At 34.9% G+C, this 144179-nt stretch overlaps 6 protein-coding genes, 3 long non-coding RNA genes, 1 other non-coding gene and 1 pseudogene across 22 annotated transcripts in view; 8 read left to right on the top strand and 3 right to left on the bottom strand.

Annotated features, from left to right (window-relative positions):
- LOC113038994 (semaphorin-4D-like) overlaps positions 1-55577 on the top strand; it is a 56306-nt gene extending 729 nt beyond the window's left edge. For 2 of the 9 annotated variants that reach the window (XM_026196833.1, XM_026196836.1), the window contains exons 2-16: positions 11042-11125; positions 34797-34930; positions 36855-37000; positions 37079-37141; positions 37243-37341; positions 38215-38308; positions 38392-38508; positions 39901-40052; positions 41675-41850; positions 42033-42189; positions 43737-43959; positions 45099-45214; positions 45330-45499; positions 47432-47478; positions 48776-50082. In XM_026196833.1, coding sequence (XP_026052618.1) covers positions 11088-11125; positions 34797-34930; positions 36855-37000; positions 37079-37141; positions 37243-37341; positions 38215-38308; positions 38392-38508; positions 39901-40052; positions 41675-41850; positions 42033-42189; positions 43737-43959; positions 45099-45214; positions 45330-45499; positions 47432-47478; positions 48776-49680 — 2637 coding nt within the window. In that variant the 5' untranslated portion in view covers positions 11042-11087 and the 3' untranslated portion in view covers positions 49681-50082. Of the gene's footprint in view, positions 1-6499; positions 6787-8164; positions 8452-11041; positions 11126-25037; positions 25109-34796; positions 34931-36854; positions 37001-37078; positions 37142-37242; positions 37342-38214; positions 38309-38391; positions 38509-39900; positions 40053-41674; positions 41851-42032; positions 42190-43736; positions 43960-45098; positions 45215-45329; positions 45500-47431; positions 47479-48775; positions 50083-50538; positions 50982-51785; positions 51933-53778; positions 53992-54067; positions 54142-55127 lie in introns of those variants that run through there. The other 7 variants (XM_026196839.1, XM_026196840.1, XM_026196835.1 and 4 more) reach the window with 7 other exon arrangements.
- Positions 55578-57264: 1687 nt separating this feature from the next.
- On the bottom strand, positions 57265-59737 carry LOC113039008 (cyclin-dependent kinases regulatory subunit 2). The gene is made up of 3 exons (XM_026196868.1): positions 59513-59737; positions 59101-59228; positions 57265-57965 (listed from the first exon to the last, which is right to left on the bottom strand). Exons 1-3 carry the CDS (start codon positions 59569-59571, stop codon positions 57922-57924), a joined length of 231 nt encoding a protein of 76 aa, XP_026052653.1. The 5' UTR covers positions 59572-59737; the 3' UTR covers positions 57265-57921.
- A 2330-nt stretch (positions 59738-62067) lies between these two features.
- On the top strand, positions 62068-85914 carry LOC113038997 (SHC-transforming protein 3). The gene is made up of 12 exons (XM_026196845.1): positions 62068-65181; positions 71100-71170; positions 72979-73042; positions 75439-75558; positions 75644-75697; positions 76800-76851; positions 79580-79709; positions 79782-79929; positions 81630-81684; positions 81785-81979; positions 82843-83138; positions 84557-85914. Exons 1-12 carry the CDS (start codon positions 64618-64620, stop codon positions 84683-84685), a joined length of 1878 nt encoding a protein of 625 aa, XP_026052630.1. The 5' UTR covers positions 62068-64617; the 3' UTR covers positions 84686-85914.
- Positions 85915-90496: 4582 nt separating this feature from the next.
- On the bottom strand, positions 90497-93439 carry LOC113039001 (sphingosine 1-phosphate receptor 3-like). The gene is made up of 2 exons (XM_026196853.1): positions 93244-93439; positions 90497-91955 (listed from the first exon to the last, which is right to left on the bottom strand). Exon 2 carries the CDS (start codon positions 91834-91836, stop codon positions 90790-90792), a length of 1047 nt encoding a protein of 348 aa, XP_026052638.1. The 5' UTR covers positions 91837-91955; positions 93244-93439; the 3' UTR covers positions 90497-90789.
- A 441-nt stretch (positions 93440-93880) lies between these two features.
- On the top strand, positions 93881-96273 carry LOC113039011 (uncharacterized). The gene is made up of 3 exons (XR_003274847.1): positions 93881-93919; positions 94960-95076; positions 95162-96273. It is a non-coding gene; the product is annotated as an uncharacterized LOC113039011 (long non-coding RNA).
- A 384-nt stretch (positions 96274-96657) lies between these two features.
- Positions 96658-105905, top strand: LOC113039009 (uncharacterized). 5 transcript variants are annotated; one of them, XR_003274842.1, is made up of 5 exons: positions 96658-96809; positions 97031-97124; positions 104244-104563; positions 104987-105054; positions 105210-105905. It is a non-coding gene; the product is annotated as an uncharacterized LOC113039009 (long non-coding RNA). The 5 variants fall into 5 exon arrangements; XR_003274844.1 differs by having other exon boundaries at positions 96659-96809; positions 104368-104563; XR_003274845.1 differs by lacking the exons at positions 96658-96809; positions 97031-97124 and adding an exon at positions 103691-103980 and having other exon boundaries at positions 104368-104563.
- Positions 105906-105997: 92 nt separating this feature from the next.
- LOC113039136 (guanine nucleotide-binding protein subunit beta-2-like 1) lies at positions 105998-114180 on the top strand (annotated as a pseudogene).
- On the top strand, positions 108640-108712 carry trnav-cac (transfer RNA valine (anticodon CAC)). The gene has a single exon. It is a non-coding gene; the product is annotated as a tRNA-Val (tRNA).
- Positions 114181-114839: 659 nt separating the features above from the next.
- Positions 114840-119537, top strand: LOC113039003 (heterogeneous nuclear ribonucleoprotein A/B-like). Its single transcript, XM_026196860.1, has 9 exons — positions 114840-114987; positions 115400-115561; positions 116566-116734; positions 116810-116968; positions 117051-117182; positions 117693-117786; positions 117869-118033; positions 118116-118199; positions 118896-119537. The coding sequence occupies exons 2-8, from the start codon at positions 115419-115421 to the stop codon at positions 118184-118186; spliced, it is 933 nt and encodes a 310-aa protein (XP_026052645.1). The 5' UTR covers positions 114840-114987; positions 115400-115418; the 3' UTR covers positions 118187-118199; positions 118896-119537.
- Positions 119538-120509: 972 nt separating this feature from the next.
- Positions 120510-126447, top strand: LOC113039010 (uncharacterized). The gene is made up of 3 exons (XR_003274846.1): positions 120510-120633; positions 125484-125520; positions 126327-126447. It is a non-coding gene; the product is annotated as an uncharacterized LOC113039010 (long non-coding RNA).
- LOC113038998 (zinc finger and BTB domain-containing protein 7C) lies at positions 121635-135546 on the bottom strand. Its single transcript, XM_026196846.1, has 3 exons — positions 135129-135546; positions 126367-127684; positions 121635-123992 (listed from the first exon to the last, which is right to left on the bottom strand). The coding sequence occupies exons 2-3, from the start codon at positions 127668-127670 to the stop codon at positions 123422-123424; spliced, it is 1875 nt and encodes a 624-aa protein (XP_026052631.1). The 5' UTR covers positions 127671-127684; positions 135129-135546; the 3' UTR covers positions 121635-123421.
- Positions 135547-144179: the final 8633 nt, after the last annotated feature.

Genomic DNA, 144179 nt, shown 5'->3' with positions numbered 1-144179 from the left:
TAAACTTGGTCAAATCTATGTAAGCATTGCTTAAGTATTTGGTGACAAAATAGACATGAACCTACAGTATGATCAAAATGTAGGTTAAAGTTTTTGTTGCTTTGTTGTTCCATTTAAATGTTAATGTGACATGCATTAAGTAATATAAGTAGTGCAATCTTGCATGCAGTCTCTCGATTAATAATATAGCTTATACTTGCATGTACAATGGTTTTAAAATGTTGTTTAAAATAGAAAATGACAGTGCTGTAAATGCAGAAATGCAGTACTTTACAACACAGTTCATGTGTTTTTGTCTGTTGTTTAAACCGCATGAATCTTCCTCTGTTTTTTTTCTAAACCCGTTTATAGATACACAAGCGATTATTTCGTATCTCAGAGCAAGTGCATGAAGGCTGTCTAAAATAGAGGCAGGTAAAAGTGGCTTGTAAGTGGAAGAATATAGGCTCAGACGTAAATTGTTGGCTGTGAGTAGAGGGTTACCATTAAAAGTCTGTGAGTCCATGACCTCTTGACCCCAGTGCCTCTGAAATGACTGAATTTACTCTTTAAATCAGGACTGCTTGGTGTTTTGCTTTAAATTGTGTTAAAACTGAAATGTTTTTGTGAATCTGTTTAAAATAAACATGATAATGTTATTTAAAATAATAATAATTAAAAAAATCAATATTGCTCAAACAAGTTTTTAAGTTTAGCATAATCACATTAAAAAAGTTAAAGACAAATTGACATGTAATTTAATACAAGTCCGTTTCTGATTATAATCAGCACTAGTCATTGTTGGGCTTAATTTATATTGTCATAGACATTTATATTTCTGATGAATTCCTTTTTATGTAGTATTAAAATTTATTATTACAGTTAAATTTCCGAGAACTTAACAGGATTTTTTGAAAACTAAAAAAAAAAAAAAATGCATTTACTGCAACATTATTAAAATTATTATTATTAGTATTAATAATTAAATATTTGTAATTATTATTATTTACAAATATTATTTTATCATTTAATTGTGAAGTATGTTAGAAAAATGTTGGTTGAGTAAAACTTGTCATCATTTATTAGTAAGTTAAATATCTTAAATAGTCAAATATTTTAGTGAGAGAAAAAATATTGATGGATAGAAAAACTAAATTCTTCATTATAAACCTGCTGTTTTACCATTTTCCATTGATTAATTTACAAATGCATATTATGTGTATTCCCTGTTTTCATGTAATCCTAATGATCTACAGTATCTGATTGGATTATTTGACAGAATGATCTGATAGACTGCAATGTTAAATATGCAAGTAATGAGGTCATGTGACAGCAGTGTAGCATACTACTATTTGAAATGCTTGTATGCTGTTTAACATACTATTTATTTTTAAATAAAATGCTGTGCAGTAATCTAGTATTTTATTCTGGACACAATCTTGATCTCAGTATGTGTTGTAATAATTAGAGCGGATGCCACCACTCGCCTGCCCCCTGATGGGTTCATTGGTGTGAAATTAGTCCCTCAGGACATTTTAAATGAGGAAATGATCTTTTGAATGGGTCATATAGCGTATGTTCTTCTAAACACCGTTCATGTCCATGCACAGCCTAACAATGACCTGCCTTCATGGTCCAATATGACAGAATCACGTAACCCAGATGAGCTGGAGCTGGGTCAGACAGACACCCAATATCCCTGTGAACGAACCCCAGCGGCCCGTCGAAAATCACAACCAGCCTTTCAGAGCAAACCCACCGAGATTCAGACCTGTTTACTCACTTGCATTAAAAGAATAGTTCACCTGAAAGTGACAAAGCTGTATTCAATGATGAATTTAAATGAATGGGATGGGACGGTTTCATCATTATATTTAAACTATGTATCACCATACTTCCACAGTTGATTTATTAGACAAAGAATTGCATACAATTTTTGTATTACAAGTTTTCTCAAATGTTATGTCTAAATCTGCAATTGAGTCATTATCTAGTTCCGTATGCAGTAATATGTACAGTATATATTTATTGCTTGATAATAAAAATCTAATAATAGAAATCTGAACATTGGATAGTTTTTACAAAGATTTTGTATTTCTCTTTTTATCACTCAAATCAGAAAATACTGTCAGCAGCTGTTTTTAAGGAATAAAGTGTTTTATAAAAGATTGATTAATGAACAAACCCTTCAGTAAAAAACTTATATAGAATATAGATGGATAGAAATAAACCTGTAAAATCTGGAGCTCTTGAAACTCATAGCCTACTCAAATTGAAATCTACAGATGCAAAACATAAAGTGCAAAAATAAACTCTTAACAGTGTATTTTAAATGTTTTTTTCCACTAGTCTGAAAGAACACTTTATGAAAAGCCAAATTTGTAAAACTGTCAAATGCATGCAAAAACAATGTTTTTGCATGAAGCATGATCTTGCTTTAAATCAATCAATGCAGCGATTGACCATCTTTCGACTTGAATTGAAGCGATAGCAGGGCTGTCTCATTAGTTTCGACCGCTTTCTGCACGCTAGTGAAATGCAATCTGACCCAAACCCTACATCAATGCCCTAACCGCTGTCTGACCCTGATTTGATCCACATTGTGGATGCAGAAAAAGTCCCGTCCACTGCGTCTAATGTTCCTGCACTTCACAAAAGGGCCCATCTCAAGATTTGGGAGCCAAACACAAGTTGTGCTTTGTGTCCCTCTGCCAGCATCCCTCCGTCTCCCAGAGGAGTGCAGAGAGAAGGATAAGGACAGATAGGAGGACTCCCTTACTCTATTAGCTTTCTGGAGAATAATTACCCCTCTAATCTGACCCATGTGTGTTTTTATGCTTTACAAACTCAATCATTAGTTTTGTGCAATGTATTGAAAGTTGTTGTTGGGAGCAGTGTTGTTTTAGTTTTACTTCTATTGTAGTATTTATTTATTTCATTCTATCTTATTTAGCTTTTATTTCAGCTTTATTTCAAGTAACGAATAAGCAATGACACATTGATTGGTAGCTCTACTGACAGTACTTTAAAACTAGGCAAACAGTCAGTAATGCTTTGCATTGTTTTTACATTTATGTTGCCATCCATATGCATAGCCATATAACAATTTTCCTAAAAGTGTGTTTATATATAGATGACATAGTTAAGTTTGTTGTATTATCTGCAGCTAGTACTGGAAATATTGTATATTACCGTATGCACACTTACCAAAGCAGCATTTATTTGACCAGAAGTACAGGAAAATCTGAATAATTGTGAAATCAAATGTTTTCTTTAATGGGCTTTAATCTGGTGATGGTGAAATGGTCACATACATGTACAGTAGAGTTTCTCTAATGCTTTTGGTTATGTTTCTCCTTCTCTTCTGTCATTTGTAGGCCCACACACATTCTTCTCTTATTCTTCCCTGACCCTTATCTTGAGTTTCCGTGTATTTCTTGGCACGTGAAGACACTGCTGGTAACTGAGGGTCAGAGGTGTGAATCTGCAGTCAGTGTAGTGGAATGCATTCGTTAAAGCCAGAGCGATTTGACACAAACCACCCAGTTTGCTACTTTTTTTTAATTTTTTTGTAATGAGGTTGTGTGCAGTCTCAGGATAAGACTCACGCTTGTGTGGGATAATCATTTTTGAGTTCAGATTCCTGAAACAGGCTCATTCCAGAGGTAATCGATTTATTGGCGGATGGGAAGGACATTCAGGCTGTTTTGAAGCATCTCAAAGCGCTCATTGTGTCGTGTTGACTTGATTTCTCTTGCGTGCCACGTGTTATCAGACACGAGTGTTGTTTTTGACCAGATCAGACTAATACCTGCAAATTCTTTCTTGGGAAACGATTTTGATTATTCCCTGTTTGCATTTAGAGCTTCCAGGGAAATATCTTCTAGTTTTTGTGCACTCTCAAAAGAATAGTTCACCCAAAAATTAACATTTGCTAAACATGTCATTACTCTCAGGCCATCCGAGACGTAGATGAGTTTGTTTCTTCATCAGATTTGGAGAAATGTAGCATTGCATCACTTGCTCACCAACGGATCACCTGCAGTGAATGGGTGCCGTCAGAATGAGAGTCCAAACAGCTGATATAAACAACAACCCACATTTAAAGGGGTCAAACGATGCTGTATTTTGTGTATTTGTTATAATAGATCATGTTGACATGCTTTAATGTTCAAAAACACATTATTTTTCGAATACTGTACATTATTATAGGTCATCCATGCCCCGCCTCTCTAAAATGGCTCATTCTACAAAGTCCCTCCTTCTGACAGCCGCAGTCTGCTCTGATTGGCTAACTGACCCAGTGCATAGTGATTGGCCACCGCAAGCACTCGTTGGAAATATAAAACCCTTTTCATAATTGCGAGCAGCTTCTTTCAAAATAAATGTAAAGACAGTTAATAATGTCCTTTGTTATGTTTTACCATCAGTTCAAACCCGAAAGAAGAACAGAGTGGTGTGACAGACACAGTGATGAAGCTCGTATGTGTTTGCAGAACACAAGCCACAGACGATTAAGACCGCTGACTCCACTGTGTGACTGTCTGTCTCTCACACACACACACACACACAACCGTGACACACAAAACTCCGCATTTGGACAGTCAATAGCAAATGCTAAAACTAATAATGAAACCTACTTCCAGTAGCTGATCCAGAAGCACCAGATTGTTGTAGCAAAGTCAGAATGACCTCCTCTCCTAGGTTCACGAAACAGTCATCCATAAAATGCATTGCTGTTCTGTTGTAAGTAGATTCCTAGATTCCTTTTGCTTTCTCCTAGATACACACACATCTGTAGATGAAAGAGCAGTCAGCACCTTAAATGTGTTTTTTAATAATGTAATTATACTTGTTTGGCTTCAGAAGACTTTGATTATAACTTGAAAATAATAATTATAAAATTGTAAATAATGGTTATTGGAATCTTTTTCTATTTCTGGCTTTTCTACTTCAAAATGTAATATTTAATTCAATGTAGTTTCCGTTTCTTGAATTACTTGCTAGCAATTACTGAACAAAAACGTCCTGTTTTCCATCATATGATTGAAAACTGTCAGGATCTGTATCTTTGCTTGTGTTTTATGAGAATCCTGTGACTATGTCAGTTAGGGGGGTAACAAACGGTTAAACTGTGTGTGTGATGTTGTTAACAGAAAGACACATGGGACCAGTTACACAGTCCACTGTCATTTTAAGTGTTACATTGTAACATCATTCAGCATTCTAAAATGTTGAGTGCAACATTGTTAACCAAAATGTTTTCCAAAGCGTTGCTCTTTTGAAATATCTGCATTTGAAGAGTTTGTTGTAGACTAGTCATAGTCTCACATTCACAACTCAAAGCTTCCCAATCCAATGTCACTTTATTAAACTGTCACAGATTTGCAGCGTTAAACTCCTCCATCAAAAGTCTGACATCTGAGGGCTTGTTTTATTGCAGACCTGATGTCATTTCACTTGTACACTTCCCTTTAAAATCAAAAGAGATTTACAGTCTGTATCCGTTCTTCCAGAAAAGCAGTTTCAGAGAGAGAAGTTAATAATTCAGACCGAGCCAGCAGGTATGAGGAAAGACAGGCAAATAAAGTTTGATAAATGATTGGCGAATAGATGAGACATTTTTAGATGCACTTTTTTTGTGCAAAGACTGTTTGTCATTCTTTGACATTCTTTGACAAACACATGTTTTGTTGTATATTAAAAAGTCTCAATTTTATTAAATCTAGGCATGTCATTATAGAAATTACAAAGAAATGGAAGTATCACATTCAAATAAAATGACTTTGCCGATCCCGCTTCCCTCTCTGCACTGTCCTTTTCCAAATAAAGGCATAAAAAAACTTTTATTGCTTGAATTAAAAGATAATTCTAACATTATCTTCTATAACTCAGCATAGAAAATGAGTATACTCTTATAAGTAATTAAATAGTTTGGTAATAATATTGTGCATATCTAATCAAAACACCACGCTCTGCTAATCTGATTTAGCTCTTCTTTTTTTCTGACTCTATTTAATTGCTAGATCCACACAGAGCAGGTTGTGAGATCAACTCAAGTTTTGCGTTCTGTTCAGGAGTCTGTGTTGTCGTCCCTTGTGTAGTGGTTAAATTTAGGATAGAAATGCGATAAGAGTGGATCAGCTTGAAACCAGAACTCTGCCCAGCCCTGGTTAGAGAGCCGACCGGTCCGTCTCTGTGCACGGAGGATACACCATGACCCTGCAAACTATAGAAACACAGCAAACACTGACCCAGCCCCCTCTGTGCTGCATGTGCATTGATTATATTCTGCTGTCAGCCGTCTCAAGTGTGCACGACCATGCACACACACACACACACACACGTGCATGCATGCAAGCGCACCAGCTGATCTGCCGTTATTGTTTTGCACCTGTCACAGAGGCTTCAAACGGTGTGTGTGAGCATATTATTATCTGACATTCATATTTAATTGTTGCTTTGACTGAGAGTGAACGTTGAGGTTAAACCGTCTTGATTTGAGAGGCGTTTCTGCACGACTGTGACGTTTGGCACATGCTCTTCCCAGAGAGAGAGAGAGAGGAGAGAACGAGAGGGGATGGAGGAGGTGTGAATGTCTTTCTGCAGTTCAGATCTCCACAGCTAGACACAACCATCAACCTTTATGACACAGTAAATTGCAGGTTTACTCTAAATTATACACACGTCTGGATGCAAACAGACATGTATGAGACCAGCAGAGACCAGATTCTTGCTTGGTTTCTTGCATCTTTGTGCTTTTGTGGTCGTCTTCTGTGAGCTTCAGAGCGTCTTTACCAGCACTTGGTGAGTTTCTGTAATGCCTTTTGTTTTGGGAGGTGTTATTGCATGAATATTGTGAATTGAACATATATAGACAGTAGATGAATTGGATGTTTGAATTGGATTGGTTATTTGGTGAGTTTAAGTAGTGTTTCTTGGATGTTTTTGGATGCATATTTCACATTTTAATTACTTAAGCAGTAGATTTGCTGATAACTTGCAAATTTGGGGGCTATTTTAGTTATTTCTTTTAAGGCATTTGGTGAGTTTAAATAATGTTTTTTGGGGATGTTATTGGATGCAAATTGAACATAGTAGATTAATTGCAGACCTGCACATTTGATAGATTTTGTTGAAAGATTGAAGGCATTTGATGAGTTTTAATACTAACATTAAATTTAATTTAATATAATAATGTTTTTGGATGCATTTCGCATATTTCAATAACAAGCAATAGATTAGTTCCACATTTAATAGGTTCTGTTGGTTGTTTTTTTAAGACACTTGGTCAGTTTAAGTAATAATTCGTGTTTTTTGGGGCTCTAATTGGATGCATGTTGCTAATTTAAATAACATACAGACAATAGATCAGTTGAGAACTTTCACATTTTACAGATTCTGTTGATTATTTGACTGTCTTTGATTAGATTTTTAGCGTGTCAAGCATTGCTGTATATATGTCAAGCTTATTATATTTACGTGCATATCCTACACACATGCATGATTCTTCAAATCAAGGACCTTAGTAACTGAAAAGCAAGCACTTGCACAAAAAAACACCAGAAAATATGAAGATCCAGTCTTTTATTGTCTGTGAAATCCTCCTGTCAGACTTAGTAGGATGTAGTTTATTGCGGCTGCAGCACATGTCCTTATGTTTCCTTCAGCTATGTAAACCTCCAGTGTAATCAGTGTTTTCTCCCTTCAGTTAATAGTTTGGGTGTGAGGGTCAAAGTGCACAAGGAGCGTAGATGCAGCATGCATTTGCACTGTGGTTATGGAAAACCCTTAACAAAACCTTTGATTTGAGGAATCAAACCACTGCTCATCTAATAGTCATTCTTATTGTGGCAAACCGCAATAATAATTTCATGGGCAAGCATTCAAGATGCAATCAAATGGATGGATAAAATCAAAATAATATTCTCATTAACTCCTAAAATGTTACTTTAAGGAGGTTAAATGTTTTATAAATGTTTTTTTTAGATGGAGTTTATGCACATAAGTGTTTGCAAATTGCCTTTTTGAAGAAACCTTGGTTGCAACCTTTTCCCAATGGAATTTAAACTCAAGTTTTAGACGTGGATAATATAATGGCGCCTGGTAAATGAATACTTTTGTGATTCATATGGGATGTATTGGGAGAATTTGATTATGGTTTGTGTTTTCTGTCTGCTTGCAGATTTATATCCCAGTTGAAGCACCTCAGGTTCTTGGAAGGGTTGAGGAATTTCATACCCTCATTGGAAACTTTTGGAAATATAACAATTGGGTCGTCGGCCATATTGTGGAAACCCACAGAACTGGAACGTTTGCGTGTTGTGAATGTTCCATTCCGAGCGTATCCTCATTCCTGGAGCAGTGTATTGAAGGAAAAAGAAGCATTTAACATTTAGAGGCTCGTTGCATTCTGGGAGAGCCCTGCAGGGATCAATGAACGTTTGGGTAATTAGCTGCCATTCCTCTGAGGTGAGGAGGACTCTGCGTCTGTATGGAAATCCAGGATTGTTTCCAATCCAGTGGTTCAAAGCAGAGATGTTTGTTTGACACATGCAAATGAGCTTTAATGCCGCTATGCATAAATGTCAAAATGTCTCAATTAACCCCTGATGGTTATTCTTTGTACCTGTATGTTAAACCATGACTTGATGTGATTTATGACGTGATATGTAGCATCATGTGTGGTTGTGTTGTTGGTTTCTGAGTGCAGACAGGCATAAACCCTAATGAGGAGAAGTGGGCCAGACGCCTGCTATACGTTTGTCTCCCAGAGGACTTCAGCGATGTCTCAGACTCGAGCCTCGAGGCGATCTAGAGACAAAACCACATCAAAACACTGAGATGTGTCCTCTAGAGCCGCCAAGAACCGATTAAAAACCAATTAGACAAAGTGATGCAATTAATTAGTGGCTTTTTAATTAGTGGTATCTGTTACTTCACTAAGTGATCAGACTTCAGATTTTTCATATGTAGGGTAATAAAATCACACAAACGATCTTCAGAATATATGCACTACTTTTTATTCATTTAAAGAAATCAATATTTTATTTTCAGCAAGGATGCATTAAATTGATCTAAAGTGACATTAAAGACATTTATAATATGACAGAAGATGTCTATTTCAAATATAAACTGCTCTTTTGAACTTTCTACTCATTCAAGAATCCTGAAAAATAAAATGCATCACAGTTTCCAAAAAATCAGTAATCAGAAATGTTTCTTGAGAGGGATCATGTGACACTGAAGAATTTAAAAGTAATGTTGCTGAAAATTCACAGTATTCATTTAGATTTAAAAATATATTCACATAGAAAATAGTTATTTAAATAGTAATAATAATTTCAATTCTTTATACTCTATTTTTAATCAAATAAATGAAGAGACCTTTTAAATGTTAGTGTACTGATCTAGTTTCTTCCTGTGCCTGGTGTGATTGGTCCATTTCATTGGCTTGATGTTGATATACTGAATAATTAATGAAGCTGACAGCATGCTGTAGTTTTAATCTGTTTTTGTCAAATCATCCTGTTGCGCTCATATCTGTTCCAATATAATGATATAAGGTGGAAAAAACGCATATAAGCCTTGTAAGATACCGCTCCCTTTTTAGCACCACTGATTTATAAAAAAAAAAAATTCTGTTCTGTTTCTTTGCATTGAAGGTGTCTATTAATCTATATTTCACTAATGAAGTGCTTGTGCCGTTGTGTTGGTGAATGTGTTTAATATTCCTGTCGCTAATGAGATCAGATTCTCCTGTTCTCTCTGGATTCCTGAACGTGTTCTATTCGTTCTCCGGGGTTCCGCTGTCACCATGGCGACGGAATCCCCCTCCAAGCTGGCGGAAGCCCCTCTGTTCTCCAGCTGAGGCTAATTGAGAGCGAATCAGTCGTGGTTGTGTGTATCGGCTCGGTGTCGCTCGCTCCGAGCGCCTTTTGTTAGAAGAACAGCTGGGGAACTCATAACAGTTCTAAATCTATTCTATTTCAAATTTACCATGATAATCACAATATCTACCATGATACAATGTTGATTGTTATTGCTAGAAATAGCTTTGTACTTGTAAATATTGGTATACACAAGGATCTGTTTAACTAGATTTCTCAGTGTTACTGCTTTTTAGTATAAAGGCTATTATATTTAATAAAAGTAGGTTAGTATTGATGAACACAATGTTACTTTTCACTGGCAATATTTAAGCCATATAGTTTTAATAGTTGGCTGTGTTGATGCGAGTTGAATTAAGTCAGATTTGAATCGCTCATGGACGACTTGCAGAATCGAGACTTGGATTTGATTTGTTCTTTGTCGTTCTTTGTCTGTGTCTGGTTAAACCAGTTTGAATCGTTCTTGTGAGCTGGTCACTCTTTGGGAGTCGTGCTAGTTTTTCTCTTGTACCTAAGTCCAGTTGAATTGCTCTTTGGGAGTAAGTTTGATTCACTCCTGATAATCTGATTTGGATCGCTGTTTGGGATTTGGATTGAACTACTCTTTGGTAGTAGGGTTGAATTGCCCTTTGGGAGTCATGTTGAGTCACGCTTTGGGATTCGGGTTTAATTTCTCATGTGAGTCATATTTAATTGCTTTCTTGAGTCGGGTTGAATCACTCTTTAGGATTCAGATTTGAACCTGTAGAGCCAAATGAGTTAGCAAAGCCAACTGAATCACTCTGAATGTTGATGCACTGAATCATTTAAAGTGGATGAAATACACTCAGACTATAGATCTAGTTTTCTACAATGCAGTGCACTGAACTTGACCTTCTGTTTCAAATGAGATGAATTAACCAGAAATAACCAGAAGACTCATTATCTGATCAGCCTGCCAAAAATTGAGACCCAAATGCCATTTAAATAACAAAATAACCGTGTTTCTAAGATAACTAGACATGACATGCTACTGTTTGAAAGAGTTGCAAACTGTTTTATGTGCAATAGCATGCGGTGTGACATGCATACTGTGCAGTATCAGGATGTTAGGATTGTATTCTGAGCCTTAGTGTGTACAAGTACATATATATCCCCCTCCTAACGTGAAAGTCCTTGTGTCCTCTCCACAGATCCGATCTTCAGCTGCCTGAGACGTGAACCCCAGAAAGACTCTTAATGAATCGGTATTCGTCCCTCGATGCCATGGCGTTCAAGTGAGTAGATGTTTTCAGCATCTGTATGTTGAATGCGTCCTCTGTCGTCCTGCTGTTTCTCCTGTATGATCTCAGTCACTATCATCAGGTTAGCAGGGATGCATGTTTACTTCTTCAGGCTAATGCATGGAAAGTGTTGGCATATAAAGGGTCTATTCTCTTGGCAGAGTCAAGTTTTCTGACGCTTAATGCTTGTTGGCTGCTCACTTGTTTTTCTGTTTGGCCTAAATTCCTGTTTTCGTTCTTTATTTCCCTTTTTCTCTTTCTTTCCTGCTTGCCTTTGCCAGTTAGAAGACAATAAGGAATGGAAAATATGACTGTCTTCAGAAGATGTTGGTTAGATGAGGATATTTTGAAAGAGTTTGACACACAAATAGAGCCTTTTTGACAATGCACTGTAGTCTATGGGCTGAAATGCTCTCTATGCAAGCATTGGTGCATTCTGAAATGTTTTGGAACCACAATTCATAATGGAGTGCAAGTGGTATTGGAAAAATATTTATTATTCATTTAATAATATTTAAATATTCTGGGATGCAGAATTTTTCATTTACATTTTTATTTTCATTTTTTGCACACAGGAATTTTCAACTGTTTAGTTAAATAGTTATATTTAATTAATAATTATAGAATAATTTGTGTTTGGGGGGGGGGGGCAGTTACATCTGCATAGAAAATAAAAAAAAATATTTAAAGCCAAAATATTAAAAAACTTACCATACTTTTAGCCATTTAATTTTTTTATGATGATAGTTTTATTGTGAGTTTTGTAAAAACTATATATATATATATATATATATATATATATATATATACTATATATATAACTATATATATTTAACAAATATTGTGAATTTGTAAAATGTTTTTTTTTCTGTTTTATTTAAATTTTAGTTCAAAGTTAGTTTTTAAGTTAATTTGGTCATTTCAAGTCATGTTTTAAAATGTTTATATATATTATTATATATATATATTTATATGCTTATGTTTTTTTTATCAGATAAAACCAGTGAAATAAGCCATGCTTTTCAGGGTTGAGCAAATTAATTTTGAATCTTTAAAATAAGATGCTGAACCACTATCATGAGCTGCTCATGTGTAAATGAACACAATGCTGCACTTCGCTGAAACATGCAACATATATATGTATTTAATTAAAATGTAGCCTTTGATTGATTGCATGAAGCCATATCATGGCATTGTTTTTCTTCTGATAAATCATGGATCAAGTGTCAACGTCTGCATAGAATTGGCATAAGATTTTTCTTCATGCTCTGCAGAATTCTAATAGTCCTGCGGGTTGCTTTTATTTTATTTATTTTTTATGCAAAGGCATTGGAAAACTTTGACTGATTTAAATAATCAAGCAAACTGATGAATATTTAATATCCATGCAAGTAATGTGATGCATCAATTTGATTTGGAGCAAAGTGCTTCTCAAACATGCTGATGTTAGTGTCTCTCTAGTGCAGAATGGCTCTTGATGTCAGACTTTCACAAATGAAGTTGTCTGTCACGCTGACGTCTCTGTTAGTGATTGAAGGCTGTCAGCCGTCTCACATGTACACAGACTACCGCTTCCATTCTGTGGAGAGTGTTGCATCAGCTCTTGGAAATTTAGACGGATTGCTGAAACTGTCATCATTTAATGCATTTTCCCTGGTTTTTAGATGAACAAGCGAATAGTTCATAGCCATTATTTTCTAACAGTGTCAGCAGTCCTGAATCAGAGCTTGCTGTCTGTTTGAGATGGTGTTTCAGATTGCATGAAAGATCTTGAGCATTTGTCTCATAGAAACTAGATCTATAGTTGGGAGAATTGCATTTTGTATTCAATTATGTACAGTATATTATGCTATATTGTGTATGTAGTCATGACTTGTGACTGAAAGGCATGAAGTACAACATGCAGTGAACTATATTGACAATACAACACAATCTCATTTCTCAATTTACAGCAAAAGCTTCCATTAAAATGGTACATTATCATTGTCTTATTATTGAATAATATTATTTATAATTAATCTTATTGGATTACATCTGGGGTAAATTCCAGTGTTGTATTAGTATTAGTGAGATACTGTATTAATTTTATTTATTAACCCCTTACTAGTAACCCCCCTTTTTTGGCATGGAGACCGAAATTACATACCCAAAATAAAAAGGTTTCTGCTCATGATTCTTTCTCACTAGATACATAACCAACCTTTATTCACAAAGCTGACACTTTAAAGTTTACTGTTCAGGAATCAGAATCACTCAGACTGTTATGATAATAGAGATATATAAGCTCAAACATAAAAACAAAAATAAAAATATTAAAAACATATGTTTTAAATGTATTTAAAAAAAATGTTGATGTAGGAAATGAGTTTGAAAACACAGTGTAGCTAAGGCCACAAGTCTTCCAAGACTTCATAAAAAATTTCATAATCTAATCTGTAAAACTGTGAATTTTATGAAATATTTTCTAAGGCAATGTCATGTGTGTTTTTAGAGAAGGCTCATCAGATTGATTTATGGCCCTTGTCATCTCTGTAAGATCTCACATGTAAACTCTCCTGTGCTCTTTGTGTATGTTTCACTGTTGAAAACTGCCCGAATCATGATTGTATTGTTCTCACCAAGAGGTTCTTTCACACCTCCGCCAAGTATGACACATTATCCGCATTATTCTTTTATCATTATTCTTTTGTTTTTATTCCACCTTTATTAGCCTTGATTGTGGTTTTTCAGGCTTAACAAAGCAGCGATCTCACTTCAGTCTCTCTTTGCATTTAGCCCTTATTTATCAAAAGTCTTACTATAAAAATACAACAAAACATTTTCTTACGACCTTACGTGAATTATTGAGACAAAAATGCATTATGAAGAAGAAAAGCACCTGCTATTAGAAGCATTGGTGCTAACGTTAGCATCAAGCTACATCTGACAATTTATGAAATTATTAATACACTTTTACTCAAAACTCACTTTAAACCCCGATCGAGTGTTTATAATAACTTCCTTTAGCGATCAGGGGTGGAATTTGGTCGTTTACTGTTGTAAAAATATGTTATTTGTAGCCTTTTTCATCGCTGCACAAGTTAGCATTTCCGATGTACATTTTCGATTTTTTTTATAAAAACGCCCCAGATCTCAAGAAATTCTCATACCAAGCTTTACTATCGTAATCGCGGGTTTATTATTCGGATATTTTGTGTGTACAGAGGTGTTTCAGTGTTGTTTTGGCCAGATAACTACCAGGAAGTGTGCAGGAAGCATGTGACACGATGGGGCGGTGTCCAGATATTACACTCTCAGATTGACGTTTGAAAGACCCAATCAGAGTCTGAGTCACACACCGCACAAGCTGTGACTACTGCACGCACACACAGATCGCTGGGAGAGGCTGTTTATCATCTGATCGCGTAAATCCGTGGAAAATGAATAGAAATGACGATTCTGTCTGAAGAAATATGAAGTAAACATCAGTAAATATATCCATATATCTCCGCAGATATGCATCTTTGGTCTGTAAATCCTTATTGACGCTGTTCAGTGAGTCTATGTGAACACAAATAAACCGCTCTTGACGTGACTGAATATGAGTGAGTGGTGAATTTCTATTCAAAATGTGGCATAATACGGATTTATTATTTTGCACTCCTGACATAAATCACTAAATATCTGTCACTGCAACAATGTTTTATCAAAATATTGGTCAAATATCGAAGCTTGAGTCTTTAAACTTTCCATTGATGCACAGTTTGTTCAGATGAAGTAAGACAGTGATGTTTAATGTGCTGTGAAAGTGAAACAATAATAAACTGGGGCCGTCAGCGATGTTTGCACTCAAAGGGGTTAATATTTTGAATATTCACTCTTTGTGAATTTTTGAATGGGTTTTGTTTCACAATCCTCTCCAGGGTGCAGTTATCTCTATTGCTTGTACACTTGTTTCTACCACATCTTTTCCTTCCCTTCTCCTCTCTATTAATGTGCTTGGACACAGAGCTCTGTGAACAGCCAGCCTCTTTTGCAATGATCTTTTGTGTCTTGGCTTCCTTGTGTAAGGTGTCAATGGTCGTCTTTTGGACAACTGTCTAGTCAGCAGTCTTGCCCATGATTGTGTATCCTACAGAACTAGACTGAGAGATCATTTAAAGGCATTTCAGGTGTTTTGAGGTAATTAACTGATTAGAGTGTGGCACCAGGTGTCGTCAGTATTGAACCTTTTCACAATATTCTAATTTTCTGAGATCCTGAATTTGGGATTTTCCTTATTTGTCAGTTATAATCATCAAAATTAAAAGAAATAGACATTTTAAATATATCAGTCTGTGTGTAATGAATGAATATAATATACAAGTTTCACTTGTTTTATGGAATTAGTGAAATAAATCAACTTTTTGATGATATTCTAATTATATGACCAGCATCTGTGTATTCATAGAATAGTATTAACAAATATTAATATTAAAAAACTTAACAATATCGTATTAATATTAATTATTAGTAATATTATTCATTATCATATTATTGGCATTATTATTGAGTATTTTTAAGAACTAAAATAATATTTAACCGTATTTATTATTATATTATTTCTTAAATGTGGTATTATTTTAAAAACTTTACAATGAAAAGAGTTGAGATGTCAAGTTTGATCATTCTTTCCTCAGATACTTCTGAAAGCTTCAAACTTGTTGAGGAGTTGTTGAAAAAGATCAAAGGTAACCTAGCAACTGGCGCGGGCATCTGATTTGAGGCCCCCGATCCAGCCGTCCTTTGTATCGCCTGCACTCGTGGGTTTTTATCAGCACAGTTGTCTGTGTGGAGGAATGATAAATGTGCTGCTAAAAAGACGTGAAGAAAACACAGAGTACGAGAATGAGAGATGCTCGCTGTCATCGGATCTGAAACAAAGACGCTCTACACAAAACTACTTGAGATTCATGTCTGTCTGAATGTCTGTCTCTCTCTCTCTCTCTCTCTCTCTCTCTCTCTCTCTCTCTCTCTCTCTCGTTTCTGAGTCAATATTGACAGAGATTTATTGAGAGGACAGTCATTTTCTTTTTAGTTTAAGACAGTTCAGTTATTGAATGTAAATTGTAAACAAAGGAGGATAAAAAGATTAAATTAATAAAAATGTAAATGAATAAATATGTCATGAATAAAATGTAATCACATTGTGGGAAAAAATGAACCAATGAAAGGGAGCATCTCATTCTCGTACTCTGTAAAAAATGAATCATTATTAATTGAATGCAAGATTAAATGAAAAACTAGTGTCACAAATAAACAAATATCTCAAAAAATAGAATATCTTGAAGATAACATAAATATTTAAAATTACAATGATTTAGTCATTACAAGCCTTTGTGCTCAAAGATCATGATTCTTCAGTGTTTTCCAGAAGAGAATTAACTGCTGATATTTCTACAAATACTAGTTGTTTACTATACAAAATCATGGTAAGAGGTCAAGGGTTGATGAGTTCAGATGGTCTTCTCTTTGTAGACTCAGTGCTGTTTGAACGTGTTGTTTTGTGATGGATCATATGGTTTTTTTATGTGTATTTCTGTCTGTAAATCCAGTTTTGGCTTCTTGTTCACGGTAAACAGAAATCCCATCACTCTCAGGACAAACCCTTGTAATCCCCTTCACACTGTAGCCCTGCAGCTGCAAATTAAAAGCTTAAAAGTGTTTTTGTTTTCTGGAAATATGGTTGGTTTTTTTGGAGCAAAAGGTTTTTTGAGAGCTTCATTTCAAGATCATGTGACCTTGATTTAGGCGTAGGTCAAAGGTCAAGCTCCTTTGAGCCGTAACATCTCTGATTCAGTCCAATCAAACGGGAAGCAGCTGCGATGTCAGACTGAATAATTTGGAGATATCAATTGTTTTCTGAAGTCTAAAGGAAATCTGGAGTTGCTCGAGAGGGAAATAATAAATGTAATTTGTTGCTTTGTTGAATCACTCCTTCCTCTGTGGAACAACAAAAGGATGCTTTAGACAGATCGTTCATGCTGCTTTTATCCGCGTAATGAAAATTAATGGGGACTTTGGCTGACGTTTAGCTTTAAAAATGACCGAAAAGAGTAGTTTGCATGACTTGCCTCAGTGTCACATGATCACTTTATGTGAGAAGCAGAGTGAAATTTAAGTTGCTCACTGAAATCTGCGCCAAAAAACAGTTGGTTGTTCTTGTTTGTAGGGCTGCACAATTTAGCCTTTAGCTTGTGATTTAATAATAATAATATTCAATATAATTATTATGTTTAAAATAATTTAATTTGTGTAGTACAGTAAAATGTAGCTCAAAGTGTTTTTCAGGCTGGTATATGAAAAATACAGAAAAATAGTAATAAAAACATTGGAAAACAATTATATATTTTTTTTTATTAAATAAGAAATTCACATGGTAATAATGCACTGTAAAATATAATAATTAATAACAATATAATGATTATAATTCTAAAGTGCATTAAATAAATAATTATAATAAAATGCAAAATGAAGCTTATGAAAAGTAAGAAAGTAAGAAATAAGAAAATTAAATATATTTTTTAAATTAATTCATATTTCAATATTTCACTGTAAAATATTGATTATTAAATAACCATATAATCATTATAATTGTAGTACAGCTGTAAAATTACAATACATTTTTAAATGTTGAACCATCAAGTTTTGATTTGTGGAAAATGCTTGATGGAAAATTTGATTTATATATATATATTTTTTGCTGCAAATGTAATAAACACACCAAGCCATTTGGTAATTTGGTTTGCTTTTGAGTAATTGTGCAACTCTACCCTCAACTATATCCCTGAAATTGTTTATGGCATGATAATGACCAGGTTTGATGTCAGTGGACAAGAAATATTAGAATGCTGTGAATTAAATCAAGTGGAAACTTTGAGATTTATGCTGGATGGAAGTTTTTTAGCAGAAATATTAACTTCAAACCGAAGGAGGTCTTCAAATGAGGGTGAGAACATGACCAAACTGTTCAGTCTTTTTTTTCATGGACGAGGAAACTCAAGTTGATTAATAACTCCTCTCTCTCTCCTCTAAGAGTTAACAATATCAACTAATATAACAATATCATGCTCTTGTTTTGCATTGCCACAGTCATCTTCTCATCAATCACACACTTTTGTTTTCCGATCTGCTCGCTAACAATCAAATAGTCGTCTCCGTGTTGAATAATAGCACTCCTCCATTATGAAGAGGGCGGCCCGTGACATCTTCACTTCCTCCGGCTCTGTTTAAGCGTGAATGACGGCTCTATTGCAGGATGTTGTGTGACGCGGTGCTCGACCATTTCCTCTCGATATAAAGAAACGTGACCTTTGACTCGTAGCTCATCAGTTTTAGTCCGTTGTCAGTGATCTGACAGGAAGTCCCGACACCTGCCACAGCGGGACGAGAAACACCAGAAGAAGGACGCTCTGAATGTCATTCATAAAAAGCAGATGTAGAAATATTTTTTAAAAAAGTTGGATTTTACATTTACATTTAATCATTTAGCAGACACTTTTATCCAAAGCAACTTACAAATGAGAACAACAGAAGCAGAAAAAATGAGTCTTTGGATGTTTCTTGAAAATGAGTAAAGACTCAGCTGTACGAATTGAGTTTGGTAGGTCATTCCACCATAGCCAGTGTAACCTGATGAGGAGAGGAGTAACGTGAGCTTTTTTTTGGCTCATTGAAGACAACCCCTAGCTGCTGCATTCTGGATCATTTGCAGAGGCTTGACAGTACATGCACAAAGGCCCGCCAGGAGAGCATTACAATAGTCTAGTCTGGAGAGAACAAGAGCTTGGACAAGAAGCTGGGTTGCTTGCTCTGACAGGAAGGGTCTAATCTTCCTAATGTTGTGTAAGGAAAACCTGCAGGACCGGGTCATTGTAGCAATGTGGTCTGTGAAGCTTAACTGAAGATCCATCACAACTCCTAGGTTTCTGGCTGTCCTCGAAGGAGTAATGGTTGATGAACCCAGCTGTATAGAGAAGTTGTGATGAAGCAATGAGTTAGCTGGAATCACCAGTAGTTCAGTCTTTGTAAGGTTAAGCTGAAGGTGATGGTCATTCATCCAGCTAGAAATGTCGCTCAGACAGGCTGAAATGCGAGCAGCTACCGTCGGGTCATCTGGCTGGAATGAGAAGTAGAGTTGGGTGTCATCAGCGTAGCAGTGATAAGAAAAGCCATGCTTCTGAATGACAGATCCTAATGATGTCATTTAGATGGAGAAGAGAAGTGGTCCAAGTACTGAGCCTTGAGGAACCCCAGTAGCAAGGTGGTGTGACTTAGAAACATCACCCCTCCAAGACACACTGAAGGATCTGTCAGAGAGGTAGGACTTAACCCACAGGAGTGCTGTTCCAGAGATGCCCATCTTTCTGAGGGTGGACAGGAGAATCTGGTAATTAATGGTGTCAAAAGCAGCAGACAGGTCCAGTAAGATGAGTACAGAGGATTTTGAAGCTGCTCTTGCTAGTGGCAGGGCTTCAGTAACTGAGAGCAGAGCAGTCTCAGTTGAGTGGCCACTTTTGAAGCCAGATCGGTTGCTGTCCAGGAGGTTGTTCTGTACAAGGAACATAGAAAGCTGGTTGAACACAGCTCGCTCAAGTGTCTTTGCAATGAATGGAAGAAGGGATTTTCTGTAGTCTGTAGTTTTCAAGAAGTGCAAGATTTAGAGATGGTTTCTTGAGCAGTGGGCTTACCCGAGCCAGGATTGGATCAAGTGGACAAGTAGTAGGATGATTGGACAGGAGAAGTTTGGAGACATCCAATTTTAATGGATTTAATTGTTTCAAGTCGTTATAATTTGAATTGTTACTATTATCTTTCTTTCTATTTATAAAGCACTTTCGCGCAACTACTGGTGGATCCAAAGTGCTGTACAATACAGCTAAAATAAATCAAATAAGAAACCACAAAACATCAAAACACATTATAACAATGCAATTGACATGGCTAGATAAAAGCTATTGACAAAATGTTTTTTTAAGTAGATATTTAAATACTTGCAAAGAGGGCACAGCTGTTTTAAAAGCTTGTAATTTGTTTCATTGACTAAATCCAGCAACAGCGAAGGCACAGTGAAGGCTGTCTCTCTACATTTCTCAAATTTCCTATGCTTTTCTGTGTCAGCCGTGCCACAAGGATGCTCTGTTTTCTTTCATATCAAAGTATAAATACAAACAGAAACAACGCATTGTTGTGGATAAGCTGTTTGAGTGATGTGGAGAGACACAGAGGAGACAAAGGAATTGTTGAATAAAGGCGTTATTTTAGTTTTATTCGCATACAAAAAGTTGTCGCTTCATAATGTTGCGCTTGAACCACTGTTGGCAGATGGACTATTGTGACAATGCTTTTGATAATTTCTGGACCTTGACTGTGTAACTTGCTTGGCAGTCTATGGGACAGTTACAAGTCTCCCGGTTTTATCCAAAATATCTTCAATTGTGTTCCGAAGACGAACAAAGCTTTTACAGGTTTGGAGCTAGATAGGGGCAAGTGATTAATGACAAACATCCCTTTGATATATCTCAATTGATATAATGATAAACAGTAGTATTTAACTGAAGATTCACTTGTTACAAAAATTTTAAAACCTTTCAAGTGAATTGATTATTTGAAACTTTTTTGTGTGTGTGAAAAAAACCGAAACAAACAAATTTACTAGAAACTAAATTTGTCAGTCCTACATGCCACATACTAGGAAAGTGTTTTTGATGACTTCATTATGACGGTATATAAACCATGATGTAAATTTTTTTTGCATTATACTGCACCTTGTTGGAAGAAGTACCTTTTTAGTAGCTCTGATGCTCTGCTAATGAGGTCTGAGTTCATTACACCTAAATATCAACACTCATATCTAAACCACATTTTCCGAAAACAAGTTTCTCAGGTAGTTGTGTTCCTCTACTGACCCATTGATCCATCTGAGGTTAATGCTGATATATGCGACTCTTCTCAGACCAAACAGACAGACGTTTGTAAGGATGCATCACTCAAATGGAGCGCTGAATCAAATTTAGACTGACATCAGGAAGAAGTTAGCATGCAGCATAATGGGTAATTGGGAAGGGGCCTGTGTGTTTGTGTGCGCTGGCATTACGTCCGCATGACTTGCTGTGATTGTCTCTGGCTGGTTTATTCACCCCTCGACTCAGTCCTGTTAACGACGCTTGAACGCTTTCTCTTTGACCTACATTAAAGTGTGTTGCTGATTGTTTCTTCTGCAAAGGGTAACGATTTTGTTGATATTAACCAGAACCAGAACTAATCAAGAACATAGGAGCAACTTGTTGGTTTTCTGCTTGTTAGTTTGATTTTTGAAGCACATAGAAGTTTGTTAAAGACTAGTCTATGTCTGTGGTGGTTTATCTGGTTACTAAAAGCGCATGGAGAAGGAAACTTACCACACATCAGAAGTAAATATAGACAATTGAGCCTATTCCCAATAAAGATTGACCGATAATCGGTTTTAATGATATTTACTTTTGTTTGTAGAACTGCAAAATGTAGTGGAAAAGTTTTTAAATAATAATAATAATAACAGTAATGAATAATAATAATAATAATAATAATAACAATAATCATAATTTATACGTACGACAACAACAATAATATTTTTTATAATAATTTTATTTGTATAGCACCTTTTATACACAAAATGCTACTCAATGTGCTTCACAGGGTGCCATATGAAATATGAAAAAATAGTAATAAGATAATTTAAGTGACTGAAGTGAAAAATAAGAAAATATTTTATAATATTAATACAATTTAAATACATATAATAATAATAATAATAATAATAATAATAATAGTAATTATCATTATTATTGTTAATTGTAATTAGTTATAGTATTTTATGGTATAATTATATTAATACTAAATTGTTTAGTGTAAATATCTGTAAAACCGGTTATCGATCAGTCTCTATTGGGAATAAATTGAATTGTCCATTTATTGCTGCTGATGATTATTATTATTATAATATTTTATTTAATTGTATAAGAAGAACTAAATTGCTTGTGGTACATTATCGGTCAAAACCGATTAATGGTTTCTCCATCGATGTGCTTTTAGCAACCAGATAAACCACAGATATTGAAACAGTTTTCTTAATCCGATATCGGTTTTATAATATCAAACCGATAAACACCATATCTAAAGTGACCAACTAAAACTTACTCTTTGGTTTGCATCCAGTACTTTAAACTGTAGTTAAAAATGAATTTTTACATATGTTAAAAGTTTATAAACTCCCTTGTTGTTTATTTACTTTTATGTTCTTGATTTGAAAATATTTGACTTATTATTTTATTTTATTTTTTGCTTGTTATTATATTTGCTAATGCTTGCTATTGTAAAAACACATGCTATGTTTTAGTGTTGTGATATGAAAATGAAGTTAAATGCAAACAGTGGTAAAACATTAAATAAATATGGGTTGTCTGACAAATAATTAATTGCCGTTATAAAAAACAATATCGGTTTAAATGCGTAAATGGCTCTTTTATATTGTAAGTGTTTTACAGTCAGAAACATCATCTAGTCAATGAAGCATGACGTTTCTGCACTTAGTATTTGCATGCTTGCATGAATGATGCTTTTGTATTTGAGACGTTCTGTTCATGAGCAGCAGGTTGTGTGCTGAAGGAAATTGCTGCAGTTTATCAAATCTAAATGTAAATGAATGTGTAAAGCTACTGAGCCAAACTTCCTGTGCCTTTAAGCGAATGGAAGTGAATCATGACCTGTTTCTGAGGACGGTATCATGACATGTGCATTTGCAGACCCATGATGTTACAGTACTATGGTACTGTTTTTTTAGACTGTAATTTTATTAATGTGTTTTATTAATGTGTTGTTTATTAATGTTACTGCTATCTGATCTTGATCTGATCTTGCATCTATCCAGATATCTGTTCTTACATCTCTATCTCTATGATTGCTTTGCTTCAAATTTGACACATTATATCCTCTGTTGATTGTGTGAACAGTTCAAAACACACTTTTAAGTCCACTTGAGTGTTTTATGACTCTTAAGATGTTGCTAAAGCCGCGTTTCCACCGCAGGAACTTTACCCAGGAACTAGGGACTTGGTCCGGTACTTGGTGTGTTTCCACCGCAGGAACCAGGAACTAAATAAAAGTTCCGGTAAAAAAATGCCCCCCAGAAAGTCCCTGCTGGCGAGGTGGTACTTTTTTAAAGTTCCGGAACTTTCGGGGGCGGGACTTTGGCGCTAAACATGCTGATTGGTTGAGTTCACGCAGCATTGGTTGAGTTCAACCATATAATTCAGCTAATCCAGCTAATTCAGGTGCGGGGTAAATCTAACAGGTTTTCTTTGGTCTGTATTCAATTTATCTATATGTTAAAATGAAAATAAAAAAGGCAAATTTATATAATATTTCGTTTCATTGTAATGGCTGTATATAACGTTACACTTATCCCTGAACTACATTTCTGCAGCTGTTATTATGTTTAAATGAAAATGAAAGGAGGCAGTGGTATTTTATATCCTATTTCGTTTTATTGTAAATATACTGAGGGGAAAATAACAGTAGCCAAAGCGATCTGAGTTCACGCAGCATTGGTTGAGTTCAACCACCATTTATTCGGATAATTTTCAAATATTACTGTTATTGTGTCATGAAATGTAATTTTAAAAGTATTTCAGGCGAGAATGTAGTTGTTTAAAACTCAAATCTATGGTTTATTTATAAAGACAGCGCCTATTTAAAAATGTGTTTCGCCGATCTCTGCGATGGTGAGCTCCACTCAATCAGCGGGAGCTCAGTCCTCATGTATCCGCAGAGAGCAGCCTCTCCTGGGATAGATCTTCTGATATGTGCCGCTGGCTCTGATGTGTCTTTAGTGGTTAAACATAAAATATAATTCAGCTGCGGGGTAAATCTAACAGGTTTCTTTGGTCTGTATTCAATTTATCTATATGTTAAAATGAAAATAAAAAAGGCAAATTTATATAATATTTCGTTTCATTGTAATGGCTGCATATACACATATCTCTGAACTAAGTACATTTCTGCAGTTGTTATTATGCTTAAATGAAAACGAAAGGAGGCAGTGGTATTTGATATCATATTTCGTTTTATTGTAAATATACAGTAAGGAAAATTGGAGTAGCCATGACGAGCAGACTGAAGTTATCAAGTACGCTGCTGTTTATAGATTTACCGGACTTGCGTCGTCGCGGACATCACACTCCCGAGACGAATGTACAAAGTCTGAACCAACTACCGAGGATGCACGTCCAAAATCAGCGTACTTTTTTTTAATTTTATTTTTTATCAGCGGTACTTTGTATTGAGAAACGCGCGCAGACCTACGTCACCAGTCTATTTGCCTAATCTACCCGGTACTTTACACCGCGGTGGAAACGCAGAAAGCAACAGGTCTGGGGGGAAAAAAGTTCCTGGGAAAAAAAGTTCCTGGTACAAATGTTCCGGGTAATTTCGGTGGAAACGCGGCATAAGTCTCCAAATCAGGCAATTAAAGCCACTGATGTAAAACCTCACCTGTCTGCTCTCAGTGCCACATCCAGATCTTTCTGGACAGCTGCATTTATTTTCACTATGAAGGTTTAATTATTAACTCCAAGTCAAAACACACACACACACACACATGTAGAATTGAAATGATTTAATATCAGACCAATGTCATTAATATTAACATCATATGGGTTTAAAATAAGTGCTATTATTTTATAGATTGCATCCTGAGAAATAAGCATCTGTGTTTGTTTAGATGCTGTCCTTCCTTTGCTCTCATGTGCTGTCTCTGTGTATTTCCACTACTTCTGTGTGATTTCACTCTTTAACACGTCAGTGTGTGACTCCATGATAACCCTCTCCTCATCTCTGTGTCTCTCTTCAGCCGGCGTCTTTTGTAATTCTCTCTGAAGGACGGATCTTCAGGTGTAGTCGAGCGTCGTGGGAGAGTTACAGGTCAGAAATCCCTCCTCTGTCCCGTGTGCTTTGGGGCTTTCGCTCGCTCTCATTGGCTGAGCTGTGTGAGATGACATCACTGCATGAAGCTGACGGACGGATCCTCCTGTCGCTTTAAACCTGCTGCATGCTTATTTTTCCTCATTTTGATCTTTTGCTTGAGTTGGAAACCCTGCTTGTCCATCCCAAGTGATTTTTTTTTGTGTGTGTTGAGATTTCTTTCCCTCATTTTTCCTGCAGTTTACCTTCTTTTCTTCATTTGCAAAAGTCCACAGAGTGCGTTTGTTTAATATTTTCTGTCTGGCTTCTGGCTCTTTGCCTTTTATTTGGTGATGTGTGTTTGAGTTTGTTTTTGTGAGTCTCTCCCTCCTCTCTAATATCCTGCTTGTGCTTGATCGCTATAGTAAAGTGACGTTATGATGTTATTGATCAGTTAACTAATACTATGCTAACAGCAGTGTTATTTTAGTGTCAGTATTTTCCTTACTTTTAATGTTTTTATTTTTATAAAACAATTTATTTTTACTGTAATATCTATCTGTTAATTTAACAAAAAAAATATTTTTACTAATAATTTACTAAAAATAAAATTTGTATTATTTAATTATGGTCTATTTTAATTATTTTATTTACTTTTATTTGTTATTATTTTATTTTATTTATATTTTATTCTGTACGCTCAGAATTTATATTTAATTTATATTTTAATAAAAAATAAATGTTTCATATGTGTATAGTTTTAATGAAATATTTATATTAAAAATATTTAATATAAAATATTTTTACTAATAATTTACTAAAAATAAAATTTGTATTATTTAATTATGGTCTATTTTAATTATTTTATTTACTTTTATTTATTGTTGTTTTATTTTATTTATATTTAATTCTGTTCACTCAGAATTTGTTTAATTTATATTTTAATAAAAAATAAATGTTTCATATTTGTATAGTTTTAATGAAATATTTATCTAATTTATTTTAATTTTTTTATTTTAATTTTTACTTTTATCTCTATGAATTTTTTTTATTTCTTTTATTTACATCTTTTAAAGAACAGAAGTTGTATTTCCCATGCAAAACTCATCATCAAAATGACAGGGTATTCTAAATGGTGGCTAGGTTATTGTATTTTTTTTTTTTTTCTGTCCATCATGAAAAGAGTCCTTTACCCTCATAATCTTCTAGTCTCTATATATGGCTTATTTTTAATTTTTTTGATCCAAAAGCCGAAAACGGTGCGTCTGATCACATAAAGTAAAGCACCAGCTCCCCTCTCTCGCCTCGTTCGTGTTCTGGATCTGAGTTGAGAGAGATTTGCAGCACATTCTTCAGTGGAACTCGATCTAGAGTTCAGCGACGTGATGAGATCCGCTGTGTTCATCAGAGCGAGCTGTAATCCTCATGCGATAGTTTATTGTTCCTGGGACGTGAGTATTTAAAGTGACGTGCAGTTCTTGGCCAGAACTCATTGCATTGTGGGCCGTCAGAAGTCTGGAATGAAACGTATCAGTGTCTGGCTGTCAAAATGAGCATTTACTCTCATGTTTGCCAAGTCCCAGGCGAACACTGCCGAGGTGCTGGAAGAGCCGGAGGATGCTGGGAGTTTTCACAAAAGAGCCCAGAAGGGCTTTTTGTCCATCCTGAACCTTAAATCCGAGCGTGAAATCGCTGTCATGCTAAAGATGGTGCCGTGTTACAATACTGAGCATGGAGTGTGACAGTGAGGAGCGTCGTGGGGTTTTACTCTTGTTTTAAAGACTCGTCAGGGCAGAAAAAGGCACCTTAATTAACAGGAAACAGACTGATGTGTCATACAATAAAACCGCTGTGTTTGTGGAGCTGCTTCAGCGCGGCCCACCGTGAGCGGATTTATTCACTGTTTTTTTTTTTCTTTAACTATCTGCAATGGGGTTTGAATTAATTTCAAGTCTTCGTAATTTAAAAAAAAGTTTAATTTTGAACATTTGTGACTGTTGCATAAATAACATAATTAACAGTCAATTTAAATAGCTATTTAAAGTTTTAATGTAACGTTTTTGTGGCCATTGTTTATCCTCATTGACACTTTGAATGAGACTACTGATATATAAATATACGTCTATTATTATTATATCCAACCTTATTTAAATACATAAATATAAAAAATACAAACATACAACAATAACAATAAAAATGAAAATTATTTTAATTTAAATGATGGATGAATGGATGGATGGATTATATATTTACTCATCAATTAAAATGTTTTAAAAAAGGTATTTTTAAATCTGCTCTGTACAATGATTCATAGCCCTACAATTAAAATATTAACACTCCAGTCATCAATAAAAATTTGTAAAATAAAAAAACATTTTAAACACCAACTTTCAAAAACAACCTGTTTAACACGAAATATGTTTTTTTTTTTCCACTTTGTAGTATTAGAAATATTAATGGAATAAACAAAACCGTTAGCTATATAACATTCATTTGTAATATGTTAATGTTTTTAAATTATGTATAAATACATTTTCAATATATAACACTTACGGCATTGAAATCTATTGAATTGTGATGTATCATTTAGTTTTTACAAGCAGTAATTACTGTCATTGATTTTCAGTAAATAGTCTGTGTGGCTTGGTTAGAGAGTTGTGAATGTGAGATTGTCACAGTAAATGAGGCTCTTTTGTTATAAAACTGGAACAAAAACCCTGTTGTGCATGACAGATAGATACTGAATCCAGAAATGCTGACAGAAACTCAATCTTTCTGCTGGTTTCAGTTTTTGTCTGTCAGTTTTATTGCTGTTCATCTGAAACTCTGCTCGTGTCGTGAGGAAGCACGGGCCGTAATATAAGCCACCCCTAAACCTGATCGCCCACTGTGTGAGATGTATTTATATTCAGAGAGAAACTGAAGATTCCACACACACACACACACACAGTGTTAATGACACACACTCACGATGACCACCTCTCACTGAAAACAATCCAGTCTTGTCAAGGTTAGAGGCTTTCTCCCAGCACCTGTGCTTGGACATCACCGTCCAGACTCCTGCCTCTGATCTCTGCCGCCGGGGAATATTAATAACCCATGAAGATCTAAGATCAGTTCCTCCTTATTCTCACTCTGCTCTGTTTTACAGAGAGTGGTCCTCTTCTGAAGAGCTTTCAGTCTGTATTTCAGTCACTGGTAGCTCCTGAATAGTCAAAGTCACACAAAACCCCTCATTTCCAGACTTAGTCACACTTTGTAACTGAATTTGATTGATTGAATGATTGCATATCTCTCATGCATCACAACAACGTAAAGTTTTAAAATTAACTTAAAAGTTCTGCTGAATAAAAATGTATTGTAATACTTTATAACATCATCGCAACTTAAAGATGATTTTTTAGCATATGAACTTAAAGATTCTTTGTGGAATCATATGAAGTTTAAAAAATGTATAGCATCATGGGAACTTTCTGAAATTGCACTATGACATCAGAGGAACTTAAACGTTCTCTTGTAGTATCATTGGAATTTGTTTATGACATCATGATCTTAAAGATTCTTTTATGGAAATAGAGGAATTGAAAGGTTCATATGAGGAATTTTAGCAACTTAAAGGTTAATTTGTGACATCTGAGGAACTCAAAGGTTCTTTTATAGAATTTTAAGAATTTAAAGGTTCTTTTATGGAATTTTAGAAACTAAAAGTTATTTTATGACATTTTAAGAACTTAGATACTATTATGGAATTAAAGAAACACTAAAACATTCTCTTATGTAATTTTAGGAACTTTAAGGTTTTTTATGCAATTAAAGAAACTAAAGTGTTTTTTCATGGCATTAAAGATTATATTTTGTAATAAAGCTTCATTAATGACATTGCAGGAACTTAAAGTTTCTTTATCATTGTAGGAACTTATGTTTTCTTAAAGCATTAAAATGTTCTTTGAACTGTCTGTAAAACCCTTTTTGGAAGCTTAGTTTTTTAAGTTTGAACACGCAAATGTTGAAAATGAAGTTTTTAATTTGACTCTTTTGATGGAGCAGCAGAGGTAGTCATTATATTTTACAGCGCAGTGACACAAGTGTGTGTGTGTGTGTGTGTGTGTGTGCGTGTGTGTTTATCCTCTTAAATGCACCTCACTTTCCTCACATGTGATTTGTGCTCAGTCCTGCAGCTCATGAACAGCGTGTGTATTATAAAGGTCTCCGTAGCTCTGCCTAAATATACGTTTTTACAGGGACTGACCCTTCATCTGGCTTTGGTGTGGTCGCGTCAGCACTGCACAGATGGACGGCTGTAATTACATGAGAAGCTGCTATTTTCTGTCCTTTGCATTGGGTTTCCATTACCTACAGTTTCTGTCCTCAAGTTATTTAAGGCATGACTGTAGCTGTGCTGCAGCTAGTTTTATTTAGGTGGATATTCTAAAGCATTTTGCAGCTCTATATACAATACATACAGTGGCCCCAAAAAGTCTTTAGATGCTTGAAATGTCTTAAAATGTTAATGCATTTATCATGGTTTCTTCCTGCTGGTTATGTGAACTGTTAGATAGTTTAACAAGTGTTTTTTGTAGTTTGGTTATATGTGGGCATTAATTGCACGCTGCTGCTCTGCAGCACCGTGATGTCATGAAAGATTCATCACATCTGATGCCAAACCACTGCAGTATTTCTGCGGAGCTCTGTCAGTAACCATATTCTGCTGCTGTTACAGGACTGTTCGTGTGCAGATTGGTAGCACACATGTTTCTGTGTGGTTTAAGGTCAACATGTAATTGCATGCAAAAATGCAAGTGCATTTGCAGCCCATTTTTCTTCAGTAATGTGAATGCATTGTTGATCCAATCAAACCCTTAAACAGCATAAAACTAGTCCCTATCCTTTTTTTTCGTTGCCTATTTTTCCATTTTGCTCAGAAATGCATCACCTTACTGGACTTACATGCATTATACAGCACACATCACATTATTTATCTTAATGCCAAAAATACGGAAAATAACTTTTTGTAAATAAAAGATGCCACAATTACATTATTAAAATAAAAATTGCAATTATGTTTTTATTTTATATGTATTTATTTGTGTGTGTGTGTGTGTGTGTGTGTGTTTATATCAATTATTTTATTATTTATAATAAATCTTTCCATTATTCAGTTAGTAAATTTTATAATAAATAAACAAATATGATGATATAATTTTTAGATATTTTGTATAATTTTTATATATGTAATTTGATCTAAATTATGTATTTATAATTTGTATAATTTGCAAAGATGGAAATGACTTTAAATTCACAAAGTAGTAATATTTTTCTTTCCTTTTTTAAAGCAAATGTATTTATTTGTGGTTTTGAGAGAAGAGTGGACGTGTTAAGGGTGAAAGACAAACTCCGATTTTTGGAAAGGGGCCTAAAGAGCAAACCGCAGTCACACACACACAGACACACACACACACACAGACTCTTGAAGCATGAGAGGCTGCAGAGAAAGCGAGGGATTGTGGGATCTGTCAGCGGGCGCAGTGGGAAAGCTGATTCTGGCAGAAAAGCGTTGTGGGTCGGCAGAGAGTGGCATCGATGGCTGTGCCAGAGCGAGAGGAGGGACACAGTTGGCAGGCACTGAATGTTTGAGAGCGGACACATGCTCGCCCAGTTGGCAGGACGCCACCCTTTAAACCCAGCCTGCGTTTCTGAGGCGGTGCATGTGGTGGACACCAAACAGGTGCTGCACATACTGCTGGCATCAAGAGCATTAATACAGGAGAAGAGGACTGTGTTTGATACAGCATGCTTCTGCACTGCTCTTCACATACTGTGTCCCTGTATCTAATGAACCGGAGGCGAACATCTCCTCTGACACGTTATTAGACCAGACTTCCAGAAGTTGAGATTTATACACAAAACAGTGCTAAAAATGCTAAATAACTTTATGCAACATGCAGAATTGTCACATGACCTCCCTTTGTTGCATGTGCTATCTCTGCATACTGTTTTACCTACTATTTTTTTTAATAATCAGTTGTATGCAACATACTATATTGTGCAATGTGCAGTATTACATTTTAGTTACATTATTTCATCAGAATGCCAAGACATTTTATATACATATAAATTACACATATTCTTAATATATGCATATATATAATGCATATATCATAATGCACATCATTTTATATTTATTTTATAAAAATATTATTTATAGCATATCGATTTATAATATAATTAATATAAGTATAATATAAGTACATTCCATTTTGATCTAATTATAATATATTATAATATAGTATATAAATATATTATCTATTATGTATAAATTAAGATATAATAATATGATAAAGAATTATAATATAGATATGTACGTGTATTTATATCATTTTCTGTTTTTTTTTTATTTAGTATGTGTTTTGTAATCATTTTATATTCACATTTCCTCATTTTAGAAAATGTCATGCATATAAATCGGCCTGCTGTTATATGGATAGTGCAGATGTGTTATACTCATTTGGGTAGAACCGACTCAGTGTTCAACTAATCAGGTCTGATGTGAATAAAGCTTTCTGGGGAAGTGCAGTGTGTGAGAGGCCACGTCATGCACACACACACACACACACACACACACTCTCTCTCTCTCAAGCCGTCTTTGTTGATTGTTTACTGTGTGTGTAATTCTCTTCTCACACACACACAACAAGCTCTTTGTGTTTGCGTGAGCTCCTTCAGCAGACCCTGGTGTTGGTGACTTTGGCCTCGACTGCACATTTCTGGACCTTTAAGGGTCATTGGTAGCACGTGTGTGTGTGTGTGTGTGTGTGTGTGTGTGCTGTAAAAACTCATCTGCCTGTAGATCAGTGATTGTTATTTTACAGTGTTGATTTCCAGTGCGTCTTTCCCTGGTGTTGATCTCCTGGAGCGTCAGTCAGGACAGTTTTGATTTTCGGTTTCTGTCCAAACATTTCTTTTCTTCTTTTCTGTAGATATCTGATGGTGTCTGGCACAAAAATTAATTTGTCATGATCTGTTTCGACCCTATATCTGACCCTTGCTTCATCTCAATCAGTGTTATGTGATCGATGCTCGTTCACTACAACAGTGAAGTTAAGATTAAATCTGTTGAAATGAAATACATTTTCTGAAGAAATTCATTGAAATTTGGAATGGAAATTATAATTATTTTAGTAATGTAAAATAATGGATCAACTGCATTGTAGCATTATGCAGATTTAATTAAAATGCTGCCTATTGCTGATGATGGCATTATTTTTAATATGCATCAGTTTACATTAGAGTTCACTCGTTTCTGAGTTTTGTACTCATTCAGAAGATGTGTAAAAAACGCCCCCTGGTGTATAACAGTGGAAACACAAAAAGCCATAAAAACACGTCTTTGGTGGGGAAGCGTTGTCTTCTTAAAGACCAGATAACTCGTCAGTGGTGGGGAAAGTTAAACCGTTATCATCATAATTTATCCAAGTTATTGATCTTGAACAGTGGTTTTTCTTCAGTCTGTTTTCCAGTGATGTTTCACCTTTTTAAAAGCACTGTGTGTATTCTTTTGGTTTCTTGTTAAATCTATGTTCTAAGGATACAATAAGTTTCCTCTCTCATATTATAAGTTTATGTCTCTCCGATCATAACGAATGAAAAGAAATGAAACAGATGTGTCTGATCTGTCTTAGCTTGGGGCCGTTTAGTGTTTCCTGTGATCTTCACATCTTCTGTTGAGTTTCCTGTTTCTTATTATTACATTCCGCTCTCTTCACTCCAGTTGTTTTCTTTCTGTCTTTGAATCTCTCTTACGCCACAGAATCCACAGAACAATAAAGTGCAGCACATGGAAATCATTTGTAGGAATGAGAAAAAGCATTTGCTGAACACCTGCCGAGCATATGAATAAATCAGCTACCAATACTAATGCATTTCATTTTAACAGATTTAAGATCATAGAAAGTGTTATCCTGCTTTTTATGGTTTCCATTTATATATATACGTTTGTACACACACACACATTTTTTATTTATAATAATCATGTTCAAAATTAACAATATATATATTCAAAAACATTTTACTTCACTGAGTATCTTGAACTATTTTATATATATATATATATATATATATATATATATATATATATATATATATATATATATATATATATATATATATATATATAAACAATATTACAACAAATATATTACAAATAATCAAATTAAAATAAAATGCAAAATAAATATAAAATAAAATATATTTTCTAATAATAAAGTATTGGACTGTAATCTCTGACTTTCGTCCAACTTTAAACAATCACCCTAACATATCCATAGCAACACCCGAGCATAATGGCGGGAAGATTTGCACAGGCAAAAGTCGCTCACGTCTTGTTTAAAAGATGCAAAAATCCGGTTTCACGTCTCTGTAAGCAGATACAGACCATGCATCTGAAAATCAGGTGTGATGTTTCTGTCCCGAGGGTTCACTGTGGTTCGTTGAGCTCATGATGCCTCTATATTACCTGTCCCGGTTTCACTTCCCTGTGGGCGCAGATATCAGATCAGGGGAATTCCTGCAGAAGCTACAGGTCCCCGGTTGTTGGCTTTACATCCCAAAGTTTCCAGTCATCGTCAGGCACTGATGTCATTCATTACTGCTGGTTTCTGTGTTTCTCCTAACAGTCACTGATAGAGAGGATGTTTGGGCTTTCTCTCGCTCACCGATGCTAATTTTGGACACTTGTCATCACGTTTCTCTTCTCTCCTTCTAAGAGAGTCTGTTTGGCCTGGAGCTGCGGTCATTCGATATGATGAACGTTACGTAAACACTGCTTAACTGCGCTTTACTCACAGCAGAGTACTATGAATGAATGAAAGAAACTATATTGGAAAAAAACTTCCGCAATATATATTGCAATATTTTTTTTTGTTAAACAAATTTTCACCAGATGACCTAAATGTAAATAGAAAATAGTTTTTAAAAAACTAAAGTATGAACTTCAGCAGAATTTCAGTACAATCCATTATTTTGAGCCTGAACAATTGAGAACATAAAAAACATAATTAAATATTTTTTAGTAACTAGTAAGTAAAACAATTTTTTTTTTAAGTCACATTCTCAAAGTTTTTGACATTCAATATGATTAAAATAAAGATAATTATGATGTGTGCTGTGATTATTATTAAATAAAAACTAAACAAAATAAAAAATATTTAATACAATAAATGTTTTATTTTATTATATAAAATATGAAATTACTTAATATTTTTATAATTTTTTAAAATTGTAAATCAGTGTCTATCAGTGATATTATATGATCCTTATTATAATTGTTTACATTTTTAAATATTAATTAGGTTCATTTTGTACCTTCCATATTTTTAAAGATGGCAGATGGAAGATTAATTTCTAATTTCAATGGTTTTCTGTTATGAAAAGCAAAGTGTATATATATATATAAAATCATACAGTCTTTAAATTCTCTGAAGTACCATGTTATTACCATAGTGCATAGTGCATGTATGTTCATTATAAAGCACCAATGTTTCGTCATTCACGTTCATTGTGTGGAAATGAGCCGTATGAATATGATATGTGTATTCAATCTTTTGTTATGTAAAAAGTGATCTGTGAACCTGTGTGTCAGATTTGTCATGCATGATTCCTTCATGTTCAGTCGTGGTTTGCTGTATCTGCATGTGTCTTCTCTTTCTCTCAGAGGAAACCTCACGCTGCCGAAGATCCCGGAGTCTAACATGGCTCTGAGCGTGTTAGGGATGTTTCTGGGATTGCTTCTGGAAGTTTCCACACACGGACCCTCCAGCGTTCCCAGAAGCTCGTGGAGGCACGACGGTGAGTGAAGGGTTAAAGTTTCTCTGGTCAGAAATGAAACCTCTGCAGGTGCCACACATCTGACTTTCCACTGTCCTTATAAACATGCTTCTGAATTATGTGCATAAATATAATATATATTTTTTAACATTGATAATAAATCATCATATTATTCTGATTTCTGAAGATCATGTGACACTGAAGACTGGAGGAATGATGATGAAAATACAGCTGCGCATCACAGAAATAAATTACACTTTAACAGATATTCACATAGAAAACATTTATTTTAAATTGTAATAATATATCACAATATTACTGTTTTTATAGTATTTTTGTTCCAATAAATGCAGCCTCGATGAGCGTAAGTCAAAAACAACCCTATAGTTTTGTACAGTATATTGTTTCAGCAGCACAGGAAGTCATGTGTGGTGTTTTTGACACACATGTGGCATTTGCAGGCGTCCTGCGTCTGTTGGGTCTCTAACAAAAACACTTGCAACCTGAGAGCTGCACACACACACACACACACACACACACACACACACACCCGACCGGCAGCCAAAAACAAACTGAAGTGTGCCAGTCACACACAAATCATCATCTATGAATGCACATGCTCAAATATACTACATGCATTATATAATAATAATTTACTATGCCTAAAGTGTTCATGATCAACAACCATTGCATTTTGGGTTGGTCATTTGTTTGGCCCTTTAGCTTGTTTACTCTCTTAATACAGTATATTTAATGCTGATATAATAATAAAAGAAATAACATTGCTGATGTGGCAGTGCTCTAATGTCATAGTAGAAATGTCTTTTGCTGAGCCGAACATGAGTGGCACACATGTTTGGATGGAGATGTTAGAGTTTTATTGTGCTGGAGATGAAATGCATGACTCATGAGTTTGACCGCTGCTTTATTCGGAGCAGTAAATCATCTGCTGCTGCTTTCATAGAGTTCAGGATCTCCTCTGGAAGAGGTTTCCCCACAAACAGCTGGAGAACGCTCTTTATACTGCTCAAAATACTCCTGTGTTCATTCAGCAGACAGGAGGAGAAGCAAATATTCCTGATCTAGAAATGATCTTTTTGCTTCTTTTAGGAAATATTCCACATCTCTATAAATATGGAAAGATTTGGAATCAAAATTTGGAATAATTAAGATTATTTAATGTTTAAAAATAAGGCTGCATTTATTTGCCCCAAAATACAGTTAACATTTAAAAATCTGAATATATGTTATAATGTAATTTATTTCTGTGATGCACAGCTGTATTTTCAGCATCTTTCCTACAGTTTTCAGTGTCACATGGTCTTCAGAAATCATTTTAATATGATGATTTACTGCACAAGAAACATTTCTGATTATTATCAATGTTGAAAGCTTTGATGTTCTTTGATGTTCAAAAGAACAGTATTTACTTGAAATTGAAACATTTTGTAACATTATAAATGTTTTTTTCTCACTTCTGATCAATTTAAAGCATCCTTGTTGATTATAAGTATTAATTTGTCTTTTTAAAATCTTACTTCAAATGTTTGAGTGGTTGTGCATTAAAGTTTTTACAAAAATATTGGTCAGCACAACTGTTTTCACCATTATTAATAATCAGAAATGTTTCTTGTGCGGCATATGAGAATGTGACACTGAAGACTGGAGGAATGATGCTGAAAATACAGCTGTGCATCACAGAAATAAATTACATTTTAACACACATTCATACAGAAAACAGTATTTTTAATTATAATAATATTTCAAAATTTTTACTATATTTTAGATCTAATAAATGTAGCCTTGGTGAGCAGATAAGACAATCTGAACTATGCCCATATTCCTATTATATTATTTTCTCTTAAAATGTTGACTTGTGTCTGATTTCCGCACAAACCCGGTCTGATGTGATCTGCTCTGTGTGTGTGTGTGTGTGTGTGTGTAGATGTGGATCTGCTGGAGTTCTGGGAGCCGGATGTGTTTAACTACACGACTCTCCTGCTGAGTGAGGAGCGCGGCGTGCTGTATGTCGGCGCTCGAGAGGTTGTCTACGAGCTCAACATGAGCAACGTGTCAATCAAGAGCAAGCAGGTGAGAGTTACTCCAGCCGCCGCGTTCCTGATGAAGTGTGTTTTATATCACGATGTTGTATTGACTCTGTTCTCTCAGCTGCTGTGGAAGGTTCCAGAGAGCGACGTGTCGATGTGTATTTTAAAGGGGAAATCTAAAGAGGTAATGTGGAAAAATACTTCAAGTGAGCTTAATCTGGTCGATTCTTTGTAAATGTTTGTTCTGTTTTATCTAACTGAAATGTTTTTGTGCTCGTGTGACAGACGGACTGTCGAAACTACATTCGAGTTTTGCAAGTGCTGGATGAAGACACTCTGTATGTTTGTGGGACCCACGCGTTTCAACCCCTCTGTGATTATCTGGTGTGTACAAGCCTTAGTATAAAGCCTTTAAATCACCCAAACTTCCCAATAAACACTCATCTTTAGAAGATCGCATTCACTGTTTCAGCTGCTTCAGTTTGGGAAGCAATTTCAATCAATTTTTCAATAAAGTGATTTAAATCCTGATGCAACCAGCCCAAGATGAATTGCATTATAACATTTTGATTAACATTTGATTATTTTTTTGCATAAAGCCAAATAATAACCAAATCACCCAAAGCAATAAAATTCAGCTGCTAAATACAGTAAAAAAAAAAAAAAGGTTCAATGACTCTGATTCATGACTTCTGCAGAATAATATATAATCATTAAAAACACTTTCTGTAGGGTCCAGTGTTATTTTAACATTATATATATATATATATGATATTATAATATTTTTGCATTTAATATTTTGCATTTATTTTTTACATTATATGTACTTTTAGTTTTAAGTTTTAGTATGTGCTTTTGTTATTACTATTTCTTTATCATGTTATTTCTTTATTTTATTAATTTTAGTACTTTAACACTTTTTTTCAGTTATTTAGTAAAAAAATATTATTATTATTATTTTACCAGTTCTATTTAGCTAGTTGGTTAGTTGTAGTAAATATTTAATTTATAAAAAATATATATTTTTTTTTAAGTCCGGGTTTTATTTAGCACTTCTAGGATTCTTGATTTTAGGAACTAGTTGTTCCTCGACACAAACCCTTCTTCACCAATTTCAAACTATGTGAAATTTTGGTTTGTCAAAACTTCCCTGATATTTTGAATAGCAGTAGCTCTGGACCTATCTTTCTGAATATGAATACAGTAGTTTCCTCTTTCTGTCCGACTCTGCTCTGTTTCTGACTGGTTTCTCTTCAGTCGCTGCAGGACTTCTGTCTGCAGGACCGAGCGGAGGACGGCCGAGGGAAGTGCTCCTTCGACCCGGCGCAGAGCTTCACCAGTGTGATGGTTGGTGAGTGAACGCAGGACAGGATCAGTGTGTGTCTGCTGTATTTCCAGAAGTGCTGAGCGCTTGACCGGCTGTTTGTTGTTTAGATGGTGAGCTGTACTCAGGAACGGCGTATAACTTCCTGGGCAGCGAGCCGATCATCTCCAGATCTTCTCTGTCTCAGAGTTTACTGCGCACAGAGTATTCGACGTCCTGGCTCAACGGTACGACGCTAACCAGTCCACCGCCGTAAAAACAACACTGTGCATATGAATATAGAAATATGAATTTGAATTCATTATGAATTCAGTTGTTGTTATTGAAAACCAAAACTTTTTTATTACAATAAAGGTGGTGGTCTATTAGATGAAAAGTTGGCTACAAACTGAAATATGTTTGTTGAAACACTGGAATTAATACATTGAAATAAATTAATTCTGTAATTATATTGTTCATATATATATATATATATATATACATAATAGTAATATATATTAAAAATAAAAGCTGGAATGACCATGTAATAAAAATAAAAAAAATCTCTTTCAAATTGTAAATTATTGTTATGTCTGTTGCTATATATATTAGTACTAAGATATATTTATAGCATAAAAAACTAAAGGCATAACAAAATTGCAAACACAAAAAGGTATTAATATTACTAATAATAAACCTAATATTAAATAAAATTATTTAAATGAACACTAATTAAAAAAAAAAAATTGTCTAACATTATAATAGTCTGTAAAAATGTATTTGCATATGAATTGTTAATGCATAAAAAAGACAAAAGCACATTATAAAGTTTATAATGTTTTTTTTTTATATAAGCATTAATAAAACTATATTAAAACAAAAACTGAAAATATGAAAATAAAAGTAAATTCAAAAGGTTAACAAAACCTGTAATAGTGTATAAATAATAAAATATGACTGCTTAACTAATAATAATGTTGGAAGCACACAACAAAATTGCTGATTTTTATTTTTATTTACTAGTATTAATAACATGAATATTAAAATGATAACTGAAAATATGAAACTAAATACAAAAGCTAATTCAAAATATGAATACAACTGTAAAAGTGTATAAAATGATAAAAGCACATAATATTTCTTAGATAAATAGTATTAATAAAACTAATATGTGACCCTGGAGCACAAAAGCAGTCATAAGTAGCACAGGTACATTGTAGCAATAGCCAAAAATACATGGTATGGGTCAAAAATCATTAGGATATTAAATAAAGGATATTAAATGAATTTCCTACCATAAATATAACAAATCTTAATTTTTTTTATAAGTAATATGCATTGCTAAGAACTTTATTTGAACAACTTTAAAAGGTGATTTTCTCAATATTTATATTTGGTTTTTTTGCACCTTCAGATTTTGAAATAGTTGTATCTCAGCCAGATATTGTCAGATCCTTACAAAATCTTATTTATTCAGCTTTCAGATGATGCATAAATCAAAAAAAAAAAAAAAAACTGAAACTCAAGACTGTTTTTGTGGTCCAGGGTCACATATTTAAGCTAAAACTAAAAGCTGTCATGTAAACTATAATAGTGTGCAGAATTAGCACAGCTCAGTTGTGACTCTGTTGTGTGTTCAGAGCCCAGTTTCGTCTTCGCTGATGTGATCCGAGAAGGGCAGGACAGTCCTGAAGGAGACGATGATAAGATCTACTACTTCTTCACCGAGGTGTCGGTGGAGTACGAGTTCTTCGGGAAGCTTCTGATCCCCAGAATCGCTCGCGTTTGTAAGGTCCGTAACAGCAGTTTCTCCCACTTTCATGTCCTTTAGCAGACTTGTGATTTTATTAAGGGCAGAAAAATCATCTTGTTCCGGGAAATTTGCTCCGCATTGTTGGGAATTTCTTTTTCTCCAGTAAAAACCATCTTTATCACCTTTGACAGAGTTTCTCTAAGCTCTTGTGAAATCTGACATCTGATCATCTTCATCTCTGTTATCTGTCGACGTCTTGGTTTTAGTTTAGTAATGAAGAGTCAGCATTTCTTGATCATGTATAATTAGGGTGCGAATGAGAGCATGCAATCATAATGATGTTTAGAAGCTTTATAAAAATAAAAGCTAATGTTATATGTGACCCTGGACCACAAAAGCAGTCTTAAGTCACTTTAAATCATTGTATGGGTCAACATTATAGATTTTTCTTTTATGCCAAAAATCATTAGGATTTTAAGTAAAGATCATGTTCAATACATATTTAGTAAGTTTCCAACCGTAAATATATCAAAACTTAATTTTTGATTAGTAACATGCATTGCTAAGATCTTCATTTGGACAACTTTAAGGGTGATTTTCTCAATATTTTGATTTTTCTAGATCCTAACAAACTATACATCAATGGAAATATTATTTATTCAGTTTTCAGATGGTGTATAAATCTCAATTTATATAAGTAAAAATTTACACTTAATAGTGGTTTTGTGGTCGTGTGTGTGTGTGTGTGTGTGAGTGAGTGTGTGTAAATAACAAAAAACTAAAGCGAATATAAATAACAAAATTACTAAAAATAGTATTAATAAACTTAGTATTAAAATCAATAACCAAAATTTGTAGAACCAAAAATATTATGCATCTTACTGAAAATGTTAATTAAAATGTTTATTAATTACTAAAATATTAATGTTTAAAAATCAAAAACTATAAAAATTACAAAAGCACATAATTAATAAACTGAAAATTCAAAATATTAATATAATGTTCATAAATAATACTAAAATATTAATATTGAAAAAATAATTATAAAACCACAAATTTTAAACAAATGAGTATTAATAAACCTAATATAAAAATGAATACCAACAAATCTAATTAAAATTACAAAGCCACATAACACAATTTACAAACAAATTAGTTATATATATACTGTATATATAAGCATTAATAATCCTAATATTAAAATTAAAACTAAAAATATAAGTTAATTGATAATATTAATAAAAAAGACAAATAATATATATAATTAAAAAGCATCAAATTTAAGCACATAACCACATGACAAAATGTGTATTAATATTGGTATTAAATTGTACTATAGTTCTAAATAATTCAGATACATAACTCTAAAAATAAAAACAGTAACATTTTAATTCAATTTCAAACTTTATGACAAGAACTTGGCTTTGAGTCTAACATTTAATAATGTTTTATTATATATTATAGCACTATTATTCTTAATTTTACCATCCTGCTATCAACAACACCCCTGATGAACAACTGAATAAAACTGAAAAAGTGTGTGACATGATGGAAGTTTTTGAACTTTTATACAATGGTTTGAAACCTTTAGATTTATTTAAATACATGCAATATGTAAATGACAGCATGCAGATGTTTGTGTGTATCTCTCACTGTAACAGGGCGATCTGGGCGGTCAGCGGACGCTGCAGAAGAAGTGGACGTCGTTTATGAAGGCTAAGCTGGTCTGCTCAATGCCGGAGCTCAACTTTGTGTTTAACGTGGTTCATGACGTGTTTATTCTGAAAGCGCCGCACTGGAGAGACACCGTCATTTATGGGGTCTTCACGTCTCAATGGTGAGCGTGTGTGTATGTGTGTGTGTGTGTTCACTTGCTCCAGTTTGCCTTGATTCATCGTTTCATTTTGTGAGTCAGAGAATCAACTGTATCTGAGTGATTGGACTTTTGTGCATCAAAAGAAGATAATTTTTTTTATGCATAAGGGACTTTTCTTCAAAAGGGTTTTCTGTGTGTTTCAGGGGGAATGTTGGGCTGTCCGCCGTCTGTGCATATAACATGAGTTCGGTGCATGAGGTGTTCTCTAAAGGGAAGTACATGCAGAAGGTCACGGTGGAACAGTCCCACACTAAGTGGGTCCGATTTAACGGCATCACCCCGAGTCCCAGACCCGGAGCGGTTAGTATTTCCACAAAACATGCAACTCAGTGGTTATATATGTGTGTGCTTACAGGATCCGTAAGATCAGAGGGTGCTGTAGGTGAGAGGATTTATAAAACAAAATCAGTTCAAAATAAAAAAACAATACAATGTGAAAGTGAAATAATAATAGAATAAAATAAATACAAGCATGTGACTGTATGTAGGACAAGCAGACTGGAAAATGAGTAGATGTGAAATAAAATTAAAACAATATAAATATTAGAATGAAATAAAATGAAAAAAAAAATAATAATAATAATACTAAATAACAAATAAAAATAATTAAAACAGAAAAATATATGGTTGTGAAATGAAATAACATAAATAAATAAATGCATAAATATATTAGGCTTAAATAAAACATAGCAAATAATAATAAAACAAAAAATAAAGAAAAATAACATGAAAATGAATCAAATAACAAATAAAAATTATTAAAACAGAAAAATATATGGTTGTGAAATGAAATGAAATAAATAAATGTATGAATATATTAGACTTCAATAAAACAAAAGCAAATAATAATAAAACAAAAATAAAGACAAATAACATGAAAATAAACCAAATAACAAACAAAAAATAATTAAAAGTTGTATATTAATGTATATAGATGTGAAATACAAATACATGTAAATAAAAGCTAAATAATATAATACAAAAAAATTTATTAAAACTTAAATAACTTAAAAATAAATACATTTTTACAACATAGGACAAACAGTTTGGAAATGGATGAAATAAAATATATAAAAAAAACATTTTTATAAAAAAATAATAGATTTTTAGAAACCAGTTCATAGAATCCATATATATTTATGTATCAGTGCATGTTCTCAATTGTAACTCGGAATTAATTTACATTAATATCTGTATAAAATAAAAAAGTGTTGCTAGATTGAAATAACGGGAGACTTTTAAGTATTATTTTTATAGCATAACATTTTATTTATTTATTTTTTTGGTAAAAATAAAGAAAACAAACTGGATGCGCTTTCTGCATTCTCAGTCTCTGTGAATATCTTCCTGATACCAGTCACTAAAATGAACAAAAATGCAGTATGCTATTTCTAAAGAAATCTGCAAGTGTCTATTATTAAATAAAGTCATGTTGAAAACAAATATTCTCTGATAAAATAATCCGAATGAAATAAGCAATTGTGATGCCAATGCGTCTTAATACAGCAGATGATCTCATTCTGAGAAGTCATTTATTTTTACTTATATTAGTGTGACATAAACTTGTACAAATTCACTTGTTGAACTTTTCCCAAACTATAATGCCAGACTAAAATATGTTGAGTGCAACATTTTGAAATATGACTCATACGAATTTAAATACGACCTTTCACCTCACAAATGTTGTAGGACTCTGCATTTTAGCTCACATTGTCCAGTGATTTATTTAAGTAACTGTAATCAAATATGTAATGCATAAATGTAAAATGTAGTGCGGTACTTACCAGGAAAAGTAATTAGATTACAGTAATGTGTTTCTGTGTAACTCTGTTGATTATATATTTCAGTGCATCAGCAGTCTGAACCGCAGGCAGAACATCACCTCGTCGCTGCAGCTGCCCGATAAGACGCTGCAGTTTGTGAAGGACCATCCTCTGCTGGAGGACCCTGTTCTGCCCATCGGGAACGGTCCACGCCTCGTCACCAAAGACGTCAACTACACGCAGATCGCCGTCCAGAGAGTGCAGGCCCTCGACGGCAGCATCCACCACGTCATTTTCACCGGCACCGGTGTTTATTCAGCAGTCATATACATTTGATTTCTGCCAGGATTTCTCAGTGCTGTTATACTAAAATCCATTCATGCATTTCATTCGTGCATTTATTAAGTACTGATAAACACAACAGCAGTTGATCATAGCACTGTACAAATAAAATTCATACCAGAAAACAATAACATCAGTAAAATCAAAAGATGATTTAACATGCAATGTTTAAATATACTTAATGATTTTATAAGCAGGTAAATATAATAATAATAATAATAATATCCATTCTTGCATGCTTGTTATCACGTCATTTTAATTTATAAGCATCAATATAACAGTAAAATTTAATAAACAGCAACTTTAAAAAAAAAAAAAAAATATATATATATATATATATATATATATATATATATATATATATATATATCTGTGTATTTTTTTCTAAACGTATTCCTCAATACTTTATAGGTGACTATACTATAGTATACTATAATTTAAGAATCAGGTCAAACATCAGAATTTGTTATTTCTATTTATATAATTTTAGATGATATTTGTTTTAGAAGATCCAGAGGATTCATAATTTAAACAGCCACTGCTATATATATATATATATATATATATATATATATATATATATATATATATATATAAATCAATTTATAAATTTTTATAGATTTCTTAAGATATTTTTCAATTATCTCTCAAAACTTTAATGTACTTTAATATAATCGTAGCATTTAAGTGTTAGATTCATCATAATTTTATTTTTAGACAACTTTTTAAATACAACTTTACTATATTATAACAGTATAACTTTCCTTAAAACAGTAAGTGAAATACAGTACATATCTGGTTATAAATAATCATGTTTGTCTAGTGAAAAACAGTGAGGAAAACAAGGAAAAATATGTAGTAATTTTAACAGTACATTTGAATAAACAGCAATATTTACCTTTTATGTTTTTTACTTTATTTTATTTTATTTTTTTTTCTGTCATTTTCGCCATCGCCATCAGTGTATGTGGTGAAATCTGTGAAAGGATGTGCTAACCACAGGATGTGAAAGTCTGGCTTTGATTTGTGTCTTTACAACCAAGTGTCATGAAGCTCATTTAGATCACATCTTGTTGCTATTTTAATCTCTGAATGTGTTTCCAGATAAAGGTTTGCTGCACAAGTCGCTCGTGTTGGAGGGCGAGGTTCACACGGTGGAGGAAATTCAGTTGCTGAAGAACCCCGAGCCGATTAAAACACTTCTGCTCTCCTCACAAGTGGTAAGAACCGTGACCTTCGAGTGAAGAATCATGAGGAAGGAAATCCACAAACATATTGAATGATTTGTGAGCAGGGAAGCTGTTTCTCTGGTTCCTCATGTGTTGTGTGTCTCAGGCACGGTTCCTGTATGCTGGATCAGACTCCGGTGTGGTTCAGTCTCCCACAGCGTTCTGTGAGAAGTACCCATCCTGTGTGGACTGTGTTCTGGCGCGGGACCCGTACTGTGCCTGGGACCCACGCTCGGCCTCCTGCCTCAATATTTTCCAGCATGATGCCGATCCACGGTGAGAAATGAGAAGTTACGTTCACACTGGCCATATACAATCTGCAGATAAATTTGGTTGTCAGTTCACCTTTTACTCCTCAATCACATTCTGTACATGCATAATTCACTCAAATATGAGAGTTCGACAACTGCATTTACTCCTGAAAAATACAGGTAGTGACAACTGCATTTACTCCTCAAAAATACAGGTAGTGACAAATGCAACAGGTAGTGACAAATGCATTTACTCCTGAAAAATACAGGTAGTGACAAATGCATTTACTCCTGAAAAATACAGGTAGTGACAAATGCATTTAGTCCTCAGAAACGCAGGTAGTGACAACTGCATTTAGTCCTCAAAAATACAGCTAGTGACAAATGCATTTAGTCCTCAAAAATACAGGTAGGGACAAATGCATTTAGTCCTCAAAAATACAGGTAGTGACAACTGCATTTAGTCCTCAAAAATACAGGTAGTGACAAATGCATTTACTCCTGAAAAATACAGATAGTGACAAATGCATTTACTCCTGAAAAATACAGATAGTGACAAATGCATTTAGTCCTCAAAAATACAGGTAGTGACAACTGCATTTAGTCCTGAAAAATACAGGTAGTGACAACTGCATTTAGTCCTGAAAAATACAGGTAGTGACAACTGCATTTAGTCCTCAAAAATACAGGTAGTGACAACTGCATTTAGTCCTGAAAAATACAGGTAGTGACAACTGCATTTACTCCTGAAAAATACAGGTAGTGACAACTGCATTTAGTCCTGAAAAATACAGGTAGTGACAACTGCATTTAGTCCTCAAAAATACAGGTAGTGACAACTGCATTTAGTCCTGAAAAATACAGGTAGTGACAACTGCATTTAGTCCTCAAAAATACAGGTAGTGACAAATGCATTTACTCCTGAAAAATACAGGTAGTGACAAATGCATTTACTCCTGAAAAATACAGGTAGTGACAACTGCATTTACTCCTGAAAAATACAGGTAGTGCCAAATGCATTTACTCCTGAAAAATACAGGTAGTGACAAATGCATTTACTCCTGAAAAATACAGGTAGTGACAACTGCATTTACTCCTGAAAAATACAGGTAGTGACAACTGCATTTACTCCTGAAAAATACAGGTAGTGACAAATGCATTTACTCCTGAAAAATACAGGTAGTGACAACTGCATTTACTCCTGAAAAATACAGGTAGTGACAACTGCATTTACTCCTGAAAAATACAGGTAGTGACAAATGCATTTACTCCTGAAAAATACAGGTAGTGACAAATGCATTTACTCCTCAGAAACGCAGGTAGTGACAACTGCATTTACTCCTGAAAAATACAGGTAGTGACAAATGCATTTACTCCTGAAAAATACAGGTAGTGACAAATGCATTTACTCCTGAAAAATACAGGTAGTGACAAATGCATTTACTCCTCAGAAACGCAGGTAGTGACAACTGCATTTGCAGAAATTCTGTGCAGTTGTTAATTGAGGTTGATAAAATGCATGGATGTGTCTCTCTTACGGTCATATTACTTTGGTTGCATTAACAGATACTAAATGGCAAAAAGTTGCAATGGTTTCCAAGCTGTCAAACATTGTTTAATTTTGTTGCGTAGTCCGTGTAGTGGACTTTTTATTATGCTTAGTTTTTTTTTTATTTATCATAATCATTTATAAATATTAGTATAATTTATTACATTTATTAAAACAATATTTGCATATTTATTTGGAAATAAATTTATATGAATAATAATTTAGATTAAATCTATTTTGGTTTTCATTTCTGCAAGTATTTCTCACTAGTTCATACTTCTTAAATTGAAAGTGTAAGTCTTTTAAAGACTCCTTTGAATGTATTTTCTGGACTATGTTTGCCAGACAGCTTTATCATCTTTGATTAGGTGTGTCTGTATTTACTTTGATCTGTGTGTGTTTTTGCAGGAAGTTGATTCAGAGCCTGAAAGGGGATGCTGGGATATGCCCTACAGGTGTGTCATCAATATTAAATCTGAGCTCAAACAGTCCTGTTTTAGTGCCTGGTTTTTGTCTGTCTAGATTTACAGTAACTGACACAGATGGACAGAAACAAGAGCGCATGAGAACATCGTCACTGTTAATCTAATAATTATAGAGACGTGTACTTACTAACAGAAAATGTTAGATTAAAGGTGCATTTGAGTGTGTACTAGACTAGTGCTAGGAAATGTTTACGTTTCAATCTTTATAATTTATTATACATTTATTGTATGTGATTATAAATGTATGTTTTTTTGCATTTATTATTTTTTATATACTATAAATATTTTATTTAGATTAATAATTTTTTATAATATAACTTATGCTTTATAATTTTAGATTCAGCGGAATAATAATTTATAATTTGTATAATTTACGTATGGTTTGTTAATATATATATAGAGAGAGAGAGAGAGAGAGACTTTTCATTTATATTTATAGCAAATTGTAAAAAATATGAAAGAGTTTCAGAAATTAAATAACAGATAAATAAATCTGTAAATTAGTTAATTAATTAATTTACAGATTTATTTATTTGATATATAATATATATTTAAATTCATGTAACTTTATATAAATCAATAATTGCGTTAATTTCAGTCAGAGTCATTGCCAGGTAGATTCTCAAAACATGAAGTGAAATACTGTTCACGCCTGGTTCTAAATTATCATGGCATGTTTTCTTAACTACACGAACAAAAGCAAGAATTTAATTGTTTTAATTTATAAGCACCAGTATAACAGTTCAATTGAATGAACAGCAATATGAAAAAATGTAAACAACAGCAAAAAACTAAACTTATTTACTTTTGTGTGTCTTTTTGCAAAACATTTAATTGCTGCTGAATACCATGAACAAGAAACAGCATGCTACATAAAAAACTAGACTAGATTTAGAGCCGTTTAGTGCTGCTAGATTCTGGATACATGGTTGTAGTTCTCTCAAAATCCTGAAGAACTAACAAAAACCTCATGGAATGATTCAATGACTCCGAATGAATCTGTTGAATAAATGAATCAATGAAAAAAACTATTTTTAACAGCCCCTTTTCACCACCTAAAAATAAAAGAGAAAAAGCACACCAGAATTGATTGGTGGAACTGAAATGTTTATTTTACAACAAGTATCTGATTCCTTACCTTAAGTATCCGATTCTGGAATTGGACTTGATTTTGGATTCCCAACTCTACTCATGCTTCTCCCTGTCAAACTAATAACAGAGTGTATTGATGTAGCAGAGCTGACCCATAATTGTCTCTGTGTTGCAGCGGCTCCTCTGGTGGTGAGCGACTATCAGCAGGTGTTGGTGAAGCCGGGTGCTTCTGCCGATCTGCCGTGTCCGGTGCGCTCAAACCTGGCTCAGGTGTTGTGGAAGCTCAACGGCCGCGTCCTGACCGAAGCCTCACGCTTCCTCCTGCTGAGTGAGAACGGGCTGCTGATCTACAGCGTGACGCCGGAGGACACCGGCCGCTACGAGTGCTGGTCAGTCGAAGCGTCCGGGGGACAGAACTTCACACGTCTGGTGATGGGATATATGCTTCGACTGGAGCTTCCCGAGAGCGTGACGTCTGTATCTACTCTGCGTCCGTCCAGCACTGCGTCTACGCTCCCACCACAGGAAGGTAATACCAGTAACGGCTCAGGACTAACACCGACTCAGACGGACGTGTCCTCACTAACAACCCCTCCCAGCAACGCCATTAAACCCAAACCCTACATCCCTCCAGAGGTCAGCAACTTACCCACACGCACCGAGACGCTCGACCCCTCGGCTAAATACATCCAGCATGACAACAGCGTGACCCTGCTGTCGCTCTTCCTGCTCTTCTTCCTGCTCTTCCTCGCTGCTATGGCGTACAACTGTTACATGCAGTACCTGCCTGCGCCATGTCTCCGCCTGCGATCCGCGCTGCTCGGCTCCAGCAAAAAGCCACAGCCGGAGTATGCAGCCTGCGAGGCCGGCCTGATGGAGCCAGCGCAGGAAAAGACGGATCTGGCCAATCAGAACGGAGCACATCCGCTGCGCACGCTCAGAGACACCGGATACGAGACGGAGCCGGAATGTGGGAACGGCGGCGTTCCATCCGGCTGTGACGACAGTCCCTCGAAAGATCAGCCCTTCGACGTGGACTGTGCGTCGCAGCCGATCGAGTTCGCAGACGCAGACGTCTGATACGCTCACATTCACAGAATCAACTCAGCTCTGCAAGAACAAACCGCAGAATTCCAAATAAGATTCCAAATTGGAAACATTGTTTACCAAATTGGTAAGTTTCGTGATGTTTTCCAAATTGGAGCACTGGACTGTTTTTGAATATTTGTGGGGCGTCTGACGTTCATCTTTGACTTGCACTGCAAAAAAGTATTTCTTAGTCATGTTCTCTGTTTACAAATATCTAAATATTCTTAAATCAACACACATATTCTTGAGTCTTGCTTTATGAAAGAAAAGTTTAATTAAAGTGTTTGCTTACAGTTGGGGGAAAAATAATCTGTCAGTGTTTAATTTTAGGAAAATATAATTTCTTGTCATTTTTTTCCTTCTATTTTTAGGTGAAACACAATTGTTTTTTTTATTTTATTATTATTATTTATTAATTTTTTTTTGCATTTTGAAATAATTTCGTAACAGTAATAAACAATAAAAAAAATCTCATTTGTTCTTGTTCTTGTTCTGAAAGTTCGATTTCAATTTCAATTTTTTGGCCTTATTCTTATTAGAAGAAATCTGCCAAAATGTCACAAAAACAGCTAAATATAACATAACATTATGTATATATATCTATATATATCTATCTATATATATATATATATATATATATATATATATATATATATATATATATATATATATATATATATATATATAGACAATTTAAGCATTAAATATATTGAGTTTTAAGCATAATTCATTTAGAGATTTTTTTTTCTCAGAATTAATTTTCCTTCTGATGTAAATGTATCTTGATTTAAGAATGTTGAGATGTTCACGATGGAAAGAGCTGATATTCTGAGTAAAACATTCTTGCAGTGTTGGGTCTGAATCTCAGGGATGCTTTCAGTGTCACACAAGCTGGATCTCATGATGAAGAACTGATCTGGAAGAGCTCAAACATGAGCCAGACTGAAACGGATCCTGGCGTAAATTAACCAGACCAAAAACACAGCTTCCTGTGGCTGGTGCAGATGAGATGTCTAACACACTAAACCTGCGAAAGGGCCGCTGTCTCACACAACAATACGTTTGATTCATGAGACTGTTCCACTGTAGTCCACAAACGTCAGCTTTGAAAGATTTATGTTTCAGATATTTTTTAAAGATATTATATTATTAAACTGTATGTCAGGAATTATAGTGCAAATATCACAAAAAATGTCAAGAAACCCCAAAATTTAAAGAAAAACCAATACATTTTTGTATAAAAATGAAATGTAAATTTTTAGGAACATATTATTCTTTTTTTCTATTCTTTCTCCATTTAGACATTATTTCTTTATTTCATTTTTAAGAAAAACTACTTTTTGGAGTTTAGCTTTGTTTAGCTTTTTTGGCATAATTTTTTTTTTTTTTGCATTTTGCATTTCATATTTTGACATTTATTTGACATCCTGACAGTATAACTTTCTGGTGGGAAACAATTTCTATTATTATTATTATTTGTTTTGCATAAAATTACACTTTTTAAGTACCTTTTTGCTATGATTTGAATATAAAAATAGAATAAAATAAATACAAATGTGTAGTAATTAATGACTACATGTTGTTTTTGTTTTTTTTGACATTGTGTTAATTAATATATTAAGAAGACATCTGCTCCTAAATGTCACAAAAACAGTTTTTTCTTTATGCTATTTATTTATGCTATATATAACTAACTTTTGATTTTGCGCTGTAATCTAAAAATAATTCTTAGCAACTTTTTTTTATTTTCATTTTGACAGTGCTTTGACATTTTAATATATATATATGTAATAGTAATTTGGATAAAAGCATCTGCTAAATGGATACGTTTAATAATAATAATGATGATGATTATGACTGTATGACAATATTCATGACTGTACATATAAAGCATTTTTTTGTCATTATGGAAATAGAAAGAGATGTGCTTAAATCTCATGAAAAAAAAAGCATAAATGGTCTTGTATGTTTTTCCTTTGATTTTGGGGTGACATGTGACCTGTCCGGTGTCGGTGGCGTTTCTGATTCTGCTGTCCTCCTCTGATTCTCAGCACACTCTTGTGTTTGTCTCTCTCCCTCCATTTCCTGTGTCTCAGCTTCCCCCCTGTCCCTGCCCGGCTCCTCCTCTTCCTCCTCTTCCTCCTGGTCTCTGGCCGGGGCTCGTCTGATTCCTCCTCTTCTGAGGGAGCAGTCCTGGAGCGTTCACCCTCACCAGGCCTTTCTGCTCTTCTGCCTGGCCTTGGGTGAGTGCTGCCTCTGACCTCTGACCTCTGACCTTTCTCTCTCACTCATCAGTCTCGTCTCAGTACTCTGAAGTGTGACTTCTTTCGCTCCTCCTGCACAGTGTTCAGACTGGCCCAGGAGCCAGAAGTCAGACAGGAAGTAGAGGAGAGAAAGAGGAAGTCACTGAAGAGTATTTAGACAGTGTTTGTGTGTCTGCATGATCCAGATCTTCTGCACACCGTCTGATGCCTAAAATGTTTTCACATTTTTATTTTTACACCCTTTTTTTGTTTTTTAAGAGCGCGTCAAGAATGAATATGTTTATTGGTGAATAATATTTGAATTATTCAGATTCGGATCCTAATGGATGATTCTGGCTTTGGTTTGGCCTCTCCTGTGTTGTTTTGAGTCGTGTCTTGTTGTTTGACTGAAGGACTGATGGACCTTCCAGTCGTGTACAGTGTAAATACAATATATGTACATATGAAAAAGATGTACAAAGTTTTTTTCTGATTTTTTTTTTTTTTTTTTGGTAAAAAGCTAAATAAATTTTGGAATGGCAAAACATGTGAAACACTGTTTATTGTGTTGAAATGTATATTATATCTTGTTTTTACATGCAAACAGAATCTTAGTGAGGAACTAGAAATATTAAAAATAATAAAAATGTAAAATATCAATACAATTAAAAAAAATTAATGTGGATTTATTGCAAACTGTAATTTATTTCTGTGATGCGCAGCTGTATTTTCAGTATTCAATATTATAAATGTTTATTTCCATTGCTGATCTTTGAATTTCTTTAAAAAAAAAAATCTTACTTACCCCAAACCTTTGAACGTTCATGTACTAATGGATAATTCATATTTATCATCTTTGAATCTACACTATATTAATAAGAACTGTTCCATTATCATCAGGAGAGGACAGTATATCAGTCATTTCCTGCAGTGGCATTAAACGTGTGTGTGTGTGTGTGTGTGTGTGTGAGAGAGAGAGAGAGAGAGAGAGAGATCAACTGATTTCTTGGTGGATGAACTTTGTGTTATGCGTCACCATGTGCATCCTTTATGTACTCCCAGTACCGATGAAAGTTACTGGTTTTAATAAGGTTAATAATGTGTGTATTTGGCATGTATTTTATTGTGCAATGTTTTAGTTTTTACAAACTGAGGGAGTCAAAGTTTCTTGTGGTGATGCTGGAAACACTCATTTAACCCTTATGCTGCTGAAAATCCTTTACATCATTTGGTTTTCTAATCAGAAATAACCAGCCTTTTAAAAAGTCTCTTATTATGCTGTATTATCACCAAAACTTGGATCTTATAATTTTACCATTTTTTATGTTACTTGAAGCAAAAGAAATTGGTAAAAAGGGTAGTAATTTGTTTTAGTTCAATGCAATAACATTTAATAACATTTAACCAGCATTTTCATCTAAATAAAATAAAAAAGGTCATAATGACTGGAACAAACTATTTTTCTTTTGGGATTAATTCATGCATTTTTTAAATAATTGAAAGTGACCTAAGCATTTTTTTTTTTTTTTTTTTTTGCAAAACGTAAAAAAAAAACAATTACAACATTTGAAAACAAAAACAAGTGTGGGAATACAGGGACAGAAAAAAAGTGATCATCATTGACGTGATCATCCAGCTTTAGCAAATACATAGTGATACATATAGTCACTTTCTGATCTGGAGCTACAGTTTGTTATGCATGTATTACGAGAGTGTGATAACAGACAGCATGATGTAGATGAAGATGACTGGACGTGCCTTGTTCACACTGTGTGTGTGTGTGTGTGTGTGTACTGAAGTGCTAATTACCCTGTAGGATCCATATGTAAGTGCAGTTTTCCTTCAGGTCCTAGAGATGTAAGTGTTGAGTGGCACATAAACGGGCAGAAGCTCGAGACTCGCGTCGCTGAATATAGACAGGTGGTTTCCCATGATGCTGTGCTGGTGAGCAGCTGGCTGAGGGAGGAGGCTTTGAATAAAGACGTCCAGTACGAGTGTACAGCTGTGTCTGCTGCGGGAACCGACGTGTCCAGAGTGGAGCTTCGGCTCGACAGCAGAGGTAAAGCTTTCATCATCACACTGTGTGTGTTAGTCTGACCTGTGACGTGCTGTAACGTGTGTCTGTGTGCTCTCAGACGAGGCTGTGGAGCGCTGGAGAACCGCTCTGACCGACCACGACACACTCCTGCAGCAGTGGAAGAAAGCATGGGTGAGGGAGACACAAACAAGCAGAACTGATCTTACCACACTTTTCCTGAATGATCATCAGGAACGATATTTCACAGCTGCAGAACTGTTTTCAACATTGATTATGATCAGAAATGTTTCTTAAGCATAATAGAATGATTTCTGAATGATGATGTGACACTGAAGACTGGAGTAATGACGATGAAAATTCAGGTTTGATTTCAGGAATAAATTACAGTTTAATAGATATTCACAGCTTTTTTTAAATAGTAATAATATTTCACAATTTTTTACTGTGTTTTTGATGCAATAAATGCATCATTGATGACTATGAGAGACTAATCCCAAACTTTTGAATGTTATAGTGCTTGTTTGATTTCAGACACATTTTGGCTCACTGCACATATTTGGTAAAGGTGAAAGTGCCTTGATTCAGTATTTACAACAGCTGAGCTAAAAAAATATCTGCATTGTTTATTCCTAATGCATTTCCACATTCAAAATACTGCCTCATGAGACTTAGGGTTGGTAGTGAGGCCAATTAGACATAGAAAAGCTTCTTTAAAATAGTTCCAGCAAATACTGAACAAATAAAGATGTCCTTTTAACCCCCAACCCGCAAAATACATATTTAATATTTTATTTTAGATTTAATTTAATATTTTTTATTTGATTTTTTATTTGATTTAATATTTATTTTTATTTTAGATTTAATAATATTTTATAATTTTTTTATTTGATTTAATTTTATTTATTTTATTATTTTTATTTTAAATAGATCTTATTTTATTTTATTTTAATAAAAATGTATATTTATTTACTTTATACTTTGTCTTATTTTGTATATTTTATTTAAATGTTTTTTTCTTTAATATTTTATATTTATTTGATTTTATTATTTATTTTAGATGCATTCTGTATGTTTTAGTTGTGTGTGGGCTGATGATCTCCTCATGTGTTTGTGATGATGCTGATGTTGCTCTGTTGTTTTTTGTTGTTGTCCTGTAGGAGAGCTGTGATGGACAGGGTGTTCTCTGAAGCGCCTTAATATCACTCATCATGGCATCATTTTCTGTCTCCAGGGACAGACGCTTGGACGAGAGCACACACACACACACACACACAGAGCTCATGTCACACTGCTGGTGTGTGGTGGGTGCTCCGAGTCTGTTCCTGATCCATGGATCCCGTCAGGATTCCCGGCTGTTTGACGAGTGCAGTGACACGAGCCTCTCAGGCTTATGACAACTGCTTTTCCTCGACCGACCGCACACTTCTATTTATAAGATATAAATATATATGACACCGAATCATGTTCGTGAAAGCAGTATTTGTTTAGAATAGTCCTCTTGAGTTATTTAAATAATCGCGTGTTTATCTGAGCAGATGTGTTTCAAAGAAGTTACTAGAATATTTTTTGTCCTCCAAAAGAGGTTGCAACCACAATAAATAATATTTCTATAACTTGTGAGAGACCATGTTTTCTAAACACGTGAAGCATTTTTACCAATGTTATTTCATTATCACTGAGATACTATTATAGTTTTTATTAAGATTTTGGATTCTATCTATCTATCTATCTGTCTATCTGTCTGTATCTATTTATTAATCTTTAATTCAGTTTTAGTTTATCAAGTTAAACTAAAATAAAATAAGAAATTTCAAATACCTGAATTAAAAAAACAACATAAAAAAATAAATTTATTATTTTAGTACATCAATTTAATTTTAAAATTAGAAATGTTGCTTTGGCAACTAGTTGAAATTAAATTAAAATGTTTTTTTTTTTTTAAATAACAAAAATTGTGTTTTTTATGGCTTTAGTTTTAGTTGATAATGACCAAGGTCAACGTTGTCTCATTTATCCTTATAACCAGTCGTGCTGCTTTACCAGCTGATCCAGACCTGTACAACACACACACACACACACACACACACACACACAGAGAGACTCTTACAAACCTATTAAAGTCATTGTTTAAACCTCTAAACAAGGGTAGATGACCTTCAGTCTTTGTTGCTTTAGTAAAAATTCCTCCTCCTGCATAAAACCACAGTACATACAAGCATTTCATTTAAACTTATAAATCACATTTTATAGATCAGCTACCAATGTTTTGAAAACTAGCATGCAATTTTTATTTGCATATGCAACAGTATATCTGTCACACAGTGCACGTTCAGTACATGCTTCCACAAGAGTCTTAAATCACTGGTTTTACACATGAGCAGATGAAACGTGTGTGGGTTTATACTGTGCTTGGAGACTTTACCTCCTATTCTATTCATTAGGAGCATATTTTGCCACATACAGGATGCGGTTCCTTCAGAAACCGAAAATGAGTGAGATCCAGCCACAGGTGAGTCGATTTAATGCAAAGTGAATTGAATTAAAACACACTGTACTTGGATAAAACAGACTCAATAAATATGAAAGTCAAAATTTGAAAGTCAATTTGGTCTTGATCCAGCAAAGGCCAGGGACCTTTATTAGCACGGAACAGGCCTGCTAGATGTTTAAAGGTCCAAAGAGGGCAAAGCTAGTGGCTTTTGTCATTTTGACAGCTATCGAGGTCATACAACGTGCAAATGTTGTGATTGTCGTCTTTTTTATATATTAAGTAAGGCCAGGAAAGATGTCTGGGTTTTTTAGCATTGAATAAAATTGTATTTCTGCATTGTTTGCAGAAACAAAACAGGACTCGTTTCGCAAACAATAAAAAGTTAATTTGTATTTTATTATTATAATTTATCAATTACATATATTTGTTATTTAAATAGTTGTTTTTAAAGCGTAAGTTCCCGAATTTCAACCAAACTACAGATCGCGTTTCCGCCTTTTTGTGCCCCCACTCACGGATAGTCTGAACGAGCCCGGTGCATTATGGGTGTTGAAGTCTTCTTACCGTTTTCGCCACATCCCTTAATTCTCGTTTTTACTTACTCTCTAGACGTGTAGCAGATTTTAAACCGCGCTTTTATTGCATAGACAGACAATTTTTTATCAAAACCCTACCTGCCAGCCAGGAAGTATCCTTTTAACAATTAAGTCCAATGTTAGCAACACCGAATCTGTTTTTCAAACCGCGATGTGGCGCCATCATGTGTTGAAATGTTGATAGAAAAACTTTACAAAAAGCAGATATGTGGCATTTTAATATTTTATTATAAAGAGCAGCAAGGATAAAATAAGTTTACACAATCATCATTTTATTTTTTTTCAAAAGCAATTAATGATAAAGGCTCAAAACATTTTTTTCTCCATATAAACCGTTCTTAAGTAGCACAGTTGCTGATAGTGCTGTCAACATGGCTCTTCTACAACTACCTTAAAGTTTTTTTCATTTGTGATAAGCACATTTCAAACTTTATAAAGCATCTGTACAGTATTACAATCGCCTTCCCTGAAGAATTAATGCAAACGAAAAATTTCAACCTGAGAATGGCCAATACGTTAACTAGATACACACAAATGATCTCCCTTCAGCATACAGTACATCTTTTATCTCCAAAATGAATTGAGCTCAGCCACTTAAACACTGATTTACATTTCTAAACACTGATGATGCAGCACAAACTTTTATTAAAGGTTTAACATCACTCAGAGAGGCACTTGAATGTCATGGTTTTGTTAAGAGCCCTTAAATTTTTCACTGAAAATATATTCCCACAATCACTTGATTCTGTTCAGGCATGATCGCAGTGAAATGCATGGTCACAGGAGTCCAGAAACATGGTTAAGTTCTCTAGCATTCACTGAAAACCACAGCAATGGTCCAGAAGAGACAAGTATCCCTGAATGTCATTGTTTTGGGAGCGGTCTCCTAAACAGCAGAATATGAGGTTCTGAAAAATAAAATACAAGCAAATATTAGCGATTTCTCACCTATAATGGCTTTAATATTCAGGACACAACTTGCAAATGCCAGATTCAAATCAAATGGTCAAAGATCAGCTGACTTGTGTAGTGGTGGACTGATACATCGCCAAGCCTGATATATCGGCCGATGTTTGTTATTTTTAAGAATATCGCCATTGGCTGATATGTTTTTCTGCTTGTTCGATGTGTTCGAGGTGGGACTTTTATTTTGACGGTGCTGAGAGAGCAGCGTTTGAGTGCTCACACTCCCTCTCTTTTTCGTCATTGTCATTAACAGTTCTGTCTAATAAGAATAGAAGTCGGTCTAATAATCAGATAGAACGTTTAAACAAAGTAATTAAGGTATACAGATTGTATTATAACGATTGCTTTAATATTTGGCCTATTAGTAATAGGAAAGCAAACATTATACTTTCTCGTTTGCCGTCAGCATTAAGCAAATATGCATTTATATAATTTAAACAAGTCTTTGAATGACTAATGAACTTTTAATTTTACAAACCTTGCAAACTAAGTTGAATCCAGTTCTGAGATCTTGTGTATGTGAATCCAGCATGATCACGTGTTCTCCGTGTAATGGTCAGACCGTGTTAATTGAATGCTTTAAGCTTGTGATTTAAAATTATACTGTGCTTTATGCATTCGCCCACTGTCATATTCATGTCATTTTCACTGTGTGCTGTATGCAAAATAAGGCTTACCCCAGCTATATTTGAAAAATACGATTCTCAATGCAGATAAACTTCCCAGAATACTGAGTGCCCTGTTGATTACAGGGTTTACTTTTTAAGCATATTTGTATTAAATATTCATTTGTGAAAAATACTGTCATCTAAAGTATAAGGATGTTTCTTTTACACATTTATTTATTTTATACATTTTGTGTCAATACATTGTCAAATTATTTCAAACTTCTTAAATATGAATAATAATAATAATAATAATAATAAATAATATTGGCTGTCGGCCCCCTTGTTTTCCAAGATATCGGCATTGGCTGTCAAAAGGCACATATCGGTCGACCACTACTTTTGAGTAAACACACACACACACACACACACACACACACACACAGGCTCTGATGATTGTGTGCAGACAGACCTGGTTCGTGGATCATATAATGCACCCATCCGAGCGACTGCTGCACGCCCAGCCTCCTCCACTCATCCTCCGTCATCAGGTGGGATTTGGGCACTTGTTTGGCTAGTTCTCGCGGTAAGACCACGTGTCTGCCATCACAAATGACAACCAACAATATTTCACTGCATTTTTCAATCAGAGATGAATGTGATGCTAAGCGATGACGTCACTACACAAAAAGCACATGGGAGGAAATCCAACCATTAGTTTTGAATTCACGTCGAAACATGCCTCTAGTAGGAACAAATAGATTAATAACAATACTAAGCAATTCGTATAGATGTAATGTTAGGACTAAACGAGTGACGTTTAAACAGATAAACAAACAAGCACGCCGCATCGAGGCCTAAGTCCTCCTCGTTTTTCATCTTACCGGTATTCATAAAGATCATCTGTGTATTTATCCGAGTAGTAGATCTGTTTATGAGCCATTGTAGATTGTTAAATGAAGTCGGGTATGACAAAATTTAGATGTATTGATCCGTGAAAGAAGGATTCGATCAAACTCACTCTCTAAACTTGAACGAATTTAACCGATACAGTTTAGATTTTGAACCCGCGATTCAACCGGAGCCGCCGCTTCTGATTGGTTGGCCGTGGTCATGTGACTGGAGGCAGCGTGGGCACGTCGGGGCGGAGAAAAGCGCGGTTGGAAAAGTATATGCGTCTGTAAATACCATGGTAAATACTAATATAATAATGTATTTTTGCCTCAGAAAAATGCTCAAGGTAAAGTGTGAAACGTTACTGCTCCTTTGTCAAGCTCTTTTGATCCACGCTCGATGGTTTGCTCATCATTTGAGAGCTTTTAGTAACCCTTAAAAAGTATAACCGTAAGAAAACAATGTTTGATTTGATTTTAGCGGTTTTATTTTTATTCTTTAATGATTAGAATTAATTTTTTATTACATGAAAATCTGTCATTGCTTAACGTTTGCAAACAGTTTTCCCCAAACTAAAAATAAACAAATAAAATCGTATGAAATGCATTATATTCGTTTTAAAAACAGAATTAAAGAAAATTATGTAATTCATTCAATATTCAAAAAATATTCTTGTCAAAAAATAAATAAAATAAAATAATAAGCAGTAATTTTAGCTTCAAAATGGTAATTTAAATTGGTGAAAATGTCCACTTTGTCCACTTTCCTTAATCAAAAATCTTTATAAATGTACTTATTATGTCAACTACTACTAAACAATTAAATAAACTCAAAGACTTACACATTAAAAGTGCACTTGGTTTGAGATGTGCACTGATGCATAATATATCATCATCTTCTATACTAAATGCATGAGAATTTAAAAACACACAAAAAACATGACCCATCATAATCAGTTTTGTTCATGAGTCAAGTATAGTGACTCATCCTCAGGTATTTGCATCATAGATTGTTTGCACAAAAACAAATGCTGATCTTATGTAGTGGTATCCTAGTAACACCTGAATTCATTCTTCCTGCAAGTGCATGTAGTGGCATGTAGTGTACACTTAAATACACCGGAAAACACTCGCTGGCACCAGCCAATGGCATCTGCCGGATGTGAGCTGCCAGTCATTAAAGCCGGCCCCCTCACCTCATTCCTGTTGCTATGCTGTCTTTGAAACTATGGTTACAGTAAAGGTTCCTGTAGGCAGCGTCTCTCTCTCTTACCGCATGTGTCTGGATGCAGTCAAAACGTTTACGCTGTTAAATGCAGTGTTGAAATGTAATGCATATTAATTCTTTATTCTGTATTTACATGTTTTATACAGTATGTAGACATTCATTCGAATCTTTTAGGGTCCTTAAGTTCCACATCACAAAAATAGTCTATTGTAAATCTGCAGTTTTAGTTAAACAAATGCTTTTAGGATGCTAAACCTCACTGTTGGTCAACTGGAATAAAATTTGTCTTGTTTGAGCAACAATACCTCATATGGCGACTGCACAGTTAGTCAGATTTCTAATCGTGATTACAATTATGGATGCTAAAATTACGTTATCGTTTAAAAAAACGCCAATTAGTCATTTAAAATCCACTTATGTTATTCTGCATGCTCAATATCTTTTCTTTCTACAGGTTATCTTACCTTATAACATTATAATATGCATATCATTTTAAATTTTTTATTTAAAGAAGAAAACAATGCACTGTATTATTTATATTTGAGGCTTAGTAGAAAGGATTTTTTTTTTTCAGTTTCTCACCTTGTTTATTTTAATCTAAAAATATTGCCATGCAGTTGCTTCAAACAATGGTATAAACCTCAATCAATGTACATTTTGATAATCATAAGTAATATTTGCAATTACAATTTAAAGGGAATAATCAACAATTATGATATTTTTTGTCGTAATCATGCAGCCGTACTCATGTGTCCCAACAGACATGTGATCATGTGATGTGATTTTTGGACTTGGACAAGGAAAGACGTCTGAGTTATTTCTCTCTCTCTGTTTCTTTCTCTCTCTCTCTCTCTCTCTCTCTGTCTCTCTCTGTCTCTCTCTGTCTCTCTGTCTCTCTCTGTCTCACTCTCTCTCTCTGTCTCTGTCTCTCTCTCTCTCTCTCTCTCTCTCTCTCTCCCATTTTTAATACTTCCTGCTGTTTTAATGAGCATGTGTGTAGGAGTGAACCCGACACACTTCAGTCACGACTATGAAAATCACACACACACACACACTCACACACACACACACACACACACACACACACAGTCCGCCACCCACTAACTCAGTTCTCACTATGCGTATAAATATACACATATAGAGCATATAATGCGTAATTCATACATTTACAGTGAAAAAGTTAGATTTCTTGTAGCCTATGTTTGTAACAGGTTTTCTGTGTTTTTCTTGTTTTAGGTGTGTTATGAAAGGAAGATGAACCTGATGAACTCTTTTCCACGGTGAGTAAACTGCGTGAGAAGAGCTGTAGTGTTAGATAGAGAGAAATCCTGAGCCAGATGAATGCCACTGAAGCTTATTAATTATTGATCAGATTTTTATATTGAATTTTAAAAGTCAGTGTGAATTATTTTGACCCTGTTAACTTTATGGTTTTATTATTATTATTAGTTCATATTATTCCAACAAATCTTTTATGTGCCTTCATTCTGGTATGTAATAGCTAATTTGTATAAAATTTTTTGCTTAATTTCCTTAAATAAATCAGATTATGGCAAAATGATAAATAAAATGGGCTGCAAATAACATTTCATGTTGACTTCAAAAGATACATTGCAAGTTTTACAGTTTTGTGGATTTTTTTTCATCGTCTGGACAATAAAACGGGTGAAAAAAACAAAGATTGAAGAATGTAATAACCTAACAACTACACACCATCACAATAAAACATGCAGAACACCAGAAACTGTATAGCTATCACCTATCGACCACTAACAGCACCTTTGCATCCTGGTGGTGACTTTTACAACAAGAATCACCGCTGAAATTTTCCTCAAGAAATGCACTAATATAGTTCCTTTTGTTTATTTTTTGCTGCCTGTTTTAAATTTCCAGATCAACATACTGCAAGCGAACTGCTCAGCTGTGCCGAGCGCATCATATGATTCAGTTCAGTCTATGTTCTTTGTTCAGCCTTCATTCATATAAATGTGCACTCGGGAGGGGCCAGTTTATCAGCATCGATGTTCTCTTCTGAAAAAGGCTGTGAGTCTCACCAAGACGTGTTTCAGAAGCAGGTTGCGTTCTTTCAAGGTGTTCAGAAGCGATGCAGGCAGCTATAGCAGCGCTGTCAGGTGAGAATGGTTTCTCCCATCACCTGTGCTTCAAGTGGTTTGGTCCACTATTCAGCCAGCCTACCCTGAATGAGTCACCCTGCTCTTCCCTGATTGGGCAGTCGGGATCCATCCCGAGGGATTGCCGTGCAGAAAGCTGCCGAGGCCTGACTTCATTCACAGAAACGTCGTATGCCCGTCTGCCTTTCCATTCACAGCCAGCCTGAATCATTTTTGTCCAGCATACTCTCTTCCTCTCCTCAGCATCTCTTTTCTGCATCTCTGTGACGAAAACAAGCGAGGGGCACTTTTAACGCTTTGTCTCAGCGGAGAAGACAAACCCTTGCTCCCTTTCTCTCTCTCTCTCTCTCTCTCTGTCTTTTCTTCTTTTTTTTCAGTTTGCAGGCAGGAAAGCAAGACTCTGGGAGGGACTGCAGTGCGTTAGCCGCAGCGGTACAGGAAGCTTGTGAATGACTGCCGCTTCCCTGTCATGAGCTCATCTGGATATTTTACATGAATGGCTTATTTTTGCTGCATTGATGTCGTGGGCTTCTTCCTGTCGGCAGCTTTTTAATGGTGCATCTGACATCACTATTTACGGCCGTATCCCATCTGAATCCGGATGGCGTTGTAGTGAGATAGAATCTCGACGTTGTGTGTTTAAAAGGGATGTTTAATTATTCAACAAAGCTTCTTTTACCTTCTGAAGTGGGGGATATTTGAGTGCTGGCGTGGATGGATTTATCCCGACGTTTTGTAGTACGTAAGGAAGAACAAATGTGACCAACAAAGAGATAAAGCTGTTTCGGTCTTGTGGTTTAAATTTGAGCATGTTTTAAACTTGCCGTTAACAATGGCGATGCATAAGCGAGGTAGAACTAACCAGATTGATGCGGTTGCGAGCGAAAGGTGAACGCTTTCAAATATTTCACGTCATTTTGATAGATTATAATTTCTCAATCAATGGCTGGTCATGCAACTCACATTTTCATTGGAGAGCCTTGCTTCTGAATTCAAGTAAAACTGAGATTGCATGTGCGGAAAATTAGCAATCGCAATGCACGGCGACTCAAGTTTCTTTCTGTGGCGTATGTGTGATCAGACGACGCGGTATTGCACTCTATGCATTGAATTATATCAGTAGACTGATTTTGATTCTAGGTAATTCTGACTGAGCTCAGATTTCACTACAGTGATCCTGTTTATCACATCTTTTCCGTTCTGTTTATCCGGACCGAATCAAAGACGCGTTTCTACGACAAGGGCGAATTTTGAGAATTGATTGGTTCTACCGAGCTGTTAGTGGGAGTTTTTTTTTTTTTTAACGGAAAGTGCTCTGCAGTGTTGAGTGAGTCTTTTGTTGAGAAGGGTCTCTCTCTCTCTCTCTCTCTCCGAGTGAGTCATGCATGTTCAGGGATCTGCCAGGATGCAGGGGAAGAGAGAGACATCTATTTACTAGAGCTCTGTCTCTCTCTCTCTTTCCCATCTCTGGCTCTTTTTCTCTGTAGAGGAGCGACCTCGCGCTGCTTTTCTCTCTCGTTGTCCTCTGTCTCCATGGATTCCGCATTTTGTGGTTTATTTTTGGTCCTCGAGCTGCTGCGGCCAATGCCGCACGGCGTCGGATTTTCCTGACGGCCGCTCGCTCTCTTTCTTTGAACCCTCGAGGAAGCTTTCTCAGCTCCAGCATGCTAAAGATGTGGACAGTCAGCTGGGAGTTGGATGTGTCCGTTCGCGTGTAGGCTGGCACACCGAGGGGAATGCTTCACCGTGCTAAATACAACCGATTCCGGAATGAGTCAGTGACGTCCGTCGATGAGCTCCTGCACGGTCTCTCCATGAACGCCAAGGTCTCGGCCGTCCCGCCGTCGCCGCCCGTGGGCGACCCTCCGTACGCCCCACCAGCCGAGGTCTTGCCGCCCGATCCTGCTGAAGAGTCCGGCACATTGTGCACCCTCATCAGCAAAGTCTCCAATCTCAAATTTGCCAACTCCTCCGGACTGCTAGGCATCAAGGGCCTGCCGTCTGCCGTCAAGGACCTGGCCGTGTCCAAGCTCCAGGGAGGAGCAACAGGAGGTGTTTCCGGCAGCCCGGGCTCGTCTGCCCTCCCTGCGACCTCTGGAGCACCTCACGCCCCGCTGGAGCCCGGTTCGGCCAGCTCGGGGAAGAAAGGCAGGATGGAAGAATCTCAGCCTGGCGGAGAGGGCTGGGTCCTGGGAGGGACGGGTACCGCGGGCTGCGGCGGGCTGGTGAATAATCCTTCTCGTGGATGGCTGCACTCCAGCGAAAAGATTTCCGGACCTGGAGTGACGTATGTCGTTAAGGTAAGATCCAAATGCTTTCTGTCTTTTGCATTTCCCCTTGTTTGTTTTGCATCCATGTGGTGGTACAGAAAGGATTATGTGTACGATTTAGAATAATGCAGGTCACCAGTGACTCGAAACGTCGCGTTATGTTCACAAGTGACCATAAAAGCACAGAATGTCCCGCCACACGCAGTACCATGTTTACATGTCGTCTGTTACCTCTTGAGTCTTACATGCATGTGGAGGTGGGCGGTAAGAGGCGAATCAGATATTGTATTACAGTTAAAAAAAATAGGTGCAATGAATTAATACAGTATGAACTTAATAATCATGTTTGTTTGAATAAACTATAAAATTTAAAACAAGTAAATAGATATTTAATCTCATTGGATTTTTTTTCTTTGTTGTAACTTGATAGAAACAAATCAAAAGGATGATTATGCATAAACAGTGTTTGATATATTATAACACTTGTGTTAAAGACAAAAAAGGGAAATTAATATAATAAACACCTGGGATTCAACCAGGGTTATTATAGTACTAAACCAAACAGTACTTGAAATAAAATATTACACTTAAAAAGGCACCACATTTTCATTTAGTATAACTTGATCAAAATAAAACCGAAATAAAAACCCACGTAAACTATATTGCTAATATAAACTATAAAATAAAATAAAAAATATATATAGGCAAATTAAAAAGAAACTAAAAATGGCAAAAACACACAACTCAATGACTAAAACTAGCTAAAATTAAAACAAAAAAAAATAATAAAAATGTAAAGATTAAAACAAAAACACGAAAAATTAAAAAATAAAAACTAATTCGAAATATGAATAGTATCTCAGTGATACTAAAACAAAGCATCATGTAAATTTAATGAGGAAAGTTCTCAATCTACATTTTTCATATTCCTTATCGTTAAAATTAAAATCACATTGATTTCTATAGCTCTTTATACAATACAGATTGTTTCAAAACTGCTTCAAATTAAATAAGCAGGAAAATAATGTTGCAAAATTAGATGTAAACCAGCTATAAAGAAGATAACAGTATCATTATTCACCTCAATAACAGTGTTGATGTTGCATGTAAATAAAATAAAACAGTCCTGTACAACCATAGCTTTGCAACATAGCTTTATTTAATTAATTGTAAACAGAATAGCATTTTTGAACCATAACACAGCCTTGCATGCATGTGTATTTAAGAGACTTTGATTGTTCTTGTAATATAACTCAAGTTCAGTTATCCATCTCCTCTATGTACAATGTTATTGTGATATATTCTCTGCTTTCCTTAAATATCACAGACATAGTGGTTCAGTTCCGCTTATTTTTTACCTTTGCAGATTTGATCTAGTCAAATTAACTGCAAGTTTATCACATTAAAAGGGAAGTGCATGCAAATCACCTAACCACGTCGACCGGTCACCAGACCAGGGGGGTGTTGTTCTGTTACTGTATCGTCTCCGGGGATCATGACGTGTGCAGGACAGAGCAGTTATTCTTGTCCACATCTATATGCAAAGACAAACATGATAACTTCAACAGTCAAAAGATCAGTTTTGATTCGTGCATGCCATGTTTAGCATGCAATGTAGCACCTGCTTTCTGTGCATATGATTTAAAAGCATAAATATAATTACACATACAATGTGTATATATGTTGTTCATTAAGGATTTCCAGAAAACGTTTGAAACTCCGTAGTGCATGCACATTTGTCTTCTCTACATGCACTGTACAAATACATACACAACTGAATCCTATTAGGGTCATTTGCAGACATTTTTTAGATGTTTGTGCTTTAATAAGTGCATTTTAGTTCTGTTTTAGTAATGCATATTGATCATTGACCACAGATCTTGCGGTATCATGTATTTTAAGTGTGTTTACGATCATATAAGCATGTTCACAACCCCATTGAGCTAAAGGTGACTCGGATTCGTGCAGCATGAATCATACATTATCCCCTTCTAGCTTTTTTTCCTTCTGAATAGTCAGTTGTTGTAGAGGCAAAACACGAAGCGCCTGAACACGACTGAGTTAGATCGTGCAAAGCGGCATGCGATCGATGGGAACTAAACTGATGTGTTTTATTATCTGTGACCAAGCATTTAGCGTACAGAGAGTGACGAGAAAGAAAAGGACAGTATTTCTAGCTCCTTGTTTGAGGTTGGTGTGTTTTGGTAAGAGTTAGTTGGCCAAAGTTAGCGGCGTCTGTGCTAAACCCCTCTGGCGTAAATGTGTGTTATTCTTTACAGTTCACTTATTGAGTGACCCTGTGCATGAACACACACACACACACACACACACTACGCTCCATTTCACTAAAAGGACAGCTGCTGACATTGACTGCTTTTCAAACACACGTGACCATCGTTCAAACAGACTACAGACATTAGATCCAGCCCTTGCTTGATTAGGTTTAAGTGAAAATCTGTACATATAATATATTGTTTGTTTTTTATTAAAAGCTATAATGCACTTAGGTTATATTATGTTGTTCATATTTTGAATGAAACTTGCAAAGCTTTTGCATTTTCATACTTTTGTCGAGTTTTGGGGCCTTAGTTTGATTGGGAAATTTTTTACATTTCTGTCATTTATTTAAAATTATTTTACTGTCTTTGACATTTTGTATTGACATTAAAGTTACGAAAAAAGTTTATTAAATGAAATAATATTGCAAAAAATATATTTAATGTTACAATATAAATTATTTGATTACATTTTCTGTCGTTTATTTAAATTGATTTTACTGTCTAATTATCTTGCCATTTTACTGTCAGCTTCTAAAAACCTTTAGGTGTAATAAAAGAATATATATATATATATATATATATATATATATTAGGGGTGTAACGATACGCGTATTCGTATTGAACCGTTCGGTACGACGCTTTCGGTTCGGTACGCGGTACACATTATGTATACCGAACGGTTCGTTGGAGTAATTAATTATATTTGAAAAAAAAAAAAAAAGAGAGAGAAAGAAATATAATGATATGCGTTCAACAAGGTAGCCCAATAACCCAAACAACGTAACAGGCAACGCCCCTGACACTCCCGAAGAAGAAAAAAACACCATCTTATATGTTTATGTTAGGCTACTCAGCAGGCGCTCGCTCACTCAGTACGCGCTGAAGGCTCGTTGCAAAATAGCCAATGCGTTTAACAGACTAGAAATGAGAAGATCCTCCAATAACCAACAGGTCTGGTGTTTGGGTGCACTTTGGATTCCCTTTAAGCTATAATGGTGATGGCAAGAGAGTGGTGGATTAAAAAAACAACGGTATGTCGCATCTGCAACATGACAGGGTACACCAGCGGGATTACAAAAAAAAAAAAAAAAAAACAGCGGGAATATCTGGGATATATGCGTCAGTACTATCTGGGAAAAGACGAAAAAAAGGAGAAACATGCACGCAGCAAACTATCCCTGCAGCATTTCGACACTATAGCTTACAGGGAATCCAACCCAAACACCAGACCTGTTGGTTATTTTAGGATCTTATATTTCTGGTCTGTTAAATGCATTCGACATTTTGCAACGAGCCTTCAGCGCGTGCTGAGTGAGCGAGCGCCTTAGGGGCCGTTCACATATCGTGCCTAAAAACGCGTGGAAAACGCTAAGCGCGTCTTTCTCCTCCTTTCCAAAGCGCTCGGGCAGAAGCGCTCATGAGGCGTCTGTCTTTGCTAAGCAACAATGACGTGCTCTCTCCATGAGACGCGGAAATTTCAGCGAAGGATAAATGGATTTGCAGCTCTAAAAATCGCTTGCAGTAGCTCTGCTACTGAATTTATTTCAAAATTGCAATCCATATACAACTATGATCAGCTGATCCTTCATCTTGGCTGAGCTCTCAACGTTGTTACGGGAAAGGATGAAGCTGATTGGTTAGTTCTTGTCACATGACCCGCGGTGCGCTTGCGGCATTCTGAAAAGTTGAGATGTTTTTACATTTTGCTGTATCTAAAACGTATCGAACCGAACCGAACCGAACCGTGACATCAGTGTATCGTATCGAACCGAACCGTGAATTTTGTGAACCGTTACACCCCTAATATATATATATATATATATATATATATATATATATATATATATATATATATATATATATATATCCTTATTAAAAGTGATACTAAAACACATTTTAAGTGTAATATTAAGACATGTGCATTGTGCAATAAAGAAATATTCCAAATATGATATGTAAATAAATATGTAAATGTTTTTGAAGTATACTTGATATATATATATATATATATATATATATATCTACTAGGGAATTTGACTAATATTTCACTTTATTTAGTAGCTACTTACTTGCAGTGACAATATTTTTTTTAATCCCATACATTAAATTATGTTCCAAAATATATATTTAATGTTAAAAAATATGTTCAAGTACTTGCTTTTCTGTCATTTATTTAAAGTTATTTACTTTTCTGACCATTTTACTGTGTTTTGATGAACATGACATTTTACTGTATGTTGCTGAAAACCTATAGGTGTCCAAAAATATTGAAATAAACATTTAATGTTAAAATGTATTTATTTATATTTCTGTAATTTTTTATTTGACGTTTTACTATGCTTTGTTATGCGCATTTCCTTGCAGTGACAAACATTATTATTATTATTTTTTTTGCTGAAAAACTATATTTATGTCATTATCTATATTATAATTATTATTATTATTTGCGTTATGCTTACACACAGAAACAAACTTAATTTTGTCTATTACAATCAGTCAATAAGCTCAAAGTCTCTCCATCATTATTTTCCAAAGCATTGCATTGACTCATCGTCCGCTTCTGGCCTCGTTTCCTTTCTGCGCTTTGAGTCGTACACCAGAGTTCATTTGGGCAATAGAGACGAGGCAGTGAGGAGACCATTTTCCATAAATCACTGGAGTAAACTTAACTAATCAGCATTAGCTGTCTTACTGGAAGAATGTGGTGCGGACGGTGGGTTCGTGGGTCCTCAGGTGGGTTACTGCAGGTGACTCATTCATGAAGTCAAGGAAAGCTGTAGTGAGACTCTGAATGAGTGAGTCATGCAGCGCTGAGACATCAGTGAGGTGAGAGGCTAAATAAAGCAGATGTGTTGATGTGTGATGTCACGCTTCATGGATGAGGTCATCGGCCGGAGAGGAAGTGACACTGTTCTCCACCAATGCCTCATGCGTAGGTCGCAAGTGTGTTTACTGTAGGGCTCCATAATGTTGGAGAAAAACTCATATTGTGATATATATATATTGTGTTTAATGCTTTAGTTCACGAAGGGTCGGGATTTTGAGCCTTTTATAGGTTTTTTTTTTTTTTTTGCTTTTGTAATCATTTTTTTTTTTGATACTTTCTTAAATAGTTAATTTAGGGTGAGTGTTTTGAGCTTTTTTAAAATATGAAAGAATACGAGTTTAATCCTTAAATCTACATTTTTTCAGTGTCAAAATGTTTGTGTGCTTTCGTAGTTAATCATTTTTGTTTTATTTTAGCATAAATGACAGACTCATTTCACGCTGAAATAAAACAAATAACAACATCCATCCACTCCTACCGAAAAAAAGTGAGTTTATGTGAAAATACATTTTGATTTGGTCGGAAACTGTTTTAGACCAAATCACACCTGAAATTACACCATGATTTTGAATTACTTTGTTGTTTTTCTGAAGAAATGTTTAATTTTGTGTCTGCATATATGTGCGATTAATGTGTTTTCTGTGTGGATGTGTGTGTGTGTGTGTCTAAAAGTGTGGGAGTGTAGACAAGCAGATTAAAGAATTAACAAAATAGTTCACCCCAGAAAATGAAGACACTTTTATTAATTAATTTTAATCACACAATGAGCTATAACATTATCTTGTTTTGAAGAAAAGATGATTATGAGCTGTTCTAATCGCATTTCTGCCCTTGTTTTTCAGTATTTGGGCTGCATTGAAGTTCTCCGGTCCATGAGATCCCTGGACTTCACCACACGATCACAAATCACACGGTAATACAAATTCAAAACCTTTTAATGTTATTTTGTGCAAGGATTTTATTTTGTGAGAAATATTAGCTGAAATAGCATGCACAGATGCACACTTCCCATCATAATGGTTAATTTGGTAATATTTTAGTGTATTGCAAAGTACTATTAATGTATTACAAATTAGTGTTTAGTTTTATGTGGATTGGGGTTCAGTTATGCTTTCCATCCAATACAAAAAAAAAAGTTATTTAATATTTTAGGTATATTTTTAAATTATATTTATCTAAACGTAAAATCTTTTATTATTTTATGTATATTATTGTACATATTATTAATAAATTTTAAATAAATTCAAATAAATCGTAGTGTAGTTTGCTTCATCTGTTGCTAAATATATTTTATGTAGAATTATAAAATAGAAATTAGAGAGAAATAGAGATTAAATTAGTGTTTTACCAACTCTGAGTGCAAATATAAATTAATGTTATTAATAATTACAAAAGAAAAATATTTAATTATCCGGCCCCTATTTTTCCTAGGTTGTTATTTTATTTAACAATTTATAAATGTATTATTAAATAAAATTAATTAAAACAAAAAAACAGATAATTCTGTTTGTTTGTTTGTTTATTTTTTATATAATTATTTATAGACATAAAAAGGGCACATATAATTGTATTTATGTTCCTTTACATTCCATTTGTATTAAATTATATTTATTTATTTGTTTGTTTGTTTTTGTGACTTTAAAACAAAGCCTTAAGTACTTGATTCATTTACTTATTTTTGTGAACTAAATGAACCAATTCACTAAATTAAATCAACTTTACAAACAGGGAGAGAGTGATTCAGATGTTGTTTTCTCTGTTATATGTTTGTATATTTATAAATATTTATGTTTGTCTAGTTTTGGCACTTTTATGTTTTTCTTGATTTGAATCCGCAGTCAAGCTCTGATTTATTGTTGCTAAAAGGAGCGCGTGAGAAGTGAATGTGTGCTGATGAGTCATTGCGTAACATCAGATCGGATCCCAGCGGACGCCGCTTGTTTATTGAACGCTAGGCTGTGTGGGCCGCTAGCATTAGCAGCGCTGGAGATGACATGTCATATCCTCTTTTCTGCCTGACTTCCTGCTGTAGTGACACAAAGATGTGTCCAGAAACTGAGCTTGAATGCTGAACGGTCAACAGGTTTATCTGTATTACACCACATTGTGTAAAACATTAAAAGTCGATCAAAATCGATGTGTCGAGAACGTGTTATATTTGATCCTGCTTTGAGGAGCATTCATTTTTATATTTTAAAATGATTTCAATTGCATTTTTACATTACTGTGATTTTTTTAATTCCCAATTATTACTGTAAAGATAAAAAAAAATAGAATTGGTTGCATTGCATTTATGCTTAATTATGCTTTAATAAATGCACTACAATAATGAGCGTCTAATGAAAATCAGCATCAATGAGATTAATGAGAATTATCTAAAAGCATGAACAGAAAATACTGATGTTTTAATAATTTTGGATGTATATGTATGTATATGAAAAATATAATGATCTGCACTCATTTTTCTTAATTTTTACGTGTATGTTTTGTATGGTATAAGTATATTTAAGCTAATGTTATTGCTTATATTTATTAATATCAACCTTCGGCAACCCTGTTCTCTGGATATTGCCATGAATGTTAAAAAATGTGATTATCTTTGGAAACTGATCAAATGGATCCCTTTGTTTCCACTGTTTTCACACAGCATCTTGACAGTTTGCTGGCTTCTGTCCTTCAGAATTACTCATGTCTTCATATTTTTGTCATTTCTCTCGGCAGGGAGGCGATCAGTCTGGTGTGTGAATCTGTCCCTGGTGCCAAAGGAGCTCTGCGCAAGAGAAAGGTACAGTGTGTGCAAACATCTTAAAGCAAATAATAAATGCATTTGAACATAAACTTGTTATATTGCAATGCATTAAGCTTTGAAAAGTCTTAAAAGTACAAAATAAAGCCTTGTAAAGTTGGAAACCAAAAACTAAACGCATTTGTTATAAGCATTTTGGCTCATTTAAAAAATGCTTTCAGCTAGAGTTAATAACATTTTTGTGCTTTAAGATAAAATAAAAGTGAAGTGGTTTAATATAAAATTATATTCTTATAATTGCAGGATAATATAATTATTCACAACATCCTTAAACTTTATTTGAGGAACATGATTTTGGATTATTCAGTTCAGGACAGAAATGAGAGATAAGTTCAAATGAAAGTGCTACAAATTAAATATAAATATAATAAGTCTTAATAAACTATTAAATAAAATATTTTAATATAAAATTAAATTATTCAGAATATATTTAATCAGATAGAATTGATAAAAAAAAAAGATTTACTTATTTTTAAGCCAACTTTTCTCATTTTTGTTTAGTTTGACTCTAAGTGCTTAAATAACTAAACCTGAAACTGAAAATAACAAATAACAAATTGGAATACAATTTAATTAATAAAACAGAACTAAATTACTAAAACATTAACACAAATTATGAAAATACCTCAAAATATAACAATAAAAACAAATTTTAAATATTAATAAAAACTATAATGGCATATCAGTGATACTAAAATAGCATTGCTTTGAGCTAAGAGTAAGAGTGTAGTACTCTGATCTCATACATTTTACCATTTTTAAATCCAATCCACAGACTTCTGCATATCTTCCCTAAAAAAATCAGGAAATGTGAAAAAGTCTGCAGATTTGTCTTAGCCTCAGCAATTATTATTTTCCATGAAAACTGACCGGTTTCTAAAAAACAGTGTGAATGAAGGAAACTGAATTACATTGAATTTAATTTAAAAACACCAGAGACGAGCAGAGATAGAGAGAGTTATAGATTATGGCACATGACAACAGGAAGTGGTCAGAGGTGGAGGTTATAGATGCAGATGCAGACATATAAGACGGAAAAGGAGAAATAAATAAGGAATAGACTAAAAGAGGAGCATCCGAAGGTTTGGAGTGAGATAAAGATGGTTAGAGATCAAATAAAGGCTGGAGAAATGGAAATTGTGTGCTGCAATGTGTGTGTGTGTGTGTGTGTGGGCATAGTGTTAGCATGGTGACTCATTCTGTACTGAGCAGCAGTAATCAGCCCTCCTGCCTCCTGCTGTGTGTGTGTGTGTGTGTGTGTGTGTGTGTGTGTGTGTGTGTGTGTGTGTGTGTGTGTGTGTGTGTGTGTGTGTGTGTGTGTGTGATGCAGGTTTGCAGCCGTGGAAAGGGACGTGTGCGTGTGGATTTTAGGAAAGCTTTAAAGCGTGCTGTGCCATGCCAAATGTCCCAATTCATTGACGCAACATTGGATCGATTTAGCAAACAAACACAGAATGATGCATTGCATGCATGATTTTTATTTTATGAATGCTCTTCTATTTTGTAATATGAATGAAGACTGGACTGGAGTGATTTGAATTTCAGCTTCATTTTAGTGTGTTTGGCAAACGCTGCATTTTAATTGGAAACACGTTTACAGCTAAATAAATTTGTAAAATAATAATAATACAAATTAATCTCAGTATAAGGAAAATAATAAAAATAATTTAGAACATATTTAATCTATGTTTGTGGAACATTATTTTGGATTGATGTTCAGTGCAAGACAAGAATTTGTCAAATGGATTAAAGTAACAATACTACAAATGAAATATCAATGTAATAGAATTAATCAAATATAAAATTTGATATAAAGAAAAAATAAAATAATTATTCAGGAAATATTTAATCTTTATTTGTGGAATATTATTTTGTTCTGATTTCACGGTTGACTGCTTCTATTCAATTTTCCAGGACAACAATTTGTAAAATAAATTATAAATAAAATTATAAAACTACAAATTAAACATATTTATAATAAGAATTAAAAAAGGTATTAAAAAAATATTAAAAATATGAGAAAATAAAATTGCACAATTATTTAGAACATATTTTATCTTTATTTGCGGAAACATGATTTTGGATCACTGTGGATGAAGCTACATTTCAATGCAGGATAATTATTATTATTTTTTTTTAGAAATTAAAATAACAGTGCTGCAATAATATAATAAGAATTAGTGAAATCCAAAAACAAACTTATCAATTTATCTTAATTTGTGGAACATGATTTTATGTGGATGAATCTACGATGTGGATGCAGAACAAATAATAATCAAGCAGTCTAAGAAATAAGCAATCATCAGATTTGGCTAGCTTTATTATTTTATATAAGAATGAAGATGAAAACATGAGCCTGTGGTGCTCTCTTTCAGCCTCCCTCCAAACTCCTCTCCAGTATTCTGGGCAAGAGTAACCTGCAGTTTGCTGGGATGAGTATCAACCTCAACATCTCCACCAGCAGTTTGAACCTGATGACACCCGACTCCAAACAGGTCCAGGAACACACACTGCCCTCCTCTCATTCTCAGGATGCAGTGTTCTCTTACAGATGAATGATGCTCCTTCCTGTTTCCACAGATAATCGCCAATCATCACATGCAGTCCATATCCTTTGCCTCCGGAGGAGATCCTGTAAGACTTTACAACATCACACCCATGATTCATTCAGTCTCACCACACTTTACGGCAAATTAAGCTGTTTAAAACGTCATATCCAGAAGAACGACTTCAGCGTTTCTGTTAATAAAGGACAGAGCCATTACTAATTTGTTTTAGTGGTATTTTATCTTATTTGTAATGCAGTGCTAGTTAGCTTTTAGTGATTATTTACCACCTTTATTTTCACTAAATAAGCTACTGTACCTTTAAGACTTGTGTTCATAAATTACTTTATTATTGGCTAGTTTCTACATGTTTTTTATCAGGTTGCTGAATATTAAATCGATGTTAGTATGTAAATATGGATGGTCATATGCTAATAAGAGCATAGGTGTGATGCCACAATCATGACAGTTTCACAAATTAGTAACTCAGTAGATTTATTTCTCAGCCGGTTTTGGTCATATTTACCAAGGGTACTGATATTAGTGTAAATCATGACATCATCATGTTCTGGGCTTTTGATGTGTAAATGTGGGCGGTCATATGTTAATGAGCTCACAGATGTGATGTCATCGTAATTTTGAAAATGGGTCCGTTTTGCAATTTTTAATATGTAAATGTGGGCAGTCATGTGTTAATGAGCTGATGGTTGTGGTGTAAAAATATTTACATTTCATGAATAAGTTATATTTGCAGTTTTTAATGTGTAAATGTGGGTGGTCATATGTTAATGAGCTCATCGAGTTGATGTCATAATGACAATTTCATATATTAGTCATTGTTTTGATTGTGATTTCATGAATGTGTGTATGTGTGTGTGTGTGTGTGTAATTGTCATAATAATGACATGTTCTGGTCTTTCAATATTAATGTGTGGACGTATATGTTAATGAGCTCATAGATGTGATGTCATCATGATCGTTGACAGATTAGTCATTTTTGTAATCCAATTTCAATAAACAGAAGATGAGTTGTGAGTTTCTAAGTGCGTAATACATCTCATTTCAAAAGAGCAAGAAATATCCTGTTTGCCGTTATGTGACAGCTTTAAAGAGACGTGCTCATGAAAGCACGTAGAAGTGGAATCAGCTCAGTTTAGCTTTGAATCATTGTCTGTGTCTTCTGTCAACAGGACACCACTGATTACGTCGCTTACGTGGCAAAAGATCCTGTTAACCGGAGAGGTATTACTCCCATCTTTTTCTCTGTTGCATGCTATGATGATTTGCGTATAATTGTTTTATGTTAAATCACTTTACAACTGTAAGTAATCCTTTCTTATGTTGACTTCTTATGGTAATAGTTCACCCAAAAATGACATTCGCTAATATTTCCTCACCCTCAGGTCATCCAAGATATGGATGAGTTTGTTTCTTTATCAGATTTGGAGAAACATAGCATTGTATCACTTGCTCACCAATGCAAGTGAATGGGTGCCGTCAGAATGAGAGTCCAAACAGCTGATAAAAACATCACAATAATCATCAAAAGTCCATCTCCTGTTGTCTCTCACATCAAAATCCAGCCACATATTTGTGAAGAAACTGTTTTGGATTGTTTTATCAATAATATGCAAAGAGAAATAGTTTTTGAGTCAATAATGATGGATTAGTTTCTTACTGCAAACATGGAGCTTTTCTCTTCACAAGACATTAACTGATGGACTGGGGTGCTGTGGATTACTTGTAAATCATTGTGATGTTTTTTTCAGCGCTTTGGACTCTCATTCTCACGGCACCCATTCACTACAAAACAAAATAACTATTCCTTCAAGACACTAACACAGTGACTATGAAAACATTACAGGGCCTGTAACTAATTTCTCTGCAGAACAACCAGAACATGTGTTTGGTGGATGCTGCAGAACTGAGGCTGTTCTTGTTGCTCAACCACAGTTTTAGCTGTAAGGCTCCCGAGGGCCAGTTTACTGTGTTTACCACGCTGGGCCGTCCTGTAACGCACTTTCACAAACAAGCGTGATTGATCAGTCCACCACAGCCACTGCATTTAGCATCAAACAATCAATTTCTGTGGCTGTTGTATCTCCGTCTCTTTTCATTTCATGGATCTTTTAACTTCCTGTCGGCGCAGAGGCCACGTTTTAAAACTCTCGCTGTACTTTCTAATGCATTTTTGATGTTGTCAGAGGAAGGATCTCGTAATGAACACTTTATAGCGGAGTGAGTCAGCGAATCGACATCCGTTCCCCATCTGCTGATATCTAATACTTCAGCAAGCATGCATGTCTTATGGTTGCATGCATGTCAGATTTATTGCTGCTGCATTTTTGTTTCATGTGTTTGACTGATAAATCACAGTTCATCCTAAATATACAATTTATTTAGAGAAATAGACTTTACTTACTTTGCTAAATTTCTTAAAATATGTGACCCTGCACCACAAAAACACTGATGCATGGTTTGTTAGGATAGCTGAGATACAACTATTTGAGAATCTGAGTGTGCAAAAAAAAAAAAAAAAAAATATTGAGAAAATCGCCTTTTAAAATGGTCTGATTTAAGTCTTTAGCAATGCATATTACTAATATATTTATAGTAGGACATTTACAAAATGTCTTCATGGAACACAATCTTTACCTAATATCCTGGTGTTTTTGACATAAAAGAAAAATGTATAATTATGGCCCATACAATGTATTTTTGCATAAATTAAATGTGGATTATTATAGTTGACTAAAATTAAAACCATAAAAAAGACATTTTGTTACTTGAAATAAACTAACTGAAATAAAAAATATCTAATTTAATTTCAGCTTTAGTTGCACTTGCAGCTAATAAAATAAACTGAAATAACTGAAATAAAATGAATAAAATCTGTTTAATAATAAACTACTAAAAATGGCAAAAAAGCAACAAAGTTACTAAAATTGTATTTACAAATAAAAACAGGAAATATATATATAAAAGCATTTTTAAAATGAATAAAGAATTTAATAATACTAAAATAACACTGCAGTAACAAATGTATAGAAATATATAAATAGTACCATGATGTACAAAACCTTTACAATTTGAAAAACCTTTTATCATATTTCCACAGTAATGAGAATAAATTTTTTCCCAGACATGAAAATATCCAAATGATGTGTCATTAGTAACCCTTTTGAAATAATCAATAATATATACATTTTTTTATTTTGGAAAGGTGTGTGAAAAAATGTGTTTTACGTTCGGTCACAATTGTGACTGGTGGGATAATGTGTGTACTGAAATAACATATTCCTGCGGTCATAAAAATGATTAGATATCTAGATAGCTATTTTAAACTGTTTGATCACATTCTAGGGTTATTATTATGCATAAAAAACTTTTGCAACATTGATAGGAACACTGAGATTTAAAAAAAAAAGTTTACTTTTTTTGTAAAATATAACAGATCTTTTTTTTTGTATTATTAATTCTTAGAGTATTACAACATCATTATTGTAAATTTTTTGTAACCTTTGAATTTTGAATTTAGTGCAATATTCTGTCACTGAAACATTTTATTGTCATTTTCACTAGCAACTGCAATTAGATTTATATTGTATATCTAAGTTCACTGTTATCCCACTGGTCACTATTGTGACCATCAGCATGTTTACTCATACTATGACCGCACTCAACAAAACTAAATATATGTGAATGCATATATTAATACTAGACACTCTAAAGATAACGTGTACCAAACATCTTTGTAATATATTTATGCTAAGACACTTTACTAGCCTTTAGTTTTGGAGCTCTGATGCAGCCATCATCTTCTCAAGCGGCAAACAGGAAGTCAACTGCTCTGGTCATGTGACAATTTGCACTAATCACGTGAACATGCACATATTTAATTGAGACCCTTTAATTTTTTTATAAATGAAAACCTTGTCCAATTGATCCTGACGTGTGCCGTGTTTTCTAGCCTGTCATATTGTGGAGTGCTCTGACGGTCTGGCTCAGGATGTGATCAGTACGATCGGTCAGGCGTTTGACCTGCGCTTTCAGATCTACCTGCAGTGTCCGTCCAGCAAACCCTCGTCCATGCACGACAGGTGAGTCCTCATCTACACCTTCAGGGGTCTGATCTGAGACCACTTCTGCCTCTCACTGTGTCCTGGCTTTAGGGGTATGAGTACTGACGAGCCCCCGTGGACGGAGGAAGGAGAGGAGTCGGCCGATCATCATTACTACAACAGCATTCCCGGAAAGATGCCGCCACCGGGAGGATTCATTGACACTAGATTGACCAATCAGACGCAAGACGGCTGCCAGGTCTGCCAATCGATAATCACTCGAGATCAGCTGCTTCTGCTAATGCAACTATTGAGTTTCTGTCAATATCTCTTGATGAATTGTGTTTTCGGTAAATAATGATAGTAAAGATCATCCTGTTATTCTGAGGTTTAGTAGTATCTACCGCTTTAGATACAGGAAATGAATCGAGAGAGAGGGAACAAAATAAATCTGATATTAACTGTGATGTTTGCTTACATTTTGTTACAATTCTATTTTTATTCTGTTTTGTCTATCTCAAAACCAATAGTGCAAAATACAGAACAATTCCAATATTTCCACCCCAACATATAGTATATATTTATTAAATTAAAATAATAAAATAAATATTACATTTTGTTATTATATTAAAATAAAAAATGCAACACAAATTTCAAATTTTCCATATAATACAAACATATAATGTTTAAAAAAAAATAAGATTAAATAAATAAATTTATATATATATATATATATATATATATATATATATATATATATATATATGTAAATTTACACATTATATTACGTTTTTTTTTATCAAAACAAACATTATATTGCAAATATTATATTTTTATATAATATTGAAACAAACACCTTTTCCACTCCAACATTTATAAGAATTCAATTAAAATGAGAGGTGTATATTACATTTTGTAACTGTCATGATTCTGCCCTCGTGTCCTTGATTTTTCCTAGTCTTGAGGCAGGATCATGACAGACCCATGTTTTGTGTACAAGCGCATGGCCTTGTCTTTGGGCCATGTGCTTGTGTTGTCTCGTTCCCTTGCCCCGCCCCCCTTGTTAACCTAGTCGTGTCTTGATTGTCCTATCTGTAACACCTGTCGTGTCTTGATTAGTACCCCTATTTAGATCTCCTAGTGTGCTCTGTCTTGCGTCGGTTCATTCTGTCAGGTATTGGTAAGGGAGGAACTCAGGTGCAGACAGGGATTCTCAAACAAAGGGTTTATTACAAAAAGGGGAAAACAAAACCCACGAGGGGGAAAACACGGAGCAAGGTAAAGACTAAATAACTAAAACAGGACTGGACTAACAAGATAAACAAGGACTCTAAATACTAACTATAAACAAACACTCACGGTAATACAAACACTTCTTGTGGAACAATCACAATCACAGGTACAATGAACCGACGCAAGACAGAGCACACTAGGAGATCTAAATAGGGGTACTAATCAAGACACGACAGGTGTTACAGATAGGACAATCAAGACACGACTAGGTTAACAAGGGGGGCGGGGCAAGGGAACGAGACAACACAAGCACATGGCCCAAAGACAAGGCCATGCGCTTGTACACAAAACATGGGTCTGTCATGATCCTGCCTCAAGACTAGGAAAAATCAAGGACACGAGGGCAGAATCATGACAGTAACAGTATCGAAAACAAAAACAACTTTCCCACAGTGTATAGAATGATTAAAATAAATAATATACTTAAAAGTAATATTTATTTGTTTATCATGTTGAAATAACACAAAAATGTACAATTCCAACTTTCCCATCCCAACATATATAGCTAAAATAGATTGATAGATAGATTTTAATTGGAGATAAATTAAACTGTGGCTTTAAAGGATTCATTGAGAGGACTTCCTGTAGTGTTTCCTGTCTGTTAGGACAGGGATGAGGAGGTGTTTCATTACTGTTGTTGATGACTCACATGTTGTCCACTCACAGGCGGCTGGAGTCGACCAGACGTACTACCAGGGCCGACCCATGTTCATCCAACAAGGTGCAATTCCTCTTTTTCTCCCTGCGTTTTCACATTTAGATGCCCAAAACACCTCATGTCAATAAAAAAAATAAAAATTCCGTCTGTGCCTTTCGTATAGGCTCCTGTGACATTTACAGTCTCCCTGAGGTCAAAGGTCAAGCCCCGAAGGCAGGAGAAGTGCCCACGTATGTGAACACGCAGCACATTGACACGCAGGTGCTAGCTGCCCTCCAGGGGGAGTCAGAGACGCTGTCTGATTCGGGCACGGGCGGGACAGCTAAAGACAGCCCGAGGAAGGACCTCTTTGACATGAGTAAGAGTTTAGAAATGCAGTTGTTTTACTTTTATTGTGCTTAAATGGTTAAAAACACATAAAGTTGCTAAATGCTGTCATGAAATGTTTTACTTGTATTAGGTTTTGCTGTGGTGCTAAAATATCCAAGAGCTGTGGGAATGTCAATGTTATGTAAAGTGTTGGCCTTGTTACAACCCTATTTGAAGCACCTGTAATTGTTTTATTAGTGTTTTTGATACATATAAAACTTGCTTGAAAACTAGATTAGATTAGATTAGAAGACTAGATTGTTGAAACTATTTTTCATCATCCTGTGTGGCCGCAGAAAAATAAAAGTGCCAACAGAGCATACAGTAAATGACACACCGAATACAAAAACCAGATGCATTGTGATAAAGCAACAAAACATATATCTCTTCAATGACATTTTGTCCAACAGAACATTTGACTTCTACTTCTGTGTCAGCTCCGCCCACAGTCAAATCTCATTGGTCCAAAACTCCACTCCTCATTAGAATATTAAATAACTTCTGTGTCACATCATTGTCAGCAGTTTTACTGTAGAAAGATGATAAATGTGAGGGAAAAATAACAATAGCACTTTAATTTATATATTAAATTAAATTCATTTAGCACTTTACACAAAACACATTGTGTTTCATCATGATGATAATGTTTACATCATCTTAATAGGCGCATCTAGCATATATACGGTTTGCATGTGATTGAAGTTGGACAAACCAACTTTATATCAATCTCTTAAACATGTTTTATTAAGCTGTGCTGGTTTAAGTTCCCTTAGGAAATAAAAATAAAAGTGCAATTAAAAAGAAAAAAATGATGATATAAATGATCAGCACGTTGTTTTCTCGTGCCATCAGAGCCGTTTGAGGATGCCATCATGACCCAGACTCCAGCATCAGAGCTGCATAAAGCGGCGTCTGTGGATAACTCCAGTCCTCTTCTGATGCGCGCGGCCGCTCTGAGAGCTCAGGAGGAGCTGGAGGACCAGACGTGGTACCACGGAGAGATGAGCCGCCGGCAGGCCGAGAAACTGCTGCTCCATGACGGAGACTTCCTGGTGCGGAAGAGCACCACAAACCCGGGCTCATACGTCCTGACGGGGATGCACCACGGCTTGGCCAAACACCTGCTCCTGGTCGATCCGGAGGGAACGGTGGGAACGGTTTTTAATGACTTGAGAGTGTAAATTGGAAAATTGGTATATATAGCATTTCTTAAACATTAAAAACCTACTCCGAGCATTGCTGAATATGAAGTGATTATAGCAATATCTAATTGCAAATGCAAACCATTCTTAACTCAGAATTTGCTAGTAATATTCAAAGATAATTACTTGAAGAAGAAATACTGAAACGTTGTTTTTTTCTTTGTTTTGAAAACTGTTCTTGTGTTGAAGTAAATATAGTAGGATTCTAATTCTTGAGAAGATGCTTCTATTTTAGGTTCTTTTGTACTTTGAAGTTGAGAGTAAAACAAGTGAAAAGTTGAAGATGAATTTGAGAGATTTGATCTTGTTCTCCAGCGGGATTTGAAATGTTGCATCATGAGCTTGAGTGGAAAAGAAGATCTGATGAATACAGAGTCACATGACCAGTGACACTTGTTGCTTATATTTGATTAGTCATGCTTAAATAGATTTTTTCTTATTTTTATGTGGTAACTTTATTTAAAAAAATTCCAAATCCTAAAACTGTTTGAATGAATTAAACACTATATTTCCAATGTGAATGTTTAGACTCGGGGGCCAGAAGATTTGGAAAAAAGTTTTTGAAAGAAGTCTCTTATACTAGAAAATCCAAAAAATACTGTAAAAATTGTTAAATATTAATACAACTTAAAATAGCCGTTTTTTATGTGAAAATATTTAAAACATAATTTATTTCTGTGATGCACATTTTTATCATTCCTCCAGTCTTCAGTGTCACATGATCTTCGGAAATCTTTCTTAAATCCTGATTTGTTATCTTCGTTAACTAAAACTAAAATTAAAACCATAAAAATTAAGTAATTATTATTATATCAGCTATTTTCAGCTATTTATTTTGCTTGTGTTTAGTTTATACTAAAACTTAATGAAACTATAAACATTAGAAACAAACTAATAAAACACCACAAAATTACTAAAAAACAGTGCAATTCAAATCTAATTCAAAATATTAACAAAAAACAAAATAGCAATAATATTATAAAAAATACTTGTAATTATAAAACTATTTATTTAAAAAATGTTATAGTAACTATAATTAAAACTAAAATAATCACATTTATATTAAAATAACTCTACTGCTCAATAAACATTTCTTATTATCAATGTTAAAAAAACAGTTTTTTTTTTTATGGAAACTGATACATTTGAAGGATTCTTTAACTCGTAGGAATTTTAAAAGAACAGCATTTATTTGAAATAAAAATAATTTGTAACATTATAAATGACTTTACTGCATCCTTGCTTAATAAAAGTATTGATTTATTCAGAAAAATCAATAAATCATACTGACCCCAAACTTTTTTTAAACGGTAATTCAGTCATGTGTGATTTAACTTTCCAAATCAACTCTATGTCTCCTCCAGGTCCGGACGAAAGATCACATATTCGAGAGCATAAGCCACCTGATTGGCCATCACCGTGACAACAACCTGCCGATCGTTTCGGCGGGAAGCGAACTGTGTTTGAAGCAGCCGGTGGACAGAAAACAGTGACGACAGCTGAACCTCTTTCACCAAAACAAACACCCCATCGGAGAACATGTGACGCTTGTCCGACTGCTTGACTGTGATGGCGTTTGTAGACGGACGATATCTAGAACCGACCGTTATTTTATCGCGCTGGTTGAGAATCTCTATTTTTGAAGAAGAAGAAGAAGAAGACGACGGCGGTGGGTTTTTCGGACCGTTTGAACGACCTCGGTCTCCAAGAGGGATGCGACGAAAACTAGATAAAGAGTATTTTAGAATAAAAAATAAAAAGTTTAGTTTTGTCTATCAAGCACAACCGGATTTTCATGTTCGTTGACAAGAGATAGAAGGAAACTAATATTTGAAAAAACGTAAATTAAAAAAACTAAACGCTGTTTATATCGACCTATTTTAGGAGTTGGGCCTTCACTGCAGCTAGTGTGCGAGATCATTTGGTAGCTTCACTGCTTTTTAGAGGGAGGATGACGTGAATGTGTTTACTTTAGCAGAAATCACACGTTGACGCTGCACGCACACACACACGCACACACACACACGCACACGGCTTTAAAGTACCTTCATTTTTCGATGACGTTGAAACCTGTGGCACTCGCATGACTTAAAACCTTAATTGTACTTGTGGTCATTGTTGGTAGCATCCAGAGCCCCAGCAGAGGTGCTTTAGTGTGCTCTCAATGTAAAATATTTATGCTTTCCAGTATTCCTTGAGTTTAGCTCCTTCTTTAAACGTGTCAGAGGTGTGTAGTCGCTCGGCTCGGCCCTTTACTTTATACCTGGATGTTTCTATCGGTTCTGACTTTCATGGTTTGACTGTGGGCTTCACAAACACACACACTGGTGTTATGATTCTTCTTCTGATGATTCTTTTCAATTAAACGGTTCTAAATGAATAGCACAATCAACGCTTTTCTGTGTGAGAGACGGTCACGGTCTATTAATGGACGAACTGGAAGATTACTGGATTCTTCAGCATATTAGCCACGAGTCACATGCTTCTGTTGCATTTTGTGTTTTCCTGTAAATCCACATTTTAGATAAATTAAACTTGCATTTGATACAATTACTGTTTCGTAAATAGCTCTAAGAATTGAATGTGTTAACTTTTCATGCATAAGGGTAAATGTCAAGAAATTGACCCCAAAATCAAGATTAAATCAGACAATGAAGCTTAATTGCCATTAAAATAATACAACAAAATGCTTATGTTTTAACAAACAGGTTTTATTTTCTTAATGCTGGCTAAAATAAATTTTCTTCTTTATATATATATATATATATATATATGATTAAGATATGAACTTATAAAGTTATCATACATAAGGGTGAATCTTTAAAAAAACAATTCAAGAAACTGACCCCAAAATCAACAGAAAATTATATTTTCCTCAAAGACACGGAAGCTTAATTATCATGAAAATTATGCAAAAAAATTTGAATGTTCATAGAAACAGGTTTCATAATTTTTTTTTTATGCTGGATATAATTTATTTGTTTCTTTTTTGGCAATCTGATACAATTACTGTTTGGAAAATAGTTCAAGCTATGAACTAATTGTTTCAACAAATGGACCACATGTTCTTTATGCTTAATATTATATATAATATATATAATATAATATAATATAAAATAATAATAATTATTATTTATTATTATTATTTTTTCCATCCAATGTAATAAATGTTTGGAAAATACCAAAAAGATTTAAACTTGTAAAATTATCCGGCATAAATAAGTCAAGAAAATGGTCAACAAAAAATTATATTTGTCATTAAAGCTTATTGTCATGAAAATAATCCCATTAATATTCATGTCCCTACAAAAACAGGCATAATTTTCTTGATATTGAATATAATTTTAAGACCTTTCTTTGGGAGATTCACCCATAAATTGTGATTTGCATTAATGTGAGTCTAGAAAGTAAACATACGTGCAGTTTCATATTCGCTCAGCTGTGGATCTCTTTTTTTTCTCTAAATTGTTATTATTTAATTTTATTGCATCATTTATCAACACATGATATTAATGTATTTAACTTTGTGATATTAAACTCTGGAAATATTGATTTGGAGGCACAGGATGAATGAAAGAAATATATATTTGGTTTTAAATTATTTAGATTTGAGATTTATTTAAATTTAAATTTCACTTATTAAATATTAAATAACATGCAAGAAAGTACTATACATTTGCACTGCTGAATTTACAGCGCAAGTTTACTTTTACATGTGCACATACATAAAAATGAATATTTTTGTCGCTAAATATTATTTCGCAGTCTATTTTTTGAGTCAGTTACATTATTCTTGCCAAAACTAAATCGCAGTATATGGTGAATCAACAGAAGGGTTTAAAAAAGAAACACTAGTTCAGTTTAACTTTTTCACAAATTTCTAGTTTGCAAAATTAATGCAGGATTTTTCCAGTTTCTCCAAATGTTAGCTGCCAAATCCCAGCATAATTTCACTGAACTTTGTTTATATAATGTTGGGGAAAGATGTTGTATTATATTACACATTAAACTAGCTCCAGTTAATCAATGGTGCCACAAAACAATCCCAAATCTTAATTATTCATTATTAATATACAGTTGATTTGCAAACAAGTGTTGCTTTGCCATTTTGAGTAGTGTTCAGGAAACGTGCCTTTTATCTGTAGGCTACTATTGTGCTTTTCTCTTGAAAGTGCAGTAGTCGAAGCACCTTCCACTGAGCGTTTGATCACGAAACAAGGGACAGAATTCAACCCACGAAAGTCCACTCTCTGCCTGTATGATTTATCCCTATTATTTATGATTGGTGGCAATAAAAGTATCATGTGTATTAATTACTCTTTGATTATGCTTTGACATGGACATATTTAACCCCAAATTCAAATGAAAAATTGAAGAAAATTCTATATATAATACATCCATCCCTACACATAAACTTATTTGTCCAAAAATATTAAATAATCACGAGCGTTTCAGTTCAGTTTCGCTGTTTGTATGTGTCCAGCAGGTGGCGCTAGTGCACTACTGATATTTAATTATACAGAATTATATGCTGTACCATGCATTGGTACAAAATAAGGTTATATTCTTAGAAATACATTTACAGCTGCGTACATTTACGCCATACAGACTGACCTTGAATGACTGTTCTTATTTCAGCAAAAATATATACAATGTATTACAGACTGAAGTGTCAAACATGCTACTATAATATATATAATATCAACACCTGCATAAAAGGCTTTAGGTATACAGATCAGTAAATCATTAAATACAGAACTATAGAAATACTGTCAATGTTTATAGGACTGTCAAAATCATATACCCTGAATACAAATATGATTTTCTTACTCCGAATTTTTGTCTTGTTTTTAGTACAAATATCTAAACAATCTTAAATCAAGGCACATTTTCTAAAGAGAAAAGAGTCTTGTTTTCTGAAAAACATCAAATTCAAGTGAGTTTTTGCTAAAAACAAGAAAATAAAAATATCTGGCAATGCGAAAAGAAAAATAAACCATTCAAAACTGTTATTTTAGTATCGATATATATATATATATATATATATATATATATATATATATATATATATATATATATATATATATATATATATATATATATATTTGCTGTTTTTGTTTTAGTGTATATATATATACAGGGCTGGACTGGGACAAAAAATCAGCCCTGGACTTCATCCAGACTGGCCCACTATTCATGTAAACATGCGCACGCAAACAAACACACACACACACACACTACATGTCTATACATACATTAATCTGCATGTAAAATTACTGATTAGAATGTATTACTATCAAAACCAAGAAAAAAAAAATATTAAAATAATAAACAAAGAAAATGCTAATGATTTTATCAGGCTTTATTTTAAATATCTCTGACCAGCTGCTATAGTAGGCTAGTATTAAGACCACTGATCTACAGCAAACGTGATTTATAAAGACCACTGCTCTACAATAAAATAAAAGAGTAATTAAAACAAAGAACGTTGTGAAGTGATTTATTTAACAATTTTCTTAACATAATCAAAGGCCTTTAAAAATCCTTGAAGTAGACTGGCTTATATATTCAAATGCAGAGCTCAATGCTAGGGTTCAAAACTGTACTTGCCCTGCCAAAAATAAATACATAAATTAAAATAAAATTGCTATTGTTTTCTTTGTAAATAAGCTGCAATCTCATTTCACAATTCCAATTTCAATACCACAATAAACACTAACTATTAAGTTCAAACATTAATGAAGACAAGTGAACAGTCAGTAATAAAATAAGAAAAAAAGATCATAAATAGCACCGTTTTCAGGTACAGATATTGAATATCCAAATATAAAATACTTCACTTAACACACACACACATACACACACACACATATATACATACATATATATCCTTGTTAAAGCTGTTATTTAAGAGCAGTGAGTTATTTCTCTTTGTCTTATGTTCACAATGACACAGACCGACAGCAGGTACAAGGCTTCTGCCTGGCACTTAAAGAGATTTTTTTCTCAATTGATTACAAATTGAAAAAATATATCTCACATAAATGCTGTAAATATACAGAGACATAGAGCATCAGCTTGCATTATTAAATGTTAAAAATAATTAAATGTAATGCAGTTTTCATTATAATAACAATTATTTAATGGCAGGTGAAAATATAATAAATATGTACTATAGTGCACACATTTAGCAAAATACTCCTTTCTTATGGATATTTTTCAATCTCAACTAACCTTGCTATGGTCTTTAAATGGCTTTCTTGAGGTAAATGTAAATGTTCTGTGACATAATTGTTCTCCTGCTGTTTTGACTGATGACTGATTGATCGATATTATTTATGAAGCATATATACATTTCGGTAAGTTATACTGTATCTTTAAACAGAAAGTAACAGATGATCGGTTTACTAGAACTGAGGCGCTAAAGCGATCTGTCACGTCATATTTTCTAACGTCAAAACGGTATTGTCTGAATTTTGTAATAAAATGGACAGAACCTGAGAGTTGAGAATTTTAAATGTAATTTATATAGATCAGTGAGTGGTGGCATATTACAGCATGAATATCCTAACTTTTTTAAACAAAACAATGCAGTAGCCTACGTGTATCATTAAATTTCTGTCTCACCTCAGCAGTCAAGTCCCGCCCTGAGGACATCTTCACTGAATCTTTTGCCTTCCAGCAAATAATTTATATATCTTGAAACATTGGTGGCATCTGCCTCAAGTGCTTGTCGTTTTCTCTCTCTCAACGTTCGGCCCCTCCTTTACACTTAGATATTTTATTATGTAACATATTGAATTTCGTTGCAGTTGTAATGGGCCGCTTTTCAAGACTAGAACTTGATTCTGATTGGCCAATGAGCAGTGAACACGTCACGTCTCGCAGCTCGCATCAGCATCATGCGCACGCGTCCTTTTATCTGTTCTTTATACTGCTTTTTGTAATGTTTTAAATAAATTATTGTGACTAATGTGTGTGTGTGTGTGTGTGTGTGTGTGTGTATATGTATGTATATGTGTATATATATATATATATATATATATATATATATATATATATATATATATATATGTATGTATGTATGTATGTATGTATGTATATATATATATATATATATATATACACTATTCATTATCATTTCAGTTTGGTATCTTAGTACATCAAGTTAAACTAAATTAAAATGAGAAATGTTGCCTTGCTAACTAACTAAAATAAAACATTTTCTATATTTTATTTTATTTCAGTTAGTGTTCATTTTATTTCAAATAACACTTTTTTTATTGTTTTAATTTTTGCTTTAGTTGACTTTAATAGTTAAAAACTCAACTTAAATTTTGGTAAAATTTTTAGAAAACATGACTTATCTTTTTTTCTCGATTAAATGTCCTGATTTAAGAATGTTTGCATATTTGCACAGAAAAACTGTGAAAATACTGAGTAAGAAACCTTTTTTGCAGTGTGAGAACAGAATGGTTGGGATCTCAGGACATTATTCCACTGTTCAGTATGCACTTAACGTGCTGATGCTTTATTGTGACACTTAAACAGTGCACACTAAAGTTCTATCCCATGCACTGATGCAGTAGTGTGCATTTCAGCTTGTGTTAGTCTGATTGTGTGCGTTGGCATCTGGGTTTTCCTGTTCGGCCGCCTGAGGGCAGTTGGAGCTGGATTTGCTCTGGCTGGGGTCCATGTTCTGCTTGCACCCTGTCGCATCGCCCCCCAGCAGACACCCGCACACGAGCCTGAAAAACGCCCGGCGCATCTCCCTGCTGGCCAGCGTGTAGATGACGGGGTTCATGCCGGAATTCAAGACGGCTACTAGCACAAACCAATGTGCTTTAAGCAGAACTGGGCACTTTTTGTTCCCGCAGGCCACATCGACGAGCAGCAGCACGAAGATGGGCGTCCAGCAGGCGATGAAGACGCCCAACACGATGCTGACGGTGCGCAGGAGTGACATGGCATGCTCGCAGTTGCTGCGACTGGTGACTTTGCGGCTGCTGCTCTTGACCATGGCGTAAATGTGGACATAGAGGATGGAGATGGCCAGCAGGAGGGAGATGTAGATAGTGATGCAGAATGCGACGTAGCTCTTGCTGTAAAGAGGGAAGATGGTCGAGCACTGAGGAAGATCACCTAAACAGTTCCAGCCTAAAATAGGCAGTGATCCTAGAGTGATGGCGATTAACCAGCACATTCCTATGAGCAGAAACACCCGGTAGTTTTGCTTTGCATCATGAGGCCTCATTTTGATCATAGTGAGGTGGCGTTCGATCGCAATTGCAAGTAAGCTGAAAATAGAAGCACATAGTGCTACAAAAATAATCCCTTCTCGAACAAACCACTTGGCTGGAGTCAAGTTTAACGTCTGCTTTCCTGACATCAGCAGGTTGACTATATAAGTCACGCCAACTAACAAGTCGCACAGAGCCAGGTTGGCAATAAAAAAGAACATCCGTTTATGGAATTTGTGGTTTTGCCAGATGGCCAACAGCACTATCAGGTTCTCCAAGATGATGAGGCTGCAGATGACCAAAGACACTGCAGTTTCGGGGTCCAACGGGTTGCCTTTGGTGTCATTACAATTGTTTAGTTTCCTCGTGTAGTTGTAATGCAGGAAAACCTGTTTGTTGATCATTGTGGGATGATTTGGACTGGATCACACAGGTAAGACAGATCACGGATGGGTGTTGGAGAGTGGTCGACTGCTTTCTTCAGGGTTTGCCGTGTACTGTTGTGTCAGTTGCACACATCTGCCTGTGGAGTCAACCAGATGTGCTTTAAAGACAGCTGCCATAATGACACCCTGATCCAGTCCAATCTGGATTTTTTTCACTCAAATATGTTTCATGTAAACTTGACTTTGACACAGCCTAACTTTAACACACACTTCTCCAATATGCATAAAGTCACAATAAAGATAACTGTCTAGAACACATAAGCCTTCTAGTTGTACAAAACATATAGTGCCTCTAGATTAAAAAAATCTGTTCTCTATTGGAATATATTTTAATGTAATTTATTCCTGTGATGCACAGCTGTATTTTCAGCATCATTCCTCCAGTCTTCAGTGTCACATGATCTTCAGAAATCATTCTAATATGCTGATTTGCTGCTCAATAAACCATTATTATTATCAATTTTGAAAAGAGTAGAAGTTTTTGATGGATAGAAAGTTCAAAAGAACAGATTTGTTTTGTACATTATACATGTCTTTACTGTCACTTTTGATTAATTTAATGCATCCTTGCTGAATACATGTATTCATTCCTTTAAAAAAATGAAACTACCTGACCCCAAACTTTTGCACAGTGTTGTATTTCAAAGTAAAACTTAGTACTACTCTCTTAGAAAGTCCATCTTAAACTTGCAATTGCTTTTTATAACTGTAGTTGGTTTAAATTGGTCATTACCCTTACGAAAGGAAAATATATTTACCAATATATTTCTTAAAATATATTGTGATATATTGTAATATATTATTTTCCCTTTTTATTTTCTAATATTTTATATATTTGAATTCATTTAATAATATATTGATGATACATATATTATATAATATATTGCAAAATACACAAATGATTGCCACTTTCAATATATTGCAATATATTGGAAAAAATAAATATATTTAAGAATATATTACATGATATTTTCCAATATACTGCAATATATTTTTGTTTCATAAGGGTAGCTGGTTTAGGTGGACACATGGGTGGTTAACCAGCAACCATTAACCAGGTATTATGCTTTATATTAACACATTAAACGCCATGTGAATTTTCAAAAGCCTACTTTTTGTTAGAGTATGTAACATGCATTGCATGCAACATATACTGTGATCTTCTAGAATAATTCCATGCACAAAACTTTGCCGTTTGCATTGAACTTACTATGGTGCGCATGATTGCAGATTGAATGACAATCATTTAAAGACCAGCACACACACAAATATAGTTTCCATAAAAGTTATTATCGCATAGAAAATTTGTTTAAATATCTGACATGCTGCATCTGACAAGATATTGCCTTTATTTAGGCTACTCACCATCAGATCACGAACTGCAGTGCTTCTTCACAAAGAACTATTCGTGTCGAGTTTTGTTTAAATAGGAACTGTTATCTTTCCATCCTTAATGTGCAGAAGTTCAGACATCAGAAACTTAATCTGTCTGCACGCAACGGAAGACAGTCCTTTCTCACAGTCCGCCACAGGTCTGCTGTGCTCTTTTCCTTCTGTGTGTGACGGAGTCCAGCCCACGACACACCTCCCACTTCACTTCTGATACATTATTCAGTAATCAATATTTTGCATTATTATGGCATATTTATTTATTTATTCATTTTTATGTTAGGTAAAAAATGTTAGTCTGAATGCACTGTAAATCGCTTTGGATAAAAGCCTGTGCTAAATGCATACATTTAGGCTAATTTAATTTAATCTGTTCTTTCATAGCTAAAAAAGCGAATAGTTGTGAACATATATGTTTAAAATGATGCACAAATAAAAAAAATATATATTTTTTTGTTTATAGTTTCAAATGTAGTTTTAACAGTCTCTCTATTTGTTGTTAGATTGACAAAAAAAAAAAGTAAAATGTTTGGACTCGTCAATGTCAAAATGAATGAGCCAATCAAATCAAAGAAGGCGGGGCTTCGCTTTTACATCGCGAATTTCAAAAAGGCGCTAAACGCTTCAGATTTTAACGGTTGAGGATTGTGAGGTAAGTTGCTCAATAGTTCTTATTTGACAACTGTTTTACGATAGAAATATTACAAGACCTACATTGTTATCCTGTAGTGCAAACATCTCAAACTTTTCGTCGAAATGTCACTGTTTTGAATGGAAAATATAGCGTGAACCTTTTAATTAATCTATTTCATAACGTGTCTTGACGAGAAAAAAAACATTTAACCGTTTTTTACACCCCTAACACATTAGACACACTTTCGGGCTTATGTGTAATTTAAAATGTAAATATTATTTGCAAATAATTCAAATATATTACAATAAAATCTAATTATTGTTGGCCAGGCTACTCTTTATTTTTATTTATTCTCCTGAATCCATATAAATACTTTATTTTAAACAAAAAAGTAAAAGTGGGCTAACCAGTGTTCATGGTTTAGCTTTGATTGATCTGTTTTAAACTGTTAAAAAGTTATATATATGCAGTTTTATATCGTTTTTATTTATTTATTTTTAGTTAACGTTAGTTTCGTAAGACTTAACGTTACTGTAAATAGGCCTAACGTTACAGGTTTTGATTCAAATTGAGATACTGGTGGATGAGATTAAATTATTTTCTGTGGTAATCAACAAGATTTTGATCAAGAAGACTCCAAATGGGGCTTCATTTATAAGAAATATTATTTTGAGACCATTCATGCATTATGCAATGGCATTTTCTTTGCTTTGGTTAATTTGTAGTTATGGTTCAAATAAAATTAGTATTTCCTGAGGGTGAGCACATTGCCAGCAAATTTTCATTTCTGAGTTTTAATAGAGATATCAGTTATGTTTTATTGAAGTACGGACTGCTTAAAATAGAACATAACCAGTCACAGATGAGTCAGTTACTGTCATAAGAATACATTTATCCTCCTTATTTTTCAATGGGGAAGTTTCCCAAAGAGAGAATTTGTCCTTTTCACTTTGGAACTTGCTGGTTTAGAACAGTTCCTGGTTGAAGTTTCAATGAATGTTGGACATATTCAATTCATTAGTTTTTTTTTTTTTTGCTTTGTCCACCAATGAACCTAGTTTAAAAATGATCCAAAGAAACAAGCTTTCTTGGCTCACTGCTCAAATCAGCTAAGTGTATCACTCAAGAAAATCCGAGGAGAAGCAAGTCCAATTAGAAATGCTCTCATGACCGAGGTATATTAGACTTGAGAAACAAATAAACATTTAAAAATAATGGCTAACTCTACAGTGCATAACCAGATTTTCCATCTTATCACAGAAATTAAACAGGAGCTCACTGTGGTTAGCTGTCAGATTTCAGAGGTGAGTAATGGAACCGCGGAGAGGGAAACATCCCAGAAAAGAGAGAGAGAGCGAGACGTTGCCATGACCAGCCAATAAACCGTGAGCTGACGTTCAAATGAAGACATTTGGTTTAGTGCTGCGGTGAAGGCCTGGTGGCTGCTGACGTGTGTGTGTTGCTCTGAATGTGCGTGTTTAGCATTTATACACTCCAGAACGAGTGAAAGTTGAATGCTCTGCTGTTTCCACTGATCCTGGATCAGATTGGTATTATGTGTCTGTATTATATCTAGTTTATTTAACAATACAACAATCAGTTTAATTAGAGATTCTCATGAAAGCATATAAGAGCAGAGGACAGCAAGCCAAATAACACACACACACACACAGACACACTGTTTCCACAGAATCAAACTCTTCTACATCTTGGCCTGAGGGTGAGCACATTGCCAGCAAATTTTCATTTCTGAGTTTTAATAGAGATATCCATTTTGTTTTATCGAAGTATCGACTGCTTAAAATAGAACATAACCAGTCACAGATGAGTCAGTTACGGTCATACAGTAAGAATACATGTATCCACTTTATTTTTCATTGGGGAAGTTTCCCAAAGAAAGAATTTGTCCTTTTCATTTTGAACCTTGCTAGTTTAGATCAGTTCCTGGTAGAAGTTTCTGTGAATGTGGGACATATTCACTTCATTAGCTGTGGTAGGGAAATAACCAGAAGAATGACAAAGAGCAGTTAAAAAAAAACATAATTAGGACACTGCATTATAAAACAATAGCAGATGAGACCGGAAGTCAAGACACGTTAAATTTACAAATGGCTGCGCCTGCATAAAATTCAGATGGAAAGCAACTTTTTTTGTGAATGAATTTGAATAAATGAGTGTAAATATGGTCTTGGTATCGGTTTTTTTTTTTAGTTTATTTTTTTTTCAGTTATCATGACGTGCCTGAACCTGCAAATTACTTCTGAAGTTCATGTTGCGTCACTCATATATTTGTGGTTTTTCACTTCCTTACTTGATAAACATTGTTGAGTTGTTTATAGAGTTTAAGGGGACTTTTACAATACATCTCATGGGGCCGGTGTCACAACAATTTACTCAAGTTAATGAATAAGTTCTAAAATTAAATGGCATTTACTATTATTTTTTAGAAGATACTTTTTTAGAATCTAAGAATTTTAATTCTTTAGCAAGTAAGTATTTAAGTAAGTATTTTTAGAGTGAAAAACAAAAAACAAATCTGTATCAAAAGGGGAAAGGTACAGTACAGGCATAGTTTAAAATACAAGTAAAACAATAATAAAAATAAATAAATAAATACACTAAATTCCTTTATATTATATCCAATTTTTGTTTGGACTTTTCTTAGAGCAAATGTCTCAAAATGTGCTTAAATTTGCCAAGATACCAATTTCTACGATTAAAAAAAAGTACATTTGCTAATTTCTGTCTGTTGTCTTATTTCTCCTGTAATAAGTTTTAGGAGCAGCATTATTAAAAGTCATTGAATCCTGCAGAAATGGTGTCTTCCCAACTTGTTGGATCGGTTCACTGCAGGCCTCAGAAAGCAAGATCTGGGGGAGTTCAGACGGAAAGCTCATGAGCAATTACAGTGAGCCAAAGCCTTTCATTTACTTTCTCTCTCTCTCTTGCTCATTCACTTGCTCCAACTTTTCCCATTTTGCATGCCTGTTTGGCAAAATGCCTTTATTTTAGTAAAAAAGTAAAAAATAAAATAAATTTAGTAAAGTTTTAGTTATCTTTATGAGTGGAATAGTTTAGATTTTAAATTTTATTTATTTTTCAAAACATTGTATTTTAAATCATATTCAGGGAGGGAGGATGTTCAGTAGGAAGCCTGTTGTTGTCATGTTGCAAGAACCCTATGAAACAGGAAATTACATAACAGAGAGGCCTGCCTGTCAAGGTTAGTAAGGCTTAAGTCTAAAATATATTTATTTTCCTTTTAATATCCAGGTTAGTTTATTTTTTTAAATGTTAAACTTGTGTCAAATTATTTAAAATATGCAAAGGAAAATATACTGTTTTGTTTGATTACTATGCAACATGGCATGGTTATAATATTTGGGAAGTGAACGTTCCTTGTTGGTAAGTCACTTTGCTTTGAAGGTGGTTTAAAGTCTAAAGTCATGAGAAGTGGTCATGTTGATCGTGCGAATGATAAACCACAATAAACGCAAAGAATAGAAATGTGAACACAAGCTACTCCTCTACATTTTGTCTGAGGTCTGTTGCTTCAGATTAGGTGTGTGTACATTTGCCACCCACTAATACTGGCAATTTTGGTAAATATGAGCAAAGGCAGCTGTGGGAATAAATCTGCATCATTTATCTTTTTGATCTTTCCTTTAACTTCTAAACATTCCTTGATGTAAAACAACTGAGAGTGGGGGGAAACTCACATTATGAAATAAATGTTTTTTGCCAATGCATGTTGTCTACCTCCCCTAGAAATCCTTATGGGAAAAATATCTCTGAAGTATATTCCTATTCATATTTAAAAAAATTTTAGCACACCACGGTGATTATTAGCATGAGAATGTCCAGCCATGACTTCCTGTTCCACAGGATTGAGGAACACAAAGCCCAAATTCCCTTAATCATCCATCACACAGAGTAAAACCAAAGAAGTCAGTTCTGATGTACATAATAAGATTGTAGAGCTTCACAAAATAGAAAGTGATTGTAAGAAAATTGCTAAAGCATTGAAAGTCCCCATTTCCACCGTCAGGGCCGTAATTAAGAAGTTCCAATTAACTAAAAATATTACAAATATGCCTGGAAAAGGATATATGTCTATATCATCCTAATGCACGGTGAGGAGGAGAGTTTGAGTGGACAAAGACTCTCCACGAATCACAGCTGGAGAATTGCAGAGATTAGTTTAATCTTGGGGTCAGAAAGCCAAAAAATTAATATAATAATGTAAAACAGCCCCTATATTACCACATTTTGTTCAAATGGTTTTTAAGAAAAAACTGCCTCATCCAAAAACTACCTCCATTATATTCAGTTGTCAGAAATGACAGGAACTTCAAAAGTGAACTGAAGAGAAGAAGCACCAACATGGATCTGGATAGAGTCTAAATGAAGTAATGGTCTCTGGTCTCTTGTCAGGTGTTCTCCGAAACTCTTAAGGCTTTATAGGAGAAAAATCAGAACTGTTATCTTGGGAAAAGGACATTGCAATAATTGGGTTCCAATAATTATGGCTAACGTAAACTAGAGAAAAACTTTTATGTCATAATGTGGGTTTCCTTTACTTTCCATTGTTTTAGTTCCACGAAAGGTTAGAATTTTGTCAAATTTTTTTTGAATGAAAGATCAAAACGATAAACATCATAGATTTAATTTCACGGCCACCTTTGCTCATATTCACCAAGGGTGCCAATATCAGTGGGCAGCACTGTATAAACTCGGTCAACTTAGGTGTAGTTGACAATTTGCCAATTTGTACTCCCCAGTTTTTTCCCCCTCTGGCCATCCAAGATGTAGAAGAGTTTGTTTGTTTAGCAGATTTGGAGAAATGTAGCATTGCATCACTTATTTAGTAATGGATCCTCTGCAGTGAATGGGTGTCATCAGAATGAGAGTCCAAACAGCTGATAAAAACACCACAATAATCCTCACACATTAACTGATGGACTGGAGTTGTGTGGATTACTGTGATGCTTTTATCAGCTGTTATATATTTTAGCTATATATAAATACACTTAACACTTATTGTGTAAACAGAAATGAGGTGAGATGCTTGATGACCATATGAGGTTTTAACTTTTAAAGTGATGCTGGATTATTTCTTGTAAAAGGTGATGACATCTGTATAGCACAGAGGTCTTTGAATGTGTCAACACACGTCTAACATAGAGCAGACGTCAATGCATCAGACCACATGTGAAGAACAGCTTCGCAAGAGCTGAGCTAAAATTAATTGCATCTATTTCTGTGTTTCCTGCATCCTTTGTGCTCGACTCATCAAATCGTTTTACTAAGAGAACTAAGATCCCTTTTTTTGTACCAGAAAACAGACTAAAATATCCCAAAGAGATTTTCTAGAGAGCTGAAGATCACGATGAGACGTTTGTGGTGGTCATTAGTCATCAGAGTTTGGTCATAATGGCGTTCGGTGTAAGTGCACATGGCTTCCCTGCATGAGTTTAATATCTTTTAGATGCATTTTGATTATGCTATGCTCATGTCTCATGCTCATGTGCATGCAGGTCTACCTCATCTACTGCAGAGTTTAAAAGAAAGAAAAAAATTCTCTTTTTTTTTTTACTTTGGACCTTGGTTGAAATCCAACAGTAACGCTCCAGAACAGATGCTCATCTCTGGTTAATGTCTCTCTCTCTCTCTCTCTCTCAACTCTCTGTATGCGCTATAATTGTAATGTCCATGTCCTTGAGTTGTTGGCCAAACTAAGCAAGTCAGTGCTGACATGACCTTGTGGAGATGCGGAAAATAGCTTATGTATACATGTTCTCTCTTGCTTTCTTTTTTTCTCTGTTTAAGACATGACGTGATGTGACCAGGAGCTCAGAGGTTAACAGAGGTGTTCCTGTTAAGATATGGCTTTTATTTAAAGGGGGGTGAAATGCTATTTCATGCATACTGAGTTTTTTACACTGTTAAAGAGTTGGATTCCCATGCTAAACATGGACAAAGTTTCAAAAATTAAGTTGTACGTTTGAAGGAGTATTTCTGTTCCAAAAATACTCCTTCCGGTTTGTCACAAGTTTCGGAAAGTTTTTTTCGAGTATGGCTCTGTGTGACGTCTTCTGCCGGAAGAGCGCGCGCTCCCGTATAGCAGAGCACTGAGAGCACAACAGACTTCACTGATCAGAGCGAGAGCGTCGCGGAAAGTCACAAAAGAAGTGTGTTTTTGATTGCAAGGGCAAGACAACCCTGCACAGATTACCAAAAGAGAAACAGCATTAAGGGAGCAGTGGATGGAGTTTATTTTTACAGAGCATCAACGGAGTTGTGCAAGTGTTTGTGTTTGTTCCCCTTTATTTCGAAGATGCTTGTTTTACAAACAAGGCCCAGTTTGACGACGGATTTGCACATCGTTTATTTCTTAAGGATAATGCAGTCCCAACGAAAAAGGGTCACAATCGTGTGTTGGAACCGCAGGCGGTGAGTAAAACTGCTTCAAATATCTCTGTGTTGTTAACTTAGCTATCGGCGCGTAAGCCCATCAAGTAAACAACATGCGATGCAAACTGCACTTTCACATGTACAGGTTTAAAAAAATTAAAAAAGACGACAAAGTGGAACTTAGTCATTTTCCAAAACCGCTAAGCAAATATATACAGTTTCAGTACATACCACATAGAGACGTCGTTGCTGATGCTGCTCTTGTTACATTTCAGCCTCTGGATCTGATTCTGGATCTGATAAATATACGCTGAATCTGACTGTTAGCCATGGTTTGTTTTGGATGTTTTTTCCTCATGGTAATGTCACAGCTTCCAAACGCTCTCAACGCAAAAGCCTACTCGCGCTCGTGATTCTTTAGCTCCGCCCACACGTCACGCCTCCAGCCGGTCATGTTTTTCTGGGAAAAATCGGTAGAGACTATCTTTCTCTTATGAATATAATAAAACTAAAGACTTTTTGGAGTTATGAAGGATGCAGTACTACTCTATAGGTACTCAAGATTAACAGGATATTGAGTGAAAACGAGCATTTCACCCCCCCCCCCCTTTAATATGTATTTTGTTATGCCTATTTTATTATTTTTAACATTTTATTTTATTATTATTTATTTATATAAAAAAATATATTTATAATTAATTTTATTGATTGATTAAATGTATTTATTAATTCATGGTATTTTTAAATATTTTATTATACATTATTTTATATTGATTTTAACAAGGTTTGTTTATTTTGTTTTCAAATAATCTATTATTACTGTATAATAGCAGATGTATAATGTATAATTTGTTTATAATTAAAAATGTGTATTACTCAAAAATAATTTCATACTATAAATATTTTTTAAATCACACATTTTTAAAACAAAGCATTTATTTATTTATTTTAAATATTTTATATATAATTGTATTTTTATCATACATAATGTTTTAAACATAAAACAAATGACAGCCTTGTAACCATCTTAACACAGACAAATATTATCACATAAACACAACATTTAAGCAGCACACCTCCACTTTACATTTGCTTTGTACCTCCTGCATTCATCTGTTATTTCAATTCTCAAATAACGGCTATGATGGCTTTTGTTCTACCGGCTTATATTATAGAAGTACTTGAGCTTTCCAATCTATTAAGACTGCATCTGTTAACTTTAATGTAGAATCTAGAAAAAAAATCTGATCATGATTGAACCTGAAAAAGTCAAATAAATGAACAAACTTTTTTTTTAAGGTTTGGGTTCATAAACATTAGATCACTTACACCCAAATCAGTGATTGTAAATGCAATGATCACAGATAATAGTTTTGATATAGTCTGCTTGACTAAAACTTGGCTAAAGCTAAATGATTATTTTAGTCTAAATGAGTCGACACCAAACTACTGTTATAAGCATGAGCCCCGTCTGGTCGTGGGGGAAGTGTTGCAACAATATATAGTGATATTCTCAATGTTACCCAGAAAACAGGATACAGGTTTAAACACATTCAGAATACTTCTGCTTAGTTTTACACTGTCAGATATGCAAAAGAAATCTATTGTATCTCTTGCTCTGGCTACTGTGTACTGTGCATTCACATGATAATTATAGAAATGATGCATTAGGACTTGCGTTTACTGACCTAATAAACTCTTTTGGAGTCAAGCAAAATGTCACTGGGCCCACTCATCGTTTTAATCATACACTAGATTTAATTATATTGCATGGAATTGATCTTATTGATATAAATATTGTACCTCCAAGTGATGACGTTACTGACCATTTCCTTGTATCGTGCATGTTGCATATTACTGATATTAACTATATGTCGCAGCGTTACCGTCTTTACAACTATAGGACAGGAAGAGCTAAATAAACTTATCACTGCATCTAAACCAGTAACATGTTTATTACAACCCGTACCCACTAATTTAATGAAAGAGTTGTTACCCATAGCGGAAGAACTGCTTGTCAATATTATTAACTCGTCATTAACTTTAGATCATGTCCCAAAACCATTCAAGCTGGCGGTTATTAAGCCTCTTATTAAGAAACCACAATTAGATCCTAGTGAACTGGCAAATTTTAGGCCCATTTAAAATCGTTCCATTTATGTCTAAAATTTTAGAAAAAGTTGTTTCTGCTCAGTTGAGCTCCTTCCTGCAAAAACTGTATGAAGATTTTCAGACAGGTTTCAGGCCCCACCACATCACAGAAACTGCACTTGTTAAAATTACAAATGACTTTACTTGGTCTTAGTGCTGCGTTCGACACCATAGATCATGACATACTCATAGATCGATTACAAAACTATACAGGTATTCAAGGGCAGGCTCTAAGATGGTTTAGATCCTACCTGTCCGATCGCTACCATTTTGTTTATTTGAATGGGGAGTCCTCTCATTTATCACCAGTAAAATATAGAGTGCCACAAGGATTTGTCCCAGGTCCTCTGCTATTTTCAATATACACGTTGCCCCTTGGTAATATTATTAGAAAATATTGGATTAGTTTCCACTGTTATGCTGATGATACTCAACTATATATCTCAACGAGATCAGATGAAACTTCTAAATTATCTAAGCTTACAATGTGTTAAAAATGTAAAAGATTGGATGACAAATAATTTTCTTTTATTTAATTCACATAAAATAGAGATATTAATTATTGGACCAAAAACAGTACACAGAATCTCGTAGATTACAATTTGCAACTAGACGGATGTACTGTTACTTCCTCTACAGTCAGAAATATTGGTGTTATATTAGACAGGAAATTGTCTTTAGAAAACCATGTTTCCCATGTTACAAAAACTGCATTCTTCCATCTTAGAAACATTGCCAAGCTACGAAACATGTTATCTGTTTCTGATGCAGAAAAGCTAGTTCATGCATTCATGACCTCTAGCCTGGACTATTGTAATGCACTTCTAGGTGGTTGTCCTGCTTCGTCAATAAACAAGCTACAGGTAGTCCAAAATGCAGCAGCTAGAGTCCTTACCAGGTCAAGAAAATATGATCATATTACCCCAATTTTGCAGTCTCTGCACTGGATACCTATTAAGTATCAGTTACAAATAATTATTACTTACCTGTAAGGCCCTACATGGTTTACCTCCTGCGTACCTAACTAGCCTTCTACCACGGTACAACCCATCACGCTCCCTAAGGTCACAAAACGCTGGATTTTTGGTAGTTCCTAGGATAGAAAAGTTCACTAAAGGAGGTTTTTCACATTTGGCTCCCAAACTCTGGAATAGCCTTCCTGATAATGTTCGGGGTTCAGACACACTCTCTCTGTTTAAATCTAGATTAAAAACACATCTCTTTGGCTTCAAATAATGCATCTCATAATCTTGGTCTGCAGTTATATCTGATCAAATGTGCATTATTATTCTTTAACTTGGTTTAAACTAATTACTTTGACTTGTTTGGAACATCGGCTTTGCTAATTATGTCTCTATTTGTTTCTCTGTTAATCCCGTGGTGACGGTGATTAACACAAGCTCCAGTCTACATCCAGAACACCTGAGAAGAGTTGATGCCAAACACTCAGAAGAGGACCTCAGCTGACACTAACCCTGAAACAACATACAGAACTACCACCTTTTTCTATAAGTGTGATTGCATCATACAATAATTGCTGTTAATAGTGTTCATTGTCTGTTTGATTACGTCTTATTTTTCTGTACATTTCTGCCATATGCACATAAACTAACTTTATATGCTTCTCCTAAGTATTGCTTGCACTCCTTCCAAACTGGTCTTTATGCTGTTCCACAAACACATTTGTGAGCTGTAGGGGATAAGGCATTTTCATGCACAGAATTTATGCACTTGTAAAGTCTAAATCTTAACACACAACTCCAACTTCTTTATTAAGTTTGCAGATGATACAACTGTGGTGGTCTCATTAACAATCTCTCTCTGAACGTGGAGAAGACGAAGGAGATTGTTGTTGACTTCAGTAGAGCGCACACTCAGCACGTTCCTCTGACCATCAACAGTGCGACTGTGGAGAGAGTGAGCAGCACCAAGATTCTGGGTGTACACATCACATCACAGAGGACCTCTGGCTGAGAAGATGAAACTCCGTGGTGGTGAGGAATCCGGATGATGGCGGTGAGAAGGTGAGGATTCTGGATGACGGGGAGGAGGCAGCAGGAGAGGATGGCACAAAAACTGCAGGGAATAGAGCCGAAGGTAAGTGCCCGTGACGAGAGTGGATGAGGTTCTGGGGAAAACACAGACGTGAGACAAGCCAATATATAGTGGATGAGTAATGAGTGACAGCTGTTGCTGATGACAATTAACGGAGACACCCACAAGCTAATCAGTGCAGACTTGAAACACACAGATTTCACCACAAAGTGCAAACACCCCGAGATCACGGTTAACCAACTGTGACAGTATGTACTCTACATGTGGAAGAATTTACAATAAAGCAGACTTGACTTGACTAAAAACATACTTTTTAGGTTAGTGTTTACTTAATTGTTCTAACTGTTTTTGCTTTGTATGTTCCTGTGTAAAGTACCTTGAGAACCCCCCCTGTGCCATGCAAGACATCCACAAAAACATGTTAAAAAGATTTTTGCTTTTTTTCTGTTTCTCTTTTCTTTGTAGCACTTGGATGCACATTTGTCTTGTTTTATTTGGATCTGATTGGTCTGTGACACTGATAATCAGCATACGTAAGTAACACTCGTGTGTGAATGACTGTGTTCTTGAGTAAGGGACCATGTGGCTGATTTGTTATCATTATGTTGTGAAACAGTAGAGGGTGTTGAATATTTTCTATCATAGGTTGATGCAGGAAGTGTTCTCTCTGATCTCTCTATCCCCACAGGGATCTTCCCTTCCAGCCCTTCCCTGCTCAAGAGAAGCCCTTCCCTGCTTCAGATCAGTGTCCTTATGACCACAATGTCCCCAACTGATGATGTCACAATGGGCCGAAGCCCACAGAGCATACATTGTTTCTTCGGTTTCCGGTACATTTTATGCGGGTTTGAGGTTGATGCAATGTTTTGGACCTTTGAGCTGATTTCATAGATTATAGTTTCCTTTCGCTCTTTAACTCTGTTGTACCTGCTGTTTCAGAAGTGTCTTGTTTTCAGAGAGCGTGTTTGACTTTTCGTGTTTCACTAACATAGTAGAGATGAGTAATGAGGGACAGAGGGAGGTTTTGGACGCTTGTGAGTGGAAACTAGAAGACTGTTCAGAAAAGCATATTTCTGTAAGATCATGTGACACTGAAGACTGGAGTAATGATGCTAAAGATTCAGTTTTGATCACAGAGATAAAATACATTTTACTATTTATTCACATAGCAAACAGTTAATTGTAATAATATTTCACAAAGTTAACATTTTTATTTTTTTTGATCAAATAAATGCAGCCTTGGTGAGCAGAAGAGACTTCCACAAACATTAAGAAATCAGCTCAAATTGAGCTTACATTTACAGCATGATGAATGAACTGAAAGTAAAATTGTATCCTTTTAGACTTTTGAATTATTTTACTGGTCCAGAAGAAAAAATTTAATTAAAACAGAATTTCATTTTAAAAAATGTTTTGCATTTTTAATCCCATGTTTAAAAATGTATTTTTTATTTTTTTTTGCTGTCAAATCAAATAATGAGTCATAATCACGATTGCTATCCATCATCTTATTGGAAACGCAAGGTAAAGTGCATTGTATTCTGGGATATATTAATCAAGCAGCATACTTTTGCATACAGTGCTTTTGTGGAAGTTCTGTGCTTACAAATTTGCATACTGTGCACAGCATGCGTATAATATATTGCAACACTAAAACAGACATAGCCACTAGTTTGATTTCATGCATCTCAGCTGGACTTAAAACCTGTCGTGCAGAAGTGGAGGTCTGTCAGCTGGGAGAGCTGTGGTACAAACACTGGGATGCTCTGTGTGGTCCGAAGAACAGGTGGAGACCACAGAAACAACTTCACCTGAACCCTGCAAAAGACTTCGATAAACCAGATTTCAAAACTCTGTGAAATGGTTTCCTACATGCATCATGGCACAAAACACCACCCTGCATCTTATTTGAATGGAATCCAATGTGTTTCTTACTGATTTTGAGCTGCCAATTCTAAAAATAGTGTCTGTTTTGCTATTTGTAAGATGAGGACGTTTGTATTCTCTCTTAATCAGCAGAAAAAGAGCACAAACATGATTCCTGTCCTCATCTGGGCAAACTATTATTTCTATTCTCAGCCCATTTTCTAATGCATGGCTGATTTTCACTTTCACTCATTTTTTTTCCCACTCAGAATTTAAGTTAAATTATGCATTTTTAATACTTTTTGTCATTATAACCAACATTTTTAACATTTGACTTTTATTTTGGTAAGTCCATTAAAGTAAGATCAGTTTAAAAAAATCTTATTTATTTTTTAAACAAAAATGGAATCTCTCTCTCTCTCTTTTATTAATTATTTTGATCTCAGCATCATCCCCAGCTAAAAAATATCTCTCAAAGTTATGAACAAACGTTCTTTGAGTAACATTCTGTCCTTTGGTCTCTAAGAATGTTCTCAAAACATTAACAGAAAAATATTATTTATAGGAAATACATAGTTCTGGCATGAAACTCTAAATGGCGCAGTCCGGTCTAACTCAATCTGACCTAATGACATCATTACCATATGGCACAGCTGATTGGTTCTCTCCTATATAGCGAGCCAATGAGCTCGCTGCTCAGCATTCAAATATATTACTTTAGGGTGTAGCAGTTGCAGTTTGCCACCAAAGCTCCATCTGTATAGATCTGCTATGAGGTGATTCATGTATGCTATATGGGGGCATGATAAATATTTCTTACACACTCATAACAGCATGTTGTGGATGTGGCAGAAGCAAGTCTAGGTACTTGTCCTGCTGAAAAAATTAATTAACCCAAAAACATTAACATTGTCATGCACATGACCATGCCAATCCTCATTGACAGATTTTTTTTTTTTATGGAAACATTTTAGTTAAATGTTCAACTAACATTTTTTTTTTTTAATTTTTTTTTCTTTATACTGTTCCTGTAGCTCAATTGGTAGAGCATTTCGTTTTCAATCGCAAGATTGGGGGTTCGATTCCCGGAACACATGATAGGTAAATATTGATAGCCTGAATGCACTTTAAGTCGCTTTGGATAAAAGCGAAAGACTGCTAAAAGCATAATTTTAAATTTAATTTTACATTTTTAAATGTTACTATTCTTTTTAGAACGTTCCGAGAACATTCGAAAGCATTACCATATGTTTAGAAAACGATAAAATAGAACGTTTGCATAAATAAAAAAGTACTGCTTGACGTGTTTTGTTAGTTTGGATCAAATTATCTATTAGGCCTTTTTGCAAATCAGCTGAACAACTTTATTTTAATCATCGCAAACATCACATTTATTACAACTTTACATGCAACGTTTGTTGAGGACTCAGCAAGCTTCCAGATGGCCCAGAGTTTGAGGTAAAGCCCAGCCTGCCTTTGAGTTTTTCTGGTATGAATCAAAATAGAAAGCCAGAAAGAGGAGGAGAACATCTTTTTGAGCACTGGAGAAAGACTGCGGCCGCAGTATATTAGAAACGCGGTCTGTCTCCGAGGCAGAGAGCAGCACATGAAAGCGATGCGGTTTCTATGAGACCCAAACTCTACGTCTGAACCACAGACTGTATAAAAACAGGTCTGAACGCAGATGCGCTGCTTTGTTTTGCGGGCAAAAACAAAGCTCCTCACTAGAAACACTTATAATTATATTATACTGGATATAAAAAGCTCTGGAAGGATACGACGGATTTCATCTAAAGGGGAAAAGTAGTAAAAAAAAAAGTGGCACTATATTTTTGTCTTCAACTCTACATGTCACTTCAGACCGTTTTTTTTTTTTTTTTTTTAATTGAAAAAATTTTTTTTTTTGCTTCGTTTTCTCAAATGAATGACAATGAATAAAAAAAAATATGAATGAAGCGTCCAAATAATTGTTGATCTTGAGCGACACCTTGTGGACATTTGTTACAAACGTGAATTTCACTATTGACTATTCTTTTCAATTAACAGAACTTATACTGTATAAATACAATAATAAAAAAAACTATAAATATTACTTTTACTATTATTTAAAAACGAATACATAAAACAATTCCATCCTTGTCAGACACGCCAATAAATAACTTTATACAATGACATAGAATCGCCACTTGATGGCGCCATATCCCAACAAATGTGTAAAAAAATTTTGCAGTCCATATAAATTGGTCATTCATGTTTCCGTAGTGTAGTGGTTATCACGTTCGCCTCACACGCGAAAGGTCCCCGGTTCGAAACCGGGCGGAAACAAAGACTAATATTTTTCTGTCCGTTTTCCTCACTTAAGCGAAGACGGGGAAATAAATGTCGATAAAATGTGGACACACGAAACATTAACCAAAGAGTTTTATATTTGTCATATAATAGTAGAAATGCATGTACTTTGTTTTCTGATGATCTTGACAGCCGTGAACAAAAACACAATTTGTCACGATGATTATTATTATTATACATTTGCATTATGCTTTTATATTATATTTTATATTATTTTCTAGTCTAATCCAAAACTGATAAAAAAAATAAATAATAATAATAAAACAACACGACGTCAAGCAGCTGCAAGCGGACTACAACTCCCACAATTCACTGCGCCGTCGTTTAGTCATGAACTTGTAAGTTGTATTTCCTTTCCCTGCGCTGTAAACTTGAGTAAAGCGGCTTTTTAGCCCATCCGACTCAATCTACAGCCATCGATAGGGAATGACCGCCGAGATGACCGAACCGATGACCGTGAGAGGGACCTTGAAGGGCCACAACGGCTGGGTGACCCAGATCGCCACGACGCCGCATTTTCCGGACATAATTCTGTCCGCTTCCCGAGGTGACAGACGAATCTGATTATCCCGCACAGTTGCTGTACAAAGATCATTTAACGTTACCGTGGTATTTCCAAGAATGGCAGTCCAAGGAACTTTGAGAAATACCATGATAATACTGTGTTATCATGTTCTTGGTAATAAATAAGTTTGATTTTAATTTTATTTAAAAAAAAAATTTCATTTGAATTTAATAAAGAATATTATTCCCTTGATCACTAAATGTATAATGATTTTGACTGCAATCATTGATTTTTTTTGTGTGTTTATATAAATAAATACAATATATAAATAATAAAAAAGTTAACTTTCAAGAGTTTATTTAAATAAATATAACATATAGATAATAATATAAATATATTTTGTAATTTATAAGTGTTTATATAAATATTATATATATATATATATATATATATATATATATATATATATATATATATATATATATATATATATATATATATAAATAAAATCGTTTTTTTATTTTTAAGTGTTTATATATAGACAATTTTGAGGTCTTGTTCTTGTTTCATATATGGTCATAATTATTTAAATGTCAGCTTCAAAATTCATTCATATGTTGAATGTTTTTTGTTGTAAAACCAAAAAAATATTCAATATTTTTCATAATAATATAAAATTTGTGTATATAATATATACATACAATTATTTTATATAATATAATTAAATCAATTATGTTTTTTAATAATTATTTACAAGAAAATATATAAACACACACACATATATATATTTATGTGTATATATATATTTATATTGAAATTTTAAAAATGTGGCATCAGAATTCATATGTTGTCTAAGTATTAAAATAATTTCCATGTTTCATTTTACTGTGAAGTCAAAAACAGCTAGTATTTTATTCGGTTCTGCTCTAACTATTTAATATTAACTATTATTCTAACCAGGTGTGGCTTTTAAATGCTTGTTTTCTGGCATTAGTTGGTTATGAAATGGCTATTGATGCTTTTTGAAAATGAGGGATCTTGTGGTAAACATGTTTGTCCTGCTTGCAGTTGGCTTGTTTTTGTTTATTTTTATTTTTGTCCTGTGTTCTCCACAGCTTTAAATTGCATTATTATTACTATTATTTTAGTTGTTGTTTAATCTATGGTTTTAAATGACCACATCTCATCTTATTATTGGAGATATAGAGTGATGCCTGATATTTAGATCAGTTAATGTCAGTATCTGCTCTACTGTTATAAACATCTCATTGATTTACATTACAAGCATCAGAATTTCAGCACCAAATTGCATATTTGTGCTCAGTTTGGGCTTCTAAATAAAACTGAGCTTTGCCTTCCTCCATTTTCTCATAAAATTTTGCTACATGAGCCATAAAGTTTTCAATAAATGCTTGCTAAAACACTATTATTAGACGTGTCAGGCTTCACAGGGTTAAAGTCTGAGCTGAGATGTCTGTGTTGTTCCTCAGGACGAGAGTCACACTGAGTGGGTTTCCTGTAACAGCAGTAACCCCATCATCGTCTCCTGCGTCTGGGACGAGATGGTCAAGGTGAGATCCGAGTGGAGTCTAAGGGGGTCTTCACTTGCTTTGTTCTGAAACAGTGACTTAAATCGTTACAATGTTGCGTTTTCTCCTCTGTAACATTTCAAAGTGTTCTAAAATGTATGTATTCAAGTCACATAAGTAAACTGTCTTCTGATTGGTCGGAATGTGGCTAATGTTCATGATTAGATTTATCGTTAGACACACATACATATAAATACAGTTTATTGTTATTCACTATACAACATCAAACTCGAGCATCTAAACATCAGCACGGTTCTTGAGGAACGTCAGTATTGATGATCTTTTGACTCGTAGTGTTTGGTCTCTTTCAGGTTCCTGAACACCGTCAGCGTCTCTCCTGATGGGTCCCTCGTTGCCTCTGGTGGAAAGGTGGCTTTCACTGTTTTAGGGTCAATTTCTGAACATGGGATACGTTTCTTGCAGAAAATCGTATAGACTAGGTTTTCAAATTGGAGGAATACTATGGAGTCAATGAAAATAGTTCATAGAAGAAAACAAAAAGATTATTCTGAGTCTTTATACATGAAAATACATAACTGCTTTTTAAAATTTAGAATGAGTATCTCTTATTAGCTAAAACCAAAAAAATTACTTAGTAAAAAAAAAAATATATATATATATATATATATATATATATATATATATATATATATATATATATATATATATATATATATATATGCAACCCTTACTTTTGTTTATTTAAAGTTGGGGTGTTAAACTATACAGACATGTATATAAAGGAAGAAAATAAAAATGGCTGAAACAACAAAAAATGGTAAAACTTTAGAATAAGGTTCCATTAGTTAATGTTAGTTAACTACTTTCGTTAACATGAACTAAGCAAGAACAATCCTTCTACAGCATTTATAAGTCTTAGTTCATGTTAATTTCAACATTTACTAATGCATTATTTAAATCAAAAGTTGTGCTTGTTACCATTAGTTAATGCACTGTGAATTACCATGAACTAACAATGAATAACTGTATTTTCATTAACCAACATTAACGAAGATGAATAAATACAGTAATAAATGTATTATTCATTGTTTGTTCATGTTAATTAATACATTAACTAACATTAACTAATGGAACCTTATTCTAAAGTGTTACCCAAAAAATGATAAAAAAATTTAGTGAAAACCAATAAAAATAATTATATTTGTAAAAATATGATTATATTACAAAAGTTATAATGGTGTATCAATCATACTAATATAATACTGATCTAAAAATGTAAATTGTGATGAAGGACAGAACCATTTCAACTTCATTTAGGCCAATGGCTGATATTGAGGTTTTGCATTATTTCTGCAGGTCTGTGTCCTTGTTGTGCTAGATGACGTTATCGTTAGGACGCTGGTTTGACGTTCTCTGTCTCTGTGTTCAGGACGGACAGGGCATGCTCTGGGATCTGAATGAAGGCAAGCATCTGTACACGCTGGACGCCAGAGATTCAGTCCCAGCAGATACTGGCTGTGTGCCTCCACAGGACCAAGCATCAAGATCTGGGTACCATCAGCTCTCTGTCCTAAACACACCTTTAGAGACTGGATTTACACGTTTATCTCTGCAGGATGGTGTCCGTTTGGTCATGCTCTAATTTCTTGTGCCGTTTCACTCTTTTTACTTCATATATAATCAACTCAGTTTCAATTATATTTGTAGTTTGTCTTTCTAATGCGGGACAGTCAGCCAGTATTTGGATTTCTCCTTTCCACATAATTTATGGAAAAACTAATATTTGTCAACTGGTGACTTCAGCTATTGAGCATTAAAAATCATTGCAAATACATTTTAAATTTAAAACTGCCGTAGGTGAGTTCAGTTCTTTTTGGTGAATTATTTGTCGTCAATCAATTGTTTTTGACTGTGGAGTTATTAAATAATCAACACTGAATACCATTACATTTGAAATGAACAAAGATGGCGTTAAAGCTGGTAAGTTTAGTTTATAACCATGAATTGATTCAAACGTCACCACTTATAAAATGGATGTTTTTGTCTAGATTTAACATGTATTACAATCATTGTCAATGATGATCAGTTGAAATCACAAGACAAAATTGACATTTGTAAGTGGTGAATAAAGAAATCATTCAAATGATAGTTTGAACAAATTCACCTAAATTAATTCTTCATTTTAAATTTAGCAATGTATTGCAATGCTTTTCAATGTAAGAAGAGCAAAAATGGAATTAGAGCTGCTGTGTTCAACTGGATCATCTCAAACTGACTCGGATTCATTTGTCACCACTTAATGACGTTTATAACCCTATCTCAGAATGCTTTTATTTTGAATACAGATTCTGAAAAATCATACACTAATGATCATTTAGTGAATAACTGTGGAAACACTGATTCTGAACTAGATTTTTACTTGCATTTTGGATCTGCTTGAATGAATGTGAATATTTGGCTTTTGGAGGGTTTGATTCGATGTTCATTTGCAGACTGTTCACTCTTCTCTCTGTTTTTCCTCAGGATCTGGAGGGAAAGATCATCGTTGATGAGCTCAGACAGGAAGTCATCACCACGAACAGCAAGGCTGAGCCGCCCCAGTGCACATCTCTGGCCTGGTCTGCTGACGGACAGGTGAGAGCCACCTGTGTGTGTGTGTGTGTGTGTGTGTGTGTGTGTGTGTGTGAGATGAGCTTATTCTGCAGATAATCAGTGTCAGGTTGGATGCTGGATCTCTGGGTGATTGGTGATATTGTGTGCTATGTATAATCTTAAATATAAATCAATTGGACAAACAAAAGGAGTTTTATTAAATACACTCTATTAATTTTTATCAGACTCTCTTTGCTGGATACACAGACAACCTGATCCGAGTTTGGCACGTGACCATCGGAACCAGATAAAGATCTGCATGCAAAATATGTAAAATTGAATAATAAAAAAATATATATTGATTTTGTCCTTTATTTGTTTTTTTGTTTCTCTTGTGTTGATGCCAATTTGTACTTCATCAGTTCACTGTATGATTGTTCTTTATCTAATAAAAATCTATCATGTGTTAATTTACATCATTTAATATCATAATCTACTTGATGATTATACAGTATATGAGGTTTTGCATCAGTTTGTGTCTGTTAGGTAGAAGGAAAAAAACAATTATTTATCAGTTTATGTGTGAATGAGCAAAGCTTTGACACATTTGTATATTGTACCTGTTGTCTGATTATGTTTGTTACATAAAGTGTTGCTGATTTGGGGTTAAATATATGATTTATTTTTGTTTAGCACTATAAAAGCAAACCATTTGTCCCTTTAATATGACTATTTCAGCAACCTAAGGTCCAGCAATGTTTGTTTTTTCCTCAGTTTGAAGTGTTTTGTTATAATAACAATTTACCTTTCAACCAAGAAGCTGAAATTATATATATATATATATATATAATGTATTTATATCATGCATAGGAAGCATCTGTTCATGAAAAATGAAAATGTCTGATAATATGCCCTTATATTATGTGAATGATTAAACAATAACTAGTTTTGGTCTCTGCAAACCATTAAAAATTGTTACAGTATCTTGTTTTCCAGAAAAGAATATCAACAATCGACAATTTCGTTTTTATTGACTGATTTTTGGGTGGTTCTTATGTTATAGTAGCGATGTCTAAAAAACAAGAGGGTAAACCAAAAAAGAGCTTAACTGAGGATGAAAATTGTATAAAGGTAAAGGAAAAAATGAATTAAATCTGTTCTGTTTATCCTCAGCTCTGCTAGAATTTCCTCTTTACGAGTGCATTCCTTCATCGACGAGTGGTGGAAATCATTTAAATCGACTGGGAAGCTTAACAAGTTTTATTTTTTAAAGCATTACTGGATATTATATCGTTTTATTCTAGCTTATGTTCTTTGTGTTTATTTGCACAACATCATAGAGTGCACGCGCTCTGGAACATCTCGTGCTAAACCGCTCGAATGCACAACAGAAAAGAAGTGCGCAGGAGAAAACCATAATGGGCGGGGTTTCACCGTCTTTGACCAATAAAAGAACGCTATCATTGCCTGGTAAAACAGTGTCGTCCAATCACAGCTTGTTTTATTCCACTGGACTCGTTCGCTACTATAAAGCTGGCCACGAGTTGGTACTGTACGCGAGAGTCCATCTTGGAAAGCGGCTTTTTCAGCGCCAATATTTTACAGTAAGCCGGTTAATTTGAATTTAATTCGCGTGGTTAGTGGTGTTTGTTAAGTTTATGTTTTACGAGAACACCTCTAAGACGCCGTTTCCGACGAAAACGCGTGTTTTATGCGTTCGGTGTGGTTGAAAAAGAACGCTAGCGCGACCGCTTAGCTAGGTTAGCATTGCATGCTGCTTTAGCTTTCGCTTCATGGAATTAATAAGTCTCTTTATTTGTTTGTTTTGACCCACATGCGTTCTATACGTCTCGAACATGCATTTAAGTCTCATTTCGTTGTGCTTTAATCAAGCTAAGACTGAAATTGAGCGTCTGTGTTGAATCCGACGGCTCACCATGCCGCTGCTCTATTATTCTAGCATCAACCGTAGTATATCGCACTGTGAGACTAAATTAACTCATTTCTGATCCAAAGGTAATTCAACGCTACCAGAATGGCCGACGCGGAGCACCAGTTGATGGAGACCTCGGAGAACGGGAACGAGGAGAGTCTGAACGGCGCGGAGGCCGCGGAAGAGGAGAACGGGTCCGGCGAGGGAGGACAGATCAACGCCAGCAAGGGCGAGGAAGACGCCGGGTGAGAATATTCAGCCCTTTATGTTTGCATGTTTCATGTAGTCGTTTTGTTTTAATGCGTCTCTGTTGGCGCCGTGTCTTTGTTTAATAGAGGGGGTGGGGTGGTGTTCTGGGTCGGTTCTTGTGTCCGGTTATTGTGTTCATTGTTGGAAATGAGGGGTGTTTGGAGGTGAATCTCTCGCGAGAGGGTATGTTTGATCTGCCGTTACACGACGCGCGCGTATTAACTGACCTTACAGCATTACAATCTGTCTGAAGTCGCTTTATTAAACCAACAATTGAAAGCCTTTTCATCCGCATGTGCAACCGCTTTATTAACCTTTAGCGCCGAATAGACTGTCTATGGTTGCCAAGCTACTGGGTCAAGATATAGTTGAGATGGACACTAGCTCGTCCAATCAGATTTAAGAATCGGACCTATAGCGCGCACTAGTCCCCGCCCACTTTTCAACGGGTTCAAAAATCGTCCCCACAGGGATTTTTAAATGGTCTTAACAGGCAATAAATCATACCAGCCAGCTTTGTCACAAACTGACTATGTCTATTTGAGAGCTTTAATGAAGGGAAGATCTACAATCTGTTTAACTACGCTGTGAATATCAAAACCAAAGACTGAATAAACAAGCTTTCCATTGAGGTTTGGTGTGTTGGATGCAAAAAAAAAAAAAACATATTGAGAATATCACCCTGTTTTAAAGCTTTCCAAATTAAGTCTTTAGCAAGGCAAGTTACTAATCAAATTAAGTTTTGACATTTACACTAGGAAAGTAGATTTTTCTTAATATCCTAATGATTTTGACATGTTTTTAACGGTTTATTCCGCTATGGAGAAAGTGATTGGATTTATTTTGTGTATTTGTCGTCTTTAATTGTACAGCACTCTGGTACACTGTTTAAGGTGCTTTTACAAATTTATTTTGAAATCCAGCTGTTGCAGTCTCTTGATTGCTGTTTGTTTGTGGTTTAATACAGCGTCTCATAAATTGGTTTGATTCTTTTGTACAGTAAAATGTTTGTTGGAGGACTCAGCTGGGACACCAGTAAGAAAGACCTAAAGGACTACTTCTCAAAGTTTGGGGAGGTAACAGACTGCACCATAAAGATGGATTCAAACACCGGCCGGTCACGAGGGTTTGGGTTCATCTTGTTCAAAGATGCAGAAAGTGTGGACAAGGTACATATTGCTTTAGTTTCCCTTCAATCGAAGCATTTGCTTGGTGGCAGACGTTCATGTCTCTTCTTCTGAAAGGTGCTGGAGCAAAAGGAGCACAGGCTAGACGGCCGACAGATCGACCCCAAGAGAGCCATGGCTATAAAGAAAGAGCTTGTCAAGAAGATCTTCGTCGGTGGCCTTAACCCTGAAACCACAGAAGAGAAGGTCCGTGAATACTTCGGGGCCTTCGGAGAGGTGAGACTTAAATCTATTTAGCACAAAATGTTTTTGTGTCTTCTGACTGTTATTAATGCTGTATCCGTTATGATTCTTGCAGATTGAAACGATTGAACTTCCAATGGATACAAAGACGAACAAAAGGAGGGGCTTCGTCTTCATCACTTTCAAGGAGGAATCTGCCATCAAACAGATCCTGGAGAAGAAATACCACAATGTCTGTGGAAGCAAGGTAACGGAGGGAAATGAAAACTGTATGGGTTTCTGCAGTGTTTTTGCACTACATGCATAGTTATGGTGGGTCAACTTGTGAGTTAAAGTTACAGTGTGGTGTGTGAGTTACAGCAGTTTGTTTTTGCCATGGAGGAAAAAGTGTTTAATCGCTGCATCTCTCAGTTCTGTGCTTTCTTCAGATTTGTAAGAGATGAATGCAGAATTGTGAACGAGAAACCTATTATTTATTTAGTAAAACTCAAATGTGATAGCATTTTAACTCAACTGCTAGGAGAAAGTCCAAATTGTAAAGTCACAGTTATGACTATGGTTTACTAATTTTTAATATTCAATTTATCTTTAAATTGAAAATGGAGAATTGTGAAGTCATTACATTATAATTATTGTATTTAAGGTTTTTATTACCATCCCCATAAACTGAAGAGTGTGTGTATACACATGCGTGCATATGCCTTTTTAAGAGTTTGGCCTTGCTCTCATCTGTTTGCGTCTCTGATTTTGATTTCAGTGCGAGATCAAAATCGCCCAGCCCAAGGAAATCTACCAGCAGCAGCAGTATGGGGCCCGCGGAGGCTTTGGGGGTCGCGGCAGGGGTCGTGGGGGTAAGCGGTGTTCTTTAGGTGCTTATTAAATTACTATAAACCCCAGTGTCAGTCATTGACCTAATGGCATCAATTTCCTTAGGCCCAGGCCAGAACTGGAACCAGGGCTATAACAACTACTGGAACCAGGGCTACGGGAACCAAGGCTATGGCTACGGTGCCCAGCAGGGCTACGGTGGTTACGGAGGATACGGAAACTATGACTATTCCGCTGACTACTATGGATATGGTGGTGGTTATGATTACAGTAAGTCGACATCTTCCATACGCTCTTACGATCATCCTGGTTTCACTTCCATGTACAGTCATTCACGCTTCATTTTCTCCAGACCAGGGCACTCCAAGCTATGGGAAAACACCAAGACGTGGAGGCCACCAGAGTGGCTACAAGCCATACTGATCACACAGAACAGGTAGTGTGTGATTATCAATGGATAAGTGTTTGTTTCCATATTCTTGCTTATTTGGGGTTTAAGAAACACTACTTAGTGCAGTCAAATCAATATTTCTAACAGTCAAGTGAGAACAGAACTTGAATTGAGCTTGATGCTTTTTCAGATCTGATTTCTGCAGATTATATCGCTTTATTTTTAATTGAAAGCTTTCACAAATGAAGTTTAAATCGTATTACAAAGTTTCAAATTTGTGTTCATTAAATGTGGCATGCATTGCCAAAAGTTTTAACTTTTTCAGTACAAATATCTGAACATCCTTAAGATGTTTGCTTGAGAGGTGCAAAGTGTAAAAAAACAAACAAACAAACAAAAAACGTATAGTTTTGAAATGAGAATCCATGCGGTGTAAGCTTATTTGGCCTTTGTAATATTATTATTATTATTATTATATTTTTTTTTTTTTTTTTTTTTTTTTTTTTAGTCAAGCTCCAGTATTTATATAAAGTGCTTAAAGTAAAGTTCTTAGGAAATTTCCATTGGAGTTTAGGAAATTGGTATAAAAAAAATTGTGATCTGTTCTTATCAAGTTTTGAAGGGTTGCAAGACATGAACTTTAATCTGGAGAATGCAGAATTTGGTGTAAACTTGATTGCATTTTGTCTTTCTCAACATTTTCCAACCTGCCACTGACCATGTCTGTTTGTTTCTCACCAGGACTAATGTATTCCCAAAAACCAGGAGTCTGACAGTGATGACGACAGCAGTTCACACACCTGCGGGCTCTTTCCTTTTACCGGATGAGATCATGACACATTTGTACAGAACAGATGAATAGGGGAAGCAACGTCACACTTCCACATTTTTATTTTTATTTTATTTTTCCTTTTGTCCACATTTCCAGAGATGGAAGTGTTATTTTTACTGTACTTTTTGGTACCTTTTTTGAATAATGTATTGTATGGTTGTATTTTACATGTCTACTGGATATGCCACATGAGGTTCGGGAGCTGCCAGAGCTTTTGAAATAAAACAATTTTTGAGTACATTTTTTCTCAATGTTTCCCGATGCTTGTTCTGCTTCCTGTTGTTGCATAGTGTAGGAGAGCCGTTTTAAACACCAGAGTCCCATGAATGTCAGCGTTTTTGGTAATACATCTAATAGTGACTGGAAATTTCCACCTTTTGTTGCTTTAATTTTAAATTCTTTTTTTTTTTTTTTTTAAACTTGCTTTCTCAGTTATAATGCTTAAGTTGAATCTTTTTGTCAATTAGGATATTTGCTAGTGACAGCAATGTTGCTCATTGAAATCTCATTCCTATAGTGTTTTTGGTAGAAATAAATGATTTGGAAGTTTTTGAAGTGTTCTTGTTTACTGGCTAACATTAATGTTAATTTGTCAATGTTAATGTTTAAATGGTGACTTGCTGTGATCGTTTTTAAGTTGAGTTATGATTTTTTTTTTTTTTGCCAAAACACCTTTTGGTTTCTAAACCCTGCTAACTTTGTATTAACTAATTTATAGTAAGCGACATTATTTTGTCTGAAGCTCTTAATTTTACAATTGTGGACTAAAACGGTCCATTTTTTCCAGAATGAAGTGACAGTTTTGTGAATATTTTACTTCTATAAGCTTCTACAAGAGAATAACATGCAAAATACTATAACTGCAACCATAACTTATGATTTTAAAGTTGTAATAAATGGCAGTTTGCAGTGAAAGCAGTATTTCGTACAGCTAGAAGAACTTTGCAGGTGTTAATTTACATTTCACCATAATTTAAGGCCTGAAAGCTCATTAAATCTGAACTGCAGAAGAAAAAAAAGGCCCCATTTATGGTCTAGGACTATCTTGTCATTTTTATTCTCAAACGTCTTTTGATCTGACATTTGCACTGGATAAAAAAAGACAATGTAAGCATATCACTTTTTAAGAATTTTGATGTGTACTAAAGCAAAATATCAAACTTTTTGTAGTGTACAGTATTTTGTACGTAGTAAGAGTTTCCATTCTGTACAGACCGAGTCAGAATCATTTTAGGGAATCGATTCAATTGAGTACTCGCTTAATAGTGTTCAAAGAAGAAAACATTTTGCGTGTTGTTTATTCACGTTTTAAAATATGAATTATGAAATATTTAAATGATGCTGTTTATAACTATGTTCTCGGTTAAATCAAATGTTTGGTTGAACACCATGAAAAATCGCAGCTTTACTCCTAAACAAAGCTCGTTCCGGTGAACTGTGAATCAGTTCGAACGAATCATGTAAAGAACCGGTTCAAATGAATCATTCAATTTGGTAATGGATTCAGTTGACTTATGGGAAAAGTAAACACGTGGTTGAGTTGCAAGAAAAGAAATGAAAAATATGTCTTACAAAATAAGCAGAAAGTTTATGGATATAGGCCAGAGGAGTTTTAGGATGTGTACGACTCAATTTCGCCAACGAAAGGTGAGATTAACGAACTATATTAGCAGGGTGATGTAAAATGATGCACAGATGTTGGGAAAATAAAATACAGTAAGAATCACAATGAGTTAGTCATAATAAAAATAATTGCGATCCACATTAAAGAGTCAATTAACTAGCACGGGACTGGTTTATATACGTGTGTTTACCTGAAACAAGCCCAATGAGGACTCTTCGTTGCGCAATTTACAAGTAAACTGTTTTATTATTATTTAGTAATAAATGTGGTGTTATATTTTCCTTTAGCAAATCATTTTAATTGTATATTTTTCATACAGCAAAAACAATGTGGGAGAAATGTGTTAAACTTTTGAACTTATTTTTTGTATTTAACCTCGGCTTACAGTAGAGGGCGCTAGATAGCAATAAAAGAGGCATATAAAATACATACTGTGTTTAAATGAACAGAAAGTTACATTTTGATTAGTTTTCATTTTAGGGCCCATTTTTAACTTGTTGAAGTGTGCTGAAGTAATGAATGTAAAATAGCAATCATGCTTTAAAAACTTTTAATTATTCAAGACACTGAGAGATTTGTCTTTTAAAATGGGTTTGTTCTCATCGTTCTGATAATTCAGATAATATTTAATTTTATTAATGGTCTCATATGATCATTCAGTTTGAAATGCCTATCCAAAAAAGCTTATAGAAAATCAATAGTCGGAAAGACTATTACTAATTTAAATGAGATCTAAATGCAATCTTACTTGAAATATTCTTCACAATTCAACGCAGCAATAGTATATGTTTGGGAAACTGGCTCAAACTGAGGCGTAGTTAAAGCGTGTGGGTTTAGATTACTCACAGAGATGATTAATTGTACCAGAGAGGGCTGTCTGTTGGATCCTCACTGCCTTGTGTCATAACAAACTACCACATGCTATGATTTCAGAGTAATTTTAGGTTGAGGTAAGTTAGCCATTAAAGATCTGCTCCATCATCCAGAAAGCCGGATGTTTAGGAGGGAGAACGAATCTGCCTTCGATGTACTCTCGAGTATGGCATTTATAACGTTTAAATACTCTAAAGAGACCTTTAATGCACTTGACCTCATCGCTGTAGATAAAAGCCTCATTAAATGACCTGCTTCTGTAGAGTTGCCTTTGTCAGATTTCCAAGAAAGAAATGAGCCATAAAAAGACACCGGGTTCTTGAAAAAAAAAGCTTTTTTTTTATTTTTTATTATTATTGTTATTCCAGTTCTTTGATTCTGTTTACCCAGGGATTAATCGAATATACAAATACCACACACATTTATAAAAATGACTTTCACTGAAATTACCCTTGTGTTAAAGAGGAGTAAAGTGCATATCTCAGACATGTTCTGTGATTTTTTTTATTTTTATTTTTTGTGTGTTTTTAAATCTTTAAGAAATATCAATATATCGTAACCAATATTAAAACATCATCAAACAAATAGTGCAAGTTTCCACCGGTCGCCTCAGAAGGGCTTCATACATATATATATATATACACACACACATCTCTAAGCACCTTCATGGCCATTGAAACATCTTTGCATTTTGCACACCGAGATGAAAACAACTTAAAAGTCTTGTGTGAAGTGCAGAAACTTACATTTTCGGATGATTTTAATTCTCCTTTGGAGGACTCGTGCATTTTGTTTTGTGGTTGTTTTAGAAGTTAAAAGTCTTGAAGGGGGGATTTTATGTTTTTTTTAATTAATATTACCATATTATTTTGATTTCAGAGGGTTTGATGTCAAATATGGTACACTGCATTGACACATTCTCTCTTGAAAACAGACAAATGCAACCGGAACACAAATGTGTTAGTGTCGTTATAAAACATCTTAGTAAAATATAGCCAAGGCTTATTTAAATATGCATAAATAGCATGAAAATATGTTTAGTTTCAGTTTAAATGTTGGCGAATTACTCTAGCCATTCAGATGAGGAACTGTATCAAAGTTGTGGACGTTTTCCGCTGTTTTATTTTCCTGTACATGACAAGCACCTCCAAGACACTTCATATGTGAAAAGACTGCTTTGCAAACCGGTTGGATTTCAAGTTTTTCTTAAACAACACATCTTTGGATGTTTTACAATAGAAACACTTACAATAATGAACAATTCCACTGCAGAACCTGAAAGCCATCTATACAAATTAGATTTAATCAAGGGTCAATTTGAAATGCACAATATAAATAATTATGAGAAAAAATTATCTTTTGTCTGATTGCATGATTAACTGCATATTGATTTGACATTTTGTTGTGTGCAACATCTGATATTTTGGCTGTAAAAAATTTGTTTGTTAAAAAATTTAGCTTTTTGTAATCCTGAGAGTTTTCTTATTCATTTTGTCTTTGTGGTTTAACCATTTATGTATTTTGCATAGTGGATTACAACGTGTAAATTTAGGATTTAGCTTCACTGAAAGCTGTAAAATTAGAAAATCTGTCAGATCATACAATGCAAACATCAAAGCTTCTAGCTTATTCAGCAGGACTTTTTTTTTTCTTCTTTTTTTTCTGCATACCTGATTGTCAAATTTTTGCATTTGATTTTCACATACTCCATTGCACTGAACAGTCTATGAGCGCATCACCCTTGTTAGCAAACGCTGAAGCATCAAAAACAGCTTTAACAAATGCACATCCAAGATATTAACAAATCAATTCATTTAAAAAGTATTTAAAATCCCTGTCATCCCACATGGAAGCTGACTTATAAAACAAACAAAAAGTAAATCTCATTTAATATTACAGAGTCCGAAGCGAGCAGCTGTTTCGAGGAATTAACAAAAGTCACTTTGCGGCTTCGGGAATGGGTGGCGCTCGTTCCAGTCTCACGGCCCAGGGGTCAGAGGTCGCTGAATAGAAAGGCGGGTGTTGCAGAACGTCCTCCGTTGCCACTGCGAAAGCAAACACGCCCCGCTTTCTGTTCACATCCTCTGAGATGAGCTTCCTGTCCGTTTCTCGGCTGTCACCGTCGACGTCCTCCAGCGTTTTCCCTCCAGTAGGCTGCTGTTTTCCCAGTAAGGGGGTGCCACCGGCGGCAGGGATCCGCATGGCCCTGTCTGCTTGGAGGGCGTTGGGATCTGGAGGGAAGAGGAAGTTGGTGGACCTCCAGGCGGAGGGCTTTCGGCCCCGTCGCGGGCGTGAGACGCGGCAGCTCTGACGCTTGATGTGTCGGTGAAGATGATCGGAGCGCGTGAAGCTCTTGTAGCAGTGCTCACATTGGTACGGCCGCACGCCGGTGTGGATGCGCAAGTGGTTCTTCAGGTCATAGTTGTGAACAAATTTAGCGTTGCAGTGCAGGCAGATGTACGGCCTCTCGCCGGTGTGCTTGCGCATGTGAATCTTCAGCTTGTCTTGCCTGAGAAAGAGAAAAACAGCACTTAAAGTAACAGTTCACCCAAAAATTTAATGTTTGCTCAGGAATCAATCTTTTGCAGTGAATGGGTGCCGTCAGAATGAGAGTCCATACAGCTGATAAAAACATCCAATTAATGTCTTGAGAAGACAAAAGCTGCATGTTTGTAAGAAACGAATCCATCATTAAGATGTTTTTAACTTCAAAGCTTCACTTCTGGCCAAAATGTGCGTCCATTAATCCATAACATTGCTTTCTCCAGTGAAAAAGTCCATCTCCTGTTGTCTCTCACATCAAAAATCCAAGTTTTGGCTTGTAAACAGAGCTTGATCTGTGCATATTTCTCTCCTGATTCAGACAAGATTACTTTTTTACTGGAGAAAGCAATGTTATGGATTACTGACGCACATTTTGGCCAGAATTGAGGCTTTGACATTAAAAAAACACCTTAATGATGGATTTATATCTTTCAAATCTGCAGCTTTTCAGTGCACAAGACATTAATTGCTGGACTGGAGTGGTGTGGATGACTTGTGATGGTTTTATCAGCTGTTTGGACTCTCATTCTGACGGCACCCATTCACTGCAGAGCACCCATTGTTGAGCAAGTGACTCATCTACATTTATCCACACCTGATGAAGAAACAAAAGCATCTATGTCTTGGATGGCCTGATTGTGTTTACATTTTCAGCAAATTTTCATTTTCTTGAGCGAACTATTTGTCTAAGTTTGGGTTTTGAGGTTATTTTGCATACCTGTAAGAATCCCTGCAAAACCTCAAGGCACACCATGCACGCAGAAAAGCGTACATGCATGCAGAAAAACACACAAGCAGGTGTACGCCTTCGTACTTGAAAAGCAGACAGCTGCAAGTTGCTCAACATTACAGCGGCAGAAAAACCCAAAAAACACGAAAACCGGATTTAGTGTTCCTGTTATGTGGTATCCAGATGAGTTATCCAGAAGCTCTGAAGCCTTCATTTGATCTGTTTCTTAGTCTAGATCTCACTCATCGAAATTTCATTCCTCTACAGAGCGTTTGAGTCCAAAAGTGAAATGTAGGTCTTATATTATCATCACCAAGCTTTGGCTTTTATTACAGTGTGGAAACCTCATGCGGCTCCGACCACAGTGATGCATAAAGTGTTTCACAGCAGGTTTGTCCTTATGATGCTGCTCTAGTTTTCATGTGCCAGTTCACTGTTGTAATACTGAAGCTTAGCTCTTTAGCTTCAAAGAGGCTATTTATTCTAGTAGCATGACAGCAAGTCAGAATTCTTTCTCGTAAATCTGTCATTGTTAAACAAGTCCTTTTTAGTGACTGTTCATTGTAAAGTGTTATTCTTGTACTCCATCTGCTTGAATTGATGTTAAAAACAGTCCTGAGATGTTAAAGGGATAGTTTGCCTTAAATTTAACATTCTGATGTGGCTTTGGAACCCATCGACTTTTTTATTGTACGTTTTCAAAATATCTGCTTTTGTGTTCTACAGATAAAGGAAAGTCATAATGCTTTGGAACGACATTAGGGTGAGTAATTTCTGACAATATTTAAAACATTTAATGCAAATCCAGATTGTGGTACTTCATAATCTGACTGTGTCCTTTTCATTCCATCTTTCCAAACAACTATAACTTTAAATGTTTTATACTGTTTTTATAAAACAGTAATGAAATAAATTAAAAACAGTAAATAATAAAAATTCTAACTGCTAAACACGAATTTTAACAAGTGTATAGAAAGATACAAAATATACCCACCATTATTCCAATCAACTATCACTATAATTAAAAGTGGCAAAAATAAATAGGAATTTATTAATCATAAAAAAAAAATATAAACAATAAAAGTATTAAATTGACATCAACTATCACTGTAATTATTGTAAATATTACAAATGGCAAAAAATAGGATTTTAAGTAGTAATATTAATACAATGTAAAATAAATTTTGAAAAATAAATATAAATAAAATATAAATTGTACAAAAAAATGAAATGATAAATAATAATTTTAATACTTAGAAGTGTATAAAAATATACAATGTCACCTATCACTATAAAGAAAAGTGGCAAAAGCTTCCATAGTTATTTAAAAATAATTTAAATCAAAATTGTAAATAATAAATTTAAATGTTAATTAATTGCTAGTTTAATAATTATAAGAATACAATATTTTTTTATTGTTATTTAATAATTATTTAAAATAAATGTACTTTAAAAAATCTAATAAAACAAAAATTACATTTAATAATTTAATTAAAATAAAATACAAACTATTTCTATACTGAAGTAGTAAAGTATTCTTCATCTTCGCTCATTTGTGCTTTTACCTAGGATGGAGGGCTCAAGTTTGTTTCACCTTAACCCGACTCACCTGGTGAAGCGGACCTCACAGATGGTGCACATGTAGGGCTTCTCTCCGGTGTGTGTTCGCATGTGCCGTGGCAGCTTTCCCGCTCCTTGAATCACCTTGTTGCAGATGGGGCACTGCTGTGACGCCTTGGGCTTCATCTTCCTCTCCTCCTCCAGCTGCCACGGAGGAAACAGCGGCCCGAGATGGGAGGCGGAAAGAAAACTCAGGTAGGACCGCAGCTCCGCTCCCTCTTTGATCGGACCGAGGCTGGGGTCAGAGGTTATTCCCATTCCTGGACTCATGAAGTCTTTGAGGAAGTCTCTGTGCAGGATGGGGTTTGTAGGCTCATCCTTCAGCTCTTCTTTGATGACTTCTTTCTTGACCGCAAGGTCCAAAGGGCCGTTTTCTAGCGAAGCATTGGGGAAAGGGTGGGATGGATGTCTCGGCTCCAGAATCTGAGGGTAGCCTGGGAATTCTGTCGCCCACATGGGAGGATAGAAGCCTGGGAGAAGGGGCGAGAATCCGGTGCCTCTTTCCAGGCCTGGCATTTTCGGATAGAGTCCCTCTTGAAGTAAAGACTCTATCGAGAAGTCCTTCAGCGCCCGGCCCTCCAATCCCTCCGGCGCTCTGGGTTTCTGGGCTTCCGGAGTGTCCGATTGGCGTCTTTGAGATTCTTGGTCATTTGGGATTGACGCTCCTTGTTGGGAGCTACAAGGTGGGCTATCTGTCCTCCCGCTCTCCCAAACTTTGAGTTCATCTTGGTTTTCAGCTCCTTGTGTGGATTTCTCGCTGTTGTTGTCCTCAAATTCTCCATCTTTGGAGTCGACCTCCTCCTCCATTTCCTCCTCGTCCTCTTCATCCTCGTCTTCCTCGTCATCTCCCTCAAACTCCTCTCCTTCCGGAGGTCCGTCTCCTCCACCTCCTCCCGTGTCCATGATTTCCAGACACACGTTTATAATGCAGGGAATTTCCAGGAGCCTGGCGGCGCTCAGGATCTCCTTGACGTTGGATGCTGTGACCGTCAGCGTCGATGTGTACGCAAACTCCAGAATGGCTGTCAGCGAATCCGGCGCTACGAAGTCTAGCTCATAGATGGTGTGTGTGTTGGACTCCCGGCTGGAGCCGGTGGCCACAGTGAAGAGTTTTTTGAAGTACTGGCTGCATGCGGCCAGGACGGAGCGATGTGTGCGGTACTCCTGGTCCTGAACCACCAGGATGACGTCACAAAGCAACCCGTCCCGCCGCTGCTCGTTAAGACTGCACAGGACATCGTTGCTGTGGTTTGGGAAGGGGATTCCGATCAGGTCTTCGTCTGTGTGCGCCATCCTCTCCGAGGAATCTGTGTGCAGGTAAAAAAGTTAAATCGGTCAGAGCTGTCATGCATTAAAATAAGGCTAGGTGATAAATAGACATTTGTGGCCATGCACCACGAAACCAGTCATAAGGGCAAATTTTGAAATCTTAAAGCTGAATCAGTAAGCTTTCCATTAATGCATGGTTTGTTAGGATCGGACAATATTTGGCTGAGATGCAACTATTTGAATATCTGGAATCGGAGGGTGCAAAAAAATCGAAATGTTGAGAAAATGGCCTTTAAAGTTATTGGGAATTAGGTTCTTGGGAATGCACATCAGTAATCAAAAATTAAATTTCAATATATTTGCGGAAGGAAATTTACTTAATATATATTCATATAGCATGATCTTAACTTAATATCCTAATGATTTTTGGCATGAAAGAAAAATTTATAATTTTGACCCTTACAATGGCTGTTGATACAAATATACCTTCGCTAAAGCATCTGTTAAATGAATAAATGTCATTTTAAATGAATATTGAAGAATAGTTCCATGATGTATTTTGGTACTTTAAGAAAAATATTTAGCCTGCATCTAGCTCTTCACTATTAACCGACAAAATAAAAGTTGATTTCTAACTTGACAGAAATGTATTACTATTATAATGTACTGTATACAAAGAAAAGCAAGTAATGCATTGATTTAAATGTGAAATTTTGAAATAGAAATGTTTTTGTAAAATATACTTCAATACTTTTTTTTTTTACATTGACAATTTACAATTTGTTATTGAAAAAAAAAAGTATAGTGTACTTCTCCTATTATTATTATTATTATTATTATTATTATTTAGGTAATATCATGCAACCAAGATATTTTTTCACTCATAATTTAAAGGTTGTGTTGGGCAATTGGTGTCAATTTCATTAGACACCCTTTTGATTATAAATTTATAATAATATAAATATAATATATTATATATTATAATATAAAATCGCAAAACATAAAAATCCAGAAAAAAAACTGAATATGGAAAAAGTAAATAAAAGATATTATACTCTGTGAAGTTTAATTATGTTTTCATTTGATTGCATGTTAAAAGACTGAGTAATTGAATCCAATTAGAAACAATTTTTGATGATAAATTTAAGTGAATTCATAAAACAGAATTCGGAAAAAAATAAAATAGAAAACAGAATAAAAGATTTACTCTACAAAGTTTCCTTATTAAAAAAAACAAATTATGTATTCATTCATTTTCAACATCTAACAGACATATGGAATGCATTTCCTAACCCATTAAAATGATTTCATGATAAATATTGATAGCAAAAAAAATAAAAAGCATTTGGCCAGCCCCACATTAATTGACTGAAAGTGAGATTTGAGTTAAAGATGCTTGTTTCTGCAAAAGTGCGTTACTCTGTGCACTTTGTGGTTAAAGAGGATGCATTGCACAATCAGATAATTAATAAGCTCCCGTCAAGCGTCTGAGGAGCAAATCTCTGTTTCTGTTTCTCTCTGATAGCGATCAAGCAACAACTCCACTGGCTTCTGCTTTTTACGCCGTAAACATTGATAGCAGAGGCTATTCTGTTGTGAAGGCCTCAAAAGATAGTGAATTAAATCTGATGGTTTGCATTGTGAGAAAAGCTGACACTTATCTTTGTCAAGTTCGGAAAAAAGCACAGCACAGGAAGGCAAAAGGGGTCAGGCTCTAGTTTCTGCTTTCCACGGGAAAAAGGTTTCAGGGCATGAGTAAACGTCACCCATCGCCCCCAGATTTACTCGTGCTTCATGAGAAGCCGATGCTGTTTAATTGAAGCTACTTTAATTGACATGCATGAAATGCAAAATCCTTTTTTTATTCTTATTGTTATGATTCACTTAAGTCTAGTTTAGAAGTGTACTTTTACAGAACACTGTCCAGAAATAATAAAGCATTGGAAAAGCTGTATTTTGCAGATCTTTCGTGATGCAGATGCTCTTAAACTACAGGCCTACATGAATGGAGCCTGAATTGCACCTGCGGATTCCCTGAAATGTTTACAGTGACTTTTTAAGAGGCGTTTTGGCAGCATTGTCCTTCATTCATGGCTATGAATAGAGTTTAATCTCAGTGTGTCTCGTCCCCGTGGTCACTGCAGGCATCTGGATGGATGCTTTCATACGTCCCGCCGCCACCAGAGCTGTCGACTGGCCTTCAATGGCCCAAAAACGGCCTGTGCGCCAAAGTAAATGAGCTACTGGTGTTTTCGGGTTTTACTTCTTGTCCATTGTCTGTCTTTATTCTCTATAATATTCTCCAATCAACATTTTAATGTCCATTCCACTGTTGCTAGGAGACGGTTGCTTTAATTACAGTTTGAACAAAGAATGTATCTTTTAAATTTAGAACCTTGGTTATCAAACAATGTGGCCCTTCAGGTAAAGATACATATATATAAGATGTGACAGAAATAATGGATTACATTTGGCATGAATGAATCGACATGAGATTGGAATTGGAAAACTTTTGGCGAAAAAAAGAGAAAGACAGAGGAAGAGGGAAGGATGAGATCTCATGTCCCCAGAAGTTCCCTGACAGGTTGGGCAAAAAAAAAAAAAAGTGGTGCCCCACCCTGGAAAATCCAGCCAAGTTAAATAGGCATTCGGAGCTAAAAACAACAGTAGGGAGCGAGTGAAAAAGAAGGAAGAGAGACACAGTGAGGTCTCCCACCCACCCTGGGAGCGCATGCGTTTCTCCGGCCGGCCCCCACACCTCCTCACTCACTCCCATAATTACAGTGTGTGTGTCTGAGGGCCCACTGGCCCCTCCGCACTCGCTTAACACTGACATTCACAGTTTACTCCCTCCATATGACACAATCTACACACAGATGCATCACAGACTCCTGCCGGTTCTCTAGAAAGCTCACCATTAATATTCTACCTGTGAAACTATTTTGCATTTAATATTATCTTCAGAAGATGCTTTTACTTGAGAAGCAAAATTACTTAAGAAAAGTCTTGTTTAAAAAGCAAAATCTAAATGAATTGAGTTTATTCTCTATTGATGAGGTCGGAAAAAGAATCTTGTTTTCCTTTGACGTAAGTGTAGTTTTCTGATCCCATTCACAGATCTTCGTTCCTGTTTAAAGCATAAAATCACTTGATTTGAGTGAACAAGAGTTCATATCTGGAGGATTTATGTCTTATTTTCAAGTACAAAGATCAAAAAAAAAAATCTAAAATCAGGATACGTTTACATGAGAAGGAAAATATGCAAGATTTATTAGTCTTATTTTCTGGGGGAAAAATCAGCTTATGCTTAAAATAAGAATAATATCTGTTGGACTATATTATAAAACAAAATATATTGTTTTCCCTTTGAATTAAGTATAAACTAATTTAAATGTATTTTATGTAAAAAAATAAATGCAACTTGAAAAAAGCTAAAATTTAGATAAAAAAAAAAAGGATTTAATATCTTAAGTCAAATAAATGTATCTTGATTTAAGAATTTTTAGACCAGTTTTTGCATTTTGAGATTTTCATTAAGCTGTTGTTCCCAGTATGTAAGCAAAAACTGATTCACACGCACCTCAGTGATAGATGCTATCTGAAATCCTGTCTAAAATGTTGATGTGCATCTGCTAGTAAAGCAGTAATGCTTCAGATGGGTATCTTCGACTGGACCACAGCTCAGTTTGTCCATCTCTAGACAGAACATCCGTGTTTGCACTTTTCTTTATGAAGTGATTTGATAATCAGAGATGTTTCTCTAGATGTGTATTAGGTTGCTTGTAATGATAGGAAGATGTCATTTTCCACTGAGAAATATTTAATCGTAATGTTCACACGCTTCTGACAACAAATTTTTGTGGTCAGACATTCATTATTGTTTCAGTAAATCTGATTAGTTTGACTGTTAAAGACAGTAAGATTCAAATACAATTTTTTTACAAGCATGTTTTCATGCAGCTTAAGATTAAAATATATATATATATATATATATATATATATATATTTTCAAATGTAATTGTTCAGTAAATGTCCTGAAGATTTCTTTAAAGCATTTTTGGAGACTCAAAACAATTTGGCGTAAACAAATGATTATTTTAAGGATGCATAAAAGTAAAGCATTTAATTAAAATAACTGATTAAGTTGCTTAATAAAAATTAGCATTTTCAGATGCTTATCAGCTGCATTTTGTTTCATGCCAGATCATAGTGGGCCGTATCAAATGTCATGTTTGATTGTAAAGGATGTTTAGAGATAATCTGAGGAGCTGTTCTGGTGACTACAGTTTGTTTAAAGAGGTGAAGAAAATACCCCTTTAGCCCAACAAAGTGCCACACACTCATTTCAGCACAGTTTGTCATTTGAAAAAGATGCATGCGTGTGAGTATCAGTGCTTCCGCTATTCAGGAGCAGCACTGCAACAAACAACAGCAAAAAAAAAAAAAGTTAGCTAAATTTGTTGCTTTCATATTACGTCGTCCTCATTGCCGGCATGCAAAAATTCACACGTTTTGATTCACAAATTCATTTAAATGAATCAGTTGAACCTATTTGCTGAATTGAGCAGCTTTCAGAAATGAATGCATGCGGTGTGATTTAAGTGCCATGAATAATAACCTTTTTTCCTATTTTCTTCTTTGCATTACTAATTCGGAGTTCAACATCAATCATAATGTGTCATATCTCAAAACATAAATGACACTGTGAGTAAAAACCCAAACTACCCCCTCAGTCCTTTGATCATTTAAAATAACACACCTGTGTTTGATGTTTGAACTATATGCGTACACACACGCCAGCTTTGATGATCGTCTTAACTGGGGCAAAGACTTTAAGACTTAACAATTAATAGCGATTGTCCGTTAACATGAAGTTGGAGCACGCTTACTCTGTTTTTTGGAGGTTAAATGCATGCATTTGGTGCACGCCGGATGCCTCGCCTGACTTTGTGATGCAAAGATGACCAACTCTTGATAGGGTAAAGTTACAACATCTTCTCCAAAAGTTAAAACAGTTCACATTTGTGCGAGATATTTCATCATGGCCTCTTTAGGGAGGCAGGGCTGGAGTCTCAGACAGGAGCGAGCGTGTGTCACGCTGCTCAGACTGCTGCTAAATTGGCTAAATCCAGCCGTGGGTTCGTGGGTCCTGAGGGAGATCATTTAGGGGCCTCACCTGCAGGGGCACCTGTAGGTTTTAGTCTATTAGTGCTTCGCTGAGACTCACGGCCCTGTTTACAGACAGAAGTGCCTCCTGTTCGAGCGATGGCACGCCAATCAGCCAATAGGAGGCTGTGGATTTGAATACGGTTCGTATCTGTAGATGATAAATGCTCTGCATGTGAACAGCTGAAGGCCTGATTTGCATATAACACACAGCAAACGGTTTAATGGTGGTTTTGGTTACTGTAAACCTGATTTCCGTTTCATTTTTGAATTTTTCAGACATATGCGTGTTGTTTCAACAGACTTGAGTTATACATTTTGAGGTTCTAGCATCAGGTTTAAATGTGCATTATATTGTAATTGTAAGTTTTGAGTTGAAATACAAAAAATTTTTTGTTAGTTTTGTTAACTGGTAACTGAATTGACACAATGTTTTAACAATGAGATTTTTCTTTCTTTTTGTTTTTAAGTGTTTAAACATACATACATACATGCATATACAGTATATACACACAAACACACACACACACACACACAAATAAAATATATACATAGAAATATGCAACCATTTAGAATTATTTCCTATTTTATTCTCTCTCCCTCTCTCTTTCTCTTTCTCTATATATATGATATAATTATTTAACATTTAATTGTATTACTATTATTTTATTATAATATAATAATATCATAAAACGCTATTATGTATTTATATAAAATATATTATATGTATATTTTATAGCTATCCATCATTTATCCCATATACATTTTATAACATTAATTAAATATTTCTAATTATAATTATATGTATAATTATATATTATTTTATTATAATATCATATTTTTTATTTATTACATAAAATATATTTTAAATATTCTTTATCTATTTTTAGTGTTTTTGGCATCTATTATATCAAATTTTATATCTATTTTACATTTATTCTATATTCATGTATCTGTGTGTGTGTGTGTGTGTGTGTATTTATGATTTCAGAAAGAAAAAGGAAAAAAAATCTCCCAGTTAGTTGTCAAGTACTCTAATACAAATTGAGGACAGACCACAGTCTTAAACCAGGACATTGTTCAACAAAGTTAAAGAAAAGATAATAAAGTGCGGCGTGTAGGTTTGGCCTCGTGTCTTGGCCCGAGTTCTGCTCTATATCTGAGCTGCTTTTTACCCGTTGTCTGATTCACCCAGCGACAGATCAGAACGAACGTAAATGACACTTAAAGAGCCTCGTTAGGATTACACACAGCCGTTGTGTAACGTCTGCTGAAATTCATCTGTTTGGTAAATGTATGAAGCAAGACGCTACAGACACCTGCATCACGCGCTTCAGCTGCTACAAACAGTAATTTACACTGTTTTTAATCTGCAATCAGCCCTCTTCAAACACACACACACACACACACACACACATTCACCTGTCACCTTACGACAACCTTTAAAACCTTTAAAATGACTGTCTAAAAATGAACAAGTCTAATGAACTTAATTGCATTTGCTTTTGTGTTTTTGGTGGATTTAGATGAAGTTAGGTGACATTCCCATCACAGTTGTGACACAGATCTGTTTTCGATAATAAAAATCACAGTCTGACATTTTCATATCTGATCTGGGCCACTTTTGTGTGGAAATAAATCTGATATGCATCTGATTTTTGCAACGTGATGTAAAAACAGAGTTTTTTTTTTAACGTCCAACCCAAAAGTGACTGTAATCGATTTACACGTTAACATTTATGACACAAATGTTTAGCTTAAAACAGCCCAATAAACCGAAACCCAAACTTCTTCTAATTTCATAAAACATAAAAATGTGATGATATATTTACTGGTATTATGAAAACTGTTTGTTAAGATGACTATGTGTGTCTATGTGGGTCAATCGCCTGTTTAGATCAGTGGGCCGCATTAAAAAGGTCACGAGAACAGCTCTCAAAAAATGAATTGGCACTTTCTTGCAGTGTGTGAGCGTCGAATTGTTTTTTAAAAACACTTTTGATAACACTTTGCTTTCGCACACATCAGAGCCAGCGGCTTCTGGTGTAATTGTCGATTTGCCGTGCCATTACTTGTTTGTGTTAGTTTGCGTTTACAGCGGGCCAAAACTCCTCACGCTCATTTTCTGGAGACGACATCTAAAGAATGGCCCAAATAATTACATGAGTCATCAAATTACTGCCTACAGACGTGCTGTTCAATACCTGAGATGCACACAAACAAACATAAACAGATCTCGGACGCAAACGCCGTGCGTGTTCCCCCACAGACGCACACTTTCCCGCATGCACAACTCTTGAAAACAGGTGAACTCACCCGTCCAGATCCTCAGGTGTGTGTTACTCTACGTGTGTTTTATTCCAGGTCTAAGTGTGGTTTCAGATTCAAGCCTGTCTCATCTCCGTCTCTGAGGGACGCAAAGACGTCTGTCCATCCCGTCTGCCCGAGCGTCTCCTCTCCATTCACAAAAAACACAGCCGAGCATCCAACTACGAGCCCCAAACAACGGCACACGCGGACAGACGGAGAGGTTTGTGTGGACGCTGACAGGAAGGAGGAGAGAGAGAAAGAAAGAGAGAGAGAGAGAGAAAAAGAGAGAGAGAGAGGAGGTGGATCTACTCTAGAGCAGCGATGTAGTTTTTATAGCTGGGTGGGAAGCTCAGGATAATAATACCCATCCTCCTCCACAACACAGTTTAAGCTCAGTATGTAATAAAGCCCATGGTGCACAAACCCTCTGATTTGGGGTCAGACAAAATGAATTTTTTAGTTTTATTCGTGAAGGATTTGCAACTCGAACTTGGGCACAAATGAAGGAAGAGAGAGAGAAAAGTACCAGTTCTATATATGTGTGTGCTGTGACTTCAGAAGATGAATTAGACGAAGGAACAAGGTGGAAGACCTGAAGTTCAGAATTTAGTGTAGAAACCAGTCAGTTTCACAATTAACTACAAAGTAACTGCAGGAAACCCCTTGAATCAAACATGAAATATTGAAGTGGAAAGATCGAAATAGTGTTTTCTTGTAATAATTGACAATAAAAATAAAAAAAAGAAGAATTATGTATATATAAAATGAAAAATATTAATGTATTCCACATGAAAAAAAAAAAAATGTGCATGCATGATTTCAATGCATTTCATTTAGTAACTGGGATTCAGCTGACATCTAAAACTGAATTTTAAAAAAGCACAATAACTTTCTTATTCATGTATACATGTGGCATTCTGATCATAACAAAAACAGTCATTGAAAAATGCATTTAAAAAGACATTAAAAACAAACAAACAAAAAAATAAATGACAAAAATTACACTAAAATTAAAACTGAAATTAGAAACATAAAATAAGATAAACATATCTCAAATATTAACAAAAGTTATAACAGTACATCAGTGATATTTAAATAACACTGCAATGCAAAAACATATATGCTTGAATAAGAGTTGAATTGTTTCCTATGTGGCACACACAGTGCAGATTTGCTGCTTATAATTTTGCATGTGTGTAAGTTTAATTTAACGATATGTTATATGTAATGCCAGAAACGTTATGACTTTGTAGTTCATTGGAAGTTGGTTGTTTTATACATGCGGTTTGACCCATATTGCCGCTCAGACAGCGTGTTCCTCAACAGGGCTGTTCAATTTCCCTTCGTTGAAACTGAAACCAGAGGTTGACGGCTAATCAGTTAGTTAACCTGTAAACTTATACTCACAGTTGTGTGACTGCATTCGTTCATCGGACTCTCACTTTTTATTTACTGTCATTTAATGTGGTAAAAGGGAAAGATGAAAGATTACGGTTTAATGTTTTTTTTAACGTATAGCAGATGCATACATTTTTTTAATATTTGTGTTTAATGCACTTTAATGTTGTATGTAGAGAGCCACAAACAATTTATAGGGAGAATACAGGTAAAATTTGAAATATTTTGATTTTTTCTCCATTTGAGAAACTTCCAATTCTGAATATAATATAGTAAATTGTAAAATATTGTAATATTGTCATTTGTAAAATATATTTAATAATATATTAGTATTTTCTTTAAAAAAAAAAAGAAGAAAAAAATATATATATAACATTAAATTATTTAATATATTATATTAAAATATGAATACAAATGTACTCAATGTCATCAAAGTCGTAAAAGCTAATAATTAAAGCACAATTATGACAGTAATTATGTCTGGGTAAAACTAAATATTTTTATACTCTTTACAAAGAACCAGAATGATTCAATTAAAACAAAGTAGTGTATAATTGTTTTTATTTTTTTTTAATTTTAATTTCATTTAATTTTTTTTGCCGTGGTGTGATTTGACGTATCTGCCAGTGTTGTAGTTTTTGACACAAAACCTTTAAGCTGATTCTGTGAGTCAAAGTTGGCATTTCTCATGCATTTTTCCTACTTATGCATGTTTATTATCTTTATTTTTTACAGCTGAACTGGACATCGAGTAGATGCCTCACAGCTGATTAACGCTCACTTCTCAACATGTTTTATTCAGTTTATATTTGTAGTTTAACGTTACTTAAATCTTTCAGATTTCTTGAAATTATACCATTTTACTTTAATAATAACAGTAAAAGTATCTGCTTTGCATCTTGCGTCCAATCAAAAATTAACTAAGAATTAAAGATTTTTCAAATTGCGCCATTTAAAATCCAAAAGTTCAATCAGCCAATCAATTCCCTGCAAATGTTGAAATATCAGACTATACCTTTTCACAAATGCAACTCGTCTTTGTGTGTAAAAAAGTGAGAGGGAGTGTGTTTCCTTAAAATCTATTGTTCCATAAAACTATTACAGTCTCTCTCTGCCTCGTTTGTGTTTTTTGGCACTGTGACATTTTTCCACCGTGTCTGTCTCTTTAAATCATGACTCGACGCTTTAACATGAACAGGATTTCCTAAATGACATCAATAATCCACCCTAGTTATGTAATTTACGACAGATTCATCACGACATGCTTTTCAACAAGCACAAGTTACTTAATACCGTTTTACTGGGTAAAATTTCAATGATTTCAATGGACTTCTTTGTTCTGCCGTGAACGTGACGAATGTAAAGTGAGAGATTTAAGAGATGGAGAATTAGCTAGACGTGTGTGTCTGTTGTAAAGTTAAAAACACACACATGCAACATTATTTGTAGGTATCCTCGGTTAGTTGTCATAGAAACCTCAGACAGGTGATTCTGCGTGTCCCTAAAACAGATTCCTGTATTAGACACACTTCAAGCGTTTTCAGACCAGACCGAAATATTCTCAATAAATGTTCTTCAGTGGAACCTTCTTTTAAATCCTGTAAAGCCTGACATATGAGATCATAGTCCAAAAATCTCATTTGTTAAAATGGAATAGTTTGCATGTGTGTTTTATGTTGAGTATCATATTTGTAACATTGGCTCATGTACTCTTATATATCAGTTGTCACTCTATATCTCCAATAATATGTCTTAGTAAGATGAGATTTTAATGATCAAAGCATAAAATGCAATGCAGTCCAATGATGATTGTGTGTGACAGGTTTAACAGCAAAGTTTTGATCATGTTGGTCATTTAGAAACTTGCATATCAAATAAGATTTTTGTATATGAATAATGTGGTGTTATGGTATATGGGATCTTTAAAACATTAGTAAATTGATCATTTTCTAAATAACTACAAATAAAAAAATAGTATTTTTGGAATTTTAATAGAAAACATATTTTTTATTATTATTTAAAAAAACATATGTTTATTTAGTTTGATATTTTAGTATAATTGAGAGATTTATTAATATTTAGAATTTTATTTTGCGTTTTTAATTACTTTTTTTTTAGGTTTAGTTTGCTAAAATAAGTTTAAGTTGTTTACTTCAGTTAACGTTCAAATTTAAAATATGTTTAACTATAATAACCCTGTTTAGCATGAAGATCAAATTGCTTATAAATATTTAGCAGTTCAAATGCAGTAAGGATTCTTTCTTTCTTTATTTTACAGCAGCATCCAGACGAAGACGAGACACATTCAAACCTCGACTGATATTCTCTTGTCTGTTTGGTGACCTTGTGATGTCTCAATTCAGGTATGGTCAGATGTTTCTTTCTGTCTTTTTTCTTTCTTTCTAGTTTACCATGTCAACCATCTCTAGTACTGTTGCTTTATTTCTTAAATCTCTTGATACTGTGATCAAATCCGATGCATACATCCCTCATGTCAGTTTTATATTCCGTTTTCTTAGCCTTAGGATCTGCAGTGTGGGATGCCGTGCACAGATGTATTCTGGGAGTGGGGGCTTTGGTGCTCCAGGGTGTGGGCTTGTGGGAAAAATTTGTCATCTCTGCCCACTTACAGACAAACCCACCAACTAGGGTGGGAAACAGTTGTCCAAGGACGGCACACACACACATAGAGAGGCAAAAATATGCAACAAGGTCATCAGTGAACCCCTCCACACTCCAACTCCTGTTTTTACTGGAAGTGTTGTGTCTTTTGAACGGTTTCATCTGTGCTATCTGCTATCTTCTACACGCACATGCTCACACACACACACACACACACATACACACACACACACACATATATATATAGTGGACATTTGAAAAAAGTGCTTTATCTGTGATTTGATTCATTGAGTCTGTGTGTGTGAGTGTAGGCTGCATATCGAAACTAACTTAAAAATCTCATGCCGATCAAAATCTAAAGACGACACCAATGATTCAAAATGCCACCTTATTTTTATTTGTGTGATTTGTTTGTGTGGCTTCTTAGGCGTTGACTTGTGGTGCAGATGGTTACAGGGACCAGCACTTTCAGTTCGTAGCAGCAGCAGCAGCTTAAAGAGAGAACTGTGGGATGTACACATGCATACACGTGCTTTATTGGCGTTAAAATACTGGTTTAAAGCTTACATATTATTTGTTTATATTTAAGAGCATTAATTACATAGTTAAAAATGAGTAGCAATTTTAATTTTTTTATTTCATATCTCAAAGGTCTGACATTTCCTGTGCAACCTAAGGAAGCGCAAATAATGTGCATTGGTGCGATATAATTACGTAATGAGAATAAAGTAAATACAAAATCTTGCTCTTTTTCGTTTCTCAGCAAAGATTTGAGATTTTTGTGGAACAAAATAGAAATGGAAATAAAGTGCCATTAGTGCAGTTGAAGTTCAATGTATTTGTGTACATGTCCGAGCTGGAAGTCTGAAATATTTAATTAAAATAAATCAAACATTATTAGAATACATGTTTAGAAGTTTAACTATTTTGTTCCTATTTAGAAGTCAAAGTCATAATTAAAATAAAAAAAATAATTACAATAATTAGTGCGACAAAAAAAGCAAAAATAATGTACAATATATCAGTTGATGTTTAAAAGTGTACACATTTTAAAATAAAAATATTTTGTTGTAATTCACGTTATAATTACATAATTTGAATAAAACAAACACACTTGCATGATGGGAAATGTAGTTTTATTCTGCAAGCCTGTCAAATGCCAAAAAAAACTAAACACAAAAAACTGAATTGTACAATTCAAATTTACATTTGTGCTTTTCTGCAGATGCATTTATCCATTGCATTCAAGGTAAACATTTTATTACTTTACGCATTCCCTGCAAATCAAACCCATGCTCTGCTGTCTGAGCTGGAGGAATTACAAATTATCTTAGAAACCAATTTACTTCCACAGTGATTCAGTAATTGACACACCTTCGGCAGACAGTCAGGACTCATGGTTATGGCATTGTGCTGGCGTTCATGTGTGAATACTGGCAATTGAAGGCAGTTAAGCGCTCAGACTGACCGAAATGTACTTGTCATTAATCAAACTAATCATGCATGTAAAACACACATCTCACACGTGTGTTTGAGACAGATGGAGTGTGTGTGCGGGTGTGTGTGTTGTGTTTTTTGAGATGCTCCTTCTGAAAGGACATTTTTTGTGGAGGATTGTGAGGGGGAGGCTGGCCCGTGTGTGTGTGTGTGTGTGTGTGTGAGTGATTATGACTAGCCCCTGTCTGCCCTCAGGCCCTCTGGCTCTACCTAATTAAAACCAACCAGGCTGCAGGGCACAGGAGACAGATGTCTGTCAAAGCGCTCTCACACACACACGCGCACACACACACACACACACACACACAAGATGCAAGCTTTCATAGTGATCAGTCACACACTGTATGCACATATGTCTTTTTCATGCAAAAAATGCAAGCACATATCACAGACGTGTTCTCACACACGGTTCATAGAAGTCTGTATTGATGACGGCTTTCTGTGTCACTCCCACATCCATGCTATATGTAGTTATATACGTATTTGTATTTTTTTATTTTTTTTATTAAAAAGATGTCAATATAGGTGATTTTAGAACAAACTTGAGGAGGAAAGTTGTTACTAAATCATCAAATGTAAAAATATTGAAAATATTAATAGTACAATTAATATATGTAACAGGAAAAATATCCTGTTAAATATATTCACTGTACTGTTACTTGTCCACGTACATCAGTTTAATATTTTCATGTATTTATAAATGCATTAATACATTTCATTTAATTGATAGTTATAGACTGAAATAAGACAGAAATTGACAAAACTGGGGAATTGTGTTTGAAAAATTGCCCGAGCTAGAAACTAAATTGGTTTGCTAAGCCTGTGTAATATCCATCGGGCAAAGACATTTCCTTCTATTTTGGAAGAAATATGTGTAAAATGTGCTTATTTCATTTTAATATCTTTAATATTAGCTTTTGTCATTGTCTATTAGCGGTATATCAGCCAGACTTCTCTAAAGTTATTGTAACAGCTATTGAAAGTCATTTTTCGTGACCAACATCCAGACACAACACTGTAACCAGCAGCTACCAAACTCTGAGATGATCCTCAATCATGTGCACTTCCTGCTGTCACACATTACAACCCCACTGTCAGTCCATCAGGCCACTGTGATACCTAAACTCTTCTACTGAGCTATCTGCTCCAGTCTGAGTGTGTGTGTGTGTGTGTGTTATGTTGGGGTGGGTGGATCAATGTGTCCTTATTTTAAACTGAGAGAGTGAGTGAGTGATAGCCCACACACTCATTTTCTCTCTCTGTCTTTCTTCTCCCTGCACCCCTCCTCTGTGCCTCTCCTCTTTTCTCACACCAGTGGGTGGACCCAGTTTCAAAACCAAAATCTTACAGCAACACAAAACAGCCCGCTTTCCCTCCGTCTATCATTTTGTGTGTGTGTTTGTGTGGTTGAGTGAGCTCGGTCTCTCTACATAAACGTGTGTTGTGGTGCATCGCCTCAATACTGTGTGTGTGATTCATGTCAAACGTTTGTGTGTGTTTCTGTAATTTACCCAGAAACACAGAAAGAGGAGAGAGTCTGGGAGTTGCCACTGGTATACAGTGACTCTTCTCACACAGGAAACACCTACAGGAGTTTAGATGCTCCCCAATCAGCTGCTCTCAGAGAAATCACTCAAACACACTCACACACACATAGGCCCAAAGCGTTCAGACGAAATCACATCAGATCAGGCTTAAATGAAAGAAAGATGCATCAGCTAAAAGAAACTAAACTATGTTACCATACAAAGATGTACAGTCATAGTAAAGTTTAGCAATAGTTTAGGATAGACTTGACAGTACAGGAATTTAATGCTTAGTTGTGTAGTCTTACTATTGTAAAGTAAACTTAGATGTAGGTGTGAAGCCTAATAAAATGTTTGAGTATAGTATTGTAGTGTAGTATGATAAAGTATAAAATGTTACAAATACTGTAAGAAAGTACTGGATAAAAATGCTTACTATAAGGGTTAGGTTTAGGATTAGGTTAATGGTTAGTACCTAGTTATTGTAATTACGTATCAAATACCTAGTATGCACATGCGGAACAGGACTGTAAAATAAAGTGCTACCATATGAAGATATAGTTATACTAAAGTTACATTTAGTATAGTAAAGTGAAGTTTAGTTTAACAGAATCTATGTTTGAGTATAGGATGGAACCATTACATTTATAGTAAACTCTAATCAATTTGGTAACTAGTTAGTCTAATGGTAGAATATAATAGTTATATTATGTCTTATTAGTGTAGTTATAGCACAGATGTATAGTTTATAATAGTAAAATCCAGTTCGGTCATAGTATAATATATCTTTAGTCTAATCTAGTGATAGAATAGTACATGTGGCAAGAGTAAGTGTAATAAAAATGACTATATTCTAGTTATTTATTAGTCTAGATATCTAAAAGTTTATAGTATAATAAATAATCAGGTATGATTGTAGACGGCACAGTATGGTTCTGGTAATGTTCTGGGTCAAAATCTAGTAATGTTTATCAATAATCTAGTACTAATCTAATAGTCATTGGTCTAGTTATTGGTAAATCTAATCAAGTCACTCACAGTCTAATAAAGATTGTTTATATTAAAGTACAGTTTAGTGATAGAACAGTAGTTCAATAATATTCTAATAACATTGATTATAGTATGATTAGTCTTGCGCAATTGTAGTATATGCTCTGATGGGTCGTATTTCAGGGATTTGGACAAACAACCTATACGAGCGTATTGGTTGGAGGACAGGTTGCCAGGTTCGGTTATAGAATAGTTCTAGTTTGGTCTAGGGATAAAAAATAAATAGTAGGTCTAATAAAGTTTGTTAGTGTAGTACTAATAGTTATAGAACATAATGTATAGTATAGTATAGTAATGTAGTGTAGTGTAGATTATAGTAGTGTATAGTATGGTATGGGATAGTATAGTATAGTAGTGTATAGTATAGTTAGTGTATAGTATAGTAGTATATAGTATAGTCTAGTAATAAAGTAAAGTTTAGTTCTAGTAAGTTTCGTTATAGTCAAATTTGTATAGTAATAATATACAGTACATTGCAGTTTAGTATAGTATAGTAGTATAGTATAGCATAGTATAGTAGTGTATAATATGGTAGTGTTAGTAGTAATGTATAGTGTAGTAGTGTATAGTATAGTATAGAAGTGTATAGTATAGCATAATATAGGATAGTAATTTATAGTATAGTAACAGTACAGTATAGTATAGTAGTGTAGCGTATAGTAAGTGTATAGTATAGTTTAGTAATAAAGTAAAGTTTAGTTCTAGTAAGTTTGGTTATAGTCAAATTTTTAGGATAATATAGTACAGTAATATTGCAGTGTAGTATAGTATAGCATAGTATAGTATAGCATAGTATACTAGTGTAATAAATAGTAGTGTATAGTATAGTAAAGTAGTGTATAGTATAGTATAGTATAATAGTATAGTAGTGTATAGTATAGCATATTATAGTATATAGTAGTGTATAGTATAGTATAATAGTGTAGTGTATACTAATATATAGTATATTATAGTATAGTAGTGT

Source organism: Carassius auratus, chromosome 21, assembly GCF_003368295.1.
Source record: "Carassius auratus strain Wakin chromosome 21, ASM336829v1, whole genome shotgun sequence".
In the NCBI taxonomy this organism is placed as follows: Eukaryota; Metazoa; Chordata; class Actinopteri; order Cypriniformes; family Cyprinidae; genus Carassius; species Carassius auratus.
Note: the sequence above shows the minus strand (reverse complement) of the source record. Positions and strands in the feature narration are given on the sequence as shown.

What these genes read in the sequence shown, in the direction of transcription:
- LOC113039008 (XM_026196868.1), bottom strand. Translation starts at nt 59,571, where the DNA reads ATGGCTCATAAACAGATCTACTACTCGGATAAATACACAGATGATCTT. An exon ending in GATGATCTTTATGAATACCG is followed by an intron (nt 59,229 to 59,512) that starts GTAAGATGAAAA and finishes TTGTGATGGCAG; the next exon opens with ACACGTGGTCTTACCGCGAG. An exon ending in TTATATGATCCACGAACCAG is followed by an intron (nt 57,966 to 59,100) that starts GTCTGTCTGCAC and finishes TTTATTTTTCAG; the next exon opens with AACCTCATATTCTGCTGTTT.
- LOC113038997 (XM_026196845.1), top strand. Translation starts at nt 64,618, where the DNA reads ATGCTTCACCGTGCTAAATACAACCGATTCCGGAATGAGTCAGTGACG. An exon ending in ACACGATCACAAATCACACG is followed by an intron (nt 71,171 to 72,978) that starts GTAATACAAATT and finishes TTCTCTCGGCAG; the next exon opens with GGAGGCGATCAGTCTGGTGT. An exon ending in AGATCCTGTTAACCGGAGAG is followed by an intron (nt 76,852 to 79,579) that starts GTATTACTCCCA and finishes CGTGTTTTCTAG; the next exon opens with CCTGTCATATTGTGGAGTGC.
- LOC113039001 (XM_026196853.1), bottom strand. Translation starts at nt 91,836, where the DNA reads ATGATCAACAAACAGGTTTTCCTGCATTACAACTACACGAGGAAACTA.
- LOC113039003 (XM_026196860.1), top strand. Translation starts at nt 115,419, where the DNA reads ATGGCCGACGCGGAGCACCAGTTGATGGAGACCTCGGAGAACGGGAAC. An exon ending in TCGCGGCAGGGGTCGTGGGG is followed by an intron (nt 117,787 to 117,868) that starts GTAAGCGGTGTT and finishes CAATTTCCTTAG; the next exon opens with GCCCAGGCCAGAACTGGAAC. An exon ending in TGGTGGTGGTTATGATTACA is followed by an intron (nt 118,034 to 118,115) that starts GTAAGTCGACAT and finishes CATTTTCTCCAG; the next exon opens with ACCAGGGCACTCCAAGCTAT.
- LOC113038998 (XM_026196846.1), bottom strand. Translation starts at nt 127,670, where the DNA reads ATGGCGCACACAGACGAAGACCTGATCGGAATCCCCTTCCCAAACCAC. An exon ending in TGTGAGGTCCGCTTCACCAG is followed by an intron (nt 123,993 to 126,366) that starts GTGAGTCGGGTT and finishes TCTCTTTCTCAG; the next exon opens with GCAAGACAAGCTGAAGATTC.